The 137,665-nt window shown below is 42.8% G+C and overlaps 19 protein-coding genes, 1 long non-coding RNA gene and 1 pseudogene across 24 annotated transcripts in view; 7 read left to right on the forward strand and 14 right to left on the reverse strand.

Annotated features, from left to right (window-relative positions):
- Positions 1-9,821: 9,821 nt before the first annotated feature.
- LOC102713734 (heavy metal-associated isoprenylated plant protein 28) lies at positions 9,822-10,650 on the reverse strand. Its single transcript, XM_006652630.3, has 2 exons — positions 10,483-10,650; positions 9,822-10,369 (listed from the first exon to the last, which is right to left on the reverse strand). The coding sequence occupies exons 1-2, from the start codon at positions 10,604-10,606 to the stop codon at positions 10,125-10,127; spliced, it is 369 nt and encodes a 122-aa protein (XP_006652693.1). The 5' UTR covers positions 10,607-10,650; the 3' UTR covers positions 9,822-10,124.
- Positions 10,651-13,145: 2,495 nt separating this feature from the next.
- On the reverse strand, positions 13,146-18,873 carry LOC102719293 (annotated as a pseudogene).
- A 2,130-nt stretch (positions 18,874-21,003) lies between these two features.
- Positions 21,004-25,440, reverse strand: LOC102719582 (helicase SEN1-like). Its single transcript, XM_040523236.1, has 6 exons — positions 25,318-25,440; positions 24,456-24,965; positions 23,219-24,361; positions 21,877-22,198; positions 21,466-21,646; positions 21,004-21,283 (listed from the first exon to the last, which is right to left on the reverse strand). The coding sequence occupies exons 1-6, from the start codon at positions 25,438-25,440 to the stop codon at positions 21,004-21,006; spliced, it is 2,559 nt and encodes an 852-aa protein (XP_040379170.1).
- A 5,478-nt stretch (positions 25,441-30,918) lies between these two features.
- Positions 30,919-33,168, forward strand: LOC102714007 (pentatricopeptide repeat-containing protein At5g13770, chloroplastic). The gene has a single exon (XM_006652631.1). It carries the CDS (start codon positions 30,973-30,975, stop codon positions 32,797-32,799), a length of 1,827 nt encoding a protein of 608 aa, XP_006652694.1. The 5' UTR covers positions 30,919-30,972; the 3' UTR covers positions 32,800-33,168.
- Positions 33,169-38,698: 5,530 nt separating this feature from the next.
- LOC102714284 lies at positions 38,699-39,801 on the reverse strand. The gene is made up of 2 exons (XM_015836310.2): positions 39,300-39,801; positions 38,699-39,182 (listed from the first exon to the last, which is right to left on the reverse strand). The coding sequence occupies exons 1-2, from the start codon at positions 39,518-39,520 to the stop codon at positions 38,858-38,860; spliced, it is 546 nt and encodes a 181-aa protein (XP_015691796.1). The 5' UTR covers positions 39,521-39,801; the 3' UTR covers positions 38,699-38,857.
- A 6,091-nt stretch (positions 39,802-45,892) lies between these two features.
- On the forward strand, positions 45,893-49,361 carry LOC102714553 (expansin-A10). The gene is made up of 3 exons (XM_006652632.2): positions 45,893-46,122; positions 46,400-46,715; positions 48,780-49,361. The coding sequence occupies exons 1-3, from the start codon at positions 45,948-45,950 to the stop codon at positions 49,087-49,089; spliced, it is 801 nt and encodes a 266-aa protein (XP_006652695.1). The 5' UTR covers positions 45,893-45,947; the 3' UTR covers positions 49,090-49,361.
- A 463-nt stretch (positions 49,362-49,824) lies between these two features.
- On the reverse strand, positions 49,825-50,395 carry LOC102714823 (histone H4). Its single transcript, XM_006652633.3, has one exon. It carries the CDS (start codon positions 50,311-50,313, stop codon positions 50,002-50,004), a length of 312 nt encoding a protein of 103 aa, XP_006652696.1. The 5' UTR covers positions 50,314-50,395; the 3' UTR covers positions 49,825-50,001.
- Positions 50,396-54,899: 4,504 nt separating this feature from the next.
- On the forward strand, positions 54,900-60,377 carry LOC102715105 (PH, RCC1 and FYVE domains-containing protein 1-like). The gene is made up of 9 exons (XM_015836568.2): positions 54,900-55,272; positions 55,605-55,691; positions 56,486-56,575; positions 56,666-56,752; positions 56,843-57,031; positions 57,355-59,367; positions 59,443-59,589; positions 59,734-60,137; positions 60,223-60,377. Exons 1-9 carry the CDS (start codon positions 55,225-55,227, stop codon positions 60,350-60,352), a joined length of 3,195 nt encoding a protein of 1,064 aa, XP_015692054.1. The 5' UTR covers positions 54,900-55,224; the 3' UTR covers positions 60,353-60,377.
- LOC121054286 lies at positions 60,013-60,906 on the reverse strand. The gene is made up of 3 exons (XR_005811692.1): positions 60,819-60,906; positions 60,203-60,384; positions 60,013-60,101 (listed from the first exon to the last, which is right to left on the reverse strand). It is a non-coding gene; the product is annotated as an uncharacterized LOC121054286 (long non-coding RNA).
- LOC107304124 (organelle RRM domain-containing protein 6, chloroplastic-like) lies at positions 60,731-63,937 on the forward strand. Of its 2 annotated transcripts, XM_015836570.2 has the most exons (5): positions 60,731-61,048; positions 61,218-61,286; positions 61,380-61,486; positions 61,650-61,722; positions 63,855-63,937. In XM_015836570.2, the coding sequence occupies exons 1-4, from the start codon at positions 60,838-60,840 to the stop codon at positions 61,704-61,706; spliced, it is 444 nt and encodes a 147-aa protein (XP_015692056.1). In that variant the 5' UTR covers positions 60,731-60,837; the 3' UTR covers positions 61,707-61,722; positions 63,855-63,937. The 2 variants fall into 2 exon arrangements, with proteins under 2 accessions (XP_015692056.1, XP_015692055.1); XM_015836569.2 differs by lacking the exon at positions 63,855-63,937 and having other exon boundaries at positions 61,650-62,444.
- LOC102715571 lies at positions 62,477-65,286 on the reverse strand. The gene is made up of 6 exons (XM_006652634.3): positions 65,060-65,286; positions 64,753-64,881; positions 64,534-64,645; positions 64,388-64,449; positions 63,841-64,206; positions 62,477-63,575 (listed from the first exon to the last, which is right to left on the reverse strand). The coding sequence occupies exons 1-6, from the start codon at positions 65,072-65,074 to the stop codon at positions 62,868-62,870; spliced, it is 1,392 nt and encodes a 463-aa protein (XP_006652697.1). The 5' UTR covers positions 65,075-65,286; the 3' UTR covers positions 62,477-62,867.
- A 6,134-nt stretch (positions 65,287-71,420) lies between these two features.
- LOC102720142 (probable L-type lectin-domain containing receptor kinase S.5) lies at positions 71,421-73,607 on the reverse strand. The gene has a single exon (XM_015836492.2). It carries the CDS (start codon positions 73,605-73,607, stop codon positions 71,538-71,540), a length of 2,070 nt encoding a protein of 689 aa, XP_015691978.2. The 3' UTR covers positions 71,421-71,537.
- Positions 73,608-76,364: 2,757 nt separating this feature from the next.
- Positions 76,365-79,604, reverse strand: LOC102715847 (probable protein phosphatase 2C 43). Of its 2 annotated transcripts, XM_006652635.3 has the most exons (5): positions 79,357-79,604; positions 78,772-79,248; positions 77,481-77,845; positions 76,943-77,179; positions 76,365-76,861 (listed from the first exon to the last, which is right to left on the reverse strand). In XM_006652635.3, exons 2-5 carry the CDS (start codon positions 79,082-79,084, stop codon positions 76,610-76,612), a joined length of 1,167 nt encoding a protein of 388 aa, XP_006652698.1. In that variant the 5' UTR covers positions 79,085-79,248; positions 79,357-79,604; the 3' UTR covers positions 76,365-76,609. The 2 variants fall into 2 exon arrangements, with proteins under 2 accessions (XP_006652698.1, XP_040379225.1); XM_040523291.1 differs by having other exon boundaries at positions 78,772-79,604.
- A 4,617-nt stretch (positions 79,605-84,221) lies between these two features.
- Positions 84,222-88,316, forward strand: LOC102720426 (putative E3 ubiquitin-protein ligase LIN). The gene is made up of 8 exons (XM_015836420.2): positions 84,222-85,517; positions 85,614-85,708; positions 85,790-86,413; positions 86,498-86,645; positions 86,782-87,018; positions 87,124-87,442; positions 87,592-87,762; positions 88,071-88,316. The coding sequence occupies exons 1-7, from the start codon at positions 84,222-84,224 to the stop codon at positions 87,699-87,701; spliced, it is 2,829 nt and encodes a 942-aa protein (XP_015691906.2). The 3' UTR covers positions 87,702-87,762; positions 88,071-88,316.
- Positions 88,317-92,548: 4,232 nt separating this feature from the next.
- LOC102716122 (calcium-dependent protein kinase 13) lies at positions 92,549-97,107 on the forward strand. The gene is made up of 7 exons (XM_040523125.1): positions 92,549-93,622; positions 94,059-94,202; positions 94,290-94,442; positions 94,558-94,673; positions 95,075-95,242; positions 95,887-96,111; positions 96,759-97,107. The coding sequence occupies exons 1-7, from the start codon at positions 92,899-92,901 to the stop codon at positions 96,879-96,881; spliced, it is 1,653 nt and encodes a 550-aa protein (XP_040379059.1). The 5' UTR covers positions 92,549-92,898; the 3' UTR covers positions 96,882-97,107.
- Positions 97,108-97,286: 179 nt separating this feature from the next.
- Positions 97,287-100,088, reverse strand: LOC102720703 (pentatricopeptide repeat-containing protein At3g24000, mitochondrial-like). Its single transcript, XM_015836067.2, has one exon. The coding sequence runs from the start codon at positions 100,086-100,088 to the stop codon at positions 97,419-97,421; it is 2,670 nt and encodes an 889-aa protein (XP_015691553.2). The 3' UTR covers positions 97,287-97,418.
- A 154-nt stretch (positions 100,089-100,242) lies between these two features.
- LOC102716679 (alpha- and gamma-adaptin-binding protein p34) lies at positions 100,243-103,485 on the forward strand. 2 transcript variants are annotated; one of them, XM_040523151.1, is made up of 7 exons: positions 100,243-100,433; positions 100,884-100,944; positions 101,075-101,210; positions 101,373-101,517; positions 101,596-101,700; positions 102,477-102,605; positions 102,801-103,335. In XM_040523151.1, the coding sequence occupies exons 1-7, from the start codon at positions 100,346-100,348 to the stop codon at positions 103,313-103,315; spliced, it is 1,179 nt and encodes a 392-aa protein (XP_040379085.1). In that variant the 5' UTR covers positions 100,243-100,345; the 3' UTR covers positions 103,316-103,335. The 2 variants fall into 2 exon arrangements, with proteins under 2 accessions (XP_040379085.1, XP_015692223.1); XM_015836737.2 differs by having other exon boundaries at positions 101,373-101,700; positions 102,801-103,485.
- A 152-nt stretch (positions 103,486-103,637) lies between these two features.
- On the reverse strand, positions 103,638-106,207 carry LOC102716403 (protein MULTIPLE CHLOROPLAST DIVISION SITE 1). The gene is made up of 4 exons (XM_006652637.3): positions 105,882-106,207; positions 105,221-105,387; positions 104,196-104,583; positions 103,638-104,037 (listed from the first exon to the last, which is right to left on the reverse strand). Exons 1-4 carry the CDS (start codon positions 106,092-106,094, stop codon positions 103,843-103,845), a joined length of 963 nt encoding a protein of 320 aa, XP_006652700.1. The 5' UTR covers positions 106,095-106,207; the 3' UTR covers positions 103,638-103,842.
- A 6,773-nt stretch (positions 106,208-112,980) lies between these two features.
- On the reverse strand, positions 112,981-113,955 carry LOC102720983 (probable E3 ubiquitin-protein ligase ATL44). The gene has a single exon (XM_040523310.1). The coding sequence runs from the start codon at positions 113,854-113,856 to the stop codon at positions 113,263-113,265; it is 594 nt and encodes a 197-aa protein (XP_040379244.1). The 5' UTR covers positions 113,857-113,955; the 3' UTR covers positions 112,981-113,262.
- Positions 113,956-119,392: 5,437 nt separating this feature from the next.
- LOC102721270 (protein S-acyltransferase 21-like) lies at positions 119,393-125,026 on the reverse strand. Of its 2 annotated transcripts, XM_006653645.3 has the most exons (10): positions 124,750-125,026; positions 123,619-123,732; positions 123,428-123,530; positions 123,139-123,338; positions 122,391-122,459; positions 122,217-122,288; positions 121,972-122,100; positions 121,303-121,383; positions 121,019-121,210; positions 119,393-120,628 (listed from the first exon to the last, which is right to left on the reverse strand). In XM_006653645.3, the coding sequence occupies exons 1-10, from the start codon at positions 124,792-124,794 to the stop codon at positions 119,783-119,785; spliced, it is 1,851 nt and encodes a 616-aa protein (XP_006653708.1). In that variant the 5' UTR covers positions 124,795-125,026; the 3' UTR covers positions 119,393-119,782. The 2 variants fall into 2 exon arrangements, with proteins under 2 accessions (XP_006653708.1, XP_040379667.1); XM_040523733.1 differs by lacking the exon at positions 124,750-125,026 and having other exon boundaries at positions 123,619-123,892.
- A 3,679-nt stretch (positions 125,027-128,705) lies between these two features.
- The window catches only part of LOC102721547 (glutamate receptor 3.1), a 12,744-nt gene continuing 3,784 nt past the window's right edge, over positions 128,706-137,665 (reverse strand). Inside the window, exons 11-22 of the mRNA XM_040523237.1 lie at positions 135,816-135,989; positions 135,536-135,647; positions 135,254-135,311; positions 135,069-135,174; positions 134,339-134,533; positions 133,391-133,438; positions 131,971-132,244; positions 130,522-131,873; positions 130,151-130,428; positions 129,975-130,006; positions 129,470-129,876; positions 128,706-129,364 (exon numbers count right to left, since the gene is read on the reverse strand). Coding sequence (XP_040379171.1) covers positions 128,885-129,364; positions 129,470-129,876; positions 129,975-130,006; positions 130,151-130,428; positions 130,522-131,873; positions 131,971-132,244; positions 133,391-133,438; positions 134,339-134,533; positions 135,069-135,174; positions 135,254-135,311; positions 135,536-135,647; positions 135,816-135,989 — 3,516 coding nt within the window. The 3' untranslated portion in view covers positions 128,706-128,884. The remainder of the gene's footprint in view (positions 129,365-129,469; positions 129,877-129,974; positions 130,007-130,150; positions 130,429-130,521; positions 131,874-131,970; positions 132,245-133,390; positions 133,439-134,338; positions 134,534-135,068; positions 135,175-135,253; positions 135,312-135,535; positions 135,648-135,815; positions 135,990-137,665) is intronic.

Consider the following 137,665-nt stretch of genomic DNA (forward strand, 5'->3'; position numbering starts at 1 on the left):
GTCCAACGTGTGGCAACACAGAGAAGCGAATGGAGGTAATGGCATCAGCTGCATGCAAGCTGAGAGCTGGGGGCTGGGGCTGCTGGGTTGTGGCGCGCGGGAGTTGGGACAAAGAAACAAAGCTGGGGGCTACCGCGGGTGTGCATGCATGCAGATGCCGATGCAGCGCTTAAGCGCAGGGCAGTGCAGGCGAGGGTGGGTGGGAGAACCCATATAATTCCTGCCGCATTCGGGCAGGGAAGGGGCCAACCCGATCTAGGCCTCGATCTAGGGGCCCCGCGGCGCGCTGCGTGCAGTGCAGCGAGAGGTGCCGCGATCGATCGATCCGGCCGGGCGACGAGGAGGGCGACCCACTCCGATCGATAGCTAGTCGGCCCCCTTCCACTGCTCAAACCGTTTTGAGCTCTCCACGCTGCGTCGCTTTCAGCCGCACCCGGTACGTGCCTCTCAACCCCCATGTGCTGATCAGTCCATCGATGTGTTTTTCCCCCTCCCATCGGCGAACAGCGTGCGGTGTCGCTTTGTGTGTTCCGTATACCAGCTGCACATGCGTGCGTGGGCAGATCGATCGAGCCTTGCGCGCGACGCGATTGCGATCGAGGGAGGGAGCATATAATAGGCGGTATAGCTGTATACGCTAGCGCGCGTCGCGTACGTATCCGGTTGCACGCTGCCCATGACATCTTGCGACGTACGACATGCGCGGAACGATGCGCGGGCAAGCTGCCGGTGGTCCGCACTCATGTGTGGCCTGCCCTCTGGAGTACTCTATGCCTATCAGCTAGACTCATGGTGAGAGAGCAGAAGAATCAAGAATGGTTCATGTGCTAGATCTCTGTGTAGTTAAGTACGTATGTTTATCTTCTCCACGTACGGTCGATATTTGTAGATGAGTTATGGGGTTAGCCAGTTAGGGCGTAGCCAGCGATGCTTGTATCTTTTGTACGGGTGGCCCATTTTAAAAACTATTTCTTCCTGTCATAAATATTTCATACCACTAATTTTAATCATGAAGTTTGATCATTCGTCTTATTCAAAGTATATCTATAAATATTACCAATTTTATATATTGTGAATTGTTCCATGACTTACAATTTTATATATTTATCTAAATTATTGAATAAGACAAATCATCAAACTTTATAGTCAGAGTTAATTGGTCAAGTTATGTATGATTGGAGGTAGTCACCAAGGTACACATTGCACGGGTATTACTATCATAAAACATACAGCACAGAATACCGTCCGAATGGGAGTCTTCGCGCCGGCGCTGCTCCTCCACACGATTGCGTCGCTTATTCGTGCTCTTTCGCCGCCGGTGCTCTCCTCCGTGCTTGCGTCGACGTCAGTGCGACTCCCCCATAGGCCCACATCTCTGCACCGCACTGATCCCCTCGGTCGACGCCGTCATCCCCACCTGCGGCCCGCGTTGCTCCCCTACACTGACCTCACCGTTGGCATCGATCTCCATCCACCCTCCGTGCCTCCCCGCACTATGCGCAAGCCCTCTGTGTTGCTCTCGTCACACGACAGTGATAATATCGGATGACACCAACTCGTAGTATCATCTGGAACCAGATTTGGTATCATCTGGTTCATAATTTATCCCATTTGAACGAGATTCTGATATGTAGTCGGCATGTATTTTTGTTGATTTAATTATTTTATAAGTTTTAAAAAGTTATGAGTAATAAATATTAAATAATTTTTAGAATGACGTCTGAATCGACGTAGCTCTCCATGTTTTAATAAGTCTCAAATTTTGGTGAGTTTATATCGACCGAATTAAAGAAACAAATTGGTGAGTTAATATTGACCGGATTTTAAATAATTAATTCAAAAAATGTTTTGGTGGAGGGCATATGACACCTATCAAAGTAGCGGATATATCTTATCCTACAATTATGAAAGTAGACACCGATAATTACGCATATCTAATATTACTGGAATGCAACCGCCGGTTATGGATACGGCAAGGATCACGCGAGTTCTACCTAGAGAATAGACTTTCCACTGTATAAATACAAGGTCTTCTAGGAATGGAGGGCATCAAATCCAGACTTAAACTATGACCACCGACTACTGCTTTTGACTTCTCAACAAGATTAGTTGTTAGTTCAGATAGACACTCCTCATATATTATACTTGGTGTAATTTTCAGCGCCTATAGTCCACATAAACATTGAATCACTATAATTAGTTGTGTCTCAATTTATTTATTGTTGTATCTCTATAATTACCCTTTGCATCAGATCCTATAGTGCTACATTACTATGTCCCCTTAATATTATGGTCAGGGTCTTCGAACTCGATAACACCAAACTCCCAAAAGATTTGAAATCTCACAAAATTTGGGTCAACATAGAAAAAACTTCCTTACAATTTAGTACAGGGCAAAAGTGTCATTTCCAAATTTTTTTCTCCAATTGAACCATAAATTATAAAATAATAGCCATAGTATGTTATAGCAATTTTCAAGAAACTAGTGTCCTTCAACAAATATGTATTTTTGAAGTGCCCTACAGTAAATAACATAAAACTGCGATGCCCTATAGCAAAATTTACCACACAAAATATTATAATGCCATATGACCAATTTGTCTTTTTAGTTTGCCGGACTAGGGTCTAATGCCGATGCCACTCCTTAAAATCATTTGGACTGCTTCTGAAGAAATTGAAATGTACACCTCCCCCAATAAAACTTGGTGGAAGTGCATAACGAGGTTTCCTAGCAGCTTTATAGCTCAGCTCGTTCGCCTGATTCAGTTAGCTAGCTAGGTCCTTTGCGCATTTGGCGCGTGACAATATTTTGTGGTTTGTTACTTGTTAGGGTGTTAGGGCCTATTCTTAAACGCTGCATGCTGGTCTCAGTTGCGTACGGACAGGCACAATTATTGGTATAATCACGCTGCGCTCTCTCAACTCCCAACTTGGCAGCAAAGAAGCTTTCCCTGTTTCTAAATGGCCCGTCGCCCTATACACCGTGGCCAACAGCTGCAGTCGAGCTGCCAACGAGGCCAGCCTAGCTACGCAGTCTGCAAGCAGCCATGGGACCTTTTGGCCACGTACTGTTCGAGTAATATATACATAAATATTCCCTTTTGCCAATTGCCATGGAAAGGGACAGAAAAAAAATTAACGAACTTCGGTTGGAGCGGGATCATGTCACAAATCGCCCGGTTTATTTTTTTTATGTGCGCATGGCACTGTTGGAGCTCGTGAGACAATTTTATTTAGGTTTCTTTATGGTGGAGAGGAGCCTTCTAATTGGATCCCTGGTTTTCATTGGTTCTTGGTGATCGAAGGGGTTGTCAAGATAGACTATTTTTAGTAGGAGCCGCGGGTTGCAACTAGTCCCACTTGGCATGAGGGGTTAGGCCATTGGCATTTGCAATGGCTTTTGGGGCATCAGGCTCTGACTTTACGGCGCCGTGTCTCAGTGCGTGCGAGATGCCGAGATCTGCTTATATTCTTATCCAAGTGGCAACGCGCGGCAAAGAACAAGAATACTAAAATCATGGTGCAGCTTCTGCCGTTGAAATTGGGATGTGTATCAGTGTATAGACCATGGTGAAAGCTGTGCCACTGCCATGAGCAGAGCAAATCGCCGAATCATGCATACAAGCCGGTAAAGCTGATCCGATACCAGTATGAAAACTGATAGGACAGGATCTCATGATACAAACCACAAGCGGCAACAATAATGATTAGCCATTATCTAATAAACAAGAATCATTAGCCCGTAACTATCAGTATTGACGTCAACCTCGTTCAGGACAGGAGCACAATGATTAGCAGCATTCTTCTGGGCTGTGCTCCATTAATGGTCCGTTCAAGTTAAAACAGACAACCGGTGTATCGAAGCGCGGGCAGAAGAAAAGGAAACGGAAGGAATGAAGGATATCCAAGCCGAGCCGAAACAAATCGGGTATTTAAGGGCACTCACAATAGAGATCCAAGGGGTAGTTTATAATTTTTTTTATTACTATATCACATAAGCAATTTGGTGATCTATTTTAACCCCCTAAGAAAATACGATTCATATCACTCCATCACAAATACGGATATAATACATCCTCTACATAACGGTTCCTTTTGCCTAGTCTAGCGATTTACATAACAGTTTCATTCTATGTGGCCGCCACGTGGTATGTTGATCCAATCTTGATCTCATATTCTACTTAGTGCTTTTGTGGCATTAAAATCACAATACATAAAAAAATAGTGGTCCTATACGTCGGTGACTACTACATCTTCTTCTCTAGCTCTCCCTTATCTCCTCCCTCACACAATACGTGAACCAAGGGAAGAAAACAACATGAATAGAACTAAGAAGATGCCCAAAAAGAAATAGAGACGGAGTGAAATGGTGAAGATAGGACTAAGGAGAACGATCAGCGTTCCCCACTATCGTCCCCTACCTCTACATCTTACTCAAGCTTCATTGAATTTTATGCACCTCTCCTTCATGTCATTGTCATTGTTGTCGTCTGCTGGCAAGGTGGTGGATGAGCCTCTCTCCACTACAGCACTCAACAAATTAAGATGCTGCGGAGACTAAGACACTCCTTACCTCCCTACCTCCTGTAATAATATCATGTGAGTGTCATGTAAGCACTATATTGGATGAAACAGCTATTAAAACACCTTAGGGAGTCAGTTTGGACCTGTATTAATAATTGTGGAAAGTGTTATATCTGGTTTTGCGGCTGAGTGGTATGAATCGGATTTGGCCAATATAGGAGGAAAATCAGACTTTTTCCAATCGTAGGCTACGAGCTCACTAATGATCTGCTTGAGTTTGTGGTCCGTCAAGTAGTTCTCTTCATGTGTCAAATTTAGGCCCACCAAGCACCCGCTTTTGGGGTTTAGGCCTAGTGAGATTACCTGTGCGAGTGTGGGCTGTGTGGTCCTTTCCAGTTTCCATAGATGAGTCCACAGTGTGGTCCTTTTCCACGGATGACTAATATCGGATACCACGTCTTTGTCAGAGGTACAACACTTTAGCTCCAATGAAATGATAATGATGGAAGAGAAATACCAAGGTTATAATATTATTACAATGAAGTTTTAGCTGAATCCCGTTGATCCAAACAGTTTAACCAGTGCGAAGTGACCAATTTAAGCAAATTAGGAAAACAAAAACTTTGAATTGTCGCGTTTTTTTTTTGAGCCCACACGAGTAGAGAAATGAGAAAACAAAATGTCAGACTCAAGTTGATCCCCAAATGCCGCTGTCTGCGCTGCAGAAAGTCAAGCAGCAACTGTACTTATCTATGGGCTCTCTTTATCCTAAAATATTCCTACCTTATACTCTACTTCATTTTAAAATAAATCTATTTTTATCCTCTCTTATTTGTCCTAAATTAATTTATTTCGATGAATCGTTTTATTGGAGCTTGTGATAATACTGAATAAATCCATTGGAAGATATAATTGGAGGATAAGTGTATCAAGATTTAATAAAGTGATGAGCATTCTTAATGCATTTGCTTTTGTATTGGTATGTACAATGTATATGAAAAATAAAGTGATTTTAGAATAGCAGAAGTACACACCACTTACTGTTGACTATATAAGTATGAGCCAGTCTAAATTCTACTTTAGGTTTTATGTAAGTCGTGTTTACTCGTCATATAAGATAGTTATATTTTAAATTGAGCGAGTACAGTTCGAGTACAATTACTTATGCATGTGTGGGGCCAGTGCCATCCCAAAGATGACATATAGCTAAATTGCCGAAACAAACCAGCAAGAAACAGGCAACCCCCATATCCCAGGCAGTTCGTATTAGTCAAATACAACCGTACACGAAAGAAAATAACGTCTATTTGGTTCCAAGCAAATTTAACCTATAGAAATAGGAAAAAGTAAAGGATAATAATATATGCTCATATTAATTTATATAAATTTTTTAGGATATTTGAGTGGATGGAAATTTTTCTATGTTTTATTGCTACAATTTGTGAAAAAGAAAAATTCCTTTGGTTTTTCAATACTTTATTTTATTTCTACAAACATAATTATATTTTGTAGAAATTATTTATTAGTTATTTATTTTTTTCTCCAAAATGAATAAACCCTATGCTCTCCTTTGGAGTGCAGGATTCTAGAACACAAGAATATGGAAAATGCCAGATTTGAGTATCCTGTCGATCAAAATCTTATGTATTAAAAAACACATTAAAACCACAGTAATAATCATTTATATCGAGCAAAGAACAATTACATAATTTAGAAGAGAGAAACACAAATGAATTTTTCCAAAAGGTTGGACATCACGTTGAAAATCCTTCAAAATTCATATGTTTCGACATGTTACTATGGAATTTCAAAGAAATTTAGAGGAAACATTCTTTTGTTTTAAATGACCTATATAGGAATTTTTTTCCTAGAAATCCAATCCTTCAAAATTCTACCAAATATTCTTTGTTCCAAAAAAGAACAACTTGAGACACTATCCACGCCCCTTTGTTCCGGTTTGTTTGGTCGATGGATACTGGGAAGAACAAAAATATCTCAGCCCCGTTGACGAACCGGTTGTATTGGCCGCCGCCGCCGCTACCTACGAGCGGCAACCGGAACCCCCGGATTCGCAGTCGCGCGGACTTGGCTTGGCTTGCCACATCCTGAGCAGATAAGCTCTCGGGGTACAGGCGCCTTTACCGCGCGCGACCGGGCTGGTTCTCCGCGCTTCCTCCCAAACCCAAACCACGGGCGCACGCATCCCGCGCGAGCCCCAACCGTTGCTTCCGTCGTATTCTAGCGCATACCAGCAGCGCGTCGCGGTCTCGCGCGGTCACCATAGCCCCCCAGCCAGCCGCCGCCACTCCGTCCACATCGCGACCAGCCAGCGTCCACTGCCCACAGGACACGCTTCCGCGCCGCGATTCCTCCTCGGCTCCATCCACCCCCCGCCTCCCTCTCCCAGCGATAAAAAGGCCCCAGCCGCTCTAGGAGCTGCAGGTCGACATCCGATCCAAGTCAATTCACAATCCAAAGCTCCAGACCGCCCACGCGATGATCCTGGTGGCCGTGGTGGCGGAGCTGCTCGAGGAGTACACGGTGCTGGTGGCCCGGGTGCTGGAGCAGCTGTTCAACGACGCGCCCTTCCCTCGCCGGATGCGGTTCCTCATGCTGCGGAGCCTCCCCTTCGTGCCGCCGCCGCTGCCCCCTCCGCCGCCGCCGCACGCCCTCCGCGTCACCAGCCGCGGCTGATCGATCCCACCCGACTCCGCCGCCGCCGCCGAGCCCCCCCAACGCCCAATTAGCCGGCGCATAGGATAGGTTAAAGCCGAGCGTGCTCTGCTTTTTCTCAGTTGGTTTAGTCGATAATCGATTCTGCACTTGTGTGCTGACTCTTGTCGGACAAGTCCAGCTTCGAGGATCAATTTGTTTCTGTAAATAGTAATTTTTTGGTGCGATGAAACTTGAAAGACAGTTTAGTCATGTCTCCTCGCATTGTGCGTGCTCCACTGCTCTGCTGGATGCGATCTGTTGTGATGTGCCACCTACTCGCCCTTCATCATCTTCACTGGCTGAGCGAAATCTCTCTGGATCTTTTTGGGCCATGTTTGGGACTTTGGGGTAAGCGCTGGTATGAATTGTTGGATCATGATATGAGCGCTTCGCACTTTGGCAAGGATCGAAAGATGATATGATGGATAGAAATGATCACTTAGAAGTAGTAGCAGCATACTTCTTCTGAGACTGACGGGGAAAGCTCCCAGTTCGTTCAAACCCAAGTGTCCAAGTGCGGTAGGTAAGAGCACTGAAGTGGCAACCAAATCCAACAGAAAGTATCTTTAATCTTTTTATCACTTGCGCCATTTGTACGCCAAAGTAGTCATTTTCTAGCATCTTCTCAAATTAAAGGTCAACCTATTAACTCTCCATAACAAGCGTAGTATTTCAAATTTTAATTACAGACTACACTTCTTATAGGATGAATAGAGTAATAACAAGCCCTTGCGGGTACGGATGAAACTGCCTGCATTTCAATTCATGTTCTATTATATGCCGTGTAAATGCCCATACCAAAAAGACTTAACGTTGTTTTTAATTTCTCTTGTTTATCCCATAAAAACTTTTTAAAGTAATTATCACATAAAGGCTTTATATTTAAGTAATTGTTGCATTAAAGTTTGGTAAATTACTGGACAGGTGTTTAGGATTCGAAAAAGTAGAGGACAAATTGCAGTAATGCTATTGTAGAGGATATGAACCCTGGACAAATGTATAGGGGTTTGAAAAAGTGAAATACATTATAGTATTTCTAGCTTTGTATAGAATATATGAAAGAGATTAAAGATGGAGTATTTCTAGCTTTGTCACATTAATCACTTCCCATTTGATCCTCACCTACCATCTTACCTCAATCCATTTCTTTTTTTAGGGCACTATAGTTTTTTCCTTTAATCTTAATCTTTGCTAAATAATCTAAAAATATTTATGTTTTTAAATGGATGTAGTATATGCGTAAAGGAGCCAACACATTGATTAGGGATAAGTCTATTTTTACCCTCCAAACACTTCGGCTTTGTCTAAAATACACATCCGAACTCCAAAACTAGATACTTGACACCCCTCAACTGCTAAGGACACTTTATCCCTATAGTAGTTTAAGACTGGTTTTCAATCAGTTGGATGTCACGTGTACAAAGAGTCCATGTCAGCATAGGGAGGGCAATATGAGATGGCACCTGACATGCGTGCCAAATTGTTTTTCTATCTTTTTTCTTAGTAGACCGCCATATCAGCACTATATCTTAAAAAAACCACCCTAGTTTTTACCAAGGGTATGTTTTAAACGGTATTGATAGTTGGGGTGTCTAAGTATCCGGTTTTGAAGTTTGGTGGTGTATCTTAGACAAAGCAAATGGGGATGTAAAATGGAATTATCCCTATTGATTATTTGGAACTCATGGACTTGTGGTGGAAGATGACAAACTCACCTTTCACTGTCACCATTAGAATCTTTTAGAGAAGTATAGATACCTTCACTTCATGGCTTGTTTGATCAGGTGGTTATGGAAACAAGTAAATCAAAATCTACGGCATTAAATTAGTTTCATTAAAATATATCATGAAATATATCCTTCGTTTTATTTGGTACTACTCCCTCCATTTCACAATGTTCTCTAGTCTTGCCTAGAGTCATATGGATGCTAATAAATTTAGATATATATATATAAATTGTATATATTCATCAATTGATAAATTTACACAAGGCTAGAAACTCTTATAATATGAAACGGAGATAGTGTATGTTAGTCATCATCGTGTAATAAACTTAACCAGAGCTAAAGAAGTATGATTGATTAAGACTAAAGCTATGAGCGAAGGGGGTATTTGCCTCCGTCTTTAATTGTACTCTGGTTAACCGTTAGCCTTTAGGGCCAACCTCAACAGGCCATGTTAGTCACAAAGACAGAATAGAGCCGGCCTACTGTGGCCCAGGCCAAGGACACGAGCTCACAAGTTTTAAACCCGTCAATGGCTCCTTAGAATGAAAAGCACATTATAGTTTTAATAGGAGTACATGTGTAAAAACGATAATTGTAAAACATAAAAAGTACATGATTCTTGTTTGAATAGACTGTAGAAAAAACATATGAATCAAATAAGAGAAATACATTTAAATAAGTTGTTTTAAGAGATTAGAGCATTTGCTAACTTTTTTTTCTGAAAAATCAACCTATATTGTTACATTCTTTAGGGATTTCACAGAACTTGAAAACTCCAATCCCTTAATTATTTCAATAGTTAGATAAGAAAAAAAATCATACAGGATTTAAAACCTACAAAATTTATATGCAGATCCTTTGATTTTAAAGACCCTAAATTCATGTAAATAGATGAACACTCCTCTAATAAGTTAGCACTGTTAGTTCGGCATTGTCACTTGAGGCCCTGTCTCAATAGCCAGTAACTCAATATCCGTGGATTTCAGATTTGCACACACGGAGTTACAGCGATCTGCCAATCTACATACTTTTAGTACTACTAACTAACCAAGACAGGACAGTAACATCATAGCACATTTATTCGAAACGCCGGTGCCGCTCCTGAATTGCAGCACTCGCCGGCGCCCGGCGTTCGCCTGACAGAAACTGAGTTCCAGATCACAGCCGGATCAGCGGAAAGAGCTTCTTCCACGACTTCCTGAACCTGTACGCGGTGAACGCTTGCAGGTAGTGCTTACGAGCATCCGCCGGCATCGAGTCCTCCCCCAGGTCCGGCTGGTCGGCGTCCCAGAACCGCGCCGCCCGCCGCTTCTTTCGGACGGCCGTGAGCACGTCGTCGCGGTTGCATATCCCCCACACCGTCACCTTCTGCTGCTGGTAGTCCACCTGAACCGAATGTATCCCTGAACAACATCATGCACCAGTTTCACCGATGAGTCACTTCAGGGGATACGGTTCTCTGTTCATGTTCACGACAAAAAAAATTCAGATGCATATATAGCGTGTAATTCTGTACCTCTGAGATGCGACATGGCCTTCTTGATCTTCTTCTCGCAGCCGTAGGAGTAGAGTGGCACCTTCATCTCCACGTACTGCGCCTCGATCTTGCCCGCCGCCAGGACGATTTGCATGTCCCCCATCTGATTTTAGCCGAGACGGATCAGCGGAGTGCAGATAAAACGGCAAGAACGACCGCACCGGGCGTTTATATACGCAGTGCACACATGACACACCGAACCAGAAAGGCGACGTCATGGGACCGGCCGGTGCAATCCTTTTGCATATACCGGCCGGCCATGTGCGCTCGCGCTTTTGGCTGACGCGTGACCGGTGCGAGTGTGGTGTGTGCAGCAGCAGCAGCATGCACGCACGACGACTCGGATTGTGCGGAAAAGACGAGATGGGTAGTAGTGGATGGATTGCGTGGAAGCAGTGGCGTTCTGTCTCTTCGGAAGGGGCTCGGCTGACGCTGCGAGGCGTTTGCGCGGCGTCGCGCGCCCCATGTGGGGTGCCGTGGAAAGCTGGGGGAGCGGGGTGGAGGCGACGGCGTCGTGTTGGGAGTACGTGGCGCGAGGCGCCGGGGGGGCTCTGGGGCTTTTGAGATTTTGTTGCTGAAAGGTGGCCTGATTGGTGTGGATGAAAAAGCAAACGGGGCATAAACAACTGTACAAGCGTGCAGTGTTTGCATCTGTCACAACTAGATTGGTGTGAGGATCCACTAACAATCGATGACTTCACCGTACCTACCTCTTATCTTCTTTTAGTTTTTCTTATGCTTAGAGCAGGTAAAATAGTATAAACCAGCGATAAATATATTTTTAGAAGAGAAGGGAGAAGGAGAAGGACAGCGGACTACTAATTTGTAGCCAGCTACAGCACGAACTCCAAGACACATGTGTGTATGACAGGTGGGATTGAATATTAGTTGCGTAGTCTATGCTATTATATGAATTGACTATTAAGTTAGCTATAGACAAGTTAGAGCCAACAGTTGGCTATATTGTTAAATATGCTCTTATAAGTTAACTAGTATAGTAGCATGTGCGGATACCACCATTATAAATTATATCTCTTATTTTGGATAATAATTACTTTCAATTGTTTAATTTGAATTGACATTTTCCTAAATTATATTTTTACGTGGAACCTCATTTACCTGTATTCTAAACTGTACATAAACATTTTATGTATAGTGTTGAATTTAAAATTCAAATTTTTACATACTTCCTTTTATGTGGAGCATCAAATGTAAAAATTTGATCTAAGTTTGGTACGGTTTAAAACTATATTACCAATTTTAGTATTTGTATTTTTATAATATAATATAAAACTATATTTGATATTATATATTTCATAACAAAGTTAGTTGTGCAGTCTACGTGGACCATGATGCTAGTTTGTATATATTTTGAGTACCTAAAATTGAATAGCCGAAAATTGACTCGACGAAAATTTTATAAGGACCGCGCGAGCTAGAATACGGTCGTATATTCGTATATCCGTACGTGCCATATCAGAAAATACAAGATTGTTTGGGATTTTGGCACTGAGCCGTAGTAAATTTCCCTCCTCTTTAATACATATACAACCCCATTGGGGCTTCAAAAAAATGCCCTAGTGCCAGGTGCCAACTCTAGCGTCAGAAATAGATTTTGAGCTGAAAACTGTAGAAGCTTCAGCCGATTTGAAGATCACTTAAGCGTACGGTGATATCCTCGACAATTTCTTCTGTATCTTTGCGGCAACTACCAACGCCAGTTGAAGTTGAAGGATTTTGCTCTTTGAGCCCACTTCGGGATGGCACTTGAACCTGAACAAGAACCAAAATTATATGTTTAAGACCGATTTATCTACACAAATAATTATTTTAGTTGAGACAATTGTCGGTGGGAAGATTCTAGACGAACAGATAACAACAATTGGATGCAAAAAAAAACTAATTATTCCTACCATATAAGCAGGAGTTGGATATATAGTTGGATAGTTAAACACACTTGTGTTGTTGCAATTTGTTCAGGTGGGCTTCCCCAGAAATGGATGCCCAACAAATGAAATAGCTTACAATTGAAATGGGAGTAACAAATTATGTGCAGATACTGGACATAACACTTTCTATCTATCCATCAGCTTTGTGGCAAGTGACACAAAAAAACACAAATGTTCCCGAGCTATTTAGCATAATAGTGACATATTTCAAGAAATGAGATGCAGCTAGCCTACTTATCTACGCAGGGCGGAACTAGAAAATATTGAAACCCAGGGCTAAGTTAATATGGTCTTAGTAATTTCTAAAATTTATATGATAATTGTATATAATTCTAATAATGTTTTGGAGTTAGGCCCGGGGCTCAAGCCTTAATTGCCCTGGACCTAGTTGCACCACTATATCTACGTATGAAGAAAATAAAAACTATGCATCCAAAATATGAATGTGAGATAAATGATAGAAAAATAACTCTATATAACTCCGAGAAAATATTGAAAAGTGTCATGCGAGTCAATACCCAAACCGCCGCACTGTTTCTGACTTTGGATCGTGCAGTTTTTCTATCTTTAATTTTCTTGTTCTCATTCCTGTGCTTGGCAAGCACGAGGGAAAAATCCTTATCACCATTTGCATTGAAGAAACACTGCCGGTCCTTTGCGTCGCGAACTAGATTTGTCCAGATAGAGCCACTGCTAGATAAGGTTGTTGCATTTCCCAAAATCCAAAGGCAATATCTGTGATTAAGATAAGGTGATAAACCATCAATGCGATTAAAAGAAAATAAATGGAGACAACATGGATCAAAAAAAGAACTTGACCTTAATAAGTACTACCCATCTCTGTTTCATATTGTAAGACTTTCTAGTCTTGCTTAATTTATATATATGTCTAAATTCATTAGCATTTATATAAATCTAGGCAAAGCTAAAAAGTTTTATACTGTAAAATGGACTGATAACTGAAGATACCTTGCTCGTGTGAGTGACACATTTGTGCGTTGCCGGTTTGAAAGAAAACCTACGACCCCATCTGAGTTGGACCTCACAGTTGATAAAATGATTTTGTCTTCCTCTCCACCTTGAAAACCATCGACAGAATTAACTTTCACTATTACCGGGTCAAACTTCATTTTTCCATTTTTTTGTTGAATTGCTAGAACTTGAGCGGTATATGGGCATATGACACCAACTGTAACCTTAGTTTTGGTTTTAGAATGAGCTGCACAGGATGATATATAATTAGATTCGTGCACAAGAGAATAATACAAGCTTCTTTGAAGTATATGGAGTGTCTGTTAGTATTTATATTTTTCCAATTCACCAGGAGAAACTGAAAGGACTTTTCAATTTAAATTCATAAATAAAAATAGGGGCTGACTCCGGTGCACTCTATTGGTAGTAGAATTTAATATACAACGTTGACCTATTTTTATCGGGTGATTGTAATTAAATTATATTACCAACAATATTAGATGTAGTAGAAATTTGAAGGGGTAATACCATCCTTTTTATTATGATTTTTATTGCCAAAAGGCAAAATTACAAAATACTACTAATCAATTAATTAACAAAGTGCCAAAATACCCTTTTAAATTAACGGATGTGATTAGTTCTACTGGTAGTATAATACTACCAGTAAAATGAGGGACTCATAAAAATTTTGTTTCTGTTGTATGCTACACAAACAACAATTACAAGTGAGCCAACCTAAATTGATGCAGCACAAACACCAGTCACAAGTGAGCCAACCTAAATTTATAAATTACAATCTTGAATTCTCCAGAACAAGAATAGCATAGCCTAATTATTATATCATACATTAACTTACATTTCCTAATTTCAATTTTATTTTTCCAAAACTGTGATTGACCCTTATTTGCTGTTTTTTTCTGTTTTGATGTGCTGCCATTTACTTCATTGAAAGGCTATGCCTTCAGATCAATTTTTCATGTAGAAGCTCATAAATATATTAAGCGATTAATCAAAATTCAGCTATAAAATTACCAACAAATTATCAGTATTAAGTCCCGTGTTCGGGAGTAATAGGCTAGATAATAAATAAGTAAATGAAATGCTATATAAATGACTAAGAACACATGCCTCTTTGGAGATTTCTCAATATTTCCTGTATGACAGAAACCTCAACCACATTCTTTCTGCTGCGACCAAGTTCATCAAGATCCTCCGTACCATCTTCAATATTGAAGGAGTAAGGACCAAACATACTGCCTGGAAGGTATTTTTTTCGGTGTTCTTTCTGCTTGACATTAGGAGCATCTAAGAGTTTCCCGTCATAGAAGTTGATGTTTGGAAAGATACTAATAGATGGATGCATTCTGTATTGCATATTAAGGAGGGGCTTTTCATGTCCCAGTGAACTCAACCTCCCAAAGAGGCTTCTCCCAAATAATGCATCCTCACATATCTGCAGAGATATGAAGTACAAAATAAAAAAATGACGAAAATATGGGAAATATGATACTCACTGGATTAAGATTCAACACAAGAATAACGCAGATAAAGAACCAACCTTGCTTTTGACTGTTGCTGGCAGTTGGCACTCATCACCAATAAGAATAGCATGCTTTAAAGTAGGCAGACGCAATGGGATAAGTGATTCACATTCTTTTAACTGAGCAGCCTCATCAACAACTAGCAGCTCTAGTTTTTTGTTATTTATTTTGGAAGCGCTAGAAACAGTGCAGAAAATTATGGATGCGCTTTTCAGACAGAACGACCGAATGGTGCGTTTGGAGGATGTTATAGGAAGTTTCAAGCAACATAATAACATATTCAGTAGCTCGAGGCATCTAATTCTGATCTTGCCAAGACTGATTGTTGTTTCGGAAAAATTTGTCAGACTGGATATTCCGGAATCAGATAGATCATTGTTATACATAAAAATGTCCTTTACTTTGCCCTCAATATTTTTTTCCTGGAAACCCCTGTTGAAATCTTCAAGCAGCTCGAGTAGTGAAATGATATTGTTGTAATTCATTTCCAAGATAGTGGATTTTGGAACATGGAATAGTATTTCTTTGAAACATCTTCGAAGCTCTGGATAAGTAGCAGTAAATATTTTTCTAGTGTATGCAAAAAATGAAAGACTATCATCTTTCTTTTGGTCTTCAAGATGTTTTAGGTACTGGGAATAACCGTTCTGAAAAAGATCAGTCAGGGAAGACAGGCGATGTCTCCATCCAGTCAATGGCACAAAGCACCCAAGAAGCTTCCTTACACGATCATGTATGTAAATCTCTTTGAGATCACCGTCAACACACATGCGTTGTTTACTGCCACACAGCAGAACATCCCCTAAGGAAGTTCTATCCAAAGAACACTCTTTGATCAACTTCAAGAAACGCGAAGCAACTTGTTTAACAGCAAGGTTGGTGGGTGCACATGTAAGAGTACCATGTGCTATTTCTCTCATCAACCACAGCAGAACACTGATTGTTTTTGTCTTTCCTGTGCCAGGAGGTCCCCAGATAAGGCTAAAACTGCTATTATTGTTGCTTCTATGCATTGATGAGATACAATTCAAGATTGCGTCATTCTGAGAATTGTTAAGATCCATCGTAGACAATTTACTCCATATATCCATGCTGTCGATTGAACGATCCTTTCTCTGTTTCTGAGGAATGTTTGCAACCTGGGAAAATCAGGAAATGTAACTAGTAAAGTTACCTACTTCTGTGTACAACCATCCAAAAATCTTCAGTGATCAGTTTAGTTTTGAAGTGAATATACCCGGATAATTTCTTTTTGCAATAACCAATAGCCTTTCTTTTGCAATGAAATATTCTTGAAGAAAAAAGAAAAAAAAACGTAAATAATAATTTCAAACTAGTATTCTTTCTTTGATATCGGTCCTTTTACGTTTATGAGAAAATCCAAGAAATATCATTGGCAAACATCTAAGTCTAAAAAATGCTATTGATGAGTGCGGGTTCTAAAAAATATCATCATATAAACGATTTTGTCAGAAAAATATCATCGCCGTTAGGTTATGTCTATCTCTGCCGTTAAATACACCGTTCAGATTATAGCACTTAACAAAGAAATGTTAATGGAACCCTAACGATAATGTCATTTATTAGACATTCATTTGTACGATGTCATTTTGTAGAATTCGCACTCGTCGATGATATTTCTTATAATTAAGTGTTTGTCAATTGCATTTGCTAGATTTTCTCTATGTTTATTATCAGACGAACTATCAAGTAATAATGCCTTCAGATCAGTACCATTAAACGTGTACATACCAGAGGACAATGTACCATCTCCTGTATGAGACTTTGATTTCTTTTGACTGCTGCGTTGAAGTCAAGGCATCGCCATATACGGATATGTGTTACAATATTGAGCAAATAAGCAGCAAAAAGTTGGTTCTTCTTGCTATGTTTACCCTTGGCATCTTCAGGATAAATTTTTCCTGACGATATGATCACATACTTAGCTGGAGGGTAGTCATCATCTTCATCCCCTCCTGTGACAAAGGCCACAAGGTATGGCCTCCCATTGCGAGTAATATCGGAAATATGCTCTGGCTTCACATCAGACAGGATAATGATATCACCAACACTTGGAACATAACTTGAGAATTCTGAGAATCAACACCAAAAACAATGTCATAAACTGTATTATTGTTCTTTTGCTCAATCCATGAAATTTTAGCGTAAGGCATGGTGGATATGGCTTCCAAGCTAGAAAACATCTCTGCTCGCATCTCCTCCAGCAACGGAGAGGTGTAGGACTCCAATTAGCTCTTGAGATCACTGAATGTGGATGGTATCCTTGTCATCTGCATTTTTCACAACTCATATTGATAAGCAACCGTTTGCTAATCCAAGACAAACGATTATTGGTTAAATTATATTTGTTTTAAGCTTTAATACAATGAAGAACCATGCTGTATGAGAAACAAGATAATGTTTATCGGTAAAAACAGACAAACATCCACAACCATCTCACCAACTTGACTCTATTAGGTTGTAGAACATTGCACAATTATATAGTAGGGTGAAATTAGTGTACTTTTAACTATTTAGGAAGCTTAAGGGGTGCTTTAAAATATGCATGTTTATAGCCGAAAGCCAACAAGAATATGCATGTAGAGTCTTTGCTTCTTAGGCCAGTCTCAGCGAGAGTTTCATGGACAATAAATAGGGTTCCATATAGATATTTTTAACGATGTGACAATGTATTAATGAAGAAAGAGATGAAATGAGTTTTATGGAGATGAAACTCTGTATGCACAGTTACCTAGATAGCTTGTGTCTTACATGTAACCTAGGAAACAACAATAGATGAAACTATGCATTAAGAGATAGGTGTTTTATCCTAGTTTCAAACATTTTTAGATGACATGTCACTCTAGATAATCGTGTCCATAAAACTTACATTGAGAATGGCCTCAAGTGAACACCTTTATGTGTTGGCTTCGTCGCCACTTATAATTTGCTTTATCCCAATAATGAATTGCTAATCTTATCAATGCCCACATTTTTTTTCCAGCAAAAGTAGCTATCCAGATCACCACATGAACGGTCAACCATTTATTTGGAGTTTCTCCTCTCAAATGTGTTTATTGACTGGTAACCTTTGCTTTTGTTTGCTTTACATGTACGGCACTTGAGAAGGTATGTATGAGACAACAACACGGCGTGTTAAGGTAGCGTAACTTAATATGTTAGATGAAATGCTTGCGAGAAAAATGGTTTCACTTCTATGTTTTGAACTCGCAGACTAGCTTGTGAATCCACCAACCCAGGTTCAAGTCCCACTTCTATAGTCTTCTACTTCGTATCTTGAATCTTAAATTTATTTCAAGTGGAAGTAAATGTTATACCGCCACATTAGCAAAGCAAAAAATAGCTCAATTCCAAAAAAAAAAAAGTTTAAACTATCGAAAGTGATTGTCGATTGTCTTCCTTCTTAGACGACTGCGATCTTGTTACCAACCTATTACTCCACGATTAACATTTGGAAGTAGGTGCAGAGCAAGGTACATTAGGAAGCACTCGCGTATTCGAGTTCTTTATGCGAAAACAACACGATCAACACGCATACAACTGATCAAGCGCATCAATGGAGGAGGGAACAGTGCCACAAACCTTGCCCTTGAAGAGATTCTCGTTCATGACGTCCTCCAGTTTCCAGCCCAGCACCAGATCCACGAGGCTCGGCCATTCCTCCTCCGCGTCCTTTCCCCGCGCCCCGCTGCCCCGCCTGATCATCTCCGGCGAGCGGCCGCGAAACTAGCTTTCGTGTGCCACAGTGTCAGCCGTGCCGCCCGTGCGGCTGCGGCGGCGGCGGCAGCGGAGTAGACGGTCACAGTCTGTCTGCCCGCTTCTTGGCGCCGATGAGTCAAGAGAAAATCGCGTGTGCGGGGGAGGCGGACGACGAAATAGGAGAAAATTAATGCGATGGAAAGTGAGAGAGCGAGAGGCCGGCGGGCGTCGCCTGGTGGTACCGCTCCTCTTCAGAGGCTTCAGACACCGAAGCGTCTTTGCCGCGGTACTACTACTGTAACCGAGAGAGAAGGGAGCAATACGTATACTCCTGTCGGTCATCGTTACCCAAAAAGATCTCATCTATCCTAAACTATAAATTCGAATAAGATCCTATCCTAGCTAAGTTTGCGACGGAGGGAGTAATACTTTAGTCTATTTAGAATCAAAACTTTGGCAAGTTTGTAAAAATATGAAGAAAAAAATTTGCCAGCATCAATATGGTGCCATCACTTTATTCCATACAGATTTTATTCTCGCTGTCTCATTTTTTTCTCGAACGGACAAAAGATTTACACGTCAATATATTAACAGGAAAGAGTTTGAAACACAGACGTCCTAGGTTAGATATGTTATGGGCGGAGACCCAAAACAGAAACACCGGTCGAGCCTGGCGACCAACTAGAGAGGAAACTAAGGGAAATGACTGGCTCCTACTAGAGAAAAAAGGGGACACCCCAAACACTCTACACTATACTCCCAAAAGATCCCCAAAGGAAGCAACGCCGACTGACAACCAGAGCTGGCCTTCCGTGCGGACGAACTCTGGCACCTCTTGGACAGAAGACAACACCGAGTCATGTTCCTGCCACAGCTACCAGAAGATGAGAAGGACTAGGGAGTCAAAACTGACCCTCAAAGACTTAGGCAAGGACGCTCTCGAGGTGGGCCATGTAAGTGCCATAAGGGGGAGAGGGACGTCCACCCTATTGTTGCCAACGTAAGGCGCTAGACCTGTTTGGCAAACACATAGCCAAGGAGAATATGGTTTGCTAAACTCCGGTCGCCATCTCCATTTACCGTAGAAAAACTTTATTTCCTTTTATAAATAACCAATGCATTGATGTCGAGCGGCTTAAATGAACAATATCACAACGAGGAAAGGAATAGAAACTCCCTCGATCATAATAATAGTCATAGATATGAAAGTTCAATGTATTGTATGCATGTTTATTTGTATTGTGTGTGTACACATTAGCAGGTACAATAGCAAACTATAGGTCAGCTATAAATATATTTTAATGTGATAAGAAATGAGAGAGAAGAGCAGCGGGCTACAGATTTATAGCCAGCTGCAGCACGAAATTCAAGATACATGTATATATGACATGTGGGACCAGATATTAATTGTGTAGTATATAACTATTATATGAATTGACTATTAAGTTGGCTACAGATAATTTGTAGCCAGCAGTTGGCTATATTATTGAACTTGCTCTTAGGATGTAAGTAATGGTTAAAAATAGTTACCATCCATTCAAAAATATAGATATCTAATACACGAGGGGACATTGTGTACTCCAATACACGAGAAAAGATGCATCCTATATTTCATTTTATATCGAGGGTGATTATTTGGATTTTTATGAAAAAGAAACAACAATATATTTATAAACAAAAAATAATCTTTGAATTAAAATTTTATATACGTATTCTTAGCGATCAAAAACCGAGTGTAGAAAATAAATTTTGGTAAAAAAAACCTAAAAATCAACTTAAAGTTAAGAATGTAAATTCAGATTTTTGGTTTACAGGAAGAAGCACAAGCATTTTAGTAGGGGAAGATCGACTTGCATTCATAAGCAAGATTTTCGAAAGAATGTCAAAAGGGTCAGACACATGGAAATGAAAACTTCCACAGTTCCGGGACGATTAAAGTCTCCAAGTCAAGGTCATCGTAATAAAAAAAAATCTGATATGCCTTGGTTGTTAAGCTAGTATCATAATATCGGAACCCCAAAGCGCCACGTTCAAAATCTATATTAGTACAATTGTAGTACATAAAAAGATGGCAAGTGGATCCCAGCTAGAATCTCTTTTCTTCCGTTTGCCCTTTGTGGTTGGAAGAGAAAAAGCTGATAAAAATCATCACAATCTTGTCCAGAAGCACCGAATGAGCAGTTAAAGTTAATTAAGCATAAATCACGGTTTTTGTCCCCCACGGCAGATGAATCAGGATACAGCATGTAAAGTTTCGGACGGTTAACCGAGCAGACCAATATACATCAACGAATCACACCGGAGTAGTAATTAACTAGCTACGCCAGCTGCAGGGAGGCAAGCGCGTCACAGATATCGGCGCCGCCGCTCAGCCCCGGTACGCCGAGGGACGTGTCGAACGCCGGAGCTGTCGACGGCTCGGCCGCACCACCGGCCACCTGGTATTCCTGTCCGCACCACCGAGCAGCGCGGAGCAAACTCGCACCGCCGTCCCAGTCGTAGAAACAGCGGCGATCCACGGCGTCCCGGACCAGCTCTCCCCAGACGGAGCCGCTCCCGAGCAGCGTCGCCGCGTCGCCCAGGACCCAGAGGCAATGCCTGCGAGACCATGGAGGATGCCATTGCCATGTCGTGGCCGGCGTTCATCAGGAAGTCCATGGACAATGCGTCCAGGAAAAAAAACCAGTACGTCAGGCTTGCGTGTGTACCTTGCCCTTGTCAGGGCGACGTTGGCGCGCCGACGGTTCGAGAGGAAGCCGATCGCCCCGGTGCTGTTGGACCTGACGGTTGACAGGATGATGATGTCTTCCTCGCTGCCTTGGAAGCCATCGACGGAGTTGACTCGCACGTCAAGCGGGCGGCGGGCGCTCGCATCTCCTATCACGCTGTGGATGGCCTCCACCTGGGCGGCGTACGGGCATATGACGCCAACGCTAACCCCTTCCCCTGTACCGACGCAAGCTGCATGCACGGCAGCAAAGACGAAACAAAAACATGTAAGTTTGGAGGTCACGTTCCAGCATTGTGAAAGTAAATTTCCGGTATTTTTCGAAATTCAGTTCCAATATGTTGTGCTTCTAGTCAAGAAAAAAAAACTATTTTTTTAATTTCCTAATTTACCTTCTGATAGTTCAATAAGTAATAAAAAAAAACAAATATCAAGTAGAAACAGCCAGACAGGGTATAGCTACCTTGGTAAAGACCATACAGTATCTTCTTTATGGCAGTGACCTCTGCCATGTTTCTCTTACTGCGGCCATGATGATCCTCTCTACCATTCTCGATGTTGATAAACGAGTACGGCCCAAACATGGCACCTTTAAGAAAGGAACGTTCGTGTCTTACCTGTATCACATTCGGCCCATCCAAGATTCTTTGGTCGTAGAAGCTTAGATTGGGAAAAATGCTTATAGAAGGGTGCATCCTGTACTGCATATTCAGAAGGTGTTTCTGGTGTCCTAATATAGTTAACCTTTCAAACAGGCTCCTGCCGAGTAAGGCACTGTCTGCAGCCTGCAAAAAATAATATTGCTTAAGATGTGCACTAGAAGGATACTTCTCCAATAATCACTGCAGAACACACACACACCGTGCAATATCCAAATTAAAACTTTTCATTTCATGAGTAGAAGAGAAAATCTATTATATATATAAAGTAATAGGAAAAGGAGGCTCCACGTTGCCTCTTACGGACTAGAAATTCTGAGATTAATTGAAAGAAAACATGAGAAAAAAAGAAAAGATATTTTTAGGAGAAAAGAACGGCAAAAAAATTGAATCGGACAACAAGAAAAAAAGTAGAACGGCAAAATTTAATCGGAGGAGGAGAAGAATATTTTTTTTAGGAAAAAAAAGGAAAGAACGGCAAAAAAAAGGGGAAAGAAAGATATTTCTTTTGAATCGGACTTCGTGAATACCTAACTATATCTACGTAGTATCTAACTTTATGAAAGTGCGCTAATTATTGAGGGATGCGTAATAGAAAAATTCAAATCTCAGGTATGAAGAAAAGAGTCCATGTGTAAATACACTTTAGAAAAATCTAAATCTTGGATTAAAAGTTTTGAAATAGTTGATACTGAGGGAAAGATCCCATCTATAAATGCAATTTAGAAAGATCTAAAATTTTGGTTAAAATAGAAAAATTAAATAAATATAGATAATAAAAAAGTCCACATGTAAATAAATCTCGGATTCAAAAGTTTAAAATAATTGATATTTAGGGAAGGGTCCATCTATAGATACAATTTAGAGTCATCTAAAATTTCGGTTAAAAAGAATCAGATTAGAAATATAATTTCAGAATTAAAAATAAAGAAAAATAATAAAAAGAGTCCATGTGTAAATACAGTTTAGAAAAATCAAATCTTTAGACGAAAAATTTTAAAATAATTATACTTTAAGAAAATTTAAATTCAAATTAAAAATTAAAAAGTAATTATTATCTAAATAAGAGACCCTACATAGATTCAATCTATAACGGCTAGCCGCGTAATATGTGCGGGCCACCGTGCTAGATAGTACGGAATGGACCTTGCTTTTCACCGTAGCAGGGAGTTGGCACTCGTCGCCAATAAGAACAGCATGCTTCAAGCCAGAGACTTGCAATGGGACGAGGGATTCGCATTCCTTCAACTGCGCTGCCTCGTCAATGAGAAGCAAATCCATGTTCTGCCCATGCAGCTTAGCAGAGCCGGACACGGTGCAGAAAATAAGGGAGGCACTTTGTAGGCAGAATTTCTTGATCTTGAGATGAAAACTTGTCACAGGAAGTTTCATTCCTAGCAGAAGAGCTCTGATGACGCCGAGAATTTGTGTCTTGCTTTGCCTAAGATTTGCAATCAACTCTGAATATTCCACTCTACCATCCGAACCATCAGGGTCCTTTTCCCTCAGTAAGATGTCAGCAAGCACTTCACTCCTTGGAGTACTCTTACCAAGCAACTTGCTGAAGTTTTCCAGTATTGTAGTGAGCAAAACAATGTTCTTGTAATTCTTCTCAAGAATGACAGACTTAGGGATGTGAGCCATGATTGTATGGAAACATCTGCTAAGCTTCTGGAAGATGTCATGGAACTTAGACCTGACAAACGAAGACTCCTGTAATCCTGTCTCACCGCAGGCTGCGGCGTACTGAAGTCTCAGGACTGACGGAAAGCACAGAAACGCTTCTAGTGAGCGTAGACACTGCTTCCAACCCGTCGCCGGCGAGAGGCACTTCCTGAGAATCTTAACGCGATTGTCCAGGAAGATCTCCTTCAGATCACCGTCAATGCCCATTTTTTCCTTGTTGCCGAACAGCAGCAGGTCGCCGTGGCACCCTCCGCCGACAGCGGCTGAATGCTGCTTCCTCAGAGCAAGGAGCCGGGACGCGACCTGGCTGATCGCCGTGTTCGTTGGGGCGCACGTCAGTACGCGGTATCTGCTCCGGTTCGTCGACGTCGTCATCAGCAGCAGCAGCAGCACGCTGATGGTCTTGGTTTTGCCCGTGCCAGGAGGCCCCCAGATGAGGCTGAACCGGCTGGTGGAGCTCCCGCCGCTGCCCTGCATCGCCGAGACGCAGCTCTGTATCGCGCCGGCCTGCGATTCGTTCAGCCCGAACGCAGGTAGCCTGCTGACTAGCTCGTCAGTGCCACCATTCACCCGGTGAGAAGACGATCCCATCGACGAAGTGTTCTGCTGATCAAGATGGGGTCAATCACGCACGTGAGAAATTCTAGTCCAGGCTGATGCGTGAAGTAGATGCAAGAGAATTGACACGTCCACTTACTACGGCGACGCCGGCGACATCCATCACAAGCGGAGGATTCCTCTTGAGCGCGTAGTCATAGTCAAGACATCGCCAGATGCGCGCGTAGGGTATGAAAGCCAGCAAACTAGCGGCGAAAGCATAGGAGTTTTCATCTTCTATTTTCTTGGACGCTCTGATAATGAAGCTTCGTCTGGTGACGATTTCCTTGACGTGTGCGAGGCAGTAGGAGTCGGCGCCCTTGCTCGCGAGGTCGGACGGCCGTCGCGGCATGGTCTTCGTGAGCACGACGATGTCACCGATGCATGGAGCGCAAGCTCCACGGTAGCCGGAGATGGTGACGCGGTATAGGGGGCATTTTCTTACGCCCGCAGGTACACCAACCAGCGACTGTATATGCTTGGCCGACGAGCCGTTGGGCAGTGTCTCCAGGTTAGAGCTCATCTCTGCCCGCATCTCTTCCAGCAGCGGGGCCCTGAACGCCTCCAGGTAGCTCTTCAGACCGACGAACCTGTCAGGTATCACGTTTACCTGCAAAACAGCGAAAGTATATGATCAGTTGCATATACGTCCACTGCCCATGAATGTTCAGGTCAACCTGCCTGACGGCTGACGATGAGCGCTGGAGTAGCCAACAAAAAGAGACAAATATACCCTATTAATTAGTCAATCACTTGAAAAAAAATAGAATCCATAAATTGGCTCTGTGAGACGTTGGATTGAATCAAACGGTAATAGAGGAAACCAAACAAATTAGCATGTGGGTTTACATGCACATGTTTTTAAACAAATCTAATGAATAAAAACTTTGATCGATAGATTAAAAATTTTCAAGCGATTGACGAATAGCAAATCCGAGAAATATATGCATGGAATATGGAACCTCGTCGACGAAGAGGTTCTGGTTCATGACATCTTCCAGGCTCCACGTGAAGATGATGTTGACAAGATCGTCGTCGTCCGGTCGCTTGTTCCCCTGTCTGGTTCCACTGCGTTTCTTCACCATCTCCGGGGAGGCGGGGACGATCGGGCCAAACACCGTGTGGCTGGCTGGATGCTTGACTGCTCGCGATACTATTGTAAAGTCTGATCTTTCTATACTAGCTACTGCCTGGTAGTATCATTTTCCCATGCAGAATATATGCGGCCCGTCGAATCGTCTGCCTCGTATTATCGTATATGGAACTGTGCACGAGATAGATCCAATAGGGTTTCGCGCGCTGACGTGTGACGACCAAGAGATGGCCGTCGGTTGCGCTTCCCAACTCAGAATTCGCGCGGGCGCGGGGCACTTTTCCTTTTTTTTTTCTTTTTTTTACTTTATAAAATATGTTTTTTACTTACTAGAAAATTGCTCGTACATTGCTACAGGTAAAAGTAATTTTAGTTATAGATGAGTACTAAGGGAAAGATTCTATGAAAACGCGATCATGTGTTACATCGCATATCAACCTATGTAGAAAAAATAGAAATATAATAAAATCTAAGTCAATTGGTTTAGTTTCTTCCAGTGGAATAGTATAATGCTATTATAGGAAATAGATTCTCGTATTTATGATTATTCTTTTGGTTAGTAAACAATGTACTTATCGAAAACGAGGTACCCAGGGTAATTTCGTCGTAATAAGCTATTTTTGTTCGATCTTCAAAAGTTCTCACATGGGTTAGGTGTCCGTGTGTGCATTCATAGAGGATAAGTGTGCACACCATGAAAAAAATACTTTAAGCTTATAATTTTATATATTTGTATGAAAAATTTAAATATGACGAATTGTCAAACGTAGATCCAAAGGTCACCAGCGTCAAACACTGAAAAATAACTTATGATAAAAAAAATCCTCAAAAATCAATTCTAAATTTAAGGTTGAATATTTAAATTTTGGCTTATAAGCACAAGCGAAAATGGAGGACTCTTTGGAGGCAGAGAGAACTGTAAAAAGTATCTCGCACCCCAATTTATCCGTTCTTATTAGAATCACCCTAATCTTTTTCTTTATGCTTACGCTTAACAGTAAAATTTTTATTTTTTTACCTTGAATTTGGAGTTGATTTTAAAGTTTTCTCTGTTGTAGTTTATAGTTTATTTTTTAGCCTTGGATTTTAGATGGCTAAAAATACTTTATATTCGTAAATTATTTTTTGTTTATAAATATGTCATTAGGCTTTTAAACAATCACTCTTTTTTCTTATTCCAGCAGTTCCCATGGACCTTACAACATCGTAGAAGTATCTTACTCGACCCATAATGACACCAACAGTTGGTCTTAATAGGATATATTGGTTCACCTTAGTAGCAATGATTTTACATGTTAATTTAAAATAATGAGGGGGATTTGTTTCAATGGAATTTGCATCAGAATTATCAATTTTCTGTTCATTTTATTTTTTTCAGCTTTAATCAATAATGGACACATAGACAGAAACAAAGACATTTGGAAACTTAAATTACCCCTTAAGATTAAAGTATTTTTTTGGTACTTGTTCAAGGAGTAGTTCTGACAAAAGATAATTTAGCGAAAAGAAATTGGGTTGCAGTTCATGGTATTGCTTCTGTATGCACGATGAAGCTATCCAATATCTTTTTTTTATTGCCATTACGCTAAATTTCGATGGAGAATTGTCTATGTATCTTTGGGGTTGAGAATACCCAGTATTTTGTTGATATGGGAGGAACTTGGGTGGCGGACTTGAACTCACAAGCAAAGAACTTGATGTTAGTAGGGGCATCCGTAATCTATTGGACTCTTTGGCTGAGTAGCAATGAAGTAGTTTTTTGACAAGTCCTCACCTAATAAATCATACTTGCAGGTACTCTTCAGGGCAGCATATTGGCTTCGATTCTGGACACAACTACAAATGCATGAAATGGACAAGGAATGTATTTATGTTGCATGCACAAAGTTTGAGACGGTGGCTATGTAACTTTTTGTATGTTTTGGTTGGAGATTTATCAATAGGATTCAATAAAGCTATCTCCTGTTAGTGCATCTTGTTTCCTTTATTGTCCCGTGGCTTTGTTGTGGTTTTTGTAAAAGCCAAATTATTATGTTTTATACATCTTTGTAATAAGTGACGATAGCTTATATGAAGTCAAGACCGGATTTTAATACAATTCCATTATCTAAGAAAATGTAACATTCGTGATAACGCAGTTTGTCCTTTTTCATGTGTTGAAGGAACGCATTGGCTGAGGGCCATTCAACTAGCCTGACCGCCTCCGTCTGGTGCCACAACCTGCTCCAACATGCAACTATCGCTTTTCAGCTTGTCCTACCGCCACCCTCTCGCCCCAGCACCGTGCCGTCGAATCATGTAGAAGGGGGAGGAGCAACAGTAGCGGGCGTATCCGAGTGGGCCTAGAGGCGACGGCCTAGCACGGACGCAGCCCGCTCTGGCGGCACGGACGGCCTGACGTGGACGCGACCCACCCGGGCACAGCCTGGCAGTGCGGGCTGACGGCCTGGTACGGACGGACGAAATTTTGGTAGAATCTCCTTTTTATAATAGTATAGATGTATATAGTGTTTGCATATATAAAGATTTTTTATATTAAATTTATATCTGTAATATTTTATGTATATATAGAATATATATATATATAGTGTGTATGTGTATGCGCGCGTATATATATAAGTTTATATGTATAAAATTTACATGTAGAAAGTTTATATACCAAAATTTTATGGGTATAAAGTTTATATGCCCTAAAGTAAGTGTGTACGTGTTTACGTACCATAAGTACGTGGGAAACGATCGTGCGCGGGCGTCGGCGTGCGCCCCCGCGCGCATTAGACCCGCCCTCCCAACTCTACTGCTAATGATAACAGGAAGTTTTAATGTTGTAATGCGCATCGGACTAAAGCACTCGAATTGTGAAGTAGAAAAAGGTCAAATTGTACGAGATGCAACTTGGACTTTTCAAAATTTTAGAGGTGCCTGAGGACATTCACCATGCAATGAATATAATGGTATTTATGTAATTAAGTGAATTATCGTATATGATAGAAGATAATGTGGTAAGTGATTAAATAAAGAAAAAAACATGTCTTGCATAAGACATACTCCGTCCATCCTAAATTGATCATCATACAAGGAAATACTCCGTCCATCCTAAATTGATCATCATACAAGAAAATAGAGTCTAATGTTTCAGTCAAGTGGAGTCCTGATATTTTCATGTTTCAATCATTGTGTTTTTCATGCAATAGTTGGAATACGAACAAATCATTCAGTTCACACGCACATTAAATGCTCACATTGATCGGTTTTGATGTGATTTACAAATTTTGATTTTGCATGAATACAAGTAGCTTGGAATTTCTAACTCTCTAGCTTTTCAATGTTGATCAAATAGATTCTTGATCTTTGCACTTAGATCTTATATGATGATTAATTTAGGATGGAGGAAGCATCATTTTATGCACAATACACAAAACTATAGTGGTGATGTCTAGTACTAGATCCTTTGTGATAAGAGGACATAAAAATAATAACTAGTGTCTCATATTAGATTGCTCTCATCACGTAGAACAAAAATGTTCCATTATCCAATGAAAAATGTTTCAACTATAAAAACAATAAAATATAATTTAATCATAATTTGGAACATTTTCAGAAAGTATGAAACATCAAGTTTTATGTATTAAAACATTAAGATGTCTTATCTATTAAAGACAAAAAAACAAAAAAAAAACTTCATGGTTCTCGGAGATTTGCCGGCCAGTCTTCGGAGATGCTCATAGGGGGTTTGCGCACATATGTTTTTAGGGAAGAGTGTGCGTTTGTTTTGAGCGTCTGCATTGTACTGTGTTCTCATTAAAAAACAAATATCATCAAAACGAGCCAATGCAACATTTTAATTTGACATGAAGGAACATTGAAAATATATTGGCCGAAGGAGATAACGGAGTTCGCCTGGAAGAATGTCTATGAGATTCTGCCAGCCTTGTGTGGTACGAAAGCCGTGACCATGGAACTGGGCAAACATACTGAATCTCATTGGTGTATATTTTTGAATCTGCAGATTTCTTGATAAAGAGGAAGATCATGTGAGGGCGTGTTTAGTTGAGGAAATAAAATTTTTTATGTATCACATCAAACGTTTGACCGGACGTCGGAAAGTTTTTTCGAACACGAAAAAAAAAACGAATTTCATGGCTCGCCTAGAAACCCGAGACGAATCTTTTAAGCCTAATTAATTCATCATTAACACATATTGGTACTGTAGCATTTATTGCTAATCATAGACTAATTAGGCTCAAAAGATTCATCTCACGGTTTCTCACATAACTGTGCAATTAGTTTTTCGCTCCATCTATGTTTAATGCTCTATTTAGGTGTCCAAAGATTTAATGTGACGTTTTTAGGGAAAAATTTTTAGAAACTAAGGCCCCCTTTGATTCAAAGGAAATTCATAGGAATTTTAGAGAATTTTATTCCTATAAGATTTTTTTTCCCATAAAGCCTTTTGAATCAAAGGAATTAATCTTATGAAATCCTAGGAAAATCTATGGAATACTTCTTCCCGTATAAATTTTGGAGGAAATCTAACAAGAGGTAGAACCTCTTGGAAAAAATCCTTTTAAGTCTTTATCTCTCCTTAAATTCCTATGTTTTTCTATGGTCCGATCAAACGGTCATTTCTACGTTTTTTCTGTGTTTTGCAATCCTCTGTTTTACGCTACATTCCTCAGAATCCTATATTTTTTCTATTTCTCTGTTTTTTTATTTTTGTGATTTAAAGGGGGCCTAAACATTGCAGCCACAGGCAACAGTGGAGGACGAGGAGGTTGCGAAAGATTATCTGAACAACCCAATTTCTTGTTCTCTTTTTGTACTTGAATCCATGAGTGGAACTATCTATTCCGTCTCAATTTTGGATGACGGTTCTCATATGAGTTGAGATGTTGGCATAAACTTTGTTGTGATTATGGAGCACTGGTCAAGGACTCAAGGCAGGCAAGGGAGGTGAAGAAAGGCATTACGTTTCCAGTTTCTCTGGTTGCTCGGTAACCACAACATTGCCTGATGCTTGTGGCTCTCAGAAGAAGTTGCACAGTGTGCTGTTCCCCCTGAAAAGAAATTCAGAAGCACGACGAGTGATGGTTTCGTCTGAAGACAAAACTGTTGGTAGCTGTCACGCTGTCTAGCAGTCCAATTTTGCCTCCAACCATTCCAGATCTTTTTCCCTGCTTGATTTGTGGCGTCACAAGTTAACTGGTGGCTGTCCGCTGGGCTTGAGCTACGTGGACCAAACCCCTCCTCCACAAACCTAACGGGTCAGCGATATCACTCCATTTTACCCCCTAAAAATTTGAGCTTCTTTCACTTGCAGGGTAACCACACCTCCACGTCAGGGATCTCCCGGAATTTCCTTGCCGATCTGTGTGGCTGCATCTCACCCGTCCAAACTTGACGTCACCGCCAGAAGGCGCGCGTGAAAACACAGCCCCAGTGGAATCTCCTTCCATGGCAGGATAAGGTGCTCTCGACCTAAACGGAGAGGTTCTTCCATTCCCGACCTCAAGTTTCCAGAGTGATGGCCAAATGCTACTCAGACTGGCCTCCTCTCCCTCCTCTCCATCCATCGAGACGAACACCATCGCAGACCTCCCTTTGGGCGATCAGGAGACAGCTCGCATCTTTCGTCCTGCACTGCTCCAGGTCGTGCGCTTCCCCTCTTCTTGAGCCCAAGAATTTGCCCGATGAATTCCATGCTGTGTCTGCTTCGACGCCGGCGCCGGTCCCGGTGCCGGTGTCCCCGCTTCCGGATGCTCCGAAGCTCGGGATCTCGAACAAGTTCATCCGAGGCCTCTGCAGCGACAGGCAGACCGAGCAGTTCGCCTTCGAGTGCTACAGGAGGGCTCTGCACCAGCCGGAGTTCCGGCCGGACAAGAAGACGATGAACGCGCTGACCGTGCAGCTGCTCAGGGCTAAGCAGTGGAGCTCGCTGGAGCTTCTGGTTGAAGATTTCAGGGCCTATGGGGTGCTGCCGGAGAGGCGGACGTGCGCGCGGCTCGTCGCGAGCTGCATCAAGGCGAGGAAGTTCGGGCTCGCCGACATGGTGCTCGGCGTCCTTGAACGCAAGAAGGGCGCTCCTGCTGCCGCCGCCTTCAGCTCGGCGATGCAGGCGTACAACAAGCTGCAAATGTACCGGAGCACGCTGCTGGTGCACGAACGGATGAGGGCGGCTCGCTTGTCGCGCGGCGCCGACGCCTACCGCGCCGTGATGGCGGCGTGCGGAGCGTTGGGCAAGCCGGAGATGGCGGCATCGCTGCTCAAGCAGTACAGGTCCCAGAAATGGTACCCCTCCGAAAGCTGTGTCGAGACATACACCATCATCTGTGACGCACTCGGACGAGCAGGTAGAGCCTCCGATGCTCTGAAATGCCTGCGAGAGATGGAAGCAGACGGCATGTCGCCGAACGCAACGATCTACTCTTCAACCATCAGATCTTTGGCAGATGCCCATGAAACTTCTGCAGCAGAAGACCTGTACAACGAAGCATGGACAAACGGGATGCTGGGGGATCCGGACATGTTCATGAAGGTGATCATCATGCATGTTGAGGCCGGGCAAGTGGAGAAGACGATGGGAGTTGCCAAGGACATGAGGGAGGCTGGCTTGAGGGTCACCGATTGTGTCCTATCAACCATTGTCAATGGCTTTGTGAAGAGGAGAGGCCTCAAGCCGGCCATCAGAGCCTATGACAAGCTCATTGCTTTAGGGTGCGAGCCTGGCCAGGTCACCTACGCCTCAGTCATCAACGTGTACTGCCAGCTCGGGCGGAGTGACAGGGCGGAATCCGTCTTCTCAGAGATGATTGACCGAGGCTTCGACAAGTGTGTGGTTGCATACGGTAACATGATCTCCATGTATGGGAAGATCAGGAGAGCGTCGGACGCGACGAGGCTGCTCGCTGTGATGAAGAAGAAGGGGTGCGAGCCTAATGTCTGGGTGTACAACTCTCTCCTGGACATGCACGGAAGACTCGGAAGCTCGAGGCAGGCTGAGAAGATCTGGAAGGAGATGATGCGGCGCAAGGTTCAGCCTGACAGGGTCAGCTACACCGCGATCATCAACTCGTTCAACCGGTCGGGAGAGCTGGACCGGTGCATGGATTTGTACCAGGAGTTCAGGGAGACGGGAGGAAATGTGGACAAGGCCCTGGGTGGTCTCATGGTAGGGGTGTTCTCCAAATGCAGTCGATTCAACGAGCTCATCGAGCTGATGAAGGATATGCAAGGCACGAGACTGGACAGGAGGCTGTACTTGACCGTCCTGAGGAGCCTCCGAGACGCCGGGCTGGAGGTCCATGAGAAGTGGCTCGAGACTAATTTCAGATTCGTGGAAGAGAAAACCTGATGAATCCATGTGTATCTCTGCTGTTCATCTTCAGCACCGAAGAATTGCGATCGGGTATCTGCAAAAGCATTGCTCTGTACATGGACAGAAAAATAGGTAAATATTTGCTTGCCTCAATGCGCTTTGTCGAAATTATATGCTTATGCTGCTGGTTCCAGCCTCCACTGTAAATGTATTCTGAAAGATACACCTTTGTACCAGTAATGGTCTGATTGCAGATTTATTGGATAAGTTCCATTGTTCAGTAGATCTGCATTTGCCAGATTAATTGAATCACTTGTACTATAGCCCACTCCGGCAAATGTAACTTTGCATCAGTACTGAACTAGTGAACTTTTCACATCTCTTCAGAACTTGTCATCCGTTCGATGATCAAAAAAACAACATCTTGTCATCCGTTCGAGTGTATAATTTTAGTGATTATTCTCGTCTCCTAGATCGATTTACTCACATCTTTCAGCCAGAACATCTGTTTTAGATCATCAGTTTCTTTTGGTAACATATGGAGAATCTGTATTATTTTCAGCCGTATATGTATGTGAAATAGGCTGTGAGCATGTGACCAACGAGAACAATTAGAAAAGAAACACAACAAAACATTCAAAGCCTTCACGCAGCTGTTGATCACGAGCCTTATCTTTTCACTATTGTATATGTTTTTAAGACAAAATTTGTATTTCTAACTTGATTTTAGAGCATATTCATAATAGTTTGTTTTTTAGCCGTTGTTTTTTTATAGCTAAGAACACATATATATATATATATATATATAAGTTTTATTTATAAATTATTTTTTATTTATAAATATGTAGTTTTTTTTTAAAAAAAAGCTGCAAACCATTTCATGGCATTCCTTCCGGTTAACATGCCGTGTCGATCGCTATTCGCTACTGAACTCCTTGAACATAGTGGTTGCAAGACATGGCTAATACGTCACAGGTGACACGAACACGGTTCCCTTGCTACGCGTGCACGTCGCCGCGCCGAGACCCAAGCAACCGGTGGTGTCCACTGCAGCCGGGAGCACCACATCTTCGGCGACGTCGTCAGCCTCCGTCCACCACCCGTCAGAGCCTAGCCGGAAGACAGTCAGCTCCCCGCCGCCGCTGTTCCACGTTGCCAGCAGCAGCGGCTCGTCACAACCACCACCGCGCTGGACGAGACACCGGCCGTCCCACGTGTGCGGCAGGGCGTGGAGCCTTTCCCGGCGCGTGGGCACCTCGCGCAGCGGAGAGACGAGGTCGAACACCGCTACGCGCCCGTAGTGGCTGACGAGGTGGAACACGCCGCTCTGGCATGCCACGTCCACGGGGGCGAAGGCTCCCGCCGGGCACGCGAGAGGCGTCCACGACGCGTCCGTCGGTCTGCAGAACACCGCCTCCTCCTCGGCGCCGAGGAGGACAACCACCGTGCATTCACCGTCGATGGACGGGTCCGATGACAGCGCCGCCCTGCGCACCTCCGGCTGGAACAGCGGGCGGCGAAGGCTGCGGTACGCGCAGTCCTCCCATCTCTCCCTCGCGCCCCGCTTCATGAACCGGGACGGCGCCAGGGCCTCGCCACGGCGCGTCAGCGACGGGAGCTGGACGCGCTCACGTTTGGCCGGGTTGAGCAGCCACACGTCGGGCCACCGCTCGAGGACGAGCCAGCCGTGCAACGAACCGCAGCACCGCTTGCCTCTGGTGTCCGGCAGGTCGATCTCGTGGACGGTCCCGTCGGAGACGTCCAAGAAGCCCCTGACGCAACTCTCGCTGCAGGGATCGTAGGGGAGCATCAGCCATGGCGGCCTCGACCTTGGGCGCAAGAAAGATCGCCAAGACTTGCACACCGCGCGGAGGCGGACGTAGTCCTTGATGCCCAGCGTCCTCTGCGCCACATTGTCCAGGAGGTCGTCAGGAAGTTGAGCCCAACCGGAAGCCATTGAAGCTAAACTAGCTGTCTAGCTGAGCGCTGCACTGCAGGAACCAGTTGCTTACTCCTATAAGGAACCAATTCGTGACTGCTGTTTTGTCGAGGACAGAATTGAACCTTGAAACTGAGACACCAATTTGGGTGGCATGTAAGTGCTGCTTAATTAGTGATAGATTGTCTGAATCACATGTCGTTCGGCTTGTCAAAGACAAGTCGACGGAGTGGCGTCATCTCTTGGTTAGAGGACGCGTCTATATTTGTTCGATTGGTACTGAATTGGAAGTGAGCTACCTCCGGTCACGGACAAGTGTCGTTTCAGAATTTGTGCCGTTAACATAGGACTGGAATCCTCTGCGGCAGCATATAGCAGAGATACAAAACGTAGTATTTGGGGTATTCTTTTACCGTTATACCAAATCGAAAGTCTCAGTTTGTTGCTACGGTAATCGCAACAGGAGTAAATAGTACTTTAGCAGCACCGTTCCTACAATACTTTGGCATTGTTTATAATATTTTCTACTGTTCCCCTTACATTAACAATGTGTCTCTAGGAATAGGAATGCAAATGATCCGGATACGTTAACACGTGGATTTTGCCTGAACTTTGGTTAAAGAATCAAGTAGTTAAGGGGTGAACTACGTATTTGCAAATGAAAATAATTTTTGAATAAAACTTTTATATACGTATTCTTAGCGATATAAAAGTCAACGATGAAAAATAAACTTCGGTATAAAACAAATTAATCAACTCCAAATTTAAAATTAAAAATTTAAATTTTAACTTGTAAGCATAAGTAGAAGCGAAAATATAGGAGTGTTAGAGTTATGTCTGGTTAGCTTGGATAAGTCTAAAATATACCATTTGGTTTTTTATTTGACGTCATTGACTTTTATGTTTATATTTAATAATTTATTTTATTTTTTATAAATATGCAAAATCATAAGTCATACTTATTGTGCATTTAAGTAATAAATCAAACCACAATAAAATCGTTATAATTATGTATTTTTTTAATAAGACAAATGATCAAACATAAATATAAAAATCAATGGTGTAATAAAAAAACAGAGAAAATACTACTGTATGAGTGGAACACTGAGCTGTGTCGGTGATTGAAAGTTGAAACGGTGTGATTGTTTGGGTTTTCATGGAAAAAGCCAAATGATATATTTGCAAACAAAAAATAATTTATGAATTATATATGTATAGATTTTTTTGGCGATCTAAAAGCTAAAACTGAAACTTCGGTGAGAAAATCATAAAATTAATTCTAAATTTAACAGTGAAAATTTAAATTTTGGAGCGAAAGATAGGAGTTTTCATTAAGCTGCCAAAAGAAAAGAAATTGAGAATGATACTCATGATAGCAGCCAACGGAAAAGTACAACATTGGATAGCCAGCAAATGCATCGCTCAACAAGCAGTCCATAAAAAGTCAAAATCTTTGTAGTGTTTAACTCGTTTGCTTCACAGGAACTAAACATAAGAATTTCAAAGGAATTTGTAGTGTTTATCTCGTCTGCTTTACTACAGTCATTGACAGACATATAGACCTCACCTGCTCTAGTCCCACTTATAGGTGATATCTGCATTATAAAAGAAAAATCACATTACTATCTTATGTGGCGGAGATATGGAGAGACCGTGCCAAATTGTCTGTATTAATGCACCAAGAGGCTCCAGTTAATGTAGTTAGGCCTCATTTGTAGTGTCGCTTATGCTTCTCTTAAAAGTTAAATTTTGAATTTTACTACATCCATTTCATAATATAAGATATTTAATTTTTAGTTACAACTTTTGATCATTCATCTTGTTTAAAAATTTAATATAAATATAAAAAATAAAAAGTCGTGCTTAAAGTTATTTTGATAATAAAGTAGGTCGCAAGCAAAATAAATGATATTTCTATACTTTTTAAATAAGATAAATGGTCAAACATTGCAAGAAAAAAGTCAAACATCTTATATTATGAAACGGAGGGAGTAGAACTTAAATCTTGGAGTTTATTTTGTGGTTTCTTAATTTTACTTTATTTTACATTACAGTGCTTGCTTTTTGAATATGTCCATAAGATTTTTACTCAAATTATTTTCCTTCTAATATAAGTCGTTTTGCTCTTCTTCGAAAGGCGAAATATTGGGAGCCTCAAACCGGTCATGTTGTAGCTGCATTTCCATTTACATCGGGCATTCGTTCTTATCATACTATAGGTAGGCAACTAGTTAGTAAATGGTAGAATGCTTATGCTTATTGAGAAGAAAAGAGATGTGGAGTACTACGTAATTTCATTCTAAGCAATACAACATAAAATGTTTTGATAAAACATTTTTTAGACAGGTAGGGTAAATAATCCATTGCAATGATCCAGTAAGCAACTAAACGGAGCGGGACCTTTGAACGTTATGCGAAAAATTGGGATACAAATTTTAAAATATAGTTCGTCCAAACAAATGTTACGTACAAACCATCAGGAAGGGTTTGCAAACTATAAAATTATTCTAATTGAATGGATTACATTTTTGGACTACTTTTAATTCAACAGTCTCATCTTTTTCACCTTTTTTATGTTTATGAGCTAAATTTTAAATTTATAGTTACGTTTGAGAATTTTTATTGTAATTTATTTTTTAGTCTTTACTTTTAGAGCGCTAAAAAACACATATATATATATATATATATAAGTTTTATTAATAAATTGTTTTTATTTACAAATACATCATTTTACTTTTTCGTTCGAATAGCCAAAGATGGATGTCCAATATTTTCACTTTAAACTATGTGAATAAGTGCTATTCCTTTAATGCACTTTAGACCATTCCGCTTGTCTTTTTCTAGCCGTGCTTAGCTACTTACACAGTAAAATATGGTATGCGTATAGTTGAGGAAGTTGGTTGGTATACCGGAGCTAGAAATGGTTTTGGGTCATCCAAAGATCAACAAAAGCAAAATAACTATTACTACGAAGTAAAAAAGGGAAAAAATATTTTCCAAGCTGAAATTTTGGTAACAAAAGCTGGCACAAAGCATAGCCTACTCAGGCCGCGTTCGCAGCCCCCGCTTAGTGAACTTATTCTTTCTCGTTTTCCGTTTTCCGCACGTACGTTTTCTGAACTGCTAAACGAGTTTATTTTTTGCAAAAATTTTTGTAGGAAAATTATTTTAAAAATCATATTAATATATTTTTTAATTTTTTTAATAATTAATTAATCATGTACTAATCTATTACGACGTATTCCGTACCAGGATAATAAGTTACCTTATCCATACAATGCCGAACGCGGTCTCAATCTACTCTGTCCTTCGATATTATAAACCACTTTGAATGTGTGATAAGTCAAACATCTTTTAAATTTAACTAAACTCATATTATAATATATTAGTATCTACAAAACCAAAATAGTTTTATTAAATCTATACTGAATATATCATACGCTATATTTATTTTTTCTAAAAAATACTGCTATATTTTTCTTTAAGTTTTGTCAAACTTAAATAGATTTGATTCAGTACAAACTTAATGTCAGTGGCGATCCTAAGTATACTCTTTTGGGATCCTCGGACCCGGATAAATTATCCGATTCTTTCTAAATTATATCACATTAATTAGTATATAAATATAAAAATTAGATAATTAGTATGTATTAGATCTTTAGTAATTTTTGTTCTGAATTCACCACTGCTCAATGTGACTTGTATTATGAAAAAGGCCGAGCAGTAATTTAACTCTAGCTTCCGCCGGATAAAAATTGAACATCGTGGCACCATTGTATTTGGGTCGTCGATGGTGAGGAGACGTGGACGATGAAACCCTTTTCCAAGTTTATCAGGAGCTGATAAACTGTGGGTAGATAATGAACAAAAAAAAATCCCTTTCATCCCCCAACATACAGATTTGTCATGCTGATCTTGCTCTGTTATTCTTCACACATTACTTAGCACCTGTTGGAGACATTTTTCACGATAAATCTCTCCCGAAGTCCGGAAATATTTACATACACAGTAGGGCAATGGAACATCGTCCATTTCACAACATTTCCTCGGTAATTTCCACTTCAAAACTGTAATTACAACCGTGCTACCTAACTACTGCTGAGTGCTTATGACATGCGACCTGAATCAGGAGCAACGATCTCGCGGGCAAATCTCCTAAGCAAATAACAGAGCTTGCCCGGGCACCCCTTCCGGCCTCGGCGAGACCGCCATCACCGGCGGGCGCGTCCGCCTGCTCGCGCCGAGCACGGACAGCTGCCCCTTGGACACCTTCTTGAACGACGCCGTGGCGCTGGCATTGCGGCAGAGCGGGCGCGGCGAGAGGCGTCCCCGGCGGTGCGCGTCCTGCAGCCCGACGCCGCAGCTGCGCGACGTCTTGAGGCGCTTCCTCATCGGCTTCGCCAGGTCCTCCAGGCCGCCCACCGCCGCCAGCGACGTGAACGACTGCGACTTGCCGTCGAAGAACTTGGAGAGACCCCTCCTGCAACCCAAACGGAGCAATCCGTCAGACCAGAACCCCAAAGTTGGAACCTTTGAGCAGCCTAAAGAAATTCACGCAGTGACTAGACACCAGATCAGACGGGGGCCAGGCACGCACTTGAGAGGGAGCTCCGTCATGAGCGCGGACATCTCGAAGTTGCTGTGGCTCGCCGACGATCCCGACGAGCTCGCGTCGTCGGCGAGCTCCACCCCCTCCGACGACGACGATAGGGACAGCTCCGACTCCGACGGGCAGCCAATATCCTCCTCCTGCTCGTCACACCTGATCATCTCCTCCCTTCTCTCCTTGCTCCGCGAGAACATCATGTACGCCTCCATTCCCGCACAGATCAACCGCACAGCACGGCACAGACCAACCAACGACGAAGAACGGTACACAGCAAATGGGGTGAGATGAGAAGAGGAAGCGGGTGGAAGGCCGAAGCTATAAAGGTAACGGAACGTGGGAGAAGATAAGAATGGCGAGCAGTACTACTAGTACTCTACTCGAGCAGAAGAAGCGCGCGAGACGGGATAAAGAAGAAGCCGTCCGCTCGTGGAAGAAAATTATAAATTCGGTGTGATTATCCGTCTCGTCGGATCGATCAGTCACCATTCTGATCTCCTGTGACTCCGTCCGCCTCTCTCTCTCTCTCTCTCTCTCTCTCATAAAAGTGGAGTGGGTCACACCACCGGGTCGAGGAAGAGATAAGGCTTCCACATGTTTCCTTGCACGGCTGCGTGGTACTCTGTTCCTGACTTCCTTCGCACAAAGCGTACCGACCAGCCTCATCCGGTGGAGCCCTGATGGCATCTGCTTTGCAATCGAAGCAGTGGGCCTGGGCTATAACACTTCTTTCTTACGAGTAGACCTCTCGTTCCATTATCAAATATTTTTATACGATCAAAGATTGGGTTGAATTTCTGAGATACGCGTCTCTGTTTCGTTTCATTTTGGGATCAACCGTAGAATTTTCTTCGGCAGATGCGACCCTCTCGGTATAAACAAACTACACCATATTTTCGTTTCTGTATACTTATAAGTCAAAATTTAAATTTAAAGGCATTTTATCGTAGTTTCTTATCTTGACTTTTAGATTATAAAAGACAAATATAAATATTTTATTAATAAATTATTTTTTATTTATAAATATATTATTTGACCCATCATAAAAAAAATAGCATTAGGGAAATGGGCCTTTGTCAACGAAAAGTGGTCGATGTTGGTTTCCTGAATATGGAGGTCAAGTCGGCAGCACAAAAGATGTTTAAAAGTGCATTATGACTGCCAGATCAGCGTAGCGTGTCCCAGCCAGCGGCACGATGAGCTGTTCTCCCCGCGGCTCAAAATTCCCCCCTGTCTATGGTTCTGTTTACAGGAGCTTTAATTCTGAAAAGCAGCTGCTTCTGAGAATCTGAAAAACTCCTAAACCCAGCTTCTCCAGGTTCTGTATTCTTAGTTTATTTTCCAGAATCTATAACTATAAATTTTTAGAAGCTGTGAACCGTTTGAGGCAGTTTTTGACAGAAGCAGCTTCTGAGAAAAGCTGCAGCTAGGAAAAGCTACTCTAAACAGGCCCTATATCAAACTCCAGAGTTCAGACCGCTGATGTGGCCCTCTTATTTAGTGGCTCACGGTTACCTACTAGTCCATCTCATTTCGGCCATTAATTTGACAGAGAGAGATTGTACTGTCTGAGAGGGCTTGACATTTTAATAAACAGTTGGTAAGAGCCAAATTTTAACTTTGTGAGTAATTTGCTTTTTCACCCCATCTTTTCTTTTGTCATGCTTATAACCCAAAATTTAAATTTTTAATCTTAAATTTAGTCACCGATGTATATGTTTCAGCTTTGGCTTTCAGATCGCTATGAATATGTATATAAAAATTATATTCTCAAAATATTTTCCATTTGTAAATATGCTGTTTTGACATTTTCTTTTAAATACACTAAGATTTCAAAAATATGGATGAGAATATAGATTATTCAGGCGAGCTGAAGATCCATGAACAAGTTGCAGCTACTAGAAGTTTTTCTGAGTACAACATACATGGCACAACACAGTTGGATTTCTATTAGATACTATACACTATATCCATTCCAAAATATATGTATTTTTATTATTTAGTATACATTAAAATTGAGAAAAAAAATGTTACGTTGTCCTTTAATATAAGTAATAGATGAGGGTGATGGGATAGGAGGGGTAAATGAGAAAAAAAAATGATAAGTGATTTTATTGGTGGGATAAGTATTATTGTGGATAGTTTCACTAATATTTACATTGGTACAAGACTCAAATCCAAACATACTTACATTGGTAAAAAATTCAAATACTATAAATATTTACATATGAGAACTGAGAGAGTGAAGATTTATAACTTGTACTTGGTACAGAAATGCAGGTTCAAAAGTCATGTTCAACTTTTTGGGCTCGAAACTAATCACTGGGCCAACTGTAGCAGTAGTGCTCGCGCACAAGGTTAATGTATCAGGACATGTCTAGCCCATATTTTCAGCCCGACACGATGGACCATCGGGTGAATAACACAGCCCACAGGCCCACGTTACCCTCGCTCTCGACTTCCTTGCTGCCCGCCCGCCCGCCTGCCGACACGGGATGCTCTCCAGCAGCCCGTCAAAACCGGGAGCCATGCGGCGCAGCCTTCTTGCACGGGCGAGCAGCCCACGCCGAGCGCGAACGGGCGAGCCCACAGTGGCGCTGTGCCGGCGGGAGGCTGGCCGCCCGTGACCGTGAGGCCAACCGAGGGAGGGGAGACGAACCAAGCTGCCACTAGCGCCGGACAAACCGAGCAACATCCTCTGTTCGCTCACGGTGCAGTGCAGGATAGTAAAACATACGCCCGTGGTGTGTTGTGGTCACACGTACCCGGTACCCATTTACCGTTACCACCGCACGCGGCTGTACTGTTGTGTGGCACCCGGCGCAACACATGTTCGCATTTTAATAATGCCGGCGAATCGTCGCAGCAGTGGTGTAGTAGTATATAACATGGAAGAAGAAAAGGAACTGCACCACACTTGAGGCAGATTCTTTGACCATCGTCTAGAAATATATCATATGCTCACCTTATCATGGAACTATATTACTCAGTGCTGTTCGCCTACATAACCGGATCTTGCTACTGCCACTGTTCCTATTGACTGTACCCAGATTGGTGCCGGCTCGATGGGGGCTCGATCAAGATCAGCAGCACCGATGGCTGGCACTGCAGCCGGAGATGCAGATGCCTGGATGCCCGCTGCTTCACGTAGACTCCCCGCGTCCGCATGAGAGTCGCGAGGAGACAGAGAATGAAGCGGTCACGCCACCTCACATGCACAGTGCCGCACTCTCCAAGTGCCAAGCTCTCTGTGTCCGCCATTATTGGGTAGTCCAAACTCCAGAAACAACCTGAACCTGGGAACAAGATGGCCGCGTGTATCGAAGTGCCCGGATGGATCAAACAAAGGCCTTAGTTCTTAAATTTTTTTTCAAAAACATCACATCGAATTTTTGAACACCTAAATAAAGCATTAAACATAGATGAACCAAAAAAGTAATTTTACAGTTATGGAAGAAATCTTAAGACGAATCTTTTAAGCCTAATTAGCCCATGATTAGCTATAAATGCTATAGTAACCAACATGTACTAATGATGGATTAATTATACTCAAAAGATTCGTCTCGCGGTTTCTAGGCTAGCCGTGAAATTCGTTTTTTCATTCGTGTCTAAAAATCTCTTCCAACATCCGGTCAAACATTTGACGTGACACTTCTTTTAAAAATTCGCCATCTAAAGACCACCAACTTTTCCCGGTGGACACCCAAATGTGCGTACTGGGTACAAACCTCCTCTGGTTGCTGACTGTCCAGCGGTTGACGAAAGCAATGAAAATAATTCTGTACTTGGAGCTTCGAGGTGGTTTCGATCAAGATGTGGTGATTCGTACTCGGTAGTATTCTCTAGGCCATCTCGTTGTTGCCTAGATGATAGAAGGACTAAAAGAATTTCTTTCTTGCTTCCGAAACAACACGGCGAATTTTATCATTACCAAAAGGGGTCATTACCAAAAGGGGTTATTTAGATTGTTGCCAAAATAAACCTTAGCAAAATTTGGTATTTAAAATGATGGTAAGTCCGTGACATTGTCAAATTTTGGAAGCATGAGATTGTTTTGGTTGTGTTCGGTTTATTGCCCTTTTTTTTCCTATCAAAATTTGGCAAATTGCAGGGCAAAGCTCATGTGCCCAAATTTTGGTGGATTAATTGTTGCAAAATTATCTAGACACCTTATCGACGTTTGGTAACAAACTGAATCCATCCATACTTTGTTGGTTTACCAAACAAAAGTATGGTTTAAAGTGACATCAATCTAAAGAACCCCCAAAGTTTGATAGAGCAACATACCATAAATTACTGGGGCGATAGTAAATTTATCACTGTTTTAAATAATTGTTATAAAATTATTGCTAGAAAACTATAAAAATGTCAAACTGAAATATCGTTCGACTGATAGCCTTGCAAATAGAAAACCATATTTGCAAAAGGCCGAAAATGATTTTTTTTCATTGCAACATTACCAAAATCTACTAAAATTTTAGAAATATAGAGCATTTTACTCACAAAACTGCACAAAAAATTGAAGGAAAACATAAATTCTTGATCTTGCTAAAATTTGGCATCCTCAATTTTTCGCATTGCCAACAAACGGCAAGGTTTATGTTAGCATCGAACTGAACAGGCCGAACATTTACTAGCAGATTGTGTTTGGACGGTGGAAACCAATCGAAGTGCCAACTACTACAGGACACAGGTAGTTTAAGTGATGTGAATAGTAATGAATGATCAATTCCGTCGAATACTCATAACAGAGAATTGCAGTAAGCAAATTGGAGTATCAATACGTAAAATGGATACTAATCCGAGTTGTAACATCTCTTCTTGAATATGAGTGGAAAATTTTATGGCAGTTTTACCCTGATTATTTTTGCTGCACTTTGAAAATAGTGTGTGTAATAGCTTGTAAAGATTACTGAGCTGATATACTTCTAGGTTTCTTGGAAGGTGTTATAAGATCATACATTCGGGACACCATTATGTCAAGTAGGAGTATCATATCTTGGTATCAAGTACTCCATCTATGATTCACATTACAAGCATATTGCCCATGCGTAGCAATAAAATTTTATTAAAGAGAATTATCATTAATAGTTTGTTACCATTATCTTATATCATCTCTTTGGGTCTTTTCAGTTTCTAGGATTTTTAAACCATAGGAATAGGAAAAACATATAAATATCGGAGAAATACATATATAAAACAAAGGGTTAAAACATGAAAATTTTTGCTTCAATGAGCTAAAAAAAGGATGAATGGATGTTCTTATTCCTATAAAATTAGTACAGTTTGGAGGATTGGCATAGGATTTCTAAAGGAATTTTTGCTTTGAATCCCGTGAAATGAATGCACGAACAGGGCTTATTCTAAAGGAGTTGTTATTCCTATGGTTTTTCTTCAAAACGGAGAGATTCTTAATTGCTGCATGTATTTTTAATTATAAATAGGTTCATTGGACCCTAGTCTTTTTTTTCTTTCAAAAAGTAAATAAGTAAATAGTTACTTAGTTAGTGGTGCAATCGACACATCTGTTTTATTGTCATGTTTTCTTGTTAAAAATAGGGACGTTATGGTATCATGGTATGGTGAATAGTTGGCATATTCACCTCCCACCACTGCTACTCCTACTTTTTATCAAGGTATAGAAATGTTTTTATTTTAAGGATTGCTACATTTGTTTCAGAAAAAAAAATATTTCTATGTTGATAAGTAAGTCTAAGACAAGGCTAAAAAATTCTAGAATTTAGTCACTTTAGTGGTTTTTTTTCAATTTTGAATTGATTGCATTCTCTTTCCATCAATGAAATGATTGAATCATGTGAATCAGTGTATAAATGCTTATATCATGTACACAATTTAAATGTGACAAATGTTTATATTTTGTAATGGAGTGGGTAAACTTATAATTATATTATCAAACGTTAAAGTGGTCCTAAAAAAATGTTTGGCTTTACAACTATTTAAACTCGTTTACAATAAATCAATAGCCAAACTTTAATCAGGATCTTTCCCCGAAAATAAACACACCTTCTATTAAAACCAACATAATTTGTAGTATAATCAAGCAATACTTCTATTAACAACAAAAGGGACGACAGGAAAAACTACTGAGTTGAGTGTATTAATTACGCACCACGTTCTTTTTACAAATATATCTCTACCAAAAGAATCAAGAGGGTTATTATTTACATGTTCTTTGTAATCTAAAACTTTTATATACGTGTTCATCTAAAAATAAAGACTAAAAATAAAATATGATAAAGAGCCCAAAAAATTAATTCCAATTTTATGATTGGAAATTTAAATTTTAGTTTATAAACATAACCATAAGAGGGAAAATAAGAAGAGGGTGAAAGTTCCCTAATCATGGGCGTCTTTTTTTCTGCATAGAGAGCAGAAAAAGATTTTGCATTTCATCTAGCCTTTCAATTCCTTTCTGTGTATAAATATCACCCTTCCTTTCCTCCCAGGAACAAAAGCATGCAAAAGCTAACTCACTAAAGTAAAACAAAACTCCATTAAAAATACCATTTAAAGCATCTATAAAAACAATAAGGCCCCAGAGCCTCCTAAAGCCAAACTGCCAAAGCAACACGCGCACAGTAGCACAGCTCCACTCCACTCTCCCCCTCCACTGCACCGATGCAAACCGACGAACACCTGGGAGCAATGGCTCCCTGCCTCCTCCTCGTCCTCTTCCTCCTCCCGGTGCTCGCCGCCGGCCACCAGCACCCGTCCAGCTACGGCTCCTCCGCCCTCTCCGAGTGGCGCTCCGCCAAGGCCTCCTACTACGCCGCCGACCCGGAAGACGCCATCGGTAAGCTTCAAAGCTTACAGCTAGCTCTTTGTTCATCTGCATCCAGGAAACAAAATCTGTCCCTGCGCTTCTTTAATTCTCGCTGCGCATCCTATGACCGTGGAAAGATTTCTCTTTACGCATGCCCCGTGGACGAAATTTTCCTCAGACCGCGCGCACGCCCCAGTTACTTGAATTGTCTGCGCGTACGGTTCTTGAATTGCTTGGTTCCTCTCTCTCTCTCATGGTTCCATCCAGAGGAGCGTGTTTGATTTGTGCCGTGCTGTGCGGCTTACAGGTGGCGCGTGCGGGTTCGGGGATCTGGGGAAGCACGGGTACGGGATGGCGACGGTGGGGCTGAGCACGGCGCTGTTCGAGCGCGGCGCGGCGTGCGGCGGCTGCTACGAGGTGAAGTGCGTGGAGGACCTCAAGTACTGCCTGCCCGGAACCTCCATCGTCGTCACGGCCACCAACTTCTGCGCCCCTAACTTCGGGCTCCCGGCCGACGCCGGCGGCGTCTGCAACCCGCCCAACCACCATTTCCTCCTCCCCATCCAGGCCTTCGAGAAGATTGCGCTGTGGAAGGCCGGCATCATGCCCATCCAGTACCGCCGGTATGTGCGATTCTTACCTTGCATCCTTTAATTGCTCCTATCTTAGTCTACTTTGCACTCGATTCTAGACTAGATCTGAGGTTTAAGTTTCACGTTTTCCTTAATCCGCTTTGTGTGGGAATGTGAAAGTGCTTGCCGAGCTAGAATTGCGTTGGTTAGCACAATGTGGGATCCCAAAAAAGCTGAATTACATGTGTCCGTTGGGGAGGAAAGGAAGTGGACCGTCTTCCAATGTGGTCAACTTCTGTTAGGGTTCAGCTGGATAGTTTGAGCTGCTGTCATGGGCTCAATATGGTCCTTTATGCTGTACTAATGTGTTTAGGTGTCTGGGTTAGGAGAGAAAAGAGAAGTACTTTTAACGCCTTCAGGCATTTGCTGGAGCATTTTTATGAGTATTGTTAGAGTTCTAACTGTTTTGGCTGGTCTGCTTCTGACTCGGGGTAAGAAGGTGGTGTGCACATCATACGCGTTGGGTTAATATTTTCTTGGTTGGGATTAAAATGAGTGGCAACCTAAATGGCTAATGATTAGAAAACTAGCAGTAATTTACTACTGTAAACCTACAAAATGCTGAAGAGTGAGGCTTTGTTTGTTCCATGATTCACTGGTTTAAGCTTGCTACCTAGAATCTGGAGGCTGTGAGCTATGAACCTGACAGGTAACAGCAATTCACATCAAGTTTAAATGCAAACATCTTTCCTCATATGTGAGTTAGGTGCTGTTTGTTTCAATAAGTCCTAAGACTAAAACATAAGTTTCTTTTAGTCCTACCCTGTTTGTTTGGAGAGACTAAAAGAGACTAAAATTTCATTAAATAACCTATTCAATAGTACACAACACACACACATAGCTACAGATCTAGAGTAGTAGAGTAGATGTACTATAGGCTTTTAGTCCCTTTTAGCACCTCCCTAAAGACTTATGGACATAGATAGTTTTAGTCCCTCCTGTTTGGTGTTTTAGAGGCTAAAAGGGACTAAAGTGGAGGGACTTATAGATTAGTCCCTTAAAACAAACAACCCCTTAGTTTGCAAGGTTTTCCTAGGCTAATTGAGACTCAAAAGTACACGGTTCTGTATAATTTCCAGCTGGGATTATTTATATTTGTATTAGTTGCCACAATGGAATTCTGAATAACAATAATGACCACACAAGGAATATGTATCAGGAATATTTTAGAATCTTAGTCAGCTCCATTACATAGACATTTTCCATCACTCTTTACTTTCTTTCTGGGGTACATGAGATGCCCCTTTAAGCTTTAATAATAGGTGACCACCAAGCTAGTCCCACAGGTTGAATTGGTGCATTAGTTGTGGACTGTGGTTGTCCTATATTTGCTTTCTGTGCTAGTAATTTATGCTGGTTGGTATGGCTTTTAAATCTTTCAATCACTTGGTCTGTTATCAAAACTAAATTGTGTTAAACAGAACTTCGCATAATCAACTCATGATCGGCCATTGTCTTTGCTTGTACTAGTTATTGAACAATCTTCTTGTCAACGTCTGTAAATTGGTGTATGGCATTTGATCATTGCTAGTGATATTCAAACTTAATTTTGGGAACCCCCATATGTGATGCTGAACTGGGTGGCCTGTATTGCCTTCAAAAATACTTTTGAGATGTGTAAATTGAGTAAATTAATAACCATTGTATGCATCTAAGTTGGCATCAACAAGATGTTCATCTTCAAGATGGTTTCCTTAACAGTGTTCTGACTTCTGTCATGTTGATATGCTATTACCAGCTATTATGCTTTTTCAAGATTGATGTTCCATAACACAGTTGGCCTGAGCACATCTGTTATAAAATATCGATACTACAGTAGTTTTAAATTATTTCAGACTTCACATTGGTTGTTGGATGAATTTCCATGATAGTTATTATCTGTTTGCATGAAATATTTCACTGAGCAGTTAACCAACACAAGGACAACTGTACAAGGCTATCGGTAACATGACATCATGTAGACACTAGACAGAAATCAAAATTATTGTAGATTGTCAATTGATAGCAAAGAAATGTTGATTGTCTACTGATCATGTTATGTTTAACTATATCCAGTGTCAAGTGTCTTCGTGAAGGTGGTGTCCGGTTCTCAGTCGCGGGTCGAAGTTTCTTCCTGACAGTCCTAATTAGCAATGTCGGTGGTGCTGGCGATGTCCGGTCAGTAAAGATCAAAGGAACAGAGTCTGGCTGGCTCTCAATGGGCCGCAACTGGGGGCAGATATGGCACATCAACTCAGATTTCAGGGGACAGCCTCTCTCATTCGAGCTCACCTCAAGTGATGGCAACACATTGACCAGCTACAATGTGGTCCCTAAGGAGTGGGATTTCGGCAAAACATACACTGGCAAGCAGTTCCTGCTCTAGTGAAGGAAGGGTACCAAATTACCAATAGCAGTTACAATTTTTGTTCTGATCCTATGAGTTGGAGTATTGTATATTCATCTGAGGAACGATAATGTCATTAGAAAAAAATATGTTCAGTGCAAGCCTCCAATAGTAGTCCAACATAGTAGAAAAGATGCTCATAAACGTGGCATGTGCCATTGGAACTCTGATAATTGCACTACAGAGGCTTGATTCACCATTCAAAATAGAAGGTTGTACTTGTTGTCTCGATTGTATGGTAATTATCTGTAGCAATTCAACAATATGGTTGCGTAAGATCTGTACATGTAATGTGACATGGTAACAGGTGCACCTAATTTGCAATTTTACATTATGCTTGACCAAACATAGCTGTTGTTCTTGATCAAGATGGCAATACTCACACCGCATTTCTTCAGGGTGGGGTTTTGCATGGAGAAGGCAAAAATTTACTCTTTAACTTGCAATTGGAAGCAGTTTGGTGTGGAGAAAAAACAAATTTCCACTTCACCTTTGTAACATTTTAGGTGTTAGTAGTACCAAACTTCGAAACGATTGGGAGAATGCAGCTCAACTAGGTGACATGAAGAAATTTTACCTCTTCAGGGCGCAGTTGAAAGCAAACTCAGATGCAATGCACAAAACATGGCACAGTAAGAAGCTGGGCAGATCAAACAGGAAAAGCCTTCACTCGAAGCAAAAACATGCATCAAACCTCCATAGTTTTGGACATAAGTCATAAGCAAGGTTTGATTGAACATAACAAGGTATTACATTCAGTCAACCAGAAGTCGGAACCCGGAAAACAGCAACGCCTAAGAACACAAACCCTTGACCAGATCAGACACATCAACATACATGGATACCACGACGCGGTGCCACTACTACTACGCCAACACTATCGGATGTTGTCTAGCCTCCGAAGCCGTAGAGGGTGCGGCCCTGGCGCTTGAGCGCGTAGACGACGTCCATGGCGGTGACGGTCTTGCGGCGGGCGTGCTCCGTGTAGGTGACGGCGTCGCGGATGACGTTCTCGAGGAAGATCTTGAGCACGCCGCGGGTCTCCTCGTAGATGAGCCCGGAGATGCGCTTCACGCCGCCCCTCCTCGCCAGCCTCCGGATCGCCGGCTTGGTTATGCCCTGGATGTTGTCGCGAAGCACCTTGCGGTGGCGCTTGGCGCCGCCCTTCCCCAGCCCCTTGCCGCCCTTGCCGCGCCCCGACATCACCGAAACCTCGCCGCCGCTGCCTCGCTGAGCAGTTGGAATTTGGTGGAGATGTGGAAGAAGCGTTGTGTGGGATTGGGAATTCCGGCGATGAATATATAACGATGGATTTGGGAGGGAATCCGAAATTTTGGGTTGGAATTGGAAAGTTGGGGCGGGAGGGGTTTTCTGAATGGATCCGTGGGAGCGTGGGATGAACCGTTGGATTGAGATCAGCGGGGTTTGATTGGATGGGAGCGTAGTGGCCCGGATCGATGACGTGGCGAGGGGAGCGGATCCGGGGAGTGGAGATCTATACGTTGGATTCATGTTGGACGGTAGAGATTAACCGATCAGTAAAGAGCGGGTTGCGCTTGTGGTCTGGCCTTGTCAACGTTTTGTTTGGGCCGGAATGAAGCGACCTGGTGAGTTTTTTGTTTGGTTTGTTGGACTGCTGCTAACATCTTTGGTTGCTCTTATAATAATCGAGTCAGATTTATGTACGCTTGGACTTTGATACTCATTTTTTTTCTTATGTTTATATTTATAAGTTTAAATTTGATGTTAATTTTAGGGATTTTCACCGAAGTTTAGTTTTCAATCACTAAGAATATGTATATAAAAACTTTATTCACAAATTGTTTTATTTATAAATATGCCGTTTATTTTTTTTCTACGAAAAAGACAAACAATACCCTAGGTTAATCATTTGTTGGGTATTAGTTAGGATATAGTTAAAGATGCTAGAAAAGTCTAAATAGATTAGATAGAACATCAACTTATCTTTTTAGTGATTTTTAATATAAAATTTTAGAGAGATATTAATGGAGACTTCTATGTTTTTAACGGGACCGTGCAAGCTCGAGACCATGCCGCCCCCCTGTTGGCTGGATCTGACTGCACGCACGACTAATGTAGCAGCACGGTAGCACCCAATTCATATAATTGATCACAACCACGTGCCTAATGTTATTTAAATTTGGGTTAGATGCAAAGGATTTCCAAAGGTTTTAAGTCGATACACAATTCTAACTTTGTCTCGAAGAGAACAATCATATTTTTTTAAGAAAAACATATGTATTTCCTATACAGGTATAACCGTATAAATGTCACTTTGCATCATTATGATACGGTCTCACCACAATATTTGTTGATACTAGGCAGTGTGTATTCTTTCTCTTTCTTCTCAATTAATTAGCATTATAGATATGGGATATGGGATGGGTATATTGACCATAGAAAATATATATTAGTTACATGATAAAATATTCTTTTGGATCCATACCATTATAAAAGTGTCGTATTCAAAGTGCCGCATTAGAAATATGCCAATGCAAAAGTCAAACCAGGTAGATAACATCAATATTTTCAAAAAATTAAACATTGCCATTATATGTGTATCTATCCGTTTGACTAGTTTTTCTATGATAACTTATATTGCTTGTTTTGTCCCCACCACCTTGCTGCGAGGAGATGAGAGGGAGACTAGAGGCTAGAGGGGAGTTCATTGGGTGGCAAGGTCCATTAGTTTGTCCAACGACGCACACACAAAGTGTGGTGGTCGAAAGAGGTGCATGACGACGACAACGCTCTTCTTTGTCATTCCTCCCTAACTCCCTCGTGGAAGTGGTGGTGCAACGACATCGACGTCAAACCCTCCCTCATACCGATTCAATTCAGATTTTCTAGGCGCCTGATAGATCTGAGATGGTAAGGCTTCATAATAGAGGTAGTAAATCAGGCGATAGTACTAGCGCGCGATCGAGGGCTCCTGTGCCATGTGACCATCTTCCCTAGCTCTATGAGTTTATTGCTACGACGATAGAAGAGGTACCAACCAATTCACTATCGGGGTGCCACCATGTAAACGGGTATCACGAAGGGGGTAACCAGACCGAGACGACAAATGACTCCCCTGATGTTGTATTTGAACTTGTCCGGCTATCGTTTGAGTTTGGTTATGGACAATAGAGAGTTCAGTGAGGGACATGAGTGAAAGAGAACGAGGAATAATATAGATGAGGTGGAAGATAAGGGCAAAATGGTCCATATAAAAATACAGTAGAAAACTTATTAGTTGAATGGTACCAAAGACGAATATAACGACATGATTTAAATTTACAGGTATATCAATAGTATTTAACTCGTCTCAGATTTTGTAATGATAATTTTCTAAAATGACACATTCGAGGTGACACGGTATAAAACACCCTAAATTTATTCCACCACGAAAAAGCGAGTATCAAACCGGTGAATGCCTTGCTCGAACACGTATTCCAGGACCACAGATCATGGCACATGAAAAATAATGCCATGGCCGATCAGAATGCAACAGCCCGTCGACGTGCAACGTACGTACGTGCGCAACAGCGCACCACGCAACGGTGCAGTGCGCGCGTACAGGATACGTCCAAAGTGGTTCATCACACCCCATGTGCCTACCAACTCTAGCTAGGCTATCTATATACGGCTCCCGTGCCGTCGTCGCCGCGGCGGGCGCACCGATGGATGATGGCGTTTCCGGCAGCCACGCCCGCGCTGTGCCCGCCCGTTACCCCGTGCGTGCGGTGGGTGCGCACGGGATGAGAGGAGGAGGAGCGCGCTTGCGGAGTCGCGGTGTCGGCTTCTCCGCGGTTTGGCCACTTCCGCCAACCGACCGAGCGCTCACCCGACGCCCCCACCCACGCACCGATGCTCGTTTCCGCGACCGATGATCCCGATGATAGGCGATAGCATCTCCACCATCAAGATGCTTCACCGCGTTTCGCCGCGGGCAGATCAAAGCCGGCACGCGGGAAGTCAAAGAAAAACACTCGGATCGGCTACGATTGGAGTGAGCGTGCCCCTTAGATACAATACACTACTATACGCGATAGATTTCGGTGACAGAATCGCGGCACATGGCTAGGCCGAGGGACAAGCCCGCCAGCCAACCAACCAACCGCCCATGCAACGCTATTACGCTAGCGTCGTGGTTAGGGGGCGGCGAGGCCTGTGTGCCTGTGTACGTGCCGTGAATGATAGCAGCAGCGACCGCCGTTTAGTTTAGGCCCTGTTTAGTTTTCAAAAACTTTTCCGCTAAAACATCATATCAAATCTTTGAACATTTAAATAGAACGTTAAATATAAAAAAAACGAAAAACTAATTGCACAGTTATGTAAGAAATAGTGAGACGAATCTTTTGAGCCTAATTAGTCTATGATTAGCTATAAGTGCTACAGTAACCTACATATGCTAATGATGAATTAGTTAGGCTCAAAAGATTTGTCTCGCAGGTTCTACGCGAGTCGTGAAATTCGTTTTTTTATTCATGTCCGAAAACTCATTTCGATATCTGGTCAAATGTTCGATGGGACTAGCAAAATTTTTTGCTTTACTGTCTAAACGCAGCCTTAACCCGGATCCTCCCGAAACAGATCCCGCGGGAATATGTTGTTCACCTACTCTGGATACGGCATCACATGGGGCCCCTTTTTACGTCTCCAGCATCTGATTAGGGGCGTAATTTTCCCGTGCATCCAATGCCCACGGGCTGCTACAGTAGCACGTAGTACTAAGTTCAATGCTGGAGGTTGCGGTACTCTCGTGGCAGGAGCATTTTAGTCGAGATCTCGTGGTGGCATTGCACGCGAAGCAATAGTTGGATCGTAGGAAAAAAGTGACACGAGTCATGCGTTTTGCTTGACACCGTACTGTGCAGTAGTATGCTTGCCCCCTTTTCCCCCTTGGGCATCATGCTGCCGGCTGCCCACTTTCATGCGCCTCAAATGCTCTCCTCGCTCGTCTTTTCACTTGCATCTGGTGAGTTTACCGCTGCCAACCAACGACTTATGTCCATCACATGGCGAACCACCGGCCAACTCTCCATCAGCTCCTTGATGACTGCAGGAAAGGTTTTTATGGGTGCCCCATTCGTTCCCATTCCTATACTGATGTAGTAGTACAACCTAGATCAACAATGTCATCTCGATGTGTTGAAGATAAGAGATGAAACGGAGCCATCCCGTTGTAAAACAAAGTTCATAACTTCAGTAGAGCAGCGGCAGAAACAATTTCCAGAGACTTCAGTGACAGTGAGTAGAGTAGTTCCGCACAACACGTTGCTACTTGCTACAGACAGTATAGTGGTACCGGTACAGGGCAGCGACTGCTATAGACACAGTCATTAACAAGAACCAATTTCTTGGTACTCGATTTACTGAGACATACCTACGCGCTGCCCAACATCTCGTGAGACATTGGAGACCTAAATAAAAATGTGTCCTAATGGATTCTTGGACATCATAATTGATGTAGCCTCTACATAGCACAACCCATAATGCGAGGCGAGGAACCCAGAGCAGAGGCTGACATGCAAGAAAATCCAAGACCTCTCAAGTAAGGACAAGCAAACACAACACATTTCTTAATCCCCATCTTACTGACTCACGTACTGTTGTCCACACGTTAACCAAACAGTATGAGTAATGGTTGTTTGGTTGGGTAGTAGTACTAGTACTGTAGGAGTATACTGAGACAGGAATTAATGGAGAGAGTGCAAGAGAGATAAGGGGCTTCAGAGTGTCGAAGGACGCAGACGGCTGAATCCTTTTCCCTGTCTGAAGTCTGAACTGCACTTCAGCGTGTGTGCGCGAACAGAAGACAAAAGCCCAACGGCCAGCTCTCTCGTTCATCTTTGCTGCTCTGCACAGGCACAGGTGACATTGCACCTGTTTAGTAGCTTTTTCCAGGGTCACAGGTCACTGAATCACTGCAAGCTCTTCTGCAAGAGGCACCACCCCGTTGAGCGCTGCTCCATTTCTCCCCCCTCTCTCCTTTTCTCTTCTCATTTCGTTGAGTCGCTCCATTGCCATACTTGGCTAGCTACTGGTGGAGTGGTGACTGGTGAGCAGAAGATTCAGATTAGAGACCTTGTCTCTCTTTTGCCTGCGATGGCTGGGAGTTTTGATGGGAGGATGCCAACAAGAGGGGTTGAACAGGTCTGTAAAAAAAAAAAATCCCTTTCCCCCTCCTCCTTTGTAGCCTCTTGAGAGTAAGTTTGACACCATCTATTAGTTTTATTGGATTGCTTTCGATTCTTTTCGAAATGGAAGCCTTGAAACGCATCGCCTTTTTAGTGCTAATAATTAGTTTTTTTTTGGGGGGGGGGGTGGGTGGGGCGGTTATGATGCTAATGACTTTCCCCTTCAGAACTGAAAAAAAAATGTTCGTATTAAACCCGAGCGATCACCCATAAAATCCATGTTTCCCTGGGTACGGAGGAGTCCAGAAATGTATGCTGTTGTCTGATTTTCTTTTGTTTCCTATCCAGGCCATTGTTTCTCTGAAGAAGGGAGCGCATCTCCTGAAATGTGGCAAGAGAGGGAAGCCCAAATTCTGCCCATTCCGGCTATCTTCAGTGAGTAATTCTGGTATCTGTAAACATGCTCATGTTATCCACGAATCATAATAAATTGGTGGGTTTATAAACTGGGGAGTGGAAATTCTTAAACCATGGGAGCCATCATGGCAGAAGAATCACGCTGTTATTGGACTATGAGTTACTTTGTCATTCCCCTGAATCCTTATAAGATGCATCCACGGAAAATGTTTCAAGCATTTCAAGTACGTTGTGCAAGATAATACTACCTTAGTATTTTAATAAATTATGCTGTTGATTTTTTGTCACAACCATTCATCTTATTCAAAAATTTTATGCAAATACTTTAAAAAATAAGTTATAATAAATCAAATCACAATAAAATAAATGATAATTACATAAGTGCCTTGAATAAGACGAATGATCAAATATGTGTCAAAATGTTAATGACGTCATCTATTAAAATATGGAGGTCGTACCTTTATCATTGTTTTGGAAATAGTGTTTGTAGCTAAAACCGGCGAAAGTATGCTGTCGTGCAATTTGTCAGTTCTTCTGTGCTCGGTCACAAGGAATTTCATGAATTACTATAAGATAATCTAAGAAAATTTTGTATACTGTTAATCTGTTGTGTACATGACTGCTCTATGTTGGTGTCAGTGTCACTCTATACTCTTTATAGTGCTAATATGTTGGTCAGTAAATAGTTTTGGGCCATTAGGGGTGTTTGTCTTTTACTCAGCACCTTTGAGAATACCATTAATCTGTTAGCACCTAGAATTTGGTAACTGCAGTTCTGATGTCATGCCAAAGCATTTCTTTTCTCCGTGCAGGATGAGAAGATATTAGTCTGGTACTCGAAGGACAGGGAAAAACACCTGAGCTTAAATTCCGTTTCCGCTGTTGTTCTTGGGCAGAAGACTGTAAGCAATTCATTATGCCCTGAATAAGTTTTGATGCTCGTCCATTTGTCACATAGCAATACTATTTCTAAGTATTTCAGAACTTTACAGATGAATTTTCTGCGTCTTCGCTGGCCAGAGAAGGAATCACAATCGTTGTCACTTGTATACAAAAACGGCGAGTGCTCAATAGACTTGGTATGTCATTTGCTAGATCTTAAATTAGTTAGAGCTGCACTCTTATGGTATCTATTTTTCACTATTCACACCACATGTTTTGAAACCCAGATTTGCAGGGACAGAGATCAAGCTGAATGCTGGTTTCTTGGTTTGACTGCCTTAACATCTTCTTATAGTCCACTTCTGTTGGCCGTCTCAAAGGGCAGTAGACGGATAAACAGTTGCGCGAGCAGTCCCCGCAGCTATCTTCAGCGAAAGTGCAGATCAGGTGCTCTTGACACACCAAGGCACACCCAGGTTAGTTCCGTGGGAAACTATACTCCATATGGTTGTCTTTGTTGAGCAATATGAATTTCAGATTCATAGCATGTCCAAATTAAACATGCTATATTTAAATTAAATATAGAGCATCACAACTGCAAGGGTATTAATTGAGATCCACATATAAATTATTTGACTTTGCTTTAAAATGTATAGGCATGCACATTAACAAGGCGTGCCATTTTGATGTTGTTCATGCTCGTAAATAGACCTGCATTGCTTCGCAAATGTTACATGACTTTAAAAAAGTTCAAGTACTATTCAGATTAATTATCGCTCCAATGAATTTGTTCTTGAAGGTATACCCAGCATATGGGAGTCCCAAGATCAAACAGAAAAAAATCTTTGGTAGTAATCTTGATGGTTCAGAAGCACTATTTTACCCAAGGCATCCAACATTTCACGATGTTGATTCTTACATTGAGAATCTTAATCCCAAGGTAGCAAATCCAGTAAAACATGGTCTGAAGGACATCATGGTTGCTAACAGAAGGGCACAGAAAACTACAGAGACACCTAAACTGAAGACATTTGAAGGGCCCCGTGTGGCATGTAGGCTGGATTCACTGAAGGATGTTTTTCTCTGGGGTAGTGTTCTTGGGAGTATGTTAGGCAGTGAAGACATTCCAAAATCCCTTCCGAGACTGGTAGGCTCAGCTAAAATGCTTGATGTACAAAGCATTGCTTGTGGGGAGAATCATGCAGCCATAATCACTAAGCAAGGGGAGGTCTACACCTGTGGCAATGATAGTTGTGGGGGATCAGACCAAAAAGTAAATCCAAAAATAGTCGAGTCCCTTGCCTCTGTACATGTCAAGGCAGTTGCATTTGGATCAAAGCACACATGTGCAATCACGGTTTCAGGAGAACTTTTTGAATGGGGTGAAGGTGCTCATAGCTTGGGATTGATGAATGACTGGTATGGAAGGAACCAATGGTTTCCACATAAATTGTTTGGTCCTATGGACAATGTTTCTGTGTTGAAAATTGCTTGTGGTGAGTGGCACACAGCTATCATAACATGTTCTGGTCAGCTATTCACATATGGCGACGGGACATTTGGTGTTCTTGGGCACGGAGATACTCATGGGGTTTCTCGGCCAAAAGAAGTAGAGTCCTTAAAAGGGTCAAGAGTGAAATCGGTAGCATGCGGTCCATGGCACACGGCTGCCATCGTGGAAGTAATGAGCAAGTCTAAGGGCAATGCTCCAAGTGGCAAGTTGTTCACCTGGGGTGATGCGGATAGAGGAAAGTTGGGTCATGCCGATAAAAAAATGAAGCTTCTGCCAACATGTGTTGATTCACTTACTGATTACGATTTTATTCAGGTATCCTGTGGGACAGCATTGACTGTGGTGCTTACTGTTACTGGAATGGTATTTACTTTTGGAAGTTTTAGGCATGGGCAACTTGGGAACCCCCAAGCAGATGGTGAGTCTATTTGCACTGTTGAAGGGCCACTTAAGACTGAGTTTGTCAGAGAGATATCTGCGGGTTCTTCCCATGTAGCGGTGTTGACTATGAGTGGGAAGGTTTTCACATGGGGTAAAGGTGCAGAGGGTCAACTTGGTTTAGGTGATTACATTAATAGGAGCTCTCCAACTTTAGTAGAGGCATTAGAAGGCAGGAATGTTGAAAGTATAGTTTGTGGGTTCAATTTTACTGCTGCAATCTGTTTGCATAAGACCATGTCAATGAAGGAACAATCTGTATGCAGCAGTTGCCAGATGGCTTTTGGTTTTACTAGAAAGAAGCACAACTGTTACAACTGTGGTTCCATGTTCTGCAGTTCCTGCACTAGTAACAAGATCACGATGGCAGCACTTGCACCAGACACTTACAGAAGGTACCGTGTTTGTGATGTTTGTTTCTGTCAGTTAAATAAAGTTGTGGATTCTACCAAAGATAAGCCCGGACTAAAGATAAGCAAAGGAGAAATGTTTAAATTGGAATTAAAGTCATACACGCCTAAATTTTCACGGCTATTCAAGGAAGCAAATTTTGTTGCAGAAAAGATGGCATCAGTACAAGGTGTCAGTCAGAAAAACGAGGAACCTGTCACTCCAGTGCAGACAAAAACTGAAAGATGGGGGCAAGTTGAATGCCCTTCTCAGTTTATATCTGCACAAGACAGTTTTCAAACTCAGACAGTATCAAATAATGAGGAGTATGGTAACTTTTTTTCACAAAGAATGCATGATTCAGCAATGCTGAAGTCTGGCAACTCTTTACGGTTTACTGACATTCAAAGAGAAGAAATAAAAATGATGCAAACAGAACTTAAAGAACAAGTGAAACAACTTCATTCACAGGTAGGAGTAATTCATTTATAATATCCATTCTTGCATTTGGTAACTGAAAAATTGACATGTTTATTGTTCAAGCAGGTAGCTGTTCTCACAGAGCAATATCAGCAAAAAAGTGCTATGGTTGAGCTGTACAAACAAAAACTGGATGATACATGGTTGGTTGTTAGAGATGAGGCTGCAAGGTGCAAAGCTGCCAAAGATATCATAAGAGTTCTAACTGATCAGGTATGTTCTCAACATAATCTCTTTGTAGAGGATGCTGGTACCTTTTTTTGTCAGAAACAAAGAACTATTGTAATGCAGCGTTATTCTATAACGTGGGAGGCTGAGGGCGTTCTGAACTTGGTTTAAATTTTGCAAATTGTGCAGTGCAATGCCTTGTCAAAGAAACTTTCAATTGGTCAGCTATCAGAAAACTCCAAGATAACACCTGATAGCACCCCAAGACAACCAATAAAAATAGAATTGCAAGGTAACACCGGTGGATATCTGGTAACATGCAAACTCAGTCAGCTAAGCAATACCCAAAATCATGGCGGCAGCATCCAAACAGAAAAGGAACTATTACCCCCTTCAAATGCTGTTGTGCCCGGAGATGGACCATTTAGTCAGCAGATTGGGGCCAGCAGATTTGCTAATGATGGTCACACCACGGAAGCACAATTGGCCGTCGCTCCAATTGATAATGTGACCGAACAAATTGAGCATGGAGTATATGTCACGTTTTCTATATCCCCCTGTGGAAAGAAAGACATAAAACGCATAAGATTCAGGTGAATCCTCTAAGGCCATATTACTTGTTGGCGCTGATTCTCTTTTCTTTTAGTTGCAACATAACCTGAATTCTTGGCTGTGCAGTCGGAAGCATTTTGGTGAGAAGGAAGCTCAGCATTGGTGGGAAGAGAACAAGACCAGGGTATATGAAAAGTACAAGGTTGAACCAATGGCAACACCATCTGTTACTGTGAGCTGCTCTTCAACTCGGTGACCAGCAAAAGGATTGTATAGGGGTAATCAGTTCTGCCAATATTAACAGAGCAAACTGAAAATGTTTAGTCTTCAGCAAAAAAACAACATCATATGAAGCAGATGAAATAGTGCAAGTAATTTAGATAAAGATAGCCACTAATCATAATTTGCTTCTTAGGATGACCGGTAAAGCTGTAGATAAGCATCCAGTGGGTGGAGCTGATCAGCTGACAATGGATCATGGATGTACTGGTTAGGTTTCAGATCAATGAGATCATGGATGTTGGAACTCGAGTGTAATCGATCAGTATGACGAATTGAAGAAAATAATGTTTATACCGGTTTTGAAATCTTTCGTGCTTGCAATGGAAGTTTAACAGATGAGGATACAGTTTCTATTTTGTCAGAGAAAAACCCCCAACGTTGGGCACGTTAACCTAACCCTATCCGAATAAAATTCCGGAACCTCCAGCAATTCGTCGCACCTCCATCCGGCCCGGAGCAATGGCGAGGGCTCGCGCCGCCGTCATCCCCGTCGCTGCTCCTTCTAGAACCTTCAGCGTCTCCCTCGCGGCCTACCCCTCCTCCCCCTCATCCTCGCACCCGTCTCGTCCGGTGGCCTCTTCCGGTGTGTCCTGCAGCCAGCGGCGTCTCCCCGCTGCCGCCGCTCGCAGCCACCCGCCGCCGAGCGCCTCCTCTAGGTTGTACGTGAGCGGTTGGTATCTCCGACGCACTCCTCCTCCCTCCCTCCACCTCGCAGAGAAATCGCAACAAACCGAAGTACTAGATGAATATCTCGGATGAATATCTCCGTCACTCCGTGTTCTTCAGCACAAATCTTAAGGCAATTGCTCACTGCTGCTCCTGATTTCCTCCTCGAGCAGGTCTCTCGTTCCGTACAACCGAGGAGAGCCTACGGAATGCGTTCGAGAGGTTCGGTCAGCTCACTGAAGGTGGAGTCGACGAATGCCGTTGCCATGGCACATACCCTGTACAGAGCTTTGCTTCAGAAAATACTTAGGCTTGATTCTACCGTGCTGCTGCAGTTAATCTTGTGATGGACAGAGTTGCGAAGCGGCCGAGAGGCTTTGCATTCTTGTCTTATACCAGTGAGGAGGAATCCAAGAACGCCATGGAAGGGATGCATGGCAAGGTAAGGGAAAAAAAAAAACGTCTGAATTTGTTTCGTGTTGGCCAGATGGCATCAGGAGGGAATTGTCGCCTTGTTAGTGTCTGATTCTTCTGATGGAAGGGTAAGCTAAAAAAATATCTAGTATTATATACTGATATTTACAGTTTCCCTGCATCTTTTGCAGTTCCTGGATGGGAGGGTGATCTTTGTTGAGTTTGCAAAGCAAAGGTCTGACGTCTGAGCTCTGAAGTAACCAGGTGCCAAACGTTTTCCAATTACTGAATTCACTTTGGGCTGAATGGGTTACTGTAGTACCTAACACTTGAAAACAAACCTGGGAAGTCATTCCTTGTCACAGCTATGAATTTCCTGTGATATCAGGAAAACGTTTCATTTAATTTTTGAATGTGTACATTTCCTTATGAATTGTTAATATCAGCCCTTGGGTATTCCGGGCTTATACTCTGTCCCCCATGAGTCCTTACATCCCATCCTATAACGGATGATCCTGATTTTTCAATTCTTTGTGATGTAAATGATGATGCATTATTTGGTACATTCAGCGGTGGTTTCACTTGACATGTTGATACCTCTAGTCAAGCGCAACATACTTTGTCTGAATTTTAATTGTGTATCTGCCAATACAAGCAATAAAAGCAAGCAAGTGCCTTTTTTGGTGCTAGGATACCAATCGTCATAACATTTATTACTTCATTGGAGAATTTCGTAGAACAGCTGTGCAAATGATGCAGTGATAACATATTGAGTAGCATGTAAAAATTTGAAAAGACGTGTCGTGTGTTCATTATTTGGTAAATGATGATACAGTGATAACATATGAGTTACATACAGAAATTTGAAAAGATGTGTCGTATGTCCTATTCAGAAATAATACATGACGCCATGTAACTATTAGGAATCAGCCGAGCTACCAATGTAGCATATGGCCATCTACAAGAACTGTAGCATAGCTAGTAAAATTTGGTTGCATTTTCATGTCAAAACAATAACTGAACAAGGCTTTCCAACGTTCTTTCTTTACCTCGCATGTTATTGTCTTACAGATAATAGTTACTGTATAATTTACATCAGTACAATCCTACTACAGCTCTATCAAAATACTTGTCACTGCATGACAGCCATTGACCTCTGAACGCTCCCGAAATGGGGGCGAAATTACAAACACGTGATGAGGAAAATGGGAACAAAGCATATTTGAACTATACATGGCCAGACAAGAACCACAGCCGCTCTCCTGTTTTTGTGGAGTACTAGCGTGGTTTCAATCAGCCTCTTGTATTAACAGGAAAGCAGCCCCTCCTGCAGTACATCAGTTCCTACTCATCTGTGAGCAATATTAGCAAGCATCTATAGTAGCAGTGATAGGTGAGGCTCCAAAAATTTATAAGCACAGCCTCGTCATCTCTCCATCTGCCTCCTCCTGAGGCGCCTGTGACTTCAACAGAGCCTCACTATCAGCAACACATCTCTTGTATGGCACAAAGCCTCGCTTGCAGTTGGAACCAGGGCTCACATATTTTCTTGAATCTGGTAAAGGTATCATCCAATCGTTGTTTCTGTCTCCATTTCTATATGATTCTGTAGTCTCTGAATTCCGAGCTGTTGTTTCAGCCACACTGCTTGAGGCTGAATGTGACTCCGTCCAAGATCCTTCCCTCTGCATACACTTGTAATCTACAGCTTCATAAGCTTGATGCTGATGATGTTGATTTGAGGCTACCACCTGTGGATGTGACATCTGGGGGGAAGATGCACCCTCAGTATGGTAGCTGAAGCATGGGAGAGCAGAATGCACGGAGAAAAACTGTCCATTTGGAAGATAATACAGAAACTGGTGTGTGTTGGTCAACCATGGGTTCCATGTGTTTGCTTCTGCTGCACCATGGCAAGAGAATTTCCCAGTTCCACTAGTTGGTGTCTCAGCTGAAGCATCCACTTCCATGTCTGCCACAGTTTGCAGGTTCCCAGTATCAGGGGTCGACATCTGATGTAAATCACTCACCATAACCCTCTTGCCAAATAACCTAAGGACTGGAGCTCCTGATTTGTCACATGTAACTTCTTTACAATTGCCATTGCCCTTGACCTCCTGAAATGCATATTTAAGGAGCCTATCAGAATTAAGGATTAAAAAGCTAAATATCATGTTGTGCAACGATAAATCAGTGCCAAAACCAAAATTTCCAATTCTGACATACATAGCATTATTGGCGATGATATCAGAATTAAAGAGCTGTGTTGGCAAGGTGAAAAACTATTAACTCAACTTATATATATATATCCTAGCACTGGTATAACTATATAAGAACATATGCCTTGCAGAGTATACTTTATTTTGTCTGCTAAGAATATACCTCGGCATTTGCAGGAGGCAATTCCACAGCTAACTCAGCAGTTGTTGTGCTTGGTGTGGGGCTTCTCTCCTCGATGTCAATCGTCGAGGCTGGCGACCCACCACTATCACTTCCCAGGGTATCATGCCGTATCTGTGCTACTGTTAACACCGACGTCGGCGACCCATTGTCCTGATCATACAGAGACTGCACCTGCAGCTGAGGCTTCTCTAGCTGTTTCAGTGCAGAGACGTTCTTGCTGGCTGTGCTCCCTAGCTTGCGTGGGTACGGATGCACCGGCTTCCGCTTCGGGCGCGGCGGGGGAATCTGAATTGATGGTGCAGCACCTAAGCTGTTGCAATTGTCCCCAGATGATTCTTTGATGACCTGCAGCCGGAGTGCAAACCAGATAGGCGGTCAGAAAACACGGCCTCGAGCGCGGCAGCATGGATTGCAAGAAGCCTGCTCTCCATGATTGAGCAACTTACATCACCTTGCAAGCAACACAATCCATGGAGGTTTTTCAAGTCAGAGAGGGAATTTTTTGTGCACGAGAAGGCTGTGAGACCTTGGAGAAGAACTTCTGCGCGTGGCTCCTGATCTGCACGGCAGTCTTGGTGCCTATGTGCTCTGCAGAGCGAGGTACTCCTTGTCAGTAAAATTCTTTCCAAACCAGAAACAGAACATCTCTTTGCGCAGGTAAAAAAATTGCACCTTGGATGCGTCGCCAGGCACGGCCATGGAGCTGCAGGGCTTCCAAGAATAGCTTGTGTTCGTCCTCGGTCCATTTCTCCCGCTGCTTCGTTATCGTGTACGGCTTCCGTGCCTGAAAGGCAAGAACCCAGATCATGTACTTGGGGTTATAAAATGGCTTAACTTCACAAAAATTTCCATTTTCTTTGCAGTGATTTGCAAGCAGAGGGATGTATGTACCTTAGGGATTCGTGCTTCGTCCATCATGTCCATGACACCGGAATCAAGAGGATCTGTGAGCTTTTCCATGAGGTCTTGATGCCCAACATGATCAGCAACATGTCCTTTATCATTCATCGCCTTAGTTTCCTGCGAAGGAGAGATGGACAAGAATTGGTTGGATTCAATTTCAGCAACTTGAGCAGCTGGCTTTCCAACAAAGAACTACTGTGGAACCTTATTGGAGAAAAAAAATCCAATCTTTCTGTCCCGAAAAGAGGACTCCAAAGAACAAAATTAACCACCAACTGGTTGAAGGATTCATTACCTGAAAGCGCGCCATCTCCAGATTCTGAATCGAAGAACAGCAAAGCCAAACTCCACCGAAGAACAAGAACTCTAGCTCAGCTCAACGATTCACTGAACCAGCCATGGGGTTTCACCAACGAAGCAGAGAAGAAACCACAAAAACTCCAAATCTTCCTCGAGATCAACTACCTGATGAAAGCAGAAGAGCTTCGCAGACGCAGAGAGAGCAGGGAGGAGGCAGAGGAAATGAGGCGCATTCGACCAGCAGGTGGTAGGAGAGAGGAGAAAAAGGGCACAGGCCAGGGCGCCACGTCGGACCGGATTTTTCTACGCTTTTCTCTCTCTCTCTCCCTTTCCGGCTTGCACTTTTCGCCTCAATCCTGTAGAGAGCCCGGGAAGCCGCTCGATTCTTGTGGCTCTCGCTGCTTCACGGCACTGCCCCCCCCCCCCCCCCCCCCCCCCCCCTCGCTCGACTGCTACTAGTCCATGTGTCTGGTTGGCACTAGTTGGCTACTCGCACACTACAGCCACCCCACGGCTGCTCGCTGCTGCTGCTACGGACCAAGCGTTTCTGCTAGCCACATACTCATACATACTCTCTCCATCTCAAAATAAATTAATTTTTTATCTTTTATCTATAATTTTTGATTCTTCGTCTTATTTAATTTTTTTACGATTGATATTTTCTATTAGATGATAAACCATGAATAGTATTTTACGTGTGACTAATTTTTTTAATTTTCTAAAATTTATGGTCAAACGTTAAACACAAAAACCAGAAAAAATTTTTTACATAGGGAGTACCGTACTGCTGCTGTGTGGGTGTAGTAAAACCGTGCGCTTTCGTGGGTCTGCACGAATCGATTGATGTTCCTATGATCCTATCCACTCTAGTATGCGTGTGTATTTTGCCGACGATAAGATCGAAAGGATGTTGGGCTGCTATTTACTGTCTGTGTGTCTGGAGCTCCCCATAATTGCCGTGCCAGCCGGTGGAGCCTGATTGGCTGCACTTGCCAGAGTTTCAGGTAAACTCTGGTTGGTTGATCGAAATTGGCAAGCATATCATGTTGGTTTCTAGGGGTCATTTTTGGTATGCCTGCCCTGTGTTGCCAGAGCTTAAAACAAGCAAAGGGCTGAAAATATCTTGGGAGCTTGAACTTATAAGGGAAACAAATCCTGCACTATTTTGGATCAATCAAAGCATGAACAGAACTCTGGTGATGTCACCTTTTTTATACGAATTATGCTTTTATACGCTTCTCTCTACGAGGAGACGTATCTGGTGGCAGCATGTAAATCTAGCGGCACGGGAGACAGGACTGTCCCTGTTTGGATGGATAGAAAGAGAAGAAAAGCGCATCGAGGGAGAGCTGTCCGGCGACCCCATCTGCTTCGCTTTTTGGACACGTCAAAAAGCCACCCGAGACACGCAGCTGCCAACTCACCGCCTGCCACACGTCGCCCAACCAGAGGCGCACAGCAAGAGGAACCCGCTGTTTGTTGTTCCCTCCCGTGAGGAACAAATGGACGATCCCTGGCCACAAGCTTATGGGTTGGCACAGCAAGGCTCCGAGAGACACCTCGGCCACATGTTTTGGCGACCACACCGCTCATTGTTTTCTCCACTGGCCTTTTTCTTTTCTTGGGTGGAGGGGCCGATGTGATTGTGACCTGTGGGCCCGACCTGTCAGGCGCACATGCCACGTGCACAACTTGGGCTTATATTTCCTGGTTATTCCAACAACTATCATGCGAGCATCTCCGGTGAGATACCTGATCAGATGAAGAGATTGAGAGGCGTCCTGCTATCCACTGTATCCAAACAGTCATGGACCCATGGTGGCACAATCACGTGCCCTCGCCGGCTGCACCTGACGTGCGCGTGCTATCGGATGCCACTCAACTACTACTATTTCAGCTAGACATGATCCTCCGCAGCACTGCAGGCCAATATACGAGCTTTATAATCGTGGAGCCTATATGTCAGCCTATGTAATACTGTATAAGATCTCATTTGTACTTTAGTTATCATTGATCCGAATAATTTGTGATGACTGTAACAAACGGGAATCCGAGATACTTACTGTTGCGAATACTTATATACTGCATCATCCATTTTAAAATATAAGCATTCTTATTTTTTAACAAAAAACTAATGTGAGATTAAAAGATTGTCTTTTACCTACTTCAGTAATTAATTTTTGAATTTGAATATATTAGATTCTCTTTTCAACCATCTGATTGGCTCTAAAATCATCGAAATGATTGGAATCATAAAAATCGGTGTAGAAATATTTATATTGTGATGCTCCCACCATTACAAAATGTAAATATATTTGGTATTTGAATCTTATATCAAAATATAAATATTTCTGATCCTATTCACGATAATACTTGTCTCATCGATCATTTCAATCCTTTCTCATTCAAAATCTTCCATGTTATTCACATCTCCTCTCATCCCCAACCATTCCTCGTTTATTAAGGATAACACAGTCATTTATTTTCCATCATAATTGCTGCTAAACAATATAGTACAAAATGCTGGAGGTAGTACAACATTTGAATTCTATAAATATATATATTTTAAAACAAATGAAACGCTAATAAACTGTAAATCCTGGAGTACTACTTTGTTTTTGTTTTGTTTTCGAATGGGTGCACGATGGCATACCTTATCTATCAGCTGTGTTCTTTGCCCCTTATTTCCACGCTCTTTTTTTTTATGCATGCTTCACAGACTACTAAACGATGTATTTTTAAAAAATTATATAGAAACATTGTTTTAAAAATTATACCAATCTAGTATTTATGTTTTTATAACTAATAATTAATTAAATATATGTTAATCCGCTGCTATGTTTTCACGCATATTCTCTACGTCAACTGCCGAACGCGTATACTGTATTGGAATGTTTCATGCTGTCAACGTAGCGGCATCCTCTTGGGTCCTACTCTTTACAAACTAACAAGGAGTACTTGCTTACTCGATATCCGCAAGTACAATTTTCAAACTATTAAATAATATGTTTTCTATGAAAATTTTTTGAAGTTTCTTTAGAAAATCAAGTAAATTCATTTTCTAAATTTTTAATATTTAATTCTTAACTAGCAAAAATACGCCTGCATTACAATGGAAAAACATGGAAGTGGAGAAAAGAATAATCATCCAAATAATAAACTTAGCTTGAAGCAACTTACAGTTAGTCCAGAACAAGTAATAAAGAAGAAATCTCGTCTCAATAAAACACGGCCTTGAGGCCCTTGACCCGTTTGGGATAGAAATTTTCTGATGTTAATTTGTCTTTGATACGGTGTTTACATATGGGATCCATAACTATCGAACTCATGTGTCCCCGTCAAGTAAGAACGAAGTTGCGTCCGATGAGCTGCGTCCGCTCCTTTTGAGTGCCAGCTGACATCATCCATGATCACAGCGTGATAGTCGGAGCATACTCCCGCATTTGAGCATCCGTCTTATTTGAAAAATTTAAAAAAAATTTAAAAAAATTAGTCACACATAAAGTATTATTTATATTTAATCATCTAATAAAGATAAAATTATTAATCATAATTCTTTTGAATAAGACGAAGAGTTAAACATTATATAAAAAACTAAAAAGTTAATTTGTTTAGACGGATGGAGTATATACAGTAGCAGCACAAGACACGCACGTCATCACCCATCACCCACATTAACGACACAACACCGCAACGCAATGGCGGCGATAATACACACAAAGAAAGAAGTTTAACCAGGTTAAGGTTTAGGTTTGGGATGGAGACTCTCCCGTTTTGGTTGGATACGATGACTCCGGCGGTTGCCCTAGTACCCCACCCCGTTGTTTGCGACCACCACGGCAGGCAGGCACGCACGCACGAGGTTTGCCGCTCGCTACGGCGGTACTGGATCGAAATTAAGCCCGACCATGCTGACCTGTAAAAGCGAACGCCCCTGCCCTCCTGAATAAAGTAAAGCGCCTGACCGGCCACTCCCATGTCGACACTTGGCCGAGAACGCACGGGGCTGCATCCCACCGGTGGGGTCTGGACCTGTACAGCGCGTCGGCGCCCTACCAGGCTACCACCACTAGCGGGCGAGGCGCCGTAGCATGTGGCCGAGAAGAAATCACCGAGACCAAGAGAGTAATTCCTCCCTCCCAAAATAAATTAATTTTTTATTTTTTATCTATAATTTTAACTTTTAGTTTTATTTATTTTTTTTTTGATTGATATTTTTGTTTTTATTAGATGATAAATCATAAATAATAATTTACGTGTGACTATTTTTTTCTATTTTTTTGAAAATTCTTTAAATAAGACGGATGATCAAACGTTGGACACGGAAACCGAAGAATTAGTTTTTTTGACAGAGGGAGTAGAGCAGGAGCATCCTACTCTCCTCGTGTGAAGGTTCGTGAGCTAGGATTTCTATATCACACTCACATTATTTATATGTTTGTGTGTAAGAATGATTATTCATTTAGATTTTCGGTATGGAATGAGTATTATCTATTTTACTCATACTATTCATACTTATATTTAGCATGTATAAACTCAGTTATATAACTTTTAAACTTGCGTTCATATTATGAAAAATATCAAATTTGATGGAAATATAAAGAAATGATTTATTATCAGAGTCATCTTTTAGCCTTTTCAAACAAAAAACAAAATATCATATTCGTATAAATTTATGAATATAACTTTCATATACATGTTCTTAGCGATCAAAATACAAATGCTAGAAAATAAATAATGACAAAAAAACCTTGAAATCAATGAAAATTTAAATTTTGGCTTATAAGTATAAGCAAAAGCAAAAGATAATACCCTATGTTGAAGAGCAATTTTGTAATGTATTTTGGTCTCTTTTCTACGATTTGGGTCATATATATATACATACATACATACATATATATATATATATATATATATATATATATATATATATATATATATATATATATCCATTTTCTTGATCATTCAATAATACTAATTTTTCATATATACTAGGTTATATTCTTATAAATGATTGTGCAAAATTATGTATAGGTATGACTTTTCCAGTACTTTCTTAGAGCAAACCTAGTGGATGATCTATCCTATCATACATTCTAAAAAGACGATGTCAAGACAAAAGTGTTTCAACAAATCATCTATCTTATCATCTAAAAATATAGAGCATTATCCGTAGAGAAACTTCAAAAATGGATTTATCTCTCTTTCTATATTTCAACGTACAATCATAAGAAAAGAGAACAATAACAATATGAGAGTAGATAGTTATGAAATATTAATAAAATATAATAAAGAGTGAAGTGCACCAGCGGTCCCTAAACTTGTGTGCATGTGTCATCTAGATCCCTGAACTCTCAAAATGTATTTTTGGGTCTCTGAATTTGTCCGGGAGTGTCATATAGGTCCAAATAGGCTCCGACCCACTCCATCCGCTGACGTGCCATTCCACAGTGGTGACTACATGTTGTTGTTGCTACGTAGGTCCCACATGTCAGTATCTCTCTCCTTCTTATTCTTTTTTCTCCCTTCTCGTAGCCACTACCGTGGCATGCCACGTCAGCGGATGGAGCGGGTCGAACCTGTTTAGACCTATATGACACCCCTGGATAAGTTCGGGAACCCAAAAATACATTTTAAGAGTTGAGGGACCTAGATGACACGTGCACACAAGTTTAGGAACCGCTGGTGCACTTCACTCTATAATAAATGATGATGTAACATGGATGTTTTATTGCACTGATAATTGATATGAATAGATAATCTATTTTAGATGTTAAGCCTTTTATAAAAAAAAATCTATTTTAGATGGTACTCTTAATATTAAATAATAATATGTACGATAAAATATATATGAGCCGTTAGAAATTATATTAGTGGCAGCGCTATCTCTGACTCCTATGCACTCTCCTGCAACGAGGCCACGTCGCGACCTCTTGGACGCGCACTGACTGGAGCTGTTCGGTATGGGAGACGTCACGTGTCCGTGCCTCCTTTTTGATTTTGCGTAAAGATTAGATTAGGATAAGTCGTGGCCGTGAACGCATTACGCATGCATGCGCAGATGCTGCACTAGCGTCTGTTTGGTGTTGCAGATTAGTCCACGACACGAGGTACACTAATTTGTTGTACTAACTAGGTGCATAAGCTGCCTTTTTCTTGGACTTGGACTTGGGCTGTAATTGTTGTTCTTTTCTTGGCGAAATTTAGTTGAGCTACTTGAACATCAAGTACTGACCATGCGGACATACTGCGATGGCCTTGGATGTCAGAAACGGCCCATACTCGGACTGGGAGATTGAGGATAGAAGGCTATCGTGCTGGGCCTGGGCTAACAAGAACTGAAACATGTTCCACGATACAAACACAACAACGAAACAATCGTGCGACGCTGCTACACTTTTTTACATACGACAATAACGCCTCGCGCGGCGCGCGGCTCGGTTCGCGGTAGTTTGCGATACTCAGTTAATTACTCACCTTCCGGTGATGGAAATGGAGGTCATGGAGCAGAAACTGAGCTGCCCTCCGGTGAACAGAACGCCGACGTGCGGCAGCTCGATCTCCTGCTGCTTGCCGTCAGGAGGCCAGACAAACGCAGGCTTCTCGAACGGGGGATCCGGCGCCGGGGCTCCGCCGACCAGCACCTGCACGGCCGTCCTCATGGACGGCCTCTCCCTCGGGCTGGGATGGCAGCACGCCAACGCCAGCCTCGCCGCGCGCTCCACCTGAGCCTCGTCGTACGCGCCACCGAGCACCGCGTCGGCCGCTTCCAGGACCGTCCCCTCGCCATAGTGCCTCCACATCCAGTCCACGATGTACATCGGCTGGCCTCGCCGGCCGCCGGCGTCGTAGCAGTGCTCCTGGTTGTTGTGGTACGTCACGGAGCCGCAGGGGCTCCTCCCGGTGAGCACCTCCATGACGAACACCCCGAACGCGTACACGTCCGTGTCGAGGCTGGCGCGGCCGGTGAAGAAGCTCTCGTATGCCATGTAGGCGCGGGTACCCGCCACCGCCTGCGTCGAGTGGTGCGTCACATCGTCGAGCTGGATGACGCGGGCGAGGCCGAAGTCGCCGAGGCGCGCGTTGTACTCCCCGTCGAGCATGACGTTGCTCGCCTTGACGTCCCTGTGGAGGATCCGCCTGCTGCTCCCGTGGTGCAGGTATTCCAGCGTGGACGCCACGCCGCAGATTATCTTGTACCGTCTCTCCCAGGTCAGCACAGTCGCGCCTGTTGTCTCCGACGCCGAGGGGTTCGCCGTCGCTGCCGATCTAGCACTGGCGTACAGGAGCTTGTCCAGGCTGCCCATGGGGAAGTACTCGTAGACGAGGAGCAGCTCGCCACCCTCATGGCACCAACCAATCAGCTTCACGAGGTTGCGGTGCGAGAGCTTGCTGATCGTGTTCACCTCCGCGACGAACTCTTGCTCTCCTCGGTTGGAACTGGAACTGCTGTTCGATGACACCCGCTTGACGGCTACCTCCATGTTCATGCTGTTCAGGTAGCCATGGTACACGGTGCCAAAGCCGCCTCGGCCGAACTTTCGTGAGGAATTGAAGTTTTCAGTCGCATGTCTGAGCTCCTTAAGCTTAAACCTGAACGGGCCATGGGCGTCGATCATCTTCTCAAGGTTGCGGTAGGCTAGCCTTCTCTGCCGCGTCGACCTTCTCCACACTAAGAACACAGCAACCAAACACGTAGCAAACAAAGACAAGGTAACGAGAGACAGAAAAACCTTTCTCCCATGCCCTCGGTTAGTCGTGACACCATCGTCGATCGTGACGAAGTTCCAGGACTTTATCTGGTTCAGCTCGGTGAAATCACCGGTGGACCCTGCAAATCCCACATATATGTCGTCCGATAGATCAACGCCCCAACCTTGGGAACCATAGTGCGCCCCAGTTGCGTCGATTTGGATTAAAACTATTACCAGGACCTGCCATGTGCCGTTGTACGTGACACTGACCTGTACATCAGCGCCACTCGAGAGGAGGAGTGAAATATTGTTGAGCGGGTACATCTCCAAAGATCGGATGCTGTTGACGTCGAGCCCAACGTGATTGCCGTCGGTTTCGCCGTTGCTCACCCTCGTGTCGAATTCCACAGCTACTATCCGGTTCGTCGGCTCGCCATCTGTCCGGCTGTTGCATATGCCGAGCCACTGCTCGCTGCTGTTGCTCGGCAGCGCCGGGTTACTTCTCAGGATGAAAGCCATGCCTTCTCCAGTGCCATTCTGTGGGAGGATGTTGACCACGAACTCTGTCCGGAAAGACGTGAGCGCCGACCGCCCGCTGTTCCAAAGCTTCAACGTTTCCTTCGCGTAGAACACTCTTCCCGATCGGTGGCTGATGCCGCCGGTGCTCGGCGTGATCTGGAGGGATCCATTTGCTATTCCGGAGCCTGTGCTGAAGCTGAAATCTGCCTTGTTGGATGTGTCAAAGCTGGGGTAAGTGAACTGCAAACAGCTGCAGGTTCTATCAATGATGACAAGGGCAAGCGAAGCTACGAGAGAGAAGCAAGAAGTAGTAGTGTGGAGGGTTGTCATGGCTAGCTAAGTGATTCCTTGCCTTCTTGTGGTACCCGCAAAGCAGAAGAGATGAATTCATAGCTTCTCTGTAATGTGAAAGGAAATTGTGAGAATTGGAAGAGTCAACGGCAATCGCCAGCAAAACCTGAGATAAGCCGTTTTTAGATTAAAAGGGTTAGTCAGCCATCTCAAATCATGTGTTCATTAAACAACGGACTTCAACCTTTGAAATATCCAGGTCAATGCTTTGATGTTGACAGGAAGTTCGGAGAAATGTACTTAAAAAGTAGAAATCCCCTCTAAAATAGACAATCCAATAGAACAAGGACAAGGAGATTGTTGAGATCATGCCATATTAAGATATTTAGAGGCAGAAGATAATGTTAAGTTATATCTTGATAGTGCCAAGTTTGAACAAGTGGAAAAGAAATTATTGCTACCATGACAGTTCATCTGGTGACGCTTATCAAGTTTGAATATTGCTAACATATGCCCAAAAAATAAGTATTGAATGCGGATACGATTGACAAGTTAGCCGGAACTTGGAAGGCCAGATGTTCCGTTCAAAGTTTTAACGGAACTAGAAAGGAAATGGATTTTAATCTTGTCGCCTCGTTTTTCATGACATCCAAATGATCTCTTCGTTCTTTTTATTTGACAATACGTTTTGACCGTTATCTTATTTAAAACTTTTACGTAAATATGCAAAATTATAGGTCAACTTTAAAGTGCTTCCAAAATTAATCAAATCATATTAAAATAATTAATAATTATTTAAGGTTTTAATAAGACGAATAGTCAAACGTAAATAAAAAAGTCAACGGTATTAAATAAGAAATAGAGGAATTTTTTTTGGAAAATAATTATGTAAGATAGATTAATATGTGATATAACACTATAAATATAAACATACAAATTCAATATATATAAATTGTAATAAAAGAACAAATTAAACTCTTATTACTAAACACATATTTAGATTAATAATTATTCTTTTACTTATAGAAGTCAAATTTAATCTTACATGTTGGTATAGTGATATATCATACAACAATCTACTATGTTAATTTTTAAAAACTTTTATCATAATTATATAAATGATATGGAAGAAACAAGAGGATATTCTCTTGAAGGTTTAAAAGAGTTTGCCAAGCTTGAAACGGTATTACAATAAAATGTCTTTTAGTATTACCGATATTTGCTAGATTTGGTATTATTGGTATTTTCTAGATTTCGGTATCCTAAAAATTATAAACTTGTAAATTTTTGTTAACGTTAAAATTTAGCACGATGATAATTTAGTGGGTTCGGTTAAGGAAAAAAAGTCGATCAGTATATGACAAAGTCGGTGCAGGAAACAGACTCCCGCTGTCCCGCAGCGGGTGGCACACGTGGGCGGCGGCGAGCAGGCGGCAGCGCTGGCCTGGCGGGGCAGCGAGTAGGGCGGTGCACGCAGGCGGTGATGCGGCGGCGGCGCCATATGTACAGTATGCGTGAGAGAGAGTTAAGTGCGTGAGAGAGAGACGTGTAAGAAAAAGGGAGAGGATAAGGTTCAGAGTTTAAATGGGCCAAATGCCCAATAAACTTAATTCAATGACTTAATGGCCCAACATCCAATTTTTTTAATTTTCTTTTATATTCGGGGCTTATGGGTGAAGTACATTTTCCGCCCCTGACTAATTCGGGCTCTGACCTCGAATCCCCGCGCAGAAAATTTTGGGCCCGACCATATTGGGGCGGTCCCCGCCTCCGGCGGGGATTTTGCCAAGCCTATCAAATACGGGGAAGGTAAACTGCAAGCAATTACATGTGTTGCCTAGGATCGGAAGAGCAGCCAAAGCTTGCAGACAGAGGCGGTATCAAGGGTAGGGCAATTAGAGCTTAAGCCCTACTCTTAGCTATATAATCCTACTTATATCTTACGAATTTATCGTGTAAATTTTACGAATGATGAAGTACATGCTAATTCAATCCTACACCTAATTAGTTCTTGGTTCCGCCTTTGCTTGCTGAGGAAGGGAGGATGCTACTGAGGAATCCATGGTTCTTCTAATAAGTTGTACTAGGAATGACTTTATAAGTTATAATATGAAGGAATTATTGCTTCTCTATTTTTTATTTGATGACATTGACTTTTAGATATACGTTTGATTTTTTTTTTTGCAAATATGCAAAAATATAATTCAGCTTACAGTTTCTTGTAATAAATCAAATCATAACAAAATAATTAATAATTATATATTTTAAATAAAATAAATAGTCAAATGTACACACCAAAGTCAACTGTCCAATAAAAAAACATATAAAGTACTTATCAAGGTCAATCAGGGACGGTGCTTACTTGATACTACTTCACAAGGGAAGAGGCCCAACAGTGCGATTTACTACTCTCAGATACTCAGATTGCCCATCGATGACAGAAATGAACCGTGCCCATCCAATAGATGAAGGGAAGTTGTCCATCAAGTAGAATGGAATGAAATGTCCAGCTTAGAAACATTCAAATAGCAAAAAACGTGTTTGAATTTTCTATACAAGATGACAATGAGGCAACTGTTTTCTTGATTTTTTTTTTCCATAGTGTAGATTTAAAAGAGATGTGACGAAAGCTAGAACTGCTTGCCAGAGGGCCAGGGTCAGGGAACAAAATTTACAGGTCAAATGGACTGCCAGTAGATCATGTATTATTGGATCCATCATCAAGCAGCCAAATATTTCACCAATTTCATATCTGATACCGATGGCAGTATCAAAACAGACGAGCAACAAACACGCAGACAACATGAAAACTCAGATATATTGATAAACCACCAATCCGAACTCCGAACTGATCGGCCTTTCCATGGGTGTGCTTATTCTAAGTACAGTAACAAAACCACTAAAATATGTAGGCCAATATCAAGAAGGCATAGAGTTAATATATGCAGAGTACTATACTATGCAAGAAATAAACCATCAGGAAACTTTAATATGTATGATTACACTAGGATGAAAGACATCAACATCACTAGGTTAGCATGTCAAGAAATGCCATTTAACCCTGAAAAGCTTGAGGGGCCTCCTGAATCAACAAATCCACGAACCGAAACTTCAGGAGCAGAAGCACCCCCCTCCTGCAGTAGCTCATGATCAATGAAAACAACAACTACTGTGATGTCGTCATGGAAGAAGCGGCGTACTCCTTTCTCAAGTTTCTTGATATCATTGTACCTCATTTCCCTCTTCCGTGCAGCTTCTTTCAAAGCTGCTTTTACCAACCTCCTTGCAATACCCTACAAAATAAGGAAGCAGTAATTAACATCCGAAACCAAAACACATGTCATCAAACAGGAAAACAAAAGGATTGCACGTACTGCTCGTGGATTGTTGTGGACAATTTCAACTGCTTGCTGGTTTGTCAAATGCTCCCATAATCCATCCGATGCAAAGATGAAAAAACTATCTTGTGAGTGAAGAACTCTCTTATATATAGATGGCTCTGATGTTAAAACAGGCCGTCGGAGAGGCTCAGAGAGGTGGAAACGAGTCATAGATGGATCAAGAGCGAATTCTTGCTTCTTCAAGTATGCATCACCTATAGACCTTGAAACCTAAGAAAGTAAATCAGAAAAATGTTTCGACGAAGAAATTTTCATGAGATTAACAAATGAGTTTGAAATGTCTATTCCGTCAAATGTATTATTGAACATAGAGCTACAATTTAATGATCATCTTTTAGTTGTTACAAATGTAAATATATGTTTAACACTATTTTCTGCCCCTATGTTAAACTATACTAAAATCATATGAGATTAGCTCTCTTCCGCAACTAAGGTGCAAAATATTACTTTTATGATTTTATCACAACATAAGCCATCTTAGACGCAAACATACCACAGAAGGTTCGCTTACCTGTATAATGCCTTTGATGCGCCAAACACCATTCTTAAGAACAACAATTTGTGAATCATCAGGATGAAGAGATCGAAGTTCTCGCCTCACTTCTTCCATACTTGCATTGTGGTCTCTTGTTAGTTGCTCAGCAGCTATCTCGTTTGATCCAGTTAAACAGCCAACAACTGCCCGAGAATCTCCAAGATTGGCCAGGTAGAGTGTTCCTCTCCATATGACACCTACTAGACAACATGATCCAATGGAGGCAATAGAAGGCTTTATCAAATGTGTCCTGCGCACAAGTGACAAGAAGCCTTCCTCTGTAGCAGAAAAGGCATTTCGAACAACATCCTCAGAAACTGTTCCACGTTCTTGAGCCAGACCTGAAAATGGAATACAAGAACAACGCGAACAAGTCAGGTTAGTTAAGTACTCCGTCACAAGCAACAACTTGACAAAGAAAATGAAGGATAGTGACATATTCGATCCTTACTTTATATATCTTTTTTTGGGGGAAGATCTGGTTTATCACAATACTCTATGGTGACGGAACCAAGATAGTGCATTTTTTTAGGGCTTTTTTATCATACTTGAAAAGTACTTCAAGTTACCAAGAATTTTAGTATAAATTTTTTGTATCTCAAGTTACCATACTTTTTACACTAAAAAGTGTGGTATCTATATCTATAAGTATTTTTTTAAGGATGATAATAAATCTAAGGATAGTAAATAACTTACATTGTAATTGCAACAAAACACAAATAACAAACACAGGACATTTCATTGTCGGCTGTACTCGTGATAAAAGGGTATTGTAATTGTAAAAAAAATCTTCAGATTAAGTCACCAAACATTACTTGTGAACAAATTTCACATTAAACTTTAGCAACTCCCTCCAGTCATAAAACGTCGATTTTCTTGGACATAGGAATATCTACATATCTTCTTTTATGCGTCTAATCTCAAGATTAATGAAGATACGAATACCCAAAGGTTTGACTTTTGGGAGGTTTGACTACATATGAATACACTAAAGTTTTTTTAACTGGAGTATACAGTACAATAAGATTCCAGACTTGTACCAGTGCACATACCACTCTGAAAACGAAAACAATTGCGGTCTGCGGATATATAAACTACTACTAATTACCAAAAGTTCAACGCTGGTGATCTAAGACTATGAAATTAGCTAAATTTAAATCTATAAACCTGTGAAACATCCTGCAGCATACACAAAGCTGAAGCCTGAAGCCTGAAAATGAGTAAGAATGTAGGATTAAGTGGATGCATGTGGAGAGGGGCCACGTACGGACGAGGTGCGCGGCGAGGTGGTTGGAAATGAACCGGGAAGCCTCCGCGCCGCCGTGGCCGTCGTAGACGCCGATGAAGGTGGCGGCGGCCCCGGTCTCGACCTGACTGTGGTCCTCGAGCACGTCGTTTGCCTGAACCACGGCGAAGGAGAACTCGCCCGCCGCGTGGCGCGCGAGGTCCCGCGACCACAGCAGCAGGTCGTTGGCGTCACCGCCGCTGCCGCTGCCGTCTTCCTCATCCCTCCTCGTAAGCGCGTACCTCCGGACCCGGTCCCAGCACGCGGCCGCAATCCTCTCCAGCCACGGCCACATCCCTCATCTCCCTGCTAAGCTTGCCCCCTGTGCCTCCACCGCCCCCTCTCGACCCGCCGATGAGAAGAACCCCCAAATTAACTCGAGAACAGCGCAAAGATGCGACCCGCGTTGCCTATTGCACGATTCCAAGACCAAGACACCCAAGAATCACTCAATTTCACCTGAAAAGGTAGCAGCCACCTCGCACATTTGGTTAGATTTCACCACTCAGTACGAAATGGCGATGGAAGCCATGCGTTAAATACTCAAACCATCTCTTCTTCTCACACCTTACGCGAGTGCACGATTTGCACCGGTCGACCGGGAAAAACAATCGCCAACTCCTCGAGAGGCGCCACCTTTGGTGGCAGCACAGCAACCACCGCTAGGTTCCCCGGGGCACTACGAGGGATCCAGGGATTGGCGGGAGAAGCCTTCGGGATTGGCGGCGCTCGCATGCGGATCGCGAATCGCGAGGTTTTGAGGAGGGAGCGAGGAGTTGCCAAGACGAAGAAAGAAGAAAGAGAGACCAGGCCACCTCCCGTCCTCCGCTCAGTGTGCGTTAGTGGGGGCCCTGTAACGATTTTATATAAGAGTTTCGCAAATATGTCCCTGAGTTCATAGCTATTTTTGGAGAGCTTCGTCGATAAGAGAAAGTGCAAAAGGATTCAGGAAAAAAAAAAGGGGGGGGGGGGGTCAAAAGTGCAACCTCTGATCGTGATTGGTTGCTGATGCCTTTGACTTTTGCTTAGCTTTCCCCTCTTCTTTTATCCCTTTTGGATTGGACAAGCATTTTGCAAAACTCTCGAACCCAATGTAAACTTTTAAAAAAAAGAACTAGTACTCTCCTTTATTTTTCCCACACTAGGAAACTACATCGTTCAAGAAATAGTCAGGTGATTCTCTCCTACACATTTTCAGACAATGTAAAGCGAGATTACAGCATCAAAAGCTCAGGGAAAAAGGGTTAATGGATAGCTACATTGATCCAACCCAACCGTGCCCACCTCCCTGGTAGTCGGAAGAAGAAGTAAAAAAACGAAAAGCAGCTCTAGAACTAGAACTAGGCGTGAAGACTGACATCAGCCGCACCAGCCACCAGGCAGATGAAACGAGAGATTGTGTATTCGCACCAGCGCACAGTACAGCTCCATGTATCACGATAAGTACGTAAGAGATCGATAGCATACCTCGCTTTACAGATAAAAAGCGCGGGAAAAAGCGGGCCGTGTGCGCGCTGAAAGATCAGTCAAACAGTTTGCATCACTGAGAACCTGTGACACCATCGCGTTGCGCTCGCGGAGGACTCTCCGTCTCGATCGTTAATTGTATGCCGGCCAGAGCGATCAGCACGCACTAGTTGATGTTTACATCAGCGACTCTGCGTGCGTTCCCGGTGGTCTTCGATCACGATATCGATCCGTGATCTCTGTAGTATTACTAAGCTGCAGAGGAGAGAAGTGTGCATTCAGTGCAAATTCAGTCCTGGAAAGCACTGGTACCATGCCCTGATGATCCCCATGCATGAAAAAGGACACGGCCAAAGTCTGACAGATTGTCGAATGTGATCTCTGATCAGACCGGCTGCCTATAAGCGCGTTCGTGTTTCACTCGTCTTGTGTGCCAATTGAATGCAGATCGATGGAGAGGGCATGAACCATTGCAGGTGTCATCAGCAACAGGTGTCTGTGTGTGTGCGTGCGCGCGTGTGTTTACTCTCCTTTGCCGGTCTAGCATGCAACCAGGCGAACATCCTGCAGCAAGCCAGCAGCCAGCCAGCTTGACTTCCAGCCTTGACAAGTCCAAATTAAAAGTCCACGCATTGCATGAAATGCTTGCCTCCCGTGTGCTTTTCTCTCTTTTAGGTAGGTGAATCAGGTGTGTGTGTGTGGATGGCGACTTGGTCGCCGCGCTTTTCCCGGTGACGGAGAAGCTCTCCCGCCGATGATAAGGGTGATCCAGAGATCGATCGATCGATCACTCGAACAGTTGATGATGCGAACGTGGGTGCCGTCAGAAACCACCACCGTCTCGTGGACTCTCTCACATGACACGACGATCGACCGATTTCGCGGGAGGATGCGCGAATCCTGCATCAAACAGGCGGATCCGAGCTGATCGCCGACGTGGAGGTGATGATGGTCGGATGGATAGGGGCGTAATTAGGTCAGGGTCAGCACAACGAGTGCTCCAAGTAATAAAGGGGCTAAGATGACACTGAAGGCACTACCGGCGGAGGGGAGTGCGGGGGTGGCGACCAGGGCTGGCCGGACTGATCGGACGGCCTGGCCTGGTTCGTTGCGTTGTGGGTGGACTGGGCCTTTCTGCCGCTTTACTAGGCAGGTGCGCGGCCTGTGCGGCCCCCGTATCCACTCTACCTCTCGCGTGAGTGAGCGGAAAAGGTCCAGTTTGACCCCTCAATATAGGCCGTATACCTCAACCGCAAACAGGGTATAAAAAGATAAACACCAAAGAAGTTAGTAATATGACTGGAGCAAATAGATGTATAAGTATAACTAAGTACCTGCAATTCTGTTGGACTAAAACAATCGACTGAACGAATGCTTATTGTGTCCTGCAGTTATCTTCCTCGCGATTTCAGACTTTTCAGTTAATGCCTCATAGAACATGAAGATAAGCTTTGTACAAGGTTTGTAATTGATATGTCCATCTTTTTACGAACAAGGAAGCAGAGTCATTAGTATAGAGAAAAAAGAACTCAAATTGACGTAATACTCAGTGATTGTGGAAACACATACATCAACGGCAGTGAATACAGGTCGCTGCAAGAACACTGAGAAAGCAGAAAACAAATAGTTCACAGGAAGCCATTCCATTATTCTTGCCATATCCATCCCTCAATCCAAACATATCACATGATTACTCCGGTCCATTCTTTCACTCCATCCAAACAGAAAACATGGTTCGACTCATTCCTTCAACCAAACAGAAAAACGGAACCAGCCTACCCTAGAATCCTAGGTTAGGTCTAACCCATTCTACTTAGTCTATGAACCAAACTCATCCTTATAGAATCCAGATTTATAGTACTATGATTTATGTTTTACTATATCCAGTCATATGTTTGTTTATTTTAGGACGACTAAGATCGTGAAGGTGTTGGTGGTGGAAGACTCATTGCTGGACATGCAAGGCGCAAGCTGTTACTTTAGGAATAATTAACTTTTTGCCACTCTTAGAAATGACACTAACATATTTGACATTGGGTCTACATGTCATAGACACGCGAAGACCCACGTGTCATAGACAGCGAGTGACAAATATGTTATGTGCTATATTTTTAAAAGTGGCAAATAGTTAAATGCCCTGTTACTTTGGACACACTATAGCAGTGCTGTGGCTCCCTCCCACAGTTAGCTCTGATGTCCTAATCTCATCCTAACCCCTCCTTACTTGAGGTTGGCCCTAATCTCCTTCCTCCACGCTGAGCCACCGTTGTCTTGTGCCTGACCGCCGCCTCCTTGCAGTGCCACTGCATCATCCTAATAGATAGAGACGAGGAAAGAGATGTCGTAGGTACAACATACATTTGTTGAGAGTGTTTTTGCAGTTGTTGAAGAGGTATCAGAAGAAGGTACCAGTTACTATGAGATACCAAATAAATCTAACTGTTGATTTGTTAGGGTAGGATCGGAAGGAAAATTAAGTGGAGGCCACACAGCTGCACGCCTACACGCGCCATGGACTCGCTGCCGAGGCAGCAGCCGCGCCGTCGTCGTCGTCAAGAGTCCAGGCGGAGTCTGGTCGGCGATCGCCCCTTCAGTCGTCGCGGCACGCCGGTGGCGGTGTCAACCTCTCGCTTCCCTCCCGTTCTAGATCCGCGTCGTCGTCGCGAGGGCTGTCGGAGGCCAGAGCGGAGGCGGTCCAAGTGGAGTTCGGTCGGCCGGTTGTCCCTTCGGCCGTCGCGGTGCACCGGTGGCATTGACCTCTCTCTCCCCTCCCGTTCTGGATCGGAAGGAGAAACGCGGTTGTCGTCGTTGCAAGTTGCCGGACGCCGGAGCAGAGGTGGTCCTCGCGGCGTCCGGTCGGCGCTCGTCCCTTCGGCTGTCGCAGCGCGCTGGCGGTGGCGTCGACCTCTCTCTCCCCTCTCTCCCTGATGGCGGCGGCCACAGAGAAGGACGAGCGAGCAACCATGTGACTTGATGGGCGACATTCCTGTTTTGCCCTCCCGATCGTAATTACTGTGTAGAGTATGATTTGGTATCTCTTAGTATTTGGTACTTTTTCAAGGACTATAAATTTTCTCATTTGTTGATTTTATTGTTACGTAGGTGCAGCATAGATGCCATGTTATATGAAGATCATATCAACATGAAACACACATGCCATTAGAACGAATCAACTGTCAAAGCCACCCGGAGAGTTAAACTGAACCAGTCTAGAGTTGAGTATGTTTTACACCCGTTTTTTATTGTTAAGCGAGGAGACTCAGACTCGGGTTAGAGTTGAGGAAAGGAAAACATAACTTTTCCTCCTTCCGAAGAGCAGAGTAGGTACCTGCTTACGCAGAGAAAGCAGACAGGTTCTCAACAGCTCCCTATGGGAGAAATCCATGTATTGTTGTTTTAGTTGGAGAGCGACGCTCATGTGAGTGTGAATGTGATGATAGGCAATCAGGAATTCAGGATTAACGATACTGCGAGCCTGCATCATCGAGAAAGGGATATTCTGGAGGGGTCAGATGAACTACAACCTACCATTATATTGGATGTGATCACGTCTTTCTTCGGATCCTATATACTACATATTGCTTGTAGTAGAAATGCTCTATATCCTGAAATTCTTGTATTCTTCTACCGGTGTCATATATATGAAGAATATTTTGATCCGAGATGTGACAGCCAACATTTGACGCAGCAACAGTTGAGAGTGTCAAGGTGCACACAAATGACAAAAGAAAGCCTACTTTCGTAACGAACAAATCAAGAAAATTGTGAATTTTCGCCGGCCGGAGAGCCGGACCGCCGGAGCTAGGCGCTGCGTGCCAAAGCACCAATTGGCACGGCCCGCCTCGCGCGACCTTTTCCTCATGTCCCCTCGACAAATCTATCCACGCTTGCCACCATGCAAACCGCAACGAGTTGTGGTGTGCCAATAGCAAAGAGCTGTCCTCCGCACGCCCCCACCGGCGACAATGGCGCCGCCGCCGTCGTCATTGCTCCGCGACCTCCTCGCCGCTGATGGCTTCAGGAACCGTCGCAAGCCGCCTGACAGTAACCCTCCCGCCGCCCCAAGGACCTCGAGCATGCCCCTCCAGCACCGGCGGCCGAGCAGGCCCGCACGGTCGCAGTCCGACGTCCTCACCCGCAGCCTCCTCAGAGAAACAAACGACGTCGGTACTAGCGGTGGCAACGGAATCGACGTCGCCGACGAGGAGCAGCAGAACGCGACACGGAGGTCGTCGGCGTCGCTGACGAGCGCGAGGAGCTACAGCAACAACAAGGACACTATCAGCGGCGCCACGAAGGGCTCGGCCGCGATACCAGCTCTCGACGAGTCCGTGCTCACCGCGCTGATCGCCCTGGTCGCGGGATCTGTCAAGCGTTTCGTCAAGGACGAGGGCTTCCGCGCGTCGCTCCGCGGCGGCTGCATGTCGTGCCTCGGCGAGTCCAACCACCGGGCGGTCCTGGACCTCCGCGTGATCGTGCACACCGTCGAGAGGGCCGCGAGCGACGGCGGCCTCGACCCGCGTGACCTGAAGCGCGCGTCCCTCAAGCTGCACGCTATGGTGTCCCTCGACTCGAAGGAAGCGGACGCGATCACCGCGGCCGGCGTCCCGCACCACCGCCTAGCCGCGTGCGCGCACCTCTACATGTCCGTCATCTCCAAGCTCCAGAAGAAGGACCACTCCTCCGCGGTCCACGTCCTGGAGGCCTTCTGCCTGGCGCCGCACGAGGCCCGCACGTCCATGCTGCCCGCGCTCTGGGACAGGCTCTTCCGCTCGAGCCTCTCGCACCTGAGGGCGTGGCGTGACAGCGAGTCGGCGGCGGCGGCGAGCTCGGACACAAAGGTGAAGGACGTGGAGAAGAAGTTCGTAGCGGTAGTGGACGACGGCACACGTGCGCTCGCATGCTACTACAGAGATTGGCTTCTTGGGCGCACCGAAGTTATGTCTCTCCCGGTTGTACCAGCTCCTCCCAGCACCGTTCCTGCCAGCGCGCCGAGGTTCTCGACGTCGACGTCTTACGACATTGGTTCCGATGTCGCTTGCAGCTCCGGGAGTTATAGCCCAGCTACAAAGTTTGCGCTCGACGAGACTCCACTGCAGTTTGATCAAGAGGAAGAAGCAGTGGTGGGCGAGAAGACAGCAGATGCAGAAAGCGTGTTCCTCGAGTGCGATGATACTGAAGCAAAGAGCCACACTCACACATTTCAGACACAGAAAAACGAACCCATGTCTGACGAGCTAGCCAAGGCATCTGAACAAGAGGTGAGCATTTCTCTGTTGAAATTTGTTGCATCGACAATTACTCGTAAGAGGGAAATAGACCAAAATTTCTGATAGTTAACACACCAAAATTCTTAGACCGGAGATGAACGGAGCAGACAACCAGATGAGTCAACGAGTTACGTGCCAATTTCTGATATCACAGCTAACGAACTTCCTACTCTCGAATTCTGGTGCGAAACCTCTCTCTGCATTTTCCAATCTTTTCACGTATGCCATACTGATCTTTGCGTAATTTTGTGTAAGCTTCTCAGTGAAGTGCCTCTCCAGAGTGAAACAGATGTCAGTCAAGTATCCATTTTTGCCACCATTCCGAACGACTTCCTCTGTCCGCTGACGAGGCAGATCTTCAACCGTCCGGTGACAATTGAGACAGGGCAGACGTTCGAGCGGCATGCTATAGTGCAGTGGTTTGACAGAGGCATCAAGATGTGTCCAATTACAGGCCAAGAACTTGAGAGCCTGTCGATTCCAGACATAAACCGTGTGTTGAAACGCTTGATCGATAACTGGAAGTCCGAAAACTGCAAAACCCTGGTCTCTGAAAGCACATATCCTGAAGAGAAGTTAACTGTAAGAGTCATGCGGAATGTCCTTTCTGCCGAAAGGAAGACGTCTGAAAATTCTGAGAATACACGGTATCTTATGGCAATCGGTGGCATAGACTTTCTTCTGCATAGATTTCATGGAGGAGGAGAAGAGGAGAAGGCACAAGCAGCCGAGCTCCTTGTGCTCTGCATCAGGGCAGAAGGCAGCTGCAGGAATTACGTGGCAATAAGGCTTAGTAGCTCAAGTGTGGTGCAGCTTATCCACAGTGAGGTGATTTCAGCAAGGAGTTCTGCAGTGCGTCTGCTCATTGAATTGCTTTGCCTCAGAAGGTTCTGTTTCTTGTCCATGACACCAAAACGCATCCTTTATACCTGCATGTGCTTCCACCTAACATCGCATTGCAATTGTTACAGAAGGGAAATGGTTGAATTGTTCCTACGCGGGTTGCGCACAGAGTTGACAATGGAAACAATGAATCTGCTACTCGAGCATACCCGAAGTTCGTCAGTCGAAGAACAAGCGCTGGGTGCTGTTCTACTACTGCATTTTGATCGTGCATTGGTATGCTGCCTTACTCCTGCCTTTTATGTTGCTCCTCATTTCTACTTGTCATTTTCATGAAATGATCTTGACAAGACTGCTCCACATTTCTACACCGTAGTATGACAAAAGCAATACTGAACGTCTAGCCTGGCAGGTCGAGCCGCACAGAGACAGCGTATACAGAGAAGAGGCTGCCAAGATCATCACACATTCTCTGAGATGCTGCCTGTCTGAAGAAAATGCCGTTGCCAACACCCGGAAAGCACTGCTGCTACTGGGTGGGCATTTCTCCTTCTCAGGTGACCTCCTTGCAGAGGACTGGATACTGAAACAAGCCGGCTTCGTCGACGGCTCACGTGGCACGCATGCCGATTCTGACGCTGCCGTACAGGTAATGTATCACACACATACGGATACAGCTAAAAAATTTTACTAGTATCCGAGTAAAAATTTTTCAAGTTTCTCAGAGAAATTCCTGTGTCATTGGGTCAAACAGGACAAGGAAGGAGACGAAGACGAGGCGTGGCTAAGGGACGTGACCGCGGTGCTACTCGGCCGCGGGAGGAGGCCGTTCCTGGAGGCGCTGTCCATGTGCATGGGCTCCCCCGACCACGGCCTGGCTGCCGCGTGCCTGACGACGGCGGCGTGGCTGAGCCGATCGCTCCAGTCGATCGACGCGACCGACGTGCAGCTCGCCGCGTTCTTGGCTCTCATCCCGCGGCTGAAGCAGTGCCTGGCCGCCGGCGACCAGCCGCAGACTCGCCACCATCGAGTCCTCGCGTCCGTGACGCTGTACAACATCAGCAAGATCCCAGGTAATAATGGTGCGAAAACGAGCCGCCTTGGCACGGCAAGTAGCAATTCACTCATCCATCTGCAACGCGAGAGAAGTCAAAAGCCTGCATTGATTAAGAACATGAGAAATCCAGTTAGGCGGCTAATGATGGATTTTGGTCGCGCGCAGACTGCAGGGTCCTGCTGATGCTGCTGGCTGACGGCCTTCGCGATCACCTGGGCGAGCTCGCCGAGTTGACATGGACGGCCGGTCAACTCATCGCCGAGCTCCACGAGTGACGTTAACCTCCGGATGCATGCCCAGCTTACGCTACATGCGGAAACAGTTTTTTAGCGGACGGTATATATACACCCTTTGCTTGCATGCTATCTAAATAGTCATAAAAATATGGAAAAATTTAACAAGATAGTTTAATATGAGTTATATCACTCCACTAACATGCAAGTTTAAATTCATCTTCTACAAGTTGTACAAAAATAACAAAAATAATTATGAATATACGTATAATTAGTTTTAATTTTATTTGTTTTTTTGCATGTTTGTGGAGTGATATAACGTATATTAATCTAACTTGTTAATTTTTTTTATATCTTTTAATAACTATGACTACTAAAAACTATTTCCCCAATACATGCAACCAATGCAAGTCCCCGGCGCCTCTCGTCTTCGCGGAAGATTCAGCAGACGCATGCGGCCGGATGGAGCCAGCTGATTTTCTTGACCGAATCCTCTCTGATCCAAACAGTTCTCCGACAAAGACGGCAAGTCGGCAACTCTATGTAAATTTTAATGTGTACGATAGATTATAGTAGTGCCTTGCTTTCTCTGTTCTGCAAAATATTCGACGTGCCGGCTGCTGTGAATATAATATGATACTCTTGTGGTATTTTTTTTTGGAACCATTGATTTTTTAATTTACGTTTGACCCTCGATATCTTATTTAAAATTTTTATCCAAATATACAAAATTATAAATCATACTTAAAGTTACTTTAGTAATAAATTAAATTATAATAAAATAACCAATAATTATATAAATTTTTTAAATAAGATGAAATGTCAAATATATATAAAAAGTCAACGGCGTCGGACAAAAAAATCGAAGGAAGTATGTCTGACGGAGTCATTGAAGCTTGTAGTTCTGAATATTTTTGGGGGTAAACATACTCACGAAAAATCCGCCTTTGGAATTTGGTTATTCCCACTTGCAGAGCTTTGGTGGTGGATTGGGATATTCTTTATCAGGCACTGATCATTGGTCTTTTGTAGGTACTAAGATTTGGAACAGCGGCAAGAGATTACGCCAAGGTGAGACCTATGGCAGTATGTCCTATGGGCTACATGGTTTTAGTGTCGCTCTCCTTTACGTGCACGCCAGCTTAATCTACTAATAGTAACTTTCACATTTATTGTAGACTAACAGTTTCGTGCTGGCCCTGAACTCCTGATCACTATAGTTAGCGTTATGATCCTCAATTCCACATGCCGTCAAAACTAGTCCATTCGTCTTCTTTCAATTCGACTGAAACAAGTGTGGTAGAACAGACATATTCCGACACACAACTTTCGTTGAGCAAGACGCCAATTTTGCAACCCCAGCAAGGCATTGATTCAAGCTTTAATCTGTTTTTTTTCAGATGATTATTGTGCTAACTGAGCCCCCTTTTGCGAGGTTAATTAAGCTTTCCTAAGAGCACAAAAACATTCTTAAGCAGAAAGTTTGCTCATACTGTCGGTGTTTTAGGCATATACTAGCTTGAGATAAACTGAAGCATATCATGTCTACTTCTATCCACAACACTACCCGTACCGTGATAGATTCAAATCGAACCATTACCATCAGATCAGAGCCTAATATGCGGTGGCGAACCCAATACAAAAATTATCGGGTTCAATACATACTAATTATCTAATTTTTATACTTATACACTAATTAATATAATATAATTTAGTAAGAATTAGATAATTTAGCCGGGGACCTCGGACCCCGGGAAGGTGAACATAGGTTCGCCCTTACTAATATGGACGAGTAGATACTATTACGTGCCACAAGATTAAAAAAAATCAAAAATAAATCCAAACTACCCAAAGACTTCCAAACCCGTCTTTTTTACTTCCGCTTATATTTTAAACAAAAATTTAAATTTTTAACTTTAAATTTAAAGTTTTACTATAATTTATTTTCTAGTGTTGACTTTTATGTTGCTAAAAATATATGTATAAAAAATTATTCATTTTTTTTAAATACGCCGTTTGTGGATCACGCCTTGAACAACATCGATCGATGCAGAAACTTGCATGGTGCGCTGTCTCCTGTCAGGTTGTGACCCGTCGTCACCGGGTGATTGATTTTCCTTTTGTTCGGAATAGTTTCAAAAAATAATGTGTTTGAATCCTTCACATGCAATGCCTTGTTGCAGAGGTCTCTTCAGCTGTTTAGAGCATCCCAACAGTTTATCTAAATTTGGTCATCTATATCTTTATTTGGATGATCATTTAAAACACTTTCATCCTTCATATCCCTTTGTACTCTAGCAGATAATCTATTCATGACATCCTCTATATTTATTTGGAGGATTGAAAAGAGAACATATAGAGTTTCTCTTCTAATATGAATGACACTGGAGCTCAGCTTTTAATCTACATCCTCTATTTCTAAAATGGATGATAGGATGGATGAGCTGATGGGATGCTCTTAGGCCGGATTCGAAACAGCGGGTAGCTGCAACTTTTTTTACACATAAAACAAGAAACATTGTGAGTACATAACTTTAGTATTTTGAAAAGTCTGCAAATGAAAAACAATGTATTAGTTTAAATGATAAGCCATTTAAACACGGCCATCAGATTGCATGCAGCATCTAGACAAGCTCGGTATTTTGCGAAATCTGGCCGGCATGACTGGCGTTTTTTTCCTGGGTTGGATTCTGCATGCAATTTTCTAATACCAGTATAAATACTATGTACATCCATGAATCCATCTTTTCTCGGCAATGTCTGGCGTCAGTTGCTGCACATGGGCATGATGCAATGCAATCAATCCATGTGCGCAGGCAGCAACGCCGGCCACGATTAGCAAACATGATTTGTAGCACAGGCATCGCAAAAAGAAAAAAAAAAGGGGCAAATTAGAATCCAAGATATGGACAGATCGTTGTCCGCCTGTACAAGCCAAGATATATATTCAGCAGGGATAATTGCTAAACTCCTTTCTGTCAGTAACACGGTTGGGCATGCCATCGTTGTCCGTTCGGCGATAGCGATTCTCCTGCAGATGATAGGTCAACTCCTGGGTCGATTTTTATTCTCTTTCAAAACTGGGATTTCCTGCTCCTGAATTCCTTAAGCTTGTGCGAAGGATATTCGTTATGCAAACCGCATCCAGGAATCAAAAACCAGATCGAGTTGATAGTGTATTCGTGTATTCATGTGAGCGAAAAGTGCCATGTCATACTGATTCCTGAATCTGACAAAAGCACGAGCAGATAACGCTTGCTCGTGCAGTGCTGGGATGCTGGTGATGCATGGGAAAGTTCAAAGTTCCGTGTGGTAGGTTTTGGCCGGCATCTGGAAGCGATGGAACCATAAGCTACTGGCCATCCAATCAATCCATACGCCATTAGTCCATAGTGGTCATAGAAAGATAGGTTAATGACAGCAATACGGAATGGAAAAAAATGGGAAAGGCAGCGCCGGACCTACGTTCCCGCTAAAAGGCAAAGATAATGTCTAGTCATAGTAGTATTTACTTTTCGGAAAGTGAATATCCTGCAATACGCACGAGTGAGAGTAAAAGTGGAGGTGCCAGTTATTTATAGTGAGGGTGTGATCATGATTGGGCAGAAAACTCTAATGCATTTGTAAAGAAACAGCAGTGATCGACTGGTAACGGCCAAAATGGGCAAGAAGACATGACTTTGGGGTCATTGGGTATTCCCAACGCAATGACTAGGATAGTGTCCATAGTATTAAATGAGTTGCCACCTAGGATGAAAGATGACGTGGCAAGTGAATAAATGAGGAAAGCGAATAAAATCATGCCTTGCATGAGGCATGGTTTTTACACAACATCCAAGATATTATGTGAGATAGGTAGCATTAAATTTAAGTGTGAAGTGATATTTGAATTGAAAGAGTAGTGTCTAGTACTAGTTTTTTGATGATGTGAAGTTTATATAAATTACATATAGTGTTATGGGTTGAGAATGCACTTAGGTTTCTTTCACAGATTTACGCTCATTAATGGTCTAGTACGATCATTAAGGATACGTTCATATGCGTCACCGCATTATATATCGAAATCCTGTAGATTGGGAATAAGCAGATAGCAGCAGTTAGTCAACAGTACAAGTCAAAAGTCAGCAAGATGAGCTTTCAGGCAAGTAGTACATCTGCATTCTTGCACACAATTTTTCTCGATCCGTTCGGAGTAGATCCGATCTCCAGTTCCAAAGCGAAAATTCGTCCAGTCCCACGCATGTCTCGAAACTCAGAAACTTCCTCGCAGTTGGAGGTGGTCAATAAAAAACGTGCGCGCCCGAGAAACAGCTTCTTTTTTTTTTCCTCCCTTTCTCATTGCGTGCGTGACATCCTCTGTGCTCGCTCGCTTTCCTCGCTCTACACTCGCACTTGCTTTTTCCCCTGTCATGTGTTACGTCTAGGCTGTACGCATCTCTCAACAACAAAAGCGTCGCACTTGCACGCCTCCCTCCTTCGTTCCTCGGACCCGCACGGCAGCGAGAGGCTCCGGGTGAGGTGGACGTGGTAGAATGGCGTCCGCGACAAAAATGCCGCGCCGGCGCCGGGAACGCCCGCGCCGGCGGTTACTACTAGTCTACTAGTACAACGAGGCGAGCGAGCTGCGAGCCGCACGGCGGGTTGCCCACTTGCCCGGGTGCGTCCCCTCACCGGCTTGGCGGGTCCACGCCCAGCCGCACGGCAGAGTTCAGTGTACCCCGGCCTTCTTCGCGGAAACAGAGGGGGGAACACGAGACGAGAGCCTCCATCGTAGTTTTGGTGGTATCGCACTGACCGCCACGATACGAAACATAGAATACGAAGCTAGCGTCCAATAATTTCTAGCCTATCTACTCACCCGCACACGGAAGAACACAGGGCCAAGTTGCGGTGGCTAGCTGTTGCGCTCGCTTTCCCCCAAACGTGACCTGACGGGAGGGAGAAGTCGCCATGAAGCAGCGCCTCCTGCTGCTGATCGCTTTCTCGCCTCGTTAAATCTCTCCTCCACCCCCATCCAGTTTCCTCTTCGCTTCTTCGTGCTCGTGAGCTCGCTCGCTCGCTCGCTTGCTAGCTTCGGCGAGAGCTCCCCTGCGGCCAGATCAGAGATTCCCCTGCGGCGGTTGGGAGGTTTCCTCTTCGGCTAGCTCTGGCGTTTCTGTGAGCGGGGAGCACCAACCGCGCGTGGGGTGGGTGCCCGGAGCTTTGATGCGCGTGGCCGCCGGATTCTCCCCGTCGTTTGATGGGCAACGCATGCGGCGGTTCCCTTATTAGATCCAAGTACCTGAGCTTCAAGCAGACGTCGCACCGCCAGGACACCGAGGACAACGCCGCGGCGGCCGCCGACTCGCCGAAGAAGCCTTCCCGCCCTCCCGCAGCCGCCACCACGGACCCCAACCCAGTCTCCGCGTCGGCGCCGGCCGCCGCCATGAGGCGCGGCCAGGCGCCCGTCGACATCGGCTCGGTGCTCGGCCACCCCACCCCTAACATCCGGGACCTCTACGCCATGGGCAGGAAGCTCGGACAGGGTCAGTTCGGCACCACCTATCTTTGCACCGAGCTATCCACCGGGGTGGACTACGCTTGCAAGTCCATCTCCAAGCGCAAGCTCATCACCAAGGAGGACATCGAAGACGTTCGCCGCGAGATCCAGATCATGCACCACCTCTCGGGGCACAAGAACGTCGTCGCCATCAAGGGCGCGTACGAGGATCAGCTATACGTGCACATCGTCATGGAGCTCTGCGCCGGCGGAGAGCTCTTCGATCGCATCATACAGCGTGGCCACTACAGCGAGCGCAAGGCCGCCGAGCTCACTCGGATCATCGTAGGGGTCGTCGAGGCCTGCCACTCGCTCGGGGTCATGCACCGGGACCTCAAGCCCGAAAACTTCCTGCTTGCCAACAAGGACAATGACCTCTCGCTCAAGGCCATTGATTTTGGTCTCTCAGTCTTCTTCAAGCCCGGTAAGCCACTGAGCAGAACCCACATACTTTACACTCTGTTTTAGTACACTATTCCAATGCAAAATTATTATATGCAATATTTTAGCTTCAAATTAGAATTAACATGGGCTGGTTTATCCATTATATGAAAAGGAATTAGAGTTAACATGCAGTTGCAATTATCAGTGTCTGAATAGATTAGTTGGCAGGCAGTGGAACATTTAAGGATAGCACTATAGCAGTGGTAACATTGCCGATGAGTTCACTTCATCCTGCAATGCATGAAATACACGTTTTGGGACAGTTCAGTGGCAGAGTAATCTGATGGAAGCTCGCCGTGAAGAATTTCTTAGATAAATGCAGTGGAAACCGATGGAAACTGAATCACATTTTCCTCTAATTAACGATGGAAGCTCACTTGCGCCTCCTTTTATTCTTCCTTTTTTATCCATATCAGGTCAAGTTTTTACCGATGTTGTCGGAAGCCCGTACTACGTAGCTCCAGAAGTTCTGTTAAAAGAGTATGGACCAGAAGCTGATGTTTGGACTGCTGGTGTCATTCTCTACATTTTGCTAAGTGGTGTGCCCCCATTCTGGGCAGGTAAATGTTGATTACGCACTCCAGTTAACTTGGGAAGCTTTTTTGTGATGATTGTAGCTTGACATTTTTTGTATGCACACAATGCAGAGACACAACAAGGAATATTTGATGCTGTATTGAAAGGCGTTATTGATTTTGATTCTGATCCTTGGCCTGTGATCTCTGATAGTGCAAAGGATCTTATAACAAAAATGCTCAATCCTCGCCCAAAGGAACGCTTAACAGCACATGCAGTTCTATGTTAGTTTCTTTCAATATGTTGTACTTGTGGTTTTATTTTTTTCTAAGGCTTATCCATTCACTTGACACATTTTCAACTGTTGGGGAAAAAAGTAACATTTGAGTTTGTGCTCAGGCCATCCATGGATTCGTGATCATGGAGTTGCTCCTGATCGGCCTCTTGATCCAGCTGTCCTATCTCGCATCAAGCAGTTCTCTGCAATGAATAAGTTGAAGAAGATGGCTTTGCGGGTATTTTTTAATGACTTTAAGCTTAAGTTTTAAGTTGCCAGCTTTGTGATGGATGGGGTTACAATAAAGTTATTTTTCCTCTACTATAGACTGTTTATTCGCTATAATAGGTTGTTTTGCTCAATCTATCAACTTGAGCTAAATTACATAGCAGATCCATTTCAAAGTCAGCTGTTGATAAGTTTTTGTAGCATTTTCTATTTACCCACCATATTCTTGAACATGATTGGATATTTTTTCTAGTGTTAACAGGGGTGATGTGTTTGACAATTTCTTTTCAGTCTTCCCTTAATACTAGGAGTTATTACAATAAACCATGTTGAATTTTGGAACCTGTGCTGTGCAATGAAGCATAATTAGTGGGTTTTGCATTTATGGATAACTTGTGTTTATCCTACCAGGTAATAGCTGAGAGTCTCTCAGAGGAGGAAATTGCTGGGTTGAAGGAAATGTTCCAGACTATGGATGCTGATAACAGTGGTGCAATCACATATGATGAACTTAAAGAAGGCTTGAGAAAATACGGTTCCACGCTAAAGGACACTGAGATTCGTGATCTTATGGATGCAGTAAGTTAACTAACCTATTTGAATGCTGCTTTGGATTTCGTCAGTGCAAATGACTAAATTTTTATTAACTTAAAGTTACCTTGAGCTTAAAGCCTTAAAACATTCTGGATCAAATGCACTTTGGTGTCATGTTACTCATAAGTTTGTTGAGATTTGAGAAACGTCTGGGTAAAAACACCGAAAAAGAAAACTCTGCCTCCTACCTTCTCACAAGATCTCTTGACTTCATGGAGAAGCTTGAACGCTCAAGAAAGAAATCATTACCCATGCATTTTCCTTTTGTTGGTTATTTTCTTTAGAACATTTATAATTAGGAAACGTGTAGCAGACAAATCTTGCCTTTCCATTTTTTCTTCTTATTTTACTTTGAAACTGATATTGGAACCTGAATTCTTGAGCTCATGCTAATATGCTGCAACTAGAACTTGTTTCATTAAATGCTTGACAGCTGATGTTTCCTGAACATGTGCTTATGTTCCAGGGGACGAAAAATTAATTTTAGTCAACTTAAATTCTTTGTAGGCTGACAATTTCAGCTTCATGCTTAGTCTTTCTACTGGAGACTATGTAAACATTTCAAAGACAGGTTCTACATGGTAAATCAAGAGACTTACATTGTTCCTTTTGTTCTGTCGCTTCATCAGGCAGATATAGACAACAGCGGGACAATTGATTATATTGAATTCATTGCTGCAACATTGCATCTCAACAAACTGGAGCGAGAGGAACATCTGGTGGCAGCTTTCTCATATTTTGACAAGGATGGAAGTGGTTACATCACAGTGGATGAGCTGCAGCAAGCTTGCAAAGAGCATAACATGCCAGACGCCTTTCTTGATGATGTCATCAATGAAGCTGACCAGGATAATGTAAGTATAGAGTTAAAACTTCCTGATGTGCTATATAACTATGTTGTATATTATTCTGGTCTTAGCTGGAATAAGTACAAAAATGAAGGTGCAGGCAGCGGGTGCAATAAAGCCTGTTCATTAGTTAAGAGAATTAAAGAATGCATTGGATTGTTTAGCACCTGAACTACCTAGGCGTTGAAACTCCGATCCATTATTAGTATCAAATACGTTATAGGTGGTCTAAGGTCTTAGATAGTTGTTCACTAGTTCTTGGAGTCAATAGGCTCTATTTATTAACAAAGGTTCCGGGGCCTCTCTTCAATAACCAGCACAGTTCATTTATCACTACATTAATAAATGTTTATGGTTCTGTTACTACTGTTAGGCTGCGTTCTTTTTAGACCGATTATTCCTCGGCTTTTCCATGCATACTTCCTGAACTGCTAAATGATGATTTTTTTTTTGCAAAAAAAAATCTATATAGAAGTTGATCATCTCATATTTATAAAGTAGATTTTTAACTTTTTAGTAGTTGATTATATTGTTTATACCATGAAGTAGCTATTGAAAGTCAAATAATCTTTCATCTTCATCTACACAAAGAACACAACAAAAGGAAGCGAGTAACATAACTTGTCTGGTCACATGTTTTTCTCTTTTGTCAGGACGGGCGCATTGACTATGGAGAATTCGTTGCCATGATGACTAAGGGCAATATGGGAGTCGGACGAAGAACAATGAGAAACAGCTTGAATATCAGCATGAGGGACGCACCTGGTGCACTCTAGATTTCCACGATGTACAGCTTACGGCTTTTAGCTTCTTCCTGTCTTCCTGCCCACGAACTCCTGCAATTTTTTAGCGTTGTCAAATGTATGTGGATGTGTGTTTTTTCAGGTGGTTCTGATTTAACTTGTCAATTGATTCCCCATGGAATGCATAACAAGATGTTCATGTCACGCACACACGATGCTGGGTTGTAAATGATCTTGTACGTCATTGCTTAACTCTGAAGGAGTGGAAGTGTCCAGTGAACTAGCTCGTATGCTTCCACTATCCGTGTTCCAGTGGATGAACTTATACTGGCTGTGTTGGGTGTAATTGTTTTACCAACATTTTACTGGGCCATGCCAAGAGTATTCTGCGCATAGCTTCATCCTAGATTTTTCTGGGCATATATCCACACAAATGGGAAAGGGCATAATCATCGAAGATGGAGATAAATAACATGAGGAAACGAAATTTCCGGTGTTGCATATTATTTTACTTCTCTCAATCAAATATCTGCGCTACAAAAATGGATTCCTGAAAAAAATGCTCCGTGGTCACCAATAGTCTCCGCAAGAGCAAGAACCATTTTTAAAGTGGTGAAACCGAACACCATCTCGGATCACAAACTCCCGATCAGTCGCCGACGATATCAGCTTGATCACCGTGTGGCAGTCCCCGCAAATGCGCAGGTTCTTCATGATGTGAATAGGCATCCACGCAGGCAAGCTCATGATCCCAAAAGCCACAGCCAGCTTCTCGCTGTGATGAATCTCAGAGCGTGGCGATTCGGTCCTCACATATCCGAGGTGTGCAATCTTTTCCATCAGTTCATCCAGCTTGTTCCGAATTGCAATCACTTGCGGGTGGCTCACATCATCTGCTTTGAAGACGTGAACCTTGTTGTCGACTTCCATCCAGCTATAGGCCGGGTTTTTCTTTATCCCTTTGTCCCTCATTAGCTTCCTGACTTGTGCAGAATCATCTGACTTACCAGCATCGGAATAAATCTTGGCTAGAAGCATATAGCTTCCAGAATCAGGCGAGTCCAGCTCGAATAAGTGCTTCGCTGACAATTCTGCAAGCTCATCGTTGCCATGTATCTTACAGGCACTGAGAAGAGCTCCCCAAACTTCAGCAGTTGGTTTCATGGGCATTTTATCAATGAGATCCTTGGCTTCATTCAAATGCCCTGCACGGCCAAGAAGGTCAACCATGCAGGAGAAATGCTCCAACCCTGGAGATATGTCGTGGACTCTTGTCATCGTATCAAAATAGAGTTTCCCCTCCTGCACAAGTCCAGAGTGGCTACAAGCTGACAGAACTGCGACATAACTTATGTAGTCAGGTTTTACATCTTTGCTCAGCATATCATCAAATATTTTTACAGCTTGCTTCCCCATGCCATGTTGTGAATAACCAGTGATCATCGCATTCCATGAAATCAGATCCTTTCCATTTAGGAGGTCAAATAGTTTTTGAGCCTCTGATATCCTTCCACATTTGGAGTACATTGTGATAGCCGCATTTGCGACTGAAACGTCTAAAATGAGTCTGGCCTTTACAGTATGACCAATAATCTGATCTCCAAGTTTATTTGCACCTATCTCTGCACACCCTCTGAACAATGTAACATAAGTAACCCAGTCAGGAGTGACATCCTTCTGACTTAGCATAGCACTGTACATCTTGAGGCCATCTTCCTCAGCTCCATGCTGTATATATGCCCCCAACATTGCATTCCACGTAATGACATTCCTTGTGGTCATGCCATCAAAGAACTGACGAGCCTTACTGATGTTCCCAACTTGAGAATATGCAGTAATCATGCTAGTCCATGATACAATATCCCTTTCAGGCATCGAACTGAATACTAATTCAGCATTCTGGAGATCACCACACTTTGCATACAATGATATGAGAGAATTGGAGACGACGATAGCTTGATCGTGTCCACTTTTCAAACAGAGCGTGTGCAGCTGCCTACCAAGGCACAAATCCATCCTGTTGAAGCATCCACTTACAAGAGTTGCCAGTGCAAATTGATCAATCGCCCTCAACTCAGCTCTCATCTGGTTGAACAACTTGACAGACTCACTGAAGCACCGATACTGCAAAGATCCCCCAATTAGAACTGTCCATGATACACTATTGCGGTCATGTAAAGAACTGAATACTCTCTTTGCTTCGTTGAAACAGCCACATTTTGCATATAGCTCAATTAGAGCACTGGCAACATAAGGATCAATTTGTGGTAGGTTGTGAATAACTTTAGCATGGAGTTGCTTACCCCATTCCAAAGAAGACAATCTAGCACATACAGTCAGAGAACTAGTGTATGTGGTTGAATCAAGTCGCACACCATTTCTTTGCATTTGTACAACCAAATCAAGGGCTTGCCTGAATCGCCCAATCTGGGACGACGCTGCTATCATCATATTCCATGAAACAACATCTCGTTCGGGCATGCCCTTAAAAAACTCAATAGCTTGATCGACTCCATATAACTTGGCATACCCTGCTAGCATACTGTTCTGACAGAAAACAGTTGGCCTCTCAATCCGATTGAACAATCTTGAAGCAAAATCGATAGATCCACATCTTACAAACATGTCAACAAGAGCAGTCTCAACGTTTGGGTCGTCCCAAAAATCAAACTTCCATAACAACCCAAGCAGCTGTGGTGCTAATTCATGCCAGCCAAGAGCGCCACAAGATTTCATAACACAGCAAAATGTGAAGGCGTTTGGCAATGAATCCCCACTTCGATGCATTGACATGAACGTTTCCAGACCATCCAAGAATCGGCCGGCCTGGAAGTATCCGGACATGAGCGTGTTCCACGAGGCGACATCCCTGGTGCGCATTCTGTCAAACAGGTCCGCGGCGTCGCTCAGACTGCCTAGCTTGGTATACCCGTTCATCATTATGTTGTGTGTGATGACGTTGGGCTCTCTGATGTCCGCCTGAAGCAAGCGGCGAGCATCGGAGAGGGATCCGCAGGAGAGGTAGGCATGGAGTAGTGTGTTCTGGAGGAAGACGGCGGACGCGAGGCCCACCGTGACGAGGCGGCCGTGCAAGGCGCGGGCCCCGGCGAGTGCCCCGCGGGAGCCACACGAGCGAAGCGCGTCAGCAAGCGCCTGGGTGACGGCCATGTGGGAGACGGTGGCGGGAGGAGGAGGAGGAGGAGACGGTAGCGGCGGCGGCGGCGATGGCCGCTCCATCATTCAAACGCGTCGCGGCGGGCGGCGGGAGGGAGGCGAAGCAAAAGCAACCGAAGCGAGCGAACGGTGAGCCTTTCAATGACAAGTGGGCCCTTAGTTGTGGGAGGCGGAGACGTATTGTCAGCGTGAAAGCGTAAAGCCGTTTCATTGGCTGCTTACCGTCTTCTAGTCCGTCTTCCTCCTCCTCCTCTCTCTCTCCTCGTTGCCGTCGCGACTCGCGAGGAAGACTAGCAGTGGGCGCAGGGGTTTGGTTCGTGGCGATGGAGAGCGGAGACGGATCCTTGGAGGCGCGGCCCGGCGTCCTCCTCGTCGGCGCACCCGGCGTCGGCAAGAGAACCATCCTCTCCCGTGAGATCTCTCTGCCCTTTTTCTGCCTTTGACGTGCTCTGAGTTGTTCTGCCTTTGACGTGCTCTTATTTGGATGCGGAAATATTCGACCTGATGGAGTAGCGAAACATGAGGTGCTTTGAGGGAGAATGGGATACAATTTCGAGTAGTTGGAGAAGAAGAGACCCACGCATGATTGTTCTGTACTCTTCACTCTTGTAGATGATATATACTCTACAAATTGTCAATTACTACTTCAGTTTCTTAATAGGTCTCCAAATATTTGATTTATCAAGTAATTGATGAAAACTATTATGCACTAATAGGTCTAGCTTTATGCACCATATTGAAAAATTGTCATTTTTTAAAGGATGATTGACAAATTACTTGTGATATGGAGATTTAGATTCCTATGCTTCCCGTTTCATGTTTTCATCCTCTTAATTTCTAATCATTTTGCATAAACTTCAGGGTTGCTTGCAGCTGAAATACCGGACACACATGACCTGTCATCGGGTGTGCTGTGTCAGGGGTATGTGTGATTTTCCTATGACAGTTTATTTTTTTGAATGAACTACAATACTTAGAGAAGTAGTGGACATAATTTTGAGTTGGCCTTTTGATATCTAACAGGATCTCTTTTGCTATTGATTGGTATCCAGGTGGAACATTGACACAAAGTACTACTCAGCGGATCTTTCTGTTTGGACAGCACATCTTGGGCAAGGGTTTTCTCTTGACTCCCTCCCACATCTTGACCAGTTGGCTGCTCTTGTTATGGTCTTCGATATGAGTGATGTCCGAACTGCATCCTTAACATAAATTCTTACCGTTAACTAGCCTTTGTTGTTCCATTTACAATCTTTTATCTTTCTAACTCTTGCGAACTATATAAACTGTTTATCTTACTTTTCTAATCTTTGATAGTACAATAGGATAATTGTATTTGAAATTATGCAGGAATCATCCTTCCTTACTCTCCAGAGCTGGGTTTCTAATGTCGATGTTCAGAGATTTGAAATTCTGTTGTGCATAGGAAATAAGGCAGATCTTGTACCTGGCCATGGTGCACATGTAGAATACAGGAGGCGTATGCAAAAGAATGGTGAGTCAAGTACTGATCCACATCCTGAATACGTGGATTTTGGGATAAATGAAAGTGAGGGCTGTGGCTTGTTATCAGAGGAAGAACCACATATAGAGATCAGAGGCTCCACTTCACAGTGGTGCATTGAACACAACATTGAGTATGTTGAAGCTTGTGCTTCCAATACGGACTTTGATAAATGTAAGTTGTATTTGGGCTGTGATTCTCAAGTATTTTCTCCACACCATTTTATACATCAACATATTATTTAGTTTTCTGTATGCTACCACAAGTTCCAAGTTGAGCAACATTGTCCTTTAAAAATACTCTTATAAAATAACGTTCTATTTGGATCAAAATTAAGCATGCCATCCACCTGCTTCCATCATATTGTATGACTACATTTATCATATCTATTCTTAGTAATGTAGAAGATGAAGGCAGGGCCCAAATTCTCTTACTGGCATCATAAGATGTGTTTCTTAGTTCTTAATGAAGCTGAGGAATGAGGACATTGAACTTGTTAGTACAAAGGGGAAAGTACCTTCAGCTTCTTTGCAAAATGCTTCCAGCCGAACCCTTTTTTGAGTTGGCTTAAGTCTTCAAACACCTCTAAAATAAAAGGCTCAGTTTTGATTCTTTTTTTGTTTTAATATTTATCAAACAAGACTTTGAGATTCTATGTGACATCTCGGATATCAATTAACAGCTGCATTTCATTTGATTGTATTGAACTGTGAGTTGCTCTAGTTTGGGCAGTTTCACTTTGTCAAATCATTTCTCTTACTTTATGAAGTTCTTTTGTGGACAAATTAGTCTAATCCATGGTTATTTTGATTTGTGTTTTTTGTTGAAATATTATGATTATTGTTTTGATGATCTCTAATGGAAAAGGACTTATTCTGGCCAAAGATAAATATTTTCTGGATCTTGGGTTGTTTCTTTGTTAATTGACTTCTATTCATACCTTGCAATAGGTCTATCGGTAAATGGTGATAGTCAAGGCTTAGAGCGACTCTTTGGAGCCCTTTCTGCACACATGTGGCCTGGAATGATTCTGAAATCGGGAAACAGAATAACCGCTCCATCCTTGGTTGAGAAAGAAGGTGAGTTAAACCACTGAATTGGTGGTCATGGTTATTGCGATGACTTGACGAATCCTGTTTGCTCTGTAATATATAACAACTTAGGGTACCATGCTAAACTGGTTCCCTGCTCAGTAATTTAACTGTTAAAAGATGCTTACCTATTGAGCAGAACATTTTGTTATTTGCTTAATTTTTTCTGTTTCCTTTGTACAGAATCTACAGATGATGAATCGAATTATGAATTCGAGTATGAAGTTCTGTCCAATGGATCTGATGAACAATGGGAATTTATTGGTGAGTCGAGTACATCAAGAGACTTGGAGGGATTAAATGAAGATACAGCTACCCATGATAAAACACATCAAGCTGTGTATGCTGATGCTAATTCGTTGGCACCCAATCCTCGTCCAAATGGCAAAATGACAGAAACTCCTGAGGAAAAACCTGTATCTCAGAGCGATAAAAGTGAGGTTAGTAATAATATGGAAAACACACAGGCCGATTCTTCAGAGGAACTGCAAGCTGGTATCCCAGAGGTTAACAAGCCATTTGACGATGAGCATTACGGCCTAGATGATCTAGAGCGGCTAATGTCAGAGATTGGCAACATGCGCTCCAACTTAAGGCTCATGCCTGATTTCCAAAGGAGGGAGATGGCTGCCAAGTTAGCCATGAAAATGGCAGCTATGTTTGGTGATAACGACGAAGAGGGCTCTGAGGAGATCTGAGTTATATGACCTATCAATTATGACATGCTGGTTTGTACAGCAGTACACTAGTACAGGGCACAAGGCCGAGCAGGCAATCTCTATACGATGTCATGATTCCCAGTGAAATTTTGTAGGTGTACTACCTTGAGTTATTCCGTATTTACCATTGTTACTGTTGTAAGATGTATGTTTACATTAGGTGACCTGGAGTTTTCTGGAATCGACTTGTCTGAATTTGTGTGTTATTTTCCAGATATTATGCTGCTCTGTCATTGAGCAAAATATCCATATACATGTGAAATACATTTGGGCAGTGCATCCGGATAACCTGACAAAGAAAAGAAAATATCCATATACATGTGAAATACATTTCGTAGCAACGCCCCGTGGGCCCAGACCGGCATACGGCTGCTCATGCTTATCAAGTCACGACGTAAACCTATTCTTCCAAAATTCTTCTATCTACAGCTAAAACCTCAGCCATCAGTACACTACACAACAAAGCTGTTCGAGCATGTGCTACGGAGATGACACCATTCACAAATTTATTGTTCCTCCAGATTTTTTGATCGTGAATTGCCGTCAGTGCTATGCTTCTCAGACTCCAAGGTAGGTTGACCATTTTGGTTCTTCTCTGTGCCAGATAACGAGTTTTGCAGATTCCCAGATGACTCGCTTGATAATCTTAATTGTCTGTCACTACGCTGCATATTCCTTTGGCTAGATGAGAATTTGTTAACCTGCAAAAGATATTAGGAACTCTAGAAAATTATTATAAAATGAAAGATAGGTGGTAAAAGAAAGGTCTTCGATTGATTGAGATTCGAGCTTCAATTGTTCAAATGAGCTTGGAATTTTACAATAAAGCTATAAATCCTGACTGTTAGGGTCTACTCACATCGTTTGAAGCCTCTAGCCTTGTCTGCAAAGCTTCATGCTCAGCTTTGACACGGGATGGGACGCCATCCTTTTGATAAACATTTTGTTTAGCAGTCTCCTCATCTACTTCACTTGAAGCAGCAGCAAATGGGTGGTTTACTGGAATCCATCTAACTGTGTCTGGATCAACATCTGGTGGTAAGGAATCTCCTTCTTTAAGAAAAACAGTGGGCCTTTTCCACTGATATGTGCGTGATCTCCTTTTCTGATGCATTGCTTGTTCTTCTTTTGTAAGCCTAACAGGAGCCAGCCGGTACTCCTTGCCAAACATTTGAGCAGTAGAAGCACCCTCATCAATCTTAACTAATGGATTATTGAAAGGATCATCGTACACTCGGAGTTTTGCCCTGCAGTAGTAATTTTGGACAAATTATTGCTTGATTCAAAACAAACTCTTATGGGTTGATGCAATAAATATTAAACCTAAGCTCCCAATTGCACAATGATTTTCTTCTATCATTTATGTTTTATTGAACATGAACATTAAGGTTGGTTATCTTAAACTCAAGTAGAATTACCTGGCTTTACAAGTCAACAAGATTATGGTGTGGGAATATAGTGTTACAGTAACATTAAGCAAGCTAGTAACAACAGTTCCTCCCATAATACATAACAAGATCATTAGAAAGGAAAATGGAAGGGTACACAATTGGATGTCATGGCACACCAGTGATCTAATGTTAGACGAGTATATAGTAGGAGATATGAACAACCTATGCCAGCACTCAATGTTTTGTAAACATGATGCATAAACACAGCCAATTTCCAAATATCTCTTCAAACGTCCATCAAGTATAAATGTGTAATGTTGAAAATCGTTGGTGGGTAATTGATTTATCTGAACACTATCGCGAATAAATTTCAATGATGTTACTGTTAGAAGCATGCCCAAAAGGCACAGCCAAGTATATTTCAGCATGTATAGCTTTAGTGGATATTGTACATGGGGATGCAAAAGTTAAGATCAATAAGATAGCAACATACATCCCACGTTGTCCTGATTTTAATTGTCCACGCCTTATTAGGTCAGCAACAGAACCTTTATTGTCACGCTCATGAATCCTAATGATGACCTGTCTTGCAACAGCAGCCAACAATGTGATGCCGAGACAGAATCCAGCAATAAAATTTAGTCCAATGTTTTGTCTGATCTGCATGCAAAGATAAGAACAAGATAAGAAAGTGCCTAAAATCCCAAACTTTGTAACTGATGAGTGATGACAAGGGAACTGAAGGTTACTGAAGGTGCATCAAGAACAGAGTAGAAGGGCATATGGGCTAGCAAACTCATGACATTTTCACATTCCATTGACAAAGTTCATAAATATTCGCAAGGGATGCATCCATAATTCCATATTCTACATTCAGGCACAACTACAACTGCTCGTCGGCTCCACATTTGCTGCATTTTCTTCTACTGTACAACATTACAGTTTCAGTATTTCACAAGGAAAGCCACTACTTTACAGGTTCACACTGATAGATCAATATCATCATTAATCCCATTATGATTCATTCGTTTCCCAAACTCTCCCACAATATGCTAAAACCAACTATATTCAGCAATTCACAGTCTCACACTGACATCAACTAACTACACAAATCCCAATTCGGATAGGAATACCAAAGAAAGGGAAGCCCTTACCGCAGCAACAGCAGGGGGCACCGAGGCGACGACAGCCCTCAGATCTTCCACCCTCTTCTCCAGGGCCGCGACTCTCCGGTCCCCGTTCGCAACGCCATTACCGTCGCTCGAAGCCCTAATTGGCCGGAGCCGCCTCGTCCTCCCGCTCCCGCGGCAGGTTCGGGGAGGCACGAGGCGGAAGGAGAGGGAGACGGCGACGGAGGCAGGCGCCATCGCCGCCCTCGCATGGAGGGGATGGGGGCTAGGGTAGCCGATAGTGTTCAGGGCCCGAGGTGGGAGATGGAGACGAAGGCCATGGCGAACAGCTTTCCCCGTGGCGCAGTGGCTGGCTGGAGGCTGGAGTGCTCCCCTGCCCAGAGACACTCGCACGGCGGGTAAACCGGGCTTCGGAAATAGCCCATGGGCCTCAACTCCGAATCCTTCCAGGCCTAACAACAAAACGAACCTGAGATGCAGCCCATCACCAACGACGACTCCTCTCGCTGTACTAGCGTACTGCGTACTCGTCTACGTCGCCTGCCTGTCTGCCTCGGGCCCCGCCAAACGCACAAACTCCACGTCTCCTCGCCGAACCAGCGCACCGCGCGCATGTCCCTCTCGCGCGCGCTCACGGCCTCGCGAGCCACCGGCGGCGCGGCGGCAACACGAGCGAAGGCGACGTCCCCTACCGGTCCCGCGGACCACGACACCCGCCGCTTCACCGCATCATCAGCGCCACGCCCACACGGGCACCACGCGCCGGTCGACCGAACCACCGAGACCAACAGGAACGCGCGCTGCGGGTTCCGGCGAGCGGAGCGGCTCACGGCTGCTTTTTGACAGGGTCTTATCCCCACCCCCCGCCAGCACGCCAACTTGCCGCCGCCGAGATATCGCTAGCGGATTCAGAGCGCCCGATCCGTTCGATTCGACTGATTGATTGACACAGCGCTATCAGCTGTTGGCACTAACTAAGCACGCCCGGCGCGATAAGCATGCGGGTTATCTTGAGCTGCTACTTTAATCACCATATCCCTACGGATTTGCATTAGTTCCACTAGCTTTACCCTTAATCGGCAACACGGAATACTGCTATCTTAGAACGCCTCCAGAAACAAAGGGTTTGAAAGAAAAGCAGAGGCCCCTTGTATGAACATGAAAAATCCAATCCATACTTCTTTAAAGTAGTAGGGGTAATCTTGAATATGTTATCATCCCATCAACATCTCTAATACATAGTTGTCAAAAAAAAACATCTCTAATACATTTTTTGAAAAAAAGATAGCAGAGGGATTATATGTCAGCCATTCATCACCAAATCTCTACTTTTTATATAAAAAGAAAAAACATTAGAGACCATATATACATCAATTAATAGATGATATATACAATAATAATAATGGGTTAATGATTATTTTTAGTTAAAATCCCGTTACAACACAACCTGTACTAGCTGCTAATGGCATGGTTGTATCGAGAGTGGAAATTGGTCTTTTCAAAGCAGAGATTTGGCTAATTAGCTATAAGTAAAACAAGAAATGTAATTAGTATATAATTAATTACATATTAGTTATTGAAAACATGAAAATTTGATTTATTTGATTTAAAATATTATATAATAAGTTTTATATGATAAAGAAAATTGAGGTGTAGTTGAGCCCACGAGGCCATTTACAATGCAATAATCAGGATAAAGTCTATATAATTAAATAAACTGACATATATAACAAAAGATAATATAACAAGTGAGCAAATGAATAAAGATAAAGGAATAAGGTCTTGCATGAGAAGACATTGCTTTTACCCTACTTTCAAGACCTGAGATTTGTTTGGTTGTCAGCCACACTTTGCCACCCCGAACTAACAAAAATTACCACACTTCCTTAAATTAAGGTTATCGAATCTTTAGCCACATCATGAAACGGGATCTTGTCACACTTTTCCAATTCGTTGACATTTGGAATCTAGTTTGCTCAAAGAGAATCTTATCATAATTGTGCCTGCAAACAAATAGCTGCCAAGTTGTTTAAAGTTAGACATAACGAACCATAGTAAACTGTGGCTAGCAATCAAATACATTCTTAATTTGAGAGACTGGTGACATAAATATAAACTGATAGTGTTTTTATTAAAAGAACAGTGTCCAGTGTTAGTTTGTCTGGTATATTGTACTGTAAATACCCTTAACTAGAAAATAACCGGGTGGTCTGGCTGCTCCAACTAGTCCTGAGTTATAAACTCATACACTGACCCAATCCAAAATATTGTTCTAACTAGTGCGGCCGGCCCACGGACGCCCAAAAAAATACGGGAAGTAATTCTTATCTTATCTCTCGTGCAAATTTACGATTAAACTAGTGCGTCGGTTGAACTTTTGGATCACACAACGTGCACAAAGATTAGCTTGACCTGATTGCTCTTGCAAGATTACTTAATTTTGAGTTTCTTTTGCCTTTTGCCGACTTGGTTAGATACGTCGCTTTTTCCAACGGGTGGACGATTTTCATTTGTTTGTTATAAAGTTATAATATAAGTGGCTTAGTGGGTAGGATTAGCCACACGCGCTTATTACACGGGGAAATTGAGGATTTGTTGGCACCTCCACACTAGTTATTAACGATTTCCTAATTTTCGGGGGTGGCAACTGGCAGGTGATAGTCTGATAGATAACACCTAGTTAGAGCAAGTATAACAGCATACTATATATAAGTCAGTTAAATATTGAGGTGGACAAGAGAGAAGAGAAGAGAGGGGAGAAGCAGGCTAAAAGCTTATAGCCGGCTCGGGCATAAGAATCAAGAAACTCTGTGAGAGATAAGTAAGTCATATATTAATAATAAATATCTAACTATTATATGAGTGAACTGAGAAAAAGCCGCAAAGAGTATTATAGCTTACATGATGGCTATATTATTAGCTTTGCTCTTAAAAACAAATTGGGTATGATTAACCTCCTACCTATCTTGGGCCAAGCTACTGAAAATATAATTTATAAGATTTAATTAAATAAATAAGGGTCTTGTCTATTCTCTTCTATTTATGTTTATAAGCTAAAATTTAAGTTTTAAATATTAAATTTTAAATTAATTTTAGAGTTTTTTCATCATAGTTTGTTCATAAATTATTTTTTATTTACAAATATTTTATTTTGCTTTGTCCTCGTAAAGCCAAATGATGACCTGCAAATAAACCATAACAATGATAATATCAACCATAATACTGTAAACCATAACATTGATAACGTAAACAAGAATACCCTCTCCGGTTTTGGGGCATTCAATTTCTGTCGCTGATACAGCAGTGTGTTTACATAGTGTTTACATATTTTCTATTTCATATGTCCATGATATGTGGGTCCTAAATCGGTATGTTCATATCTAAGCCATGCATTTCTCTCAAAGTGCACAATTGTCAACCGTTGATTTATAGCGAGAGACAAAACACACTAGATTCACATGGAAAAATTGTATACACGTTAAATATGGGTAGTAAGTTTTGGCACTTAGGGCCGGAGATTTTATGTAGAGTTTTCTGTTTCGTTGAGATGTCAGATAGGAAGTTACAATGAAGTTCATTGATAATTAATTCCAATCTAGGTTATACACCTAGCAGAGATGGTTCATCAGAAGTTTTTTTTTTCCCTAACCAGGAACTTTTAGTCTAGGAGATCACAATGGTGTTTGAGATAGCTACGATTTTAAGATTGAAGGATTATTTTATAGCTATTTAAGGATATAGATGACTAAAACTACTATAAAATGAAAATCTTGTTTTTTAAAAAAGTCTAAGGAGGAACCTTTATATATATATATATATATATATATATATATATATATATATATATATATATATATATATACTTTTTTTTACATGAGACACGTTGTTTAGGATCTTGAAAAGTGTGAACACAACATCCAAAATCCAAAATGACCGTCCATGTTTCTTTTGTGTGGAGGTTTTGGTGGACGGTCGATGGCAAATGTTATATGTATAGTGGCATTTGGTCTTGTATCATGATGATTGGCTCGGGCAAGCTCTTTGATGTGAGTAGATGTTGTCGGGTGTGGTGGTGTTTTTATTAAAAAAAAAATTACGTAATATTTTTTATGTTATAGTCACCCCAATATTTTCTATATTAATATAAAACATCAGTTTGTTTAGTGATGCTCATTTAATGAATATTATCTTTAGTGAGTCTATATAGCTAATTTATAAGCCGCACATATATAATATGTAAGTGCATTATAATTGTACTACAGATACACTTATATGATTTCAAGAAAAAAAATACTCGAATGAGTAGCAAAATGTATATCAGTAGCTCCACAGTCCAGTGACTGTCCAGTCCAAGCCAGCTGCTCGTTCAATTCGGCACGGGGCTGGGCTGGGCGGTGCGCGGTACACGACTCGAGCCACGTGTGCCGTCCGAGATGGCGCCCGCTCGTTCGGCCACGAATCCACCGGACGCTCGGCTGTCGGCTCACCCCCGTACGATGCCCCACTACCGCAAACCCCGACGGGCGCTGCGGATTCGGAAGCAGCGCCGGCGGATTCGGAAGCTGCCACACAAGTGGCCAAGTCGCCCGGAATTGTCCCCGGTCGGCCGATCGTACAAACGGCTCCGCAGCAAAGCATCGCGCACACATCCGCGTTCTCGCCCGCCGACCTCGGTGCGGGAGTCAAAATGCCATGCTGGTCCATATTTCCATTGACCCGGGCATATGCAACGCACGCAAGCAACCGCTGAACACTGCTCTTGAGCACGGAGGTGATAGGCATGTGCATGCGCAGTACTACTACAGGTATAGTCACCCTCCCTGCTACCGTGGCTGGCTACACGGACGCCTTCATGTCAACTGTGCGTTATCGTCAACGTGTATACTACTATATGTTATCACAAGGAATACCCAACAATATTGGGAACCAAGAAACTGAAAGGTAGTGCCATATAGATTTGTGCTTTATTTTTTTCCCTGAAGCAGTATAACGAATAGATATACTCGTATTTGAATTTTATTTTATGTGCGTATAGTCGTGCCCGGGCCCTGGCGGATGGCTAGGGTGTCGGATCCAATGAATTTTCGGTTCTTTTATTGGATAAGAAAAATATTCTTTGACTTCAAGCTTTTTTTGTTTGGCCACAGCCAGCTCCAAGGTTCTCGTTACCGTGGTTACCGGGTCCTTTACGGGGTGTGCTACAGTATTTAGCACGGTTTTAAGTTTAAATTTGAGCAGGATTTAAATTTTTTGAGGAAATTTAATGAAAATATATGTTATATAGATTAATATATAGTATAGTTTTGTCAAAGAAATTCATGAAAATATATATTTTTGGCGTAACTAAAAATCATAACCGAGAATTCTGGGAGAAAAAAATTAAAAAATAGCCTATTGCAAATAATACTTCGTAAGAAGATGGTTAAGAATATTTTGTTGTTGAGTCATTATTAATTTGCACTAGACACACATGTTGTACATAATGTTGAAATACAAATATACAACGATGGATATACGAAAAATATGTATGGAGAAAAATTATATGTGCATAATAATTTTGTTCGTAATAATGGGTAGTAGGTATATTTATGACGCAATAATTAAAATAAAGTTGTTGTTACTTATTATTGATGTGAATTATTTGGTGAAGTGTGATATGCGGTGTATGTTTGTATGTTGCAATGTCAAGAATTTAGAAAATGTTATGTCAAATTTTTTTTGTTTCTCTATAACTTGTTCTAAATGTCACAAATATAGTCACAAAATATGTTTCTTATTTTTTTTGTATTTTTTCAGATTTTTTAAAGCTTTTTTGCATTTGATATCTACAAATTTTCTTGTTTTTAAATATCTTCTCCCCGTGGTTTACTCACGATAATCACGGTTTCGGCCGTAAAAACCACGTGAGAAATCACGGTTTTTACCATTCTCATGTTTTATTCCGGCAAGCACTAGTCGCGGTTACCATGCCAACATGAGGCCGAAATCCAATCCATGATATCGTTCTTAATTAGTGCAGCCCACAATTGGGAAAAAAACGAGAACTAGCTCTTATCTTATCTCTTGCTCCTTAAACTAGTGTGTGAATTGAGCTTTTCCGGCACACAACACGCTCAGTGATTACTTTGATCATGACTGCTGCTCATGTAGGATTACTTTCTGCGTTTATTTTGCCATTTCGCCGACTTGGGTAGCGATGCTTTACTTTTTGTTTGTTTCAACTGTTAAATTAGTGGCAGGTGCATATAAGTTAACTATTGCTTACTCGGAGTTAGGAGTTAGGACTGAATGACTGATCACTTGAGCAGAGTGCGCTGGTATTCTAGTTCAGATTCTCGAGCCAATCATAAGCTAGCGTGACAAGGCTAAAGTGACCAAAGTCGTTCAACTCTTTTTGCTATGATCTTGTTTCACATGTTTTCAATTTACTTTTTGTAAAAGGGGGATTTTTCAATTAAAATATGCCAAAGTCTTTGGAGGAAGATCAATGTCTCAAAGTACCGAGGACAACTGGATAACACATGATCGGTTTATTGGATGAGAAATTGAGAATTTGCCGCGTTAAAAAAGAGAAATTCACACGTTTGAAACGGGCTGTAAAAAGTGCTTCCATCATATTAGTAAAAAAATATTCTGAATAATTTCAGAGCTTGTTAATGTGGGAAGTTTTTTTTTCGCACATAAATATTATAAGTCGACAGTGACAACGTTTTCTTGAAGATGGTAACCACTAACCAGTACCATGGAGTTATAGTCATGTTGATCAGACGGCAGGCAGCAAATACATCTAGTCATCTAGCACCGACAGAAGGGATTTTTACTACCCAATAAACAAGGACATCTTAATACAGGAGTTGTTTTAAATATAAATTCGGAGTATGGAAGTAGTATCATATTAGGGAATAGGATCTCTGCAGTATACATATCTTGTACTCTAGCGGTTACACCATGCAAAGGGCGTTAAAGCGGTGTATGTTAACGAAATGAATGCGGATTCATGTTGCAGCGGTACTGCACAGATGATCAAGTTGATAACCATGGATGTTGCTAGTATTACCATCCACTTGCTAAATTGAAAGGCTTTGTCAAATTACTCGGAATCAGAACCATTGTCGGTCACAACTGGGGAGCAAAGCATTCGGATCCTCTCAATTGAAGCTAAATTGCGAAATCTTTATTCTCACTTTACAAAATGTACAGAGCTAAAAGCTGCAGTCATCCACTTGCAAGATGCAAACCAGGATCCCTAACTCCAAATGTTCCCAAATGCTATCCATTTCCAGCTAGCTAGGCACTAAAATCTAGCAAGCAAACGAGAAATTTGACCATCTCAGGCTTATGGATTGGTCGGTTTCTCTGTTCCTCTTTCTAGCTCTAGCCCGGAATCTCCGGAGCGCGCGCGCTTCTACGGCAAGAAGGGCGGGACCTCGCTGTAGTGGGTCGGCTTCCAGACCGCGCTGGCGGCGTCGGCTGGCTCCGGCCGCGCGCCGCAGCGCTGGCACCGCTCGCCTGGGGGAAGCTGGAGGACCAGGATCCGGCGGCACGAGGGGCAGGAGGAGTGCCCGCGCAGCCACTTGTCGACGCAGGCGGCGTGGAACGCGTGGCCGCACTGGGGCAGCACGCGCATGGCGTCGCCGTGCTCGAAGTCGGAGAGGCAGATGGCGCACTCGGACTGCTCCTGCTCCTGCCCCTGCCCCGCCTCCTCCGCCCCCGCTTTTCCGCCTCCGGGGGAGACGTACTCGACCGTGGCGATCGCGCGGAGCACCGCCTTCTTGACGCCCCTGTTGGCGGCGGCCGCGTCGGGGCCGCCGCCGCCGCCGCGGTGGGAGCACGCGCAGCGCGCCACGAGGCCGATGCCGAGCACGCAGATGAGCGCGCAGAGGAGCGAGGCGAGGATGATGACGATGTCCCTGTCGTCGGCGATGGATCCGCCCAGCGCCGGCGGCGCGGCGGTCGCCTGCTCTAGAAGCTTCCTGGCCACCATGGGCACGGGCTGCATCCCTCTGCTCGGGGTTGGACTCGGAGTCGGAGGACGGACGGGTGGCGCGAGCGGGTCACGGGCTTATCGCTGCGCTGCGGGGAGAGAAGGTGACAAGTGTGTGTGGGAAGCTCGGCTCGGAGTGACCCTGGCTTATATAGAAGCAAAGCCATCTCTGCCTTTTTTCCTTGCCTTTTTGAAGGAACGGATAAAGTAGTAGTAAACCGCGGTGTTTCAGGGTTGGAAGGAATAGGGGTAGTGGGATCGTCGGTTTAGCGAAAGCCAGTGGGCTACCTTCTAAATCCGGTAGGCCCGATAAATACCGGACGATGAATAGTGTTTACTTTGACATGTACTCTCAAAAGTTGAATTTCAAGACTAGACCGCACATATGAAGTATACCCTAATTTTATTTTTTTACATAGCTTTGTTAGTGGTACGCTATTTTTACTTTAACATGCACCTTAAAGTTGGATTCCAAGACTAGAGCATGTATGTACTTCCTCCTTTTTTTTATTTGACATCACTAAAATTATATGTCATGCTTAAATTGTATATAATCATAAATAAAGTTACAATAAAATATTAATTAATACTTATATAATTTTTTAATAAGACAAACAATCAAATATGAACATGAAAGACAACGGTGTCAAATTTAAAAAGCAGAGCAGGGCTGTAGTGGTACCAGCGACGGAGGTGGCATGGGGGCTGGGGGTCTTCAGCCCCCACTACCGGCGCCGATCCCATGGAGACCCCCTGAGCCCCCTACAAATTTTCTCTGTGATTTCGTGGGATGAGGATGGAGTTCTTCAGTTTGTGATCGAAGGTAGAATTTAAAATTAGTTGAACCGTTATGAAAAGAAGCCTAGCAAATTTGTTTTCTTGGCCTAGCCCACTTAGAACACAGCCATCAACATTCAGCCATCCATTTTCATCTGTTTCCATCTAAACCGTCCATTAATCCCAATCCGCACCCCTTCCCACCACAATACCCTAATCCTCACTCACACCCACCCAATCTCAGGCGGCTGGGATGAACGATATACGCACGGAGCGGCGAAGGTGATCGTCAGCTGGTAGCTGACGACGAGCGCGTAGGAGCGGGCCGAGCGGTGAGTGACCTACGCACGCGGTAGGGGTCGGCAGCGGCGCGTGGCATGGCAGGGAGCCCGACACACGCGGCACGCCAGAGGGCGACAGGGGCGCACCCGCACATGCAGCCGGTTTGGTCAGCCCCCCTATGATTTTTTCCTGGATCCGCCCCTAAGTGGTACACTTTCTGTTTTATATTATAGAATGGTTTATCACCACTTAAATTTATTCATGTATCAATGAATATGTTTTATATATGGGTTCATATTTATCATCCATATGAATCTACTGAGGGTCAGAATAATCTTATAATATAAAATAAATGTAATACATTAATAAAAAATAATTTTTGTGATATCATATAACCAAGTGGTTTGTATTATTTATGTAGTACTGAAACAACTTATATCAACAACTATCAACATCTTCTCCTGTTATAGGTGGTGTGTATTAACTGTTGGTGCACTCTGGTCAATGATATGCAGCGTTTCTTATAAATATCTAATAGGAAATGAGTAATCACATTCGCTCTCACGGGCTAGAAAATCTCACATTAATCGAAAAAATAATATGGTTAGAAATACAATTTGGAATTAAAAGTAAAAAAGTTCAATTGTAAACACAGTTTAGAAAAAAAACAAAATTTGGATTGAAAATTTTAAAAATAGTAATACTGAGTGAATAGTAGTCACCATGTTCACTCTTATGGGCTTTAAAATCGCACATTAATTAAAAACAAGAAAGACTCTGATTAGAAATATAACTTTAAAAATAAAAATAAAAGTGAAATATGTTAATATAGTATAAAACACAAAAATTGGATTAATATAAAAATGATTAATAATTGAGTGAAGAATCTATCTATAAATATAATTTAGAAACTTATAAAATTCTGATTAAAATTAAGTAATATTAAGAGAAAGAAACAATGTATAAATACAATTTGGAAGTGTCTAAAACTTGATTTGAAAAGTAAATATTACGTAGAAAAGAGTTTATGTATAAATACAGTCTAGAATGCAAGTATAAATATAATTTGGTAACTAAAAATTGAAGGAACTAAAATGAGGTCACACTTAGAAATACAATTTAGAAAAAATGTAATTCAAATTAAAAAAAATAAAAAGAATCAATATCAAGGTAACATGTATAGATTCAATTTATAATGTTGCTACACACGCAATATGTACGGATCATCATACTAGTTGTATTTTTTAAGAACACGGTATAACGCAGACGCTCACAACGCACGTACACTCTCCCCTAAGAACGCACGCACGCAAACCCCTCTATGAGCACCTCCGAAGACTGACCAGTAAATCTAGAGAATCCTAAAGTCACCACGGGCGCCTCGTTGTCGACGGTCACGTCTACTCCCATTGAAAGTACAAAGCCGTTAGAAAAATCCTAGAAAATTCACTTCAACGAGGAGTCAAACCCAGGACCTTAGGTGCTACTGAGGCCTTTGAAATAACAATGGAGTATGAATCCATCTTACTTTATGTTTGTTTACAAGAACAGTAAAATTAAATTTAATAGTCAAAATAGTATTTTTCATTTGTGGATTGTTTTTAGCACCATCCTAATTGTGTTGTTTTCAGGCAATTGTCTTTTACAAACAGTGACGGACTTAAATGTTTACTGTTAATACCGACTGGTCCAAGTTTTTGCTGAACCGGTGGAACTATAGCAAGCAAAATCTCACTAGCCATATTGGTTGACCATATAAGATGTGTGAATCCTGTCCCAACGTTTCTTACAAAATATTGGCACTATGAGCGACCATTTAATACCTGATATAACTTGTTTGTGGATAAGATTTGGCGTCGGATAAGCTCAAAACGCATCATTCGGAACTGCTCATTTGCTTCTGCAACCGATCTTCTCCTATTGCCAAATTAATCAGCATTGCAGGGCTCCATGCTTAATGGAGTAGTCGCCTGTTCCAGCCCTCGCGTCAGTGACATATGCTTTAGTACCAACAAACCAACGGATAACCTTCGTTCCTGCTATAGGCAAGGGTAGTTCGGCGCCGGCCAGACGACGCGCACGACGAGTGCACCAAACACCACCCCAATGGCAACGCCCAACGGGTGCCCGGCAAGCTCCGGATGGGGTGTGCCGTGCGTTGCGCGTCGGCGTCGCACGCCACGCCACGCGACGCGCCGCGCGCTTCGGTTACAAGTTTTCCACTTCGGTTCAGCCCCGGGCCGGTGCGCCGTCCCGTCCACCTTTGCGTCGCGCCCGCTAATCCCGCGCTACCCCCCAGCCCCTCTGCATCGTCCGTTTCGAGCAGCGGACGGCTCGGTTGGTAAAGCGGAGTTCCGAAAGGGGCACTGGACAACAGCAGCGGTGAAGCAGTGACGATCACGAGTTCACGACAGCATCGAGGAGGTGTTAGTTTTTTTTTTTTTTTGCACACTTTGCGGTGTCGCCCGCATCTGCTCACGCCTTTCCTCGTACCCGTTCCTAGTGTAGTAGTGTTACCCGGAGAGGAAATATTTAGAGCATCCCCAACTGCTCATCCATCTATCCTTTATTTTAGAAATAGAGGATGAAGAGTAAAAGTTGAGCTCCAACAGAACATCTATTCCATCATCTATTTTTGCATGTTATCTATACTAGGAGAGAACCTCTATATTTAGATGTTTTCTCTCTAATGCTCTAAATAGATATAGAGAATGTCATATATAGATGATTTGTTGGAGTATAAAAGAATATAAAGGATAAAAATGTTTTAAATGATCATCTAAATGAAGATATGGATGACCAAATTTAGATGAATTGTTAGGACGTTCTTATGAGGGGAGAGGAGGACAGCGACACCAGCAAAGAGATGCGTGTGGCTTGGCCGGCCGGAAGGCAGGAACGAACGAGGAATGCAGGGGTCGGGTCGGGTCGCGTCGCGTCGTGTCACGAGTCACGACGTGTGGCGCGAGGGGAGCCAGTCTTTTAACTCCGGGCCGCCGGGTAAAGTCGCGGGAGGTGTGGGGTGTCGTCCAGGGGGGTGGAGCCTACGCCGCCGGGCACGCACGCCGTTCGCGTGTGGATGGCCGATTCCCCTTCCGCGAACGGTTGATGCGCTCCCGAATCCGCGGTGGTGGACGCCGACTTGCTCGAACTCGGTGCAAAGATCCCGCCCGTCCGTCGCCTCCGCGGCTTGGAAGACCTTGAACTGCGTCCATATAGCAACCGGGGTACTTCTATTTTTCCACGGCAAAAAGCACTATGGTCGCCGAACCGAGAGAGCTGGTAGGTTCAGTAACTTCAGTTTGCCTCTTGTGCCTGCCGGCTGGCGACGCGACACGTAGCGTAGCATCGATTCTGCACTGCATAAAATTGAATCTGAACCGGCACGGCTTGTTGATCGCATGTCTCATACGTGCTGCACTGACGCTAGCATCCTGTTTGCTACTGCCTTTTTTCTTCTTGGGTTCGTTTGCGGGGACGCTATTGCATCTCGTTCGCCATCTTTTTCTTTGGTACGCGGCGATGCCCAATCGCGTCCTAAAAGAGGTACGCTCGAGGGATTGGCTCGGAATGGCACTAGGCAGACGATGAAGGTCGATTTTCCGCCTACCTCCTTCAGCTTTTCAATGGTGCGTCCAGACGCAGGTTGTACATGGCTCTAAAATGCGCGGAGGATCGAATCCATGGGGGAAGGAACGGTCGCTTTTCTACTTCATACATGGTCATAGTGATCGCGTTTCACCACGAAAAACGTCTTTATCACGTGCCGGGAGTAGGCCGTTCTGATGACAAGTACAGCCACTTTTATCCGATAGTTGAAGAGGACCAAATCTGCAGACGCACCACCACTAAAAGCGTCCTTTTCTTCTCATAAAGACTATGGAAATATGGATTATAGCGGGCACACATTTTAATTTCCTAAACGATACGATTTTCTCAAAGACTTTTCTCAGAAAACTTTCTAATATTTATTTTTTTTCGTTTTGACCATGAATAATCTTTAACTACTTTATAAGCGCTTATCACAAATTTCACGGTTTCATTCATAATCTATCAGAACTTTAGAATGCAACCACCCGGTCAGTTTTCTTGTCTTTCCCTTTTAGATCAAACCTTAGAGCAGGTAATAGCAGGCTATAAGTCAGCTATAAGTATATTTTAAAGAGATAAGAGGTGAGAGAAAAGAGATGCAAGCTACTAATTTGTAGTCAGCTGCACACAGGTTCCAAGACAAAATATGTGTATGACATGTAGGACCATGTATTAATGTTTTGTAGCTAACTATTGTATGCATTGGTTATTAGATTAGCTATAGATAAATTGAAGCCAGTAATTGACTATACTATTGAACTTGCTCTTAGACAGTTATTCCCTACAGTTATTCCCTTGAACGGATTACTTGAGTAGTTCCTGAAAAGGTCGTGAAAAAGCTGACCGTAAAATATGATTGCAGCCACCGAGATATATACTCACGGGCAGGTCTAAGTGGGCAACGCTCTCATGTGGATTCAAGATATCCTTGACATTTGACATGCCGCAGAACAGCAGCCATAGAATTACAGGATAATCCATTGGAGATTGCAAGGAGAGCAAAACTGATAAGATTTGTGACTATCGACTGAGAAAAGAGGATATCGTCAAGCGAGACGCTCGTCTAGTTTGGCAAATTCTTCTGGCCCATTTTCCCTTATGAACCAGAAGACGTTGCATGATTTTGTACTACAATCATCATCAAGACCTAAATTAATCTCAATTTTCTACCCGCATAGCAGAAAAATCATATCCTACGATCGATCTGATGTAGTAAGAACCAAGCACTATACATTGAATAAACCAGCAGCACCAACAGTTGTTTCAGAAGACTACTCCAAACACAGTTTATTCAAGGTAGTCTAGAGAAACGATCTTTCTGGGTATCACTGGGAACGAACACCGGGAGCTGATGTGGCCGAGAAGCACCAGCGCGTTGGCTCGAACCGCCAGGATCTCTGAAACTTCTTGTTGCAGGATCTGCCATCAGAGGTCCACCAAAAAATATAGACTGGCCAGTATACAGAAGGTCAGTGCGGGGCAAACGAGAACTGGATCCTTGGTTTGCCTGGGCAGACACGAAGCGGCCAGCTTCCTGATCCCAGTAAACAGATGAACGAGAAGATCTTTCTGCGTTCGGTGCACCAAACCTCCTTGAGGTGATATCTGAGACAGACACTTCATTGACACCACTTGCTACTGCTGAGAATGGCGACCTGTTTGCTGACGTCTGGTAAATTGGATTGAAATGCTTCGCAGGATGGTGCTCTGAAATTGGTGTTGGGGTCTGAGGGTTGCTCTGAAAGCTGCTCGGTGTCTGGGGATACAGCTCAATGTCATCTGCACTGGCTCTGCTGGGTGGGTAAGAGGACTTGTACTGAGAATTCCGGACAGAACGAGTATTAATGTGATTTCCAAAATCAGCACTCATAACACTGCTTCTACAGCTGGCGTTGTCACTGGAACACTGGTCTGCCTCATATTGGGCACCGCTATTGACTGGTTTCAGCACAGATGAAGAGGCTCTAGCCCTTGCTGCTGCTTTCATGGCCTCGTTTGAATCCAGTTTTGCAAGCTTCCACGCACTAATGCGCACAGGACGTTTAGGATGATGTTTGGCTCTTTCAGCTGGGTTCATGCTATCAGGATCAACAGTTGAAGGTACTCTTCCAGGTTCCAGGTGTGGGATGATTTCATCCTGTGGTGTATGCAGATAGAATCAAACATATGCAGTTTTTTTTTCTCAAAGTGTAACAGATAAATTCAATTTCAGATTACACAACGTGGTGTTATATAGACAGGATTAAACATATGCATTTTTTCTAAATAATAGATAAATCTGTCCTCGAAACAAGGACTATGCTGGACCACAGAGGACTCTTAATCAACAGGTCTAATGCATTTACTGAAAAACCGTGCAGTCTATGATAAGGTTCATGTGAGCTAAGCATAAATCCAATGAAAGAAACACTGCATAAAAAATCAATGTGCCTCCAGTGTCAAGAACACAAACACCAGATAATTAAGTGATAAACTGCCTTAAAAAGTTGACATGGACTCTAGAAGTAATACTGGACAGAATTCGTACCTGGTCAATAAATATGCGCGGTGGAGTGCACCACGCACCTTTGTAGTGCCGTGCAAACGAGCTCCCGCTGAAAGCAGTCGGTGCAGAACTCATTGGAGATGATGGCAAGCTTTGTTGTTCATCATTGACAGAAGGACCAGGAGGTTCACTCTGAGCCCTCATTGCCACAACATATTCGTAAGTCGTGATGCCCTGCAAACAAATGGTGCAACAAAGCAATATCATACTCAATCCATGGAGGAAAATGGGCCTAAAGCTTCATAAAGGAGAGTAAAGTCACGAACCTTCCGGATTAATATCATATGGAAGAAGAATAGCTCCCCCAGTGGCACTGAAGCAAGCACCGAAAGAGCTGTACCCAGGGCCTAAAGACAGGGATGTTTTTAGATAATCCTTTTCTTGACTGATGCTGTATACTTTGTTCAACAAAATATATATTGTACACATAAAGCTAAACCCACATGATTCAAACAGTATGAAATTATGTAACTACGAACAAGAGCAAATGAATGGTTTTCATTATCAATGTCCCATTCTTCATAAATGAAAGACTTGCTCTATTCTTAAGAGCAAACGAATGGTTGAAAAGGCACTTCTATTCTCGTATAAGAACCAGATATAGAATACTATTAACTAGGTTAACTTAAATGGTTTTCTGGGAGCAAAAACTTCCAGTATTATTTGTAGCAGACGCAGCTTGCACTTGGCAGTCAAAATGTTTGCTCGCAGCTGCTGTGGAATTCTGTTTCTTTGCCTTGTGTAACAAGATTACAAGACTAGTTCTTTTCATACCAAATAAACTCCATATTATTTCAGAAAGCAGCAACATTACACAAAGTACTACCCATTTGATTATGTGCCTTAAATTGTCAAACTTCACAGGCAGTCAAGCTGGAATTCAAACACAAATGAAAATTAATGCAACTATACGCTTCACAACTATATGTACTTACCACAATTGCTGCAAAGAGTGCTCGTGAAAGACCATACCCCAGCTTTTCCCCTATCTGATCTTCAATGGCTGTTTTGTCAGTGAAGCAACGGACAAAAACAGCAATACCAACTCCGCACTCAACAGCAAGCTTTATGCATTTAAGGTTACAGACAATCACAATTAGAAATATGAAATACTTATCAGCAGTTAAATGAATGTAAACATTGCTAGAAATATTAATATTGTTTCGGTTATTTTACATACCCAAGCAAGACTCACAGCCATAAGGCACAGAAATGTGATATAGTTTTTCCTTCCAACACAATTGTTCAGCCACTGCATCAAAAACAAAAAATAAAGCCATCTCAACGAACTGAAGCAGAAGGGAAAAAGGCAAGTGAAGTTTTTGAACTATAGAAGCTTCAACATAGTAGTTACCCGGCAATGATGATCAAAACCATCAACACATTTGTCACAACTTCGACAATGTTTACTATTTTTGCGCACCTATATCAATATAAAGGAAAAGGTACTTAGTATGAACCAAAACATTGGATTGTCAGTGTATCCGTGTAAACAGAATATAACAGGGATACCAGTTAATGAAACATCACTGCAAACACATATGTTAAATGATGTCTACTTATAATCCATTAATATTTCATAAACACCAAAACAGATAAGCAGCATAAAATGCTATGGCACTAACTATATAACTGATATGATCTCATAAACATTGCACCCCCACCCAATCACCCATAAAAAATCCTAATAGGCAAAAATCGATTTGATTGACTTGTTATTAAAAGCTTTTTGCAAAGTTCTGCCTCCTATATAGCACCTGAAGGTTGTTACAGAAGTCTTGCAACATTATAGTTCTGGTCAGGCCACGTTCATGCAAGCATAATTTGAAATGATACAGATGAAAGAGAAGTTTTTGTTATGCACATCTGTTGTAATGCAACCATCAATTGTATGCTCGTAGCACCATGTTCATGTCAAATATACGGGTGCTAAACGGGCAGGTAAACTTGAATCAATGGATGCAGCAGATAAATATTTACAGTTCAATCATTTTTCAGATAAATATTTACTGTTGGCAAAAGAGGAAAAAATGAATAGGAAGTCTTAAAAATTGTATGCTCTGCATATGCTAAGTAGTAAGGATGGAGGTGGGCATAAGTACCTCTGCATGGCAAAGGGAGCAAAAGAGTGCCTCCTCACCATAATCTTCTTGTTGGTAAGCATCGTCTTCTTTGCGACAATCCTCTTTTACATACATAGCACAACAAAAACAACCAGATCCTAAACATGATTTGTTCTTTTGGGTATCCTCACAGGTTCTCAATTCTGATTTGCTAGTTTCTTCTTGAGAGTCTAAGTTTGCTTTTTGACCAAAACAAGATGCTATATTAGTATAACATATGCCTGCTATTAAATGAATTACATTCAAGACTTCAAGTATTAGAGCATACCTTCTGACTTGTAAGTTAGAGCACCATTGACAGTAATCATGATTCCAGGATCAGCGGGGTCAATAGCAGTACATCTAACATATAGAATTAGCACTGATAAGGCCTGAAATGTCAGAAATGGGCATCAGACGCTTGTCAAACAAAATCTACACCTCAATAACTCAATGTGTGAATGGAAAGTAGACCCTTACCAGAAAACTATAAACACCTATTGCGATAAATTGATACAAGTCCTTCCCGAGAAATGGTGAAAAGAAAGCATAGAATTCTATACACAACAAAAAGAACACTGTTATAGCTACCACCTGCAAAAAAAAAAAAGAGTTATTCGAGTAATTCCTTTGATAAGAGGCAAACATGAGATAGCTTCCATTGACATGACTGCATCTGCATAGGAAAGAAAGTACATGACCCAACAAAGAGGCCACAAATTTAGCACACAAACGAAGAAATATATAAACAAGCAAAGAAAAAAAAAAGATGCACGTTGTCCATCATTTCAAACACGGATGCATATGCTGTACTCTAAACGAATAACATAAAAAGGTAACTAAAATTATAATCCAAATAATCAATCAGAAATCATGACTTCAAAGGTATCCTAATGTTTAACTCAAGGATGAGAAACAAATCAAATCAAATTGGGGGCTCTCAAAAAGGAAAAAAAATGAAATCAGAGAGCGTGTACTCTGTAGGCTAACTGGAAGAAGACAAAAGGAGAGTTAGGGCCTAGGGGAACCCCAAAGGCCAGGGTCGCATATCACATCAGAGAAGTAAGAGCACAGACGCGACCAACAGAAAACCAACAAAAAGTACCACTTTTATCGCCAAAGCTACATGCCAGATCAAATCAGACACATATAGCGGGCGGTATCACGACATCGCATAAAATTCAGGCAGCATAACCATTAAGAAAATCAAATCGAGGTACAGCTCCGCGTCGCAACAGCAGAAGCAAATCAAATCCTCGTACTGAAATACTCCTACTAGTGTGGTTTCCAGAATCTAGAGTACAGAGTGAATTCGCGTGGCGTAAAATTATCCAGGTAAAGCAACACATCGCATCAAACACACATATTTACGGAACAGGAGTAGAGACGCGAATAGAGCGAAAACATCATACGAAATCAAACAACGGTTATCAGTACATTGACCCATCGGAACCTAACCATAGCACCAGCACCGAGCCCTGCTCATGAGAAGCTCAGAACACCGAATGGCAAACTCTCTGCACTCGCGCAGCGAGATCCGTAGCCACATTGCGCGCACGAGCAAAAAGGCCGCGAGCGGGGAGGTGAGGCGACACGCGAACGCGAGCTCACCTGCAAGGTGTGGGCGGGGAGCTGCCACCCGTGACGCCGCGCCATGGGCGGCGGCGGTAGGGCGACGTCCTCGGGATCAGCGGCGCGGCGGCTGCATTCGGGGCGCGAGAGATCCTGCGCGGCGTGGCGAACCCTAGCGCGCCGCCGTACGGCTCCCCTCTGGCCTCTCTCTCTCTCCCTCTCTCTCTCTCTCGGCGCCGGTGTCTGTGCCAGTGGGGCGAGAGAGAGAAGAGAAGAGGAGCACTGGAGAGGGAGCGCGAGGAGGAGGTGGTGGGTTTTTCAGTCTTGGATTCTCTCCTCATGGGCCGTCCTCTCCTCCGCCGTACGGTATAATCGCCGTTGGTGCATGTAGGTCCCACTGTAAATCTGAAGACTCCTTAATTGCCGTTTTATTTCTTAAAAAAGATGGATTCCATTTCCATGGGAAGGTTAGACGATGGAGAGTAACTTATCACCTCCAGATCCACGTATATGGACCTATGGTAATAAATATAAACATATATGGAAACAATGTGCTTTAATAGATAAATGATTATTGATATAGTTAGAAAGCCTTACACTATAAAACGAAAGAAATATAATTCAAGATTATATGATGGAGAGTAAATTATAATTCGCACCAAGTGGAGTATATCATGTGTCAATCCTCACCAGGCTTACTAAATGTCTTCACTTTATATCAAGTTTATATTAGGATAGATTGAAGTGAGTTTTACTTTACACCAGGTTATATCATATAATTAGAGGAAAATCTTGTAAATATGAGTGAATTTTATTAGACGTGTTGGAGAAGTTTCATTTAGACTTGATGAAACTTTTATAAAATTTCTACGGGATATCACTAGTGTCAAGTGAACCATGATGTAAGAAAAGGTTATTTCAATTTCATTCCACGGTTTACAAGAGTGTCATGTTATATGAAAATGTTTGATCGATAAATCAAACAAGGTCTCTAATGCATATTCATTTCATGACTTTATAGGCTAATTGTAGTACTTAACAGTGATGCATGTATTTGATTGGATACACGAGAAATGAAACACTCCAGGCTCCGACAACAGTTTCATAGTCTCGGAAACATTGTATAGCTAGTTTCATTTAGATAAAACTTATACAATCTCGTTTATCCTTATTATTTCCTGACACCTCTAAAAAAAAGCTTAACCGCAGGGTTTTCGACCGTCCTCTATATAAGTGGTGCTTGAGTCCATCCGCTTGGAGGGGCGCCTTTGGGTGGCCGTAGGGGTAGCGGTCTTTGGTGGACTTTTGGGAGATTATGTCTTAGTTGTGCTGCTTACTCTCAACCTCTCTCCTTGTGGGTGTCATGTTTAGGCCGCGTCTGTTTGCTCACAGTTGTTCTAGGCTTGTGTCTAGAGGTTCCTGGCCTTATGCATTGTGCAACACAAACTCCTTTTTTTCTAATATATTGATGAGCAAATCTTTTACGTGTTCGATAAAATAACTATATTATCGTATCATCAAATTTGTTTATCTGACATCTCATTTATTGAGAATAAAATTGTTTAAACTTTTGTTGGGATTGGTCTAAAAGTATACCTAGATCTGGTCCTGGTCCATAGTGAATCACGATACACTTTATCCAATACAAAGTGTAATTTACTCTATAGAGATTGTAAAACAAAATCCACAATCAACGAAGATAACCAAAGGATGGTTTCACATTCAGGACAGTAATTTTGATACTACTTGATCAATACTACTATACAGTACAGTTGGCTCTTTGTATATGGTGACCTGATGTAAAGTATACAAAATTCGGTGCTTAGATATCCTTGATCCTTATCCTAATGGCATAGCACGTAAAACGGAGGTCTTTTCTCTGTACTGTCATTTTTTCAGAAAACTACCCGTACATGGCAGCAGACGGATCCGCTGTCGTCTCGCTAAGAGACGAAGGGGGCTCGTGCTCCACTGCTCCCACACCATATCGCCGTGCCCAACAACGGTGAACAATACCGGGAAACAAACAAACAGTCTTATATATTATGTTAAAGGATAAATTAAATGTCTTGCAGATAAACAAACATACGAGTCATTATACCAACTATCTATTTAATTGTCTGTGTATATTAAATAGACAGCAACCATCTGTACTTGCTCAATTGATCACAATCCACAAGCATTGCTTCCTCCCTCGGAGAGGGCGCCCGCTGATCCGCCCTGGGAATCTGTTCGTTATAATTTTCTTTTGTGGACAATCTGCATCGGTAGATTAAACTACATAGTAGAGTCCATGAAATTTTCACCTAAGCTATACATGTAGACAGACCAAACGGGAAGAAGAATACATGGTACACCAATATTCTGCTACACCGTGGACCTTTGTTTCTGTGCTCTCTCTTCCCCCTATCGCGGCACATGGAGGAGGCTGCAATTTGCAGCGACGTGATTGATAAATAATGCAACCCGCGATGTTGTAATCGCCCAAGACAAAAACTGCAGCCTTTCTGCACAAAGACAAAATCATTTTCGATCAATCAAGCAGTTGACATCCCGGTTCCCTGTGTACCTTATCAGACCTGGAGAATGATGCGTTGAGCCGGAAACAGATCGTTTTTTTTTCGTTTTATTTTTAACATAATTAATCGAATCGCGCTTGTGATATGCTTCTCGCCCGTGTGAGAATTTGTATTGTTTTTTTTTTGTTAACTTGGGAGGATTGTTTTTGATTTGGGAATATTTGTGCTGCCTAAACTAATGTAATGCGCATGTGGACGGACGGTTTCGCTTATGCTGTAAGAAAAATATATGCTCTCCAACATGCCCCAACACCAACAGGTACGTGAAGCTGGCGTCCGACACTTCCCAAAATGACTTGACATGAAGATTTTGGCGTTGCTCGGATCGTTTCAGATCCAAAGGCATCCGGCCTTTTGTTTGATTCTTCGTCGGCGTAGTGCTCTTGGCGCTTCTCTGGTTGGCCTTTTGTGTTATGTAACTTCCTTTCGGTATCTCTTTTCAGAGTTTACGAGGGAACACACGAACATGGCAGGTTAGCTACTAGTGGTATAACAAGCACCGTCACTCTCTCCTTTCCAGTACAGTAGGCTGCCGTAGATGATAATCCACACTTCCACAGTTTTAAGAGAACTGTAGGATGTACGAAGAGTGCGTACGTGTTGCACAATGCAGAGACATGAATGTATCTGCTGTTGTCTGTACACCATCCAGCTATTTGGAATAGTGTGGCACCACGAGCTCGTCTTTATAGCTCTAGTCTATGGACAACTCACGGTCACGAGCAAACGACCAATGGGACGAGAGATTGACATTCCATCTTTTTCACTTTTGCTTTTATTTATGTTTATAGATTAAAATTTAAATTTTAACATTAAATTCATAATAGTTTAGATGAATTTTATCATAGGTTATTTTTTAGCCTTTAATTTTATATTATTTTTTATTTGCAAGTACGTCGGTCCAAGCTCTCAGTGAAGAAGAGCTGTGCCTGAGCCGAGACGGATGAGCGTATCATGCTCATCCTCAACGCCTCGTCATAGGCTCGTGCCTCCACTATCAATCCAGCTTACTCCTTCCGTTCAAAAAAACCAGCTTTTCGGTTTTTTGTCGATCATTTGACTATCCATCTTATTTGAAAAATTTCAAAAAATTTTAAAAAGATTAGTCGCACATAAATTACTATTCATGTTTTATCATCTAATAAAAATAAAATTATTAATCATAAAAAATTTTTAATAAGACGAAGAATTAAACATTATATCTAACAGACTGAAAAAGTTGATTTATTTTGGGACGGACGGAACATGGAAAAAACGCCGCAGAGGCCAGAATCAGAGAGACTCGAGTTCGAGCTGGTGGTCTTCTACAGGTTAGTGAGTCGGAACTCGTACAACTTCTATAATAGGCCCAAACAATATAAATCCAGCCCAATCCATGCTAAAATCATGCACCATGATCACCAGTAGGCCGTGCAGTTTCAGTGAAATCAAGCTGCTATATTTCGCTATACTAAGCGCCGGAGCGCAGCAAAGGTTACTGAAGCTGCTCCAATGTGCTTACGTATCTCTACAAATTTTGTAGCACAAGGAGAGGCAAAATTACTACGTACACCGAGGATAAATTAGAAGAAAAAAAAACCCTGCAAATTATGGCTTTAGCATGAAGCGGTGGTGCTGGTGCTGCCGTTTGACGTGAAGCTGACGCCGCTCATGGAGCCTCCACTGCCTCCCAGAGCAGCCGCCCTCTCTTTGGACGCCGTCCGGATGTCGGCCTCCCGGCTGTCGGCGAAGGACAGGAAGGACTGGAGCTTGCTGCGCCGGGAGAGGGAGCGGCCGCCGCCGTCGCCGGTGGCCGGCTGCAGCGCGGCGGGGTCCTCCGAGGCGTGGCGGGAGTACTGGTAGAAGAGGTTGCAGGCGTGTATGGCGAGGGCGAAGACGCAGGCGAGGCCACAGATGAGGAACAGCGCGGAGAAGCTGTACACCTGCAGCCGGTCCGAGTCCTCGTTGGGCTGCGACATGGACGACATGTCGCTCGCCAGCCACTTGTCGTGGATCCTCTGCAGGTCGCCGTTCTCCGACAGCTCCAGGATGGCCGTCGACAGGTCGACGGACAGCGGCGAGTCCCTCGGAAACGCCTAGCAAATCGTACACAAGTGTTCCATGAGAAAAAAAAAACGCATGGAACTAACTGTCAAACTCACAGAAAAAAAAGATGGAGTCATGGAGAGAGGAGAACTTACGAAGCCCCAGCCGCTCTTGGTGAACTCGGAGCCCACGACCGCGAAGTTGGGGTTCTGATGCAAGAAGAGCTCAATGTAGGGGCGCTCGTCGACGATGGCCGCGACGCCACCTTTACTAGGGCCAAGCTCAAGTGCGTTCCTATACTCATCCGGTGAGCCGAGAGCCTTGAGCCTCGAGTGTGCAATGCCGAGCTCCTGCGCGAGGTAGTTCTCCGCAAAGGAGCCGACCTGGAACCCGATGGGAACGTCGCTGGTGATCAAGCTGTCGATCCCCGTGATCGGCGACGTGAGCTGCTGCACGGTGAGTATGGAGGTCAGGCTGGCGGTGTAGCTCGACTGGATGATCAGAACAACGAACAGCCATATGATGATCACGAAGCGGCCGAGAGTGCTCCTGGTGTCCTCTCCTGTATAGACAGAGAAGAAACAGTAAAACTTTATGAGCTGGAAACTTTAATATTGGTTATTGAAATTGAGAATGTGACAGGCTATGCGTTTCACTCACTGTGGGCGAAGAACAGGGTTGAGAAACTGAACCTGCAAGGTAAGTATAACAAGTGTCAGGCAAACAAAACCAGTGCATGGTCCAAGAATCTGGATAAGGATGACACAAAACATGGAATGATATTTGCAGGAATCGTACGGAGCGATGAACACAAATGAACTGAATTATAGCCTTACCAGAACACAGTAATAATCTGTTTTGCCGGAGGACCGCGGAAATCATCATTGATTCTATGTTCAAGCATCCAAACTACTGTACCTATGATAAGAAAGAACAATCCTGTGACGGCCCACATCTTGTTAGTGAAAGGTTGCAGAAAGGCCCATCCATTCGAGCTCTGCGGCTTCACAGAGGTAAGTACCACAAGCCCGGACTCGACATATGGCTGAGTGAAATCAACAACCTTTGTCCGATTTGTGACAATAGCTACATCACCTATCACAGCATCAAAATCCTAGCCATGAAAAAGATTAACAGTGAACACCTCATATGATACACATCAACTGGTCAACCATAGCATGATGCAAGTTTCAGAGGTAGGACTTACATCTGTTAGAATTTTATTGATAAGCTCCATATAGCTTGGATTCTCACTGCCGTTTCCGAAAGGTATAAGCCTATAAGGAACTGGATACGCTAACAAGTTTGTTGCAGCAACAAACACATCAATACAGAATCCCCGCACCATTCCAGTTTCACTATCAGCTGATACAAATTGACGGTAACTTACCCTATTGGGGACTCCAATTCTTAGTTCATTTCCATTGTTAGGAAACACCCATCCCCGAGGCCTTTTTATAGTATCACCTGGCCAGATCACATCATGGAGTTTCTGAGATTCTCTCGCACGATTTGCTGGTTTCATGTAGAGAGTCTCAGGAGATATAACCGATAGCCCAGAATAGTTGGACCAATAACCAATTGTTCGCAAACCAGAACCTACTATATTGACAATATCATATGCAGGCTGTATAAGATTGCCACCTGAATCAAATCTTACTGGGCCAGTTGCACCCATAAAGTTTACTTGGTAGATACTTTCTAGTAGCAGCTGTCCTCCATCAAAGATACTCAACGCATCCAAATTCAACCCTCCTCCTGAAATTTCATGTAGTTTGGGATCAGGTGAGAAAGAAATGTTTCCGCCTTTATTGAAAAATGCATCCAGCGCATGAGCAAGAACCCAGACAGTATCATAAGCATACAGGCCATAAGTGCTAAGCAAGAATCTGCTGTGACCACTATCCTCCTTCAGCAATTCATTCCATTTTGAATACAGCATACTCTTCCTTCTGGTATTTTCAGTATGGTGACGCAATGTAAGAATACCCTGCATTGTGCTCAGTAATCCAAAGTCGAGATGTACCGATGGATCAAGGTATGAAGTGAGCCAATCTGTTGCAATCCACACATACCCACTGGATGTCATGCCAAGTTTGAGCGCTTGCTGGAATACCACAAGTCCAGAATCGGGATTTGCATGCAGGATGATGACCCGAGACTCCATCATTGCAACCTTGATCAGCACATCAGCAATCTCATTGTTGGTCGCTCCTGGCCTGAATGCAGCTTTATACAAGATCTTAGATCGCCTCTTGGAAAGTTCATCACCTAAAGAGGATATTCCATTTCTTCCATAATCGTTATCCACAAATATGGTTGTAACTTGCTTCCAGCCATAATACTGAACTAAGTCAGCGATAGCAGTCATTTGAAATTGATCACTAACAGTAGTCCGCACAAAGAACGGATATTCAAGTGATGAGAGAGTTGGATCAGTTGCAGAAAAGGACATCAGCGGTACATGGAGTTCATTTGCAAGGTGAGAAAGGACATGGGCGGTGGTAGAAGACAACGGGCCGATGATTGCAACAGTATCTTTCTCCATGAATTGCAAGGCTGATACATGCAAAGGAAGAAATTAGTTGTGTTATGTATATGTGGATCATACTGTTGTCTGCTTGAGTCAGTGCCAGAAAAAACACCAATGGATTACCTTGCACAATGCCAAGAAAACGGTTGCAGCTGGAATCATGCATCCGAACATCCAGTTTTGTGCCCGGTAGGATACTTGAATCATTGTTGATGTCATTGATAGCAGCAGCGACGGCAACTGCAGCAACTCTCCCGATTGTTGAATTCCGTGCGAATTGAGCTCCAATACTCACTGAATCGGGCCTCCTAGACATGGTTTTGCTTTGCGCGCAAGAACACAGACAGCACAAAATGCCGAACAGATGGAAAATGAACTTCATGGTGAACAAGTGACCCTAGAGGATTATTGGAGTGTCCTTTTGGAATTCCCCTTTCAGCCTTTCACACATGCTGGAACAGCGGAGGAAAAATTCCTGACGATGCCTGTTAAGCACAGCTACAACGTACAGATTAGAAAGCAAGAACCCCAAGTAACGGAGCAATATATATCATAAATTAACAAGAACTGAGGCCCAACAGGCAACAGAACAAAAAAAGACATTCTTCAGGAACAAGCACTTGGAAGACGCCACCAAAACGATAAGAAAAAAAACAGAAGATTCGTTTCAAATAAAGAGAGAAAGACACAGAAGAAGAGCAGCTGAGATGAACTCGACCAGTGACTTTTTAATGAGCTATTGTGCCAAGATGATCGGCTATAAGTGAAGAGCGTGGCGCATGGAGATTAAACAAACAATAGCTCATGGAGCATCTTCCTTTCCCCTTTTCTTTATGTAGAATCAGGTACAGTTCTCTTACCATTTGGGTCTGAAGCAACCTTATTGGTAGATAGTTGCCTCTGCTCGGATGACACGAGATATGTGTGAAGAATCGGCAGCCTGTGTGAACAAGAGCAATTCTGCTGACCTCGCGAAGCCTCACCAAATGTGGCACAACGGAGGGTTCTGTTTCAGTTTCTCGAGACCTCGCTTGCAGAGTTGCAGTTCGCCTAGCTATGTCATGGCAACTGTCTTGGAGCCCAGATACTAATGAGCAAATGACCATCTGAAATACTATTACGACAGTGTCCCTACTCCCTAGGTGTCACTTTCTCAGGCCAGACACTAATTATCACAATAAGAGCATTACCTATTCTTTTTTTTTCAGAAAATATTCAGGCCCTCACGTCAAACATGTGGTTGGAACTTGGAAGACGAAAGCGTAGCGATGGTAAATGCATCTACATTCTACATCGCTTTTATGCATGTGATATGTAATACGGAGTATTACTAGTCTGAACTAGTATGAATTTGTGGTAGAGCATTCGTTATCTGCGTACCTGTCAAATCTCGTCAGGTCGAATCATCCACAGGGACAGAAAGACCCCATCTGTGCGAGTGCAGAATAAGGACTCTGCAAACACACACTTTTGCAAGCAAACAAACACGATTACAAGCTTAAGCATACCTGCACTGCTGCTCATATCGAGCTTAGTAGCTTACGCATTCGTATGGACAGTATCGTTTGACGATCCAAACACAGATACATACCTGAAAAGGTCAAGAACAACAACAGCATCAGCACAATAACTTGGCGATAAACAACACAAGCTGATTCATCCACTGAAGACGACGTTGGGCCCGGCAACCACATCCAACAGCTAAGAAACTTGTAGCATCTTCGTTCAATTCCACATTCTTTCACGCTTCACGGTCATTTTGGTCTTGGATCCTTGCAAATGGCATGCAGCACCCTCTTCCGAGTTCTGATAACGACATGCTCTTTCTAACGTGTTTCTTTTCCTGGTATATACTACATACAGTTTGTTAACTAACACTCAATAAAGACGAGTCAGCATAGATATTTCAGAAGCATCTTTCTAAAGATCTAATAGAAAGGAATGAAAATGGACCATCCGATTTACTTCTGAAGATGGAAATCGTCTTAATGTAGATGTACGGATGATAAATATCAACGAGCAATGATAGCCTCAAGCATCCTAAAGTCTAAACCAAGTCACTTGCATATCGTTTTCCTCAAAAGTCAAAACGACACGAGTATACAACAGTAGTATCCTGTATCCAGCCTGTTACATTAGGAGGATTGTTGGCAAGATAGGCCCACGGAGATCATTAAAAAAAGGGCCACAGGGATTGATTAAATATTGATTGTCCACAATTTGAACACATGATTAAGATAAACGGCAATTACTCTATAATTTATAATTCACTCCTTTCAGCTCAAAACCTACAACACTTGTGGACGGCCAAAAAGTAAAAATAACTTGGATTCGCAATTGTTTCCAATATGTTAAAAACACAACATGAAAGTAAAATTGTAGGCCATACAACAGCCCAATGGTCCCCCTCTCTCGAACGGTCCAAAACATGGATCAAGATTTTACACCCTGTCTGCCCCCCCCCCCCCCCCCCCCCCCCTCCTACTCAGGCCTCCAATCGCAACCTTTTGGCGGGCGAGCTGTCGCTAATACCTACCGTACCGATCACATTGCCTTCTACACTAGTTTCTGCCATGTTTTTCGATCGATCTCTAAAAGTCCATCCAGGAAAATCTGACTCTTGAAATAAACAAATTGGCGTAGTTCTGTAGAAAGCAAGGGGAACTTGTTTTATCCGCCGCCGTACCTACAATTCAGAAACCAAGGTTGGAAAATTTTAGCAAATTCCTATTGATCATTAATAATAGACACTCAAATGGCAACGGATAAGACTGAGTGACATGACTCTATTGGTTTAACGATAACTCCAGAAACAAGCAGGTTTTGTTGGATTCAGTTTATTTGGAAAACAAATTCAACATGATTCACATGTATATGCATGGAAAAGAGGGTGAATCTAGTCAGCGGCGGATTTAATGTATACATGATGGGTGCGACCCAGTCAAATTTATGTTAGATATATTCATAGTAGTATGACCTATGACCATAACCCTAATAGAAAAAGATGGTAATATCCTAGAGTTTTTATAAGTTGTAATGAGATGAGTTTTATTTGGCTTTCTAACTGTTTTATGAGGTATAGATGCATGCCCCAGTCATTTTTTATCCTACGTCGACCCCTGAATCTTGTGAAAGGTGTGTTTGGAGGAACGTATCCCTGATATTTGTATTGGTGTAATACATGAGCATGCTTACAGGTGTAAGGTACCGTAAAGACATACCTCGTCTCTGAAAACTGTTGCATAGGAGCCTGAACTAAAGTCTGTTATTTTCATCTCAGTGGTTTTGGCCCGAACAGTGAGATCATTTTCGAGAGAAGCAACAAATCTGGCAGCAATATCACAAGGAAATCAAAGAAGAAAAGTAAATGTCATGGAAACAGAGCATTAAGATATCTTCCTGTTACCTCGAAACAGCAGGAGAGTAATGATGGCGTAGTGTGTCTATTTCCCATAAAGAACTTCCTGTGTTGTGTATTATCAATTATTAGTACATGGTATGCAGAACGCAGTTGACAACTTTCCTAGAGTGGATACACTGATACACATGACCCACACTCACCACCAAATGCACATGCATGCATGTTCCTTACATGGATCTATGGGGAACTGAACATAGTAGTTGCTAATTACGATTCCAAGGAAAAGAAATGAATGAAAAGAATAAAAATATATCTGATACAACTTACGCATTGCACCAGACTTTGCAGGGTCAGCCTCTTCATTGTTGAAAGGATCAGTGCCAACCTTCTTACTTTGATTAGCATCTTTAGCCGTTTCAGAATCATTTGCATCAATTTCCTGAAAAGTATACAAAGTGAGCATTACTAGCATATGAAACAACACAAAAAAAGACAGAATGTGGATTATATACTAAATGAACAAGACACGATTTATTTTGCAGGCACAAAGTTGCCACCCACTGGAATATCAATCCATATTTCTATGTATGGACAATAAGTAACATACCCAATGAACCAAAAAATTAATTGACGGGTGCCTCCGCAGCAGATTATGAATTAAAGCAATAATAATAAGAACGCCAGCAGGTGGAGCTGAAAGAGTGAGTCTACTCAATCTTTTTGCAAACGCAGCAGCAAGGTATGCAGGAAGATATGACGACTTCAGACATGCATCCAGAAGCTGAAATAAAAGAAGTCAATTGTAATGTAAGGCATAATTAGATGGTAAGAATAAGAAAAAAGTTCTTAAGAAGAAAATTATGATCAATTCAATTTCATTGCAGCATAGCTTGCATTACAATGAATTCAACCTGGATAAGTAGATTCGTGGATTGAAGATTGGTGGTTCAGGGTCCAAAAATGATGCGTGACAATTCAGTTCCTTGATTCACTTAATTGCACCTGTGGGTCTACATGAATTAAGGGCGTCAAGTGCCATCGCTAATATCTACCGTACCTGTCAACAGCGAGGTGTCTGTAGTGGCTTCGTTCATCTCTAGAGTTTGTTGGCCAGTCTTTGGAGGTGCTCATAGGAGTAGGGTTTGTATGTGTGCATTTCTTAGGGGAGAGTGTGCATGTGTAGTGAGCGTCTATGTTGTCCTGTGTTCTAAAAAAAAAGTGCCATCTCTTTCTCCACACTCATGGAATTGTCCTGAATGGCTTCAATCCACGGCGAGCGACAAAGAATACCAAAATTGGTATTACACACCTTCCTTGGTTCCTATTTCCCAATCCCATGGATAAAACACAACAAAAGGTGTATTTGGATTTTGGAGGCTGCACGCATCAGGTTTACTAACCAACAAGTCTAATAATATAGCATAACTGGTATAAACCTTTTGCATGATCAAAACTCTTTACCAAGTCAGCTTCTTTAAGGAGAAAACTGTAGCAAACATTTTCAAGGGGGATTAAGGAACATTAATTACAGAAGAAGGTTGGCTAGGGAAAAGAAAGCCTGCTGGGACAGAATGTTAAATGAGCTGAAGGAAACTCTAAGTGACCGAAAAAATGAGATGATCTGGAATCTCACAGCAAATGGACACTTCACTGCTAAATCCTTTTATAGAGTACTCAAACTACAAAAGCCCCCTTTCGTTTCAAAAAATTGTGGAAATATAAGGTGTCAATGATTTATTTATTTTTTTGCTTGGGTTGTCCTAAAAGATAATTTGCTTAAAAGGGGGTGGAAGGGCAAAGCCTCTAAATGACAATCATGTTATGGCAGGGAGACTTGCAATCATATTTTCTTGCAATGTCCCCTGGTTTGTTTTATCTGGAATGTAGTCTATTGTGCTTTTGACCTAAAATCCATCAATAATATCAGACATATGCTTGGGGGTTGGCTCCTTGGTTTTACAGCTGAGTTCAGAGACTCCATTGGGGTAGGAAAAATGGCAGTTTTATGGACTGTTTGGAAAACCAGAAACGTGGCACGTTTCAATATAACTTCCTAGCGAACCAACTGACATGATTCATTATATTTGCTATTGGATTGAATCCTGGTTACCATTGCAGAAGTGGGAGGGAAGCAGAAAAAGACTGGAGCTGGGGTTGCAACTGTTAAAGCAAATGTTAAGTGAGATCTTCAGGTTTCGGTTTGGATGGGTAAGACAACCCAAGATGCTGGAGTCATAACAGAGAGGAACTTGGAAGGCCCACCAGGGCAAGGGAGTGAAGGAATTTGTCTTTGCCCAAGTCCTGGACTGCTTATTTGTGTAGCCACAAAATCTGTCCCTGCCTGACTTGAGCTGGAGTATTCATGTGGTGGGATGGCACCAGTTTGGAGATATTCAGCAATGGCCAGGGGTGTGTCTCCGTCTTAGGATGTCTTTGTTTTTCTCCCCCTATGCTGCC

Source organism: Oryza brachyantha, chromosome 4 (assembly GCF_000231095.2).
Source record: "Oryza brachyantha chromosome 4, ObraRS2, whole genome shotgun sequence".
In the NCBI taxonomy this organism is placed as follows: Eukaryota; Viridiplantae; Streptophyta; class Magnoliopsida; order Poales; family Poaceae; genus Oryza; species Oryza brachyantha.

Bases quoted from the DNA above. Each gene is read 5' to 3' on its own strand.
- LOC102716403 (XM_006652637.3), bottom strand. From the start codon at position 106,094: ATGGCGCCTGCCTCCGTCGCCGTCTCCCTCTCCTTCCGCCTCGTGCCT. The intron at 104,584-105,220 runs GTATGTTGCTAT...TTACTACTGCAG, and splicing joins AAATCAGGACAACGTGGGAT to GGCAAAACTCCGAGTGTACG. The intron at 104,038-104,195 runs GTGAGTAGACCC...TATCTTTTGCAG, and splicing joins GGCTAGAGGCTTCAAACGAT to GTTAACAAATTCTCATCTAG.
- LOC102719582 (XM_040523236.1), bottom strand. From the start codon at position 25,440: ATGGTGAAGAAACGCAGTGGAACCAGACAGGGGAACAAGCGACCGGAC. The intron at 24,362-24,455 runs GTAAGTGGACGT...CTTGATCAGCAG, and splicing joins ATGTCGCCGGCGTCGCCGTA to AACACTTCGTCGATGGGATC. The intron at 22,199-23,218 runs GTCCATTCCGTA...TATTTTTTGCAG, and splicing joins CTGCTACGGTGAAAAGCAAG to GCTGCAGACAGTGCCTTACT.
- LOC102716679 (XM_015836737.2), top strand. From the start codon at position 100,346: ATGGAGAGCGGAGACGGATCCTTGGAGGCGCGGCCCGGCGTCCTCCTC. The intron at 100,945-101,074 runs GTATGTGTGATT...ATTGGTATCCAG, and splicing joins TCGGGTGTGCTGTGTCAGGG to GTGGAACATTGACACAAAGT. The intron at 102,606-102,800 runs GTGAGTTAAACC...TCCTTTGTACAG, and splicing joins ATCCTTGGTTGAGAAAGAAG to AATCTACAGATGATGAATCG.
- LOC102720426 (XM_015836420.2), top strand. From the start codon at position 84,222: ATGGCGCCGCCGCCGTCGTCATTGCTCCGCGACCTCCTCGCCGCTGAT. The intron at 85,518-85,613 runs GTGAGCATTTCT...CAAAATTCTTAG, and splicing joins CCAAGGCATCTGAACAAGAG to ACCGGAGATGAACGGAGCAG. The intron at 86,646-86,781 runs GTATGCTGCCTT...CTAGCCTGGCAG, and splicing joins TGCATTTTGATCGTGCATTG to GTCGAGCCGCACAGAGACAG.
- LOC102720703 (XM_015836067.2), bottom strand. From the start codon at position 100,088: ATGATGGAGCGGCCATCGCCGCCGCCGCCGCTACCGTCTCCTCCTCCT.
- LOC102714284 (XM_015836310.2), bottom strand. From the start codon at position 39,520: ATGGAGGCGTACATGATGTTCTCGCGGAGCAAGGAGAGAAGGGAGGAG. The intron at 39,183-39,299 runs GTGCGTGCCTGG...TTTGGGTTGCAG, and splicing joins ATGACGGAGCTCCCTCTCAA to GAGGGGTCTCTCCAAGTTCT.
- LOC102716122 (XM_040523125.1), top strand. From the start codon at position 92,899: ATGGGCAACGCATGCGGCGGTTCCCTTATTAGATCCAAGTACCTGAGC. The intron at 94,203-94,289 runs GTAAATGTTGAT...CACACAATGCAG, and splicing joins TGTGCCCCCATTCTGGGCAG to AGACACAACAAGGAATATTT. The intron at 94,443-94,557 runs GTTAGTTTCTTT...GTTTGTGCTCAG, and splicing joins AACAGCACATGCAGTTCTAT to GCCATCCATGGATTCGTGAT.
- LOC102713734 (XM_006652630.3), bottom strand. From the start codon at position 10,606: ATGGGGGACATGCAAATCGTCCTGGCGGCGGGCAAGATCGAGGCGCAG. The intron at 10,370-10,482 runs GTACAGAATTAC...GATGTTGTTCAG, and splicing joins GGCCATGTCGCATCTCAGAG to GGATACATTCGGTTCAGGTG.
- LOC102714007 (XM_006652631.1), top strand. From the start codon at position 30,973: ATGGCCAAATGCTACTCAGACTGGCCTCCTCTCCCTCCTCTCCATCCA.
- LOC102721270 (XM_040523733.1), bottom strand. From the start codon at position 123,786: ATGTTTGCCTCTTATCAAAGGAATTACTCGAATAACTCTTTTTTTTTT. The intron at 123,531-123,618 runs GTAAGGGTCTAC...CTGACATTTCAG, and splicing joins TAGGTGTTTATAGTTTTCTG to GCCTTATCAGTGCTAATTCT. The intron at 123,339-123,427 runs GTATGCTCTAAT...TTGGTCAAAAAG, and splicing joins TCTAACTTACAAGTCAGAAG to CAAACTTAGACTCTCAAGAA.
- LOC102720142 (XM_015836492.2), bottom strand. From the start codon at position 73,607: ATGACAACCCTCCACACTACTACTTCTTGCTTCTCTCTCGTAGCTTCG.
- LOC102720983 (XM_040523310.1), bottom strand. From the start codon at position 113,856: ATGCAGCCCGTGCCCATGGTGGCCAGGAAGCTTCTAGAGCAGGCGACC.
- LOC102714823 (XM_006652633.3), bottom strand. From the start codon at position 50,313: ATGTCGGGGCGCGGCAAGGGCGGCAAGGGGCTGGGGAAGGGCGGCGCC.
- LOC102714553 (XM_006652632.2), top strand. From the start codon at position 45,948: ATGCAAACCGACGAACACCTGGGAGCAATGGCTCCCTGCCTCCTCCTC. The intron at 46,123-46,399 runs GTAAGCTTCAAA...TGCGGCTTACAG, and splicing joins CGACCCGGAAGACGCCATCG to GTGGCGCGTGCGGGTTCGGG. The intron at 46,716-48,779 runs GTATGTGCGATT...AACTATATCCAG, and splicing joins ATGCCCATCCAGTACCGCCG to TGTCAAGTGTCTTCGTGAAG.
- LOC107304124 (XM_015836570.2), top strand. From the start codon at position 60,838: ATGGCGAGGGCTCGCGCCGCCGTCATCCCCGTCGCTGCTCCTTCTAGA. The intron at 61,049-61,217 runs GTTGGTATCTCC...CTCCTCGAGCAG, and splicing joins CTCTAGGTTGTACGTGAGCG to GTCTCTCGTTCCGTACAACC. The intron at 61,287-61,379 runs GTGGAGTCGACG...GTGCTGCTGCAG, and splicing joins GTTCGGTCAGCTCACTGAAG to TTAATCTTGTGATGGACAGA.
- LOC102715105 (XM_015836568.2), top strand. From the start codon at position 55,225: ATGGCTGGGAGTTTTGATGGGAGGATGCCAACAAGAGGGGTTGAACAG. The intron at 56,576-56,665 runs GTAAGCAATTCA...AGAACTTTACAG, and splicing joins TTGTTCTTGGGCAGAAGACT to ATGAATTTTCTGCGTCTTCG. The intron at 60,138-60,222 runs GTGAATCCTCTA...TTGGCTGTGCAG, and splicing joins ATAAAACGCATAAGATTCAG to TCGGAAGCATTTTGGTGAGA.
- LOC102715571 (XM_006652634.3), bottom strand. The intron at 64,450-64,533 runs GTGCAATTTTTT...CTCGCTCTGCAG, and splicing joins TGCCTGGCGACGCATCCAAG to AGCACATAGGCACCAAGACT. The intron at 63,576-63,840 runs GTATATTCTTAG...TATGCATTTCAG, and splicing joins TGCCTCCTGCAAATGCCGAG to GAGGTCAAGGGCAATGGCAA.
- LOC102715847 (XM_006652635.3), bottom strand. From the start codon at position 79,084: ATGTGGCCGTGGCTGGAGAGGATTGCGGCCGCGTGCTGGGACCGGGTC. The intron at 77,180-77,480 runs GTAAGCGAACCT...TTACTTTCTTAG, and splicing joins GCATCAAAGGCATTATACAG to GTTTCAAGGTCTATAGGTGA. The intron at 76,862-76,942 runs GTACGTGCAATC...CTTATTTTGTAG, and splicing joins TCCACAACAATCCACGAGCA to GGTATTGCAAGGAGGTTGGT.